This window comes from Centruroides vittatus, unplaced genomic scaffold (genome assembly GCF_030686945.1).
Source record: "Centruroides vittatus isolate TY-2023 unplaced genomic scaffold, ASM3068694v2 contig_439, whole genome shotgun sequence".
Classification (NCBI taxonomy): Eukaryota; Metazoa; Arthropoda; class Arachnida; order Scorpiones; family Buthidae; genus Centruroides; species Centruroides vittatus.
In genome coordinates this window covers 1,712,798-1,856,976 of record NW_027122239.1, presented here as the reverse complement: position 1 = coordinate 1,856,976, position 144,179 = coordinate 1,712,798, and the positions used below count along the sequence as shown (strand labels likewise).

The following is a 144,179-nucleotide window of genomic DNA, read 5'->3' as shown; positions in this document are numbered from 1 at the left end:
CCAATTTAATAATCTATTAACATTCTCGCGGGCTGGATAGAAACTTTTTGTGGGCCATAGCTGGGTTGCCCACCGTTGGTCTATAGAATCCAAGAGTAATGTTCAAAATAACCACTCAGTCGGTTTTACGAAAAACACAAATTTATATTTACAGTAAATGTACAAAATAATCCAAATTAGAGTTACAATTAATTATGCACAAACACTAGTCTGAACAACAACCGACTATTCCCGTACAAATTCGTCGAAAGAACTCCTTACGAACAAACAGACTTGTAATTAACAAAACCTCCGAGTCAGGAACAAGTTCGTACACAAACACGTAACTTCCAACGAGAGAGTTAGTTAGCACCTCGATAACGACGATCTCCCTTGATCCGATCCGATGCCAGCCGATCCGAACCGATCCGATCACCTCCGATCCGAACTCAGCCGATCCCGCTACGAACTTAAATAGTCGACAGCGTTCGAACCCTGCTCCAATCAAATTTGAATGTTCCCGCAACGGCCGCCAACGATCACTTCCCGCCGGCCAATCGTCCGATAGTCGACGGTTTGAAACTTAACGGTTCTTCCCACGGAAGTTCCTAACGGTCGTTTCTACCGGCCGATCCTAACGACTTTTCCGTTATGAAAGTTCGTTATAACAAACAGGTGGGAATCGCGCGTCTTGGCGATTCCATACCTTACACCAAGTAACAGATAGAAGATGGGAGAAAGAGCTTTTCTACATTGGAGCCACAGGGAGTTTGCTTAAAGAAAAATTGATAGAGCATAAAAGAAACATAAGGAATGAACAACCAATCACAGCACTAGCAACATATATTTTAACAGACCCTATGGAAGTTAAAGTGGAATGGGAAAAAGCAGTACAATACAAAAAATTCATGACAAAAAGCACCTCAAATATGCTGAGGCTTGGCATATATACAAACCAGCCACAAAGAACAGGCAATCTCACTTCCAAAAATGCAGTGTTCCTATGGGCAGGCATTATTAGGCTTAAGTATACGAAGACTCTCGCATCGCATAGAACACATACGATTTCTAGAAACTCTTGAAATATACAAAGCCGGATTACAACAAAAATTAATTAATGTTTTGTTATACACAGTTTGATAGTAAAAGAAACTAATATTAAGCATATATAGTTTAATCTTGTAACAAAAATCACTCTTGGGTGATTTATGAGTTAGTGATTAGACAACTTGAACAAAGAATCATACCTCTGTTTATATCCAACATCCTTATATATAAAAGATACATTGATGACATCTTTATTTTATGGAAAATTAAGACCAATATAAACAATTTCATGGATTCAATGAATAATAACCCATAAGGCCTCTGTATCAAGTTGGACCAGATAAGCAATTCAAATGCGAACATCCTGGACATCAATCTGCAATTAGATGGCAGCAGGATATCAACTAAGGTCAATTACAAGCCATGCTATACTCCATTATTCCTTCCGGGCCCTAACCAAAAGAGTGTTCACGCACCACTTCAAATTCGAAAACACCTTGTCTGAATTACAGCGCATCCAGAACATAGCCACCTGACACGAGTATGATTGAAGATTAATGTATAACATTGCGTGTGCCTATTCTTCACAAGTAAATCCTAGTGACAAAACTAATACATGCACTCACAACTCAAATAACACTCTGTCTCTAGCTGTTGTTGAATATAACCATCACCTCGACTCTATTTACAGAGAGATTGCAACATATACAAACAAAAAGATTGCATACAAGAGGCCTAGTACTATATACAACCTCCTGCGCAATTGCAAAGACAAAATGGACAAAAGATTGGCTCCACGTGTATACTCTGTTCCACTATGGGACGACAGGTTTTAGAGAGAGCTTGTGTATATTGGTTCCACAAAACGCTCTCTCGACAAGCGTGTTTGCAAACACAAATATGACTTCGATCACAACAAAGACACCACTGCCCTATCCACTTATGCCTTGACCTGGGCATAAGAGCTGACCTTCCCGATGCCGAAACGATCAGACTCTCGCATCGCATAGAACACATACGATTTCTAGAAACTCTTGAAATATACAAAGCCGGATTACATACTAACTGCATCAATTCCAAGGATGTGATTAATATATCTCAAGCTGGAAAGTTGTGTTACAAAGGGGAAGACAATCCCCACAGCTCTATTTAACGTACACTTCCGTCCCTTTATTTGTGTATATAATAATTATATTCTTTCGTTTGTGCTATGCATGCTACATATGTTAGTGACACGTATGCATATGTAGTTATCTAACAATAAAAATTAATTAATGTTTTGTTATACACAGTTTGATAGTAAAAGAAACTAATATTAAGCATATATAGTTTAATCTTGTAAATGTTATTTACAAGAAAATACTTTAAAAAAATTTTAATTACCTAAATATATAAAATTACATGTCCTGACTGACTGACTGATTCATCATTGCCCAGAGCAAACCTCTGAATCTAAAGAGAATTTGGTACAGTTAGGGTATGTCATGAAAATGAACACTAAGAAGGGATTTTTGAAAATTTCCCCATGGGAGAGAGGGAGAGGTTTAAGGCTTAACCTGAAGAACGGCTTCTACTGTATTATTTTAGATGCTACTTTTTGTTTTTAACTACGTTTTAGTAGGGTACACCATGAGAATGTAAACTAAGAAGGGATTTTTGGAAATTCCCCTGCAGGGGGGAGAGGATTAAGGCTTAACTTGAAGAATGGCTTCCACTGTACTATTTTAGATGCAATTTTTTGTTTTTGATAGTAATAACTTAATTTCCAAACATACAATATTTACCAAACCATCCAAATCATTTGCCCAAGCAATGCCGGGCAAACATTAATTGCTAGTTTAATTATAAAACTATTAAATTATAGTAGCTAAAATTGAAATCAATTAACCAACACACACACAATTCTTGGCTATATGAAATTACTAATGCTATGAAACTACATAATTAGATTATTGCTTTCATAATAACTGTAATAATACTTATATTAAGTTATTGTCAAGTGAAAATACTTTCCTAGTTACTTATAGCATTCATTTTATGCTTTTTTTTAATTTTACTTATAGAACTCCAGAAAAAGTAAATGCTTTATTAAGAATAAAACTGTATTGACATCTTTTCAGGCAATAAAAACCCATCTTCAGGATTATAATTTTCAAACAAAGTTTTAGTTTTTAAATACGAGGCATGTCTGGAAAGTAAGTACTGTTTTGTTCTATTGCCACTGCAGCGGTAGTATTGCAGTTTAGTGCCTGCGCATATGTGTTTCTGGTTGATTGTCAGTCCAGTGACGCCATTACAGCCGGATTGTGTTGTTTTTTCACATGTTAGTGAGCGTTCAAAATGTTTAAGACAATTGCCAATCCCGCCGACTGTGAAGTGCGTTCTGTAACATGGTTTTTGAATGCAAAGAATGTTAAGCCAGTTGAAATTCATCGTCAACTTGTAGAGATTTATGGTGAAAATATAATGAGTGATGGAATGGTTGAGAAAGTGGGTTCGACAATTTAATGATGAACACACCAATGTTTATGACGAAGCACGGAGTGGGCGGCCTTCTGTTGTCAATGATGGTTTGGTACCAAAAGTAAATGAGAAAATTTGTGAAAAGATGGTTCACAGTAAGATTGCTTTGTGATAAGTTTCCACAAATTTCAAAAACTGCTTTGCATGAGATTGTCACAAATCGCTTAAATTATCGCAAATTGTGTTCCTGTTGGGTCCCCAAAATGTTTACGGATGTCCACAAAACGAAGCGACTTGGAAGTGCTTTGACATTTCTTACCCGATACAGTGAAGAAGGTAATGATTTCCTAAACAAAATTGTTACTGGTGATGAAACTTGGGTTTGTCATGTCACTACAGAATCAAAACAGCAGTGGCTGTCTTCACTGGCAGCATCTTTGTTTGAAGAGGGTATAGACAAGTTGGTTTCCCGATATGACAAATGTCTGAACAATGGTAGTAACTATGTAGAAAAATAGTTTCTGACATGCTCTTTCATGTAAAAATAAATTTTGTTTTGTAAAAAGATTTTTTTATGCGAGTTTTTCCAAAATGGTACTTACTTTCCAGACACGCCTCATATTAAAAATTTTCTAGAACAATAATGATGACAATGATTTCATCAGTCTCATAATATTCCAAAAAATATTGTCACTTATAGCTAATAAATAAATAAATAAATAAATCAAACAATTGTTTAGTTCAGCTAATCAATACTTTTCAAAACATTTTTAGACCAACATCTGATCATCCTCAGCTTAGGACAACTCAATTAACAGATTGAAATGGTATCAAACAAATTTAAAATTAAGAACACAATTGAAATGATCATATTAGTATAAATTAAAATATCAAAAACAATTTTAATAAAACAAACTTTTATATTAAAAATATTGAATATTAAAGTAATATAAGAATAAAATAAGAAATAATAATGAATGAAATGTTTTTATCTAAAATCAAGAGCCAAAATAACTAAATATATTGTATTTAAAAAATAAATGATTATAAATGTCAATTAAGTAAATTTTGATAGTAATTTCTTACAGAAAAAAGTTGAAGAAATTTAATAATCATGTTCAAACATTATTGGCTTTTTTATGATCTTGCATATTACAGTAGAGCGTCGATAAGTGGAACGTCGGTAAGTGGAATGGCCGGAAAGTGGAACGATTTTCAGTCGGACTGTGTCGTGCTGAATCGAATGTTTTTGATACTAAATTTACTTCTAAAGTATAATTTTCATGTTTTTTATATTCTTTAATATATTTATTTTGTTTGTACAAAATGAAGAAATAATTTTTAACGATACGATAGCCTCGATGATTATTATAAAAATTTTCATTAGGCTTAAAATCGACGAAAATTCAACAGGAAGCGACACGCAACGGAGAAAAATTCAACAGGAAGCGATACGCAACGGAGAAAAATTTGAACATCGGACAGGTTAATTATTTTTTCGTACAAAGTCGGAAACTGGAACAAATCATTAATTGGAAGGACCCCAGTCCCCAATTGGTTCCACTTATCAACGCTCTACTGTAATGAAATTAAAGTGCTGACTAAAAATACATGTAATACTGTACATAACTGTTCCAAAATTTTTAACAAGGGTTTTATTATTCAATTCTTTAATTAATAAAGCTTAACCCATAAAAACTTTGTTTTAATATCTGTAGTTCAAACTGAGAAGAATATGACATAGGTTGAAATTCTTTTAGAAGCATAAAAGTAATGTTCATTTATTTTATTTTGTAGCTAGATCCAATAGTAGAATCTTCTTTCATAATAAAGATTTTCCCCTTTATTAATAAAGAGAAACATTTTTTTATTTTATTAGTTTGTAAATATAAAAACTAAAATAAATATATAATGTTTAATTATGTAAATTCCAGTTTTGCTTGGTTTATATATCGATATGATAGCTAATAAATACATAAAGAGAAGGAACATAGTTTATAAATAATCAAACTTAAAGCAAACAGATAGTAAAATATCTTTGCGTGAGATCTGGAAATTCTCCCTGAATGTAAAATTATAATAATTGTTCCCTATATTAAATTGAGAATTTTCCTATTATAAACTAGATCCTGGAAAAGATCCTGGCCGAGAAAATATGCGTCCCTAGCCGTATAACTGTCAACTATCCATTGTTCTTAAGCTGTGTACAGATCATCTTGCAACTTAAGTTTATAGTTAACGTCCGAATTCGTCATGTATTTTTGGTCCCGGGAACACCTATGACCCAAATCGCCATCAACCATCGATCACGTGACCAATTTTTCCAGCCTAAAGCTATAAAAGCCACTTCTTTTTCTCCCCTCATGGGAGTCTCCTATCATCTGCCGGACCAACGCCATTGCAGGTCGTCACCGCTCTGGACTTAAGTTCCAGCGTCACCACGCTCAGTCGTGACTTTATAAAACTGTGCCATTTCCGGATACCAATTTACACCTCTTGGATATCAAAGTGCTAACTCTATAAGGAAACTAATAATGAGGTATGAACTGAACCTGTAAGCTCTCTCTGAAACCCTACGCGAATTAGGGAAATTAGTCAATTTCTGTAATTGTGTCCTTTGTTTAATTCCAATAAATCTTGTTTTAATTGTTAAATGGTGTCCTCTTTGACTCGAATATCGCTTTCGCCTTATTGTCGACCTCATCTTACCTCCTATCCACTCGCCCGACAAGAAGAGTCCTTACTCTCGGGACCGAAATCGAAACTTTAGCCATCTTGACAAGTGAAAAATCAACGACCTGTTGCCAGAAAGGGGAGATACGACTTCCTCCTACCTCCCTTGATCTCACATTTGAATCCATAATTAAAGAAAGACAATTATGAATCACAGGTCATTAATTCTAGATGTCTTATCATTTAAGCAATAACGTTTTTAAAGTATCTTAGCTTTATTTTCAGATACTATTGATTCTTGAAGAAATTCTAAACATTAAAAGTTTTACATCCATAAGACACCATGCTAGTAATTTTTAAGAAGTGTCTTATGGATGATCTAAATGTGGAGTTGCTTTTGAACATGGATTTAAAGGTTAAGAATATGTTTTTGAATTTCTGTTGGCTGATTATCTTAGAAAACTAATTTCATTTTATATTAAATCAATCTTATAATCACCAATTTTCAATTTTAAAAATGCTATTTCCTTTTATTAAAATCTATTCAGTTATAAAAAATAATTAAGGTTTTTAGCACAAAATATTTCTAATAAAACTTAAACAATTTTTCTGCAATTTTGAGTCATTATTAAGTACAATGTATTTTGGCACATCAAAATTTGTAAATGTTATTAAAGTAATGTTTATGATTGTTTTTATAATTTTATTCATATTAATAAAATGTAAAAAATTATGTCCTATCATGTTTTTTAAAAGTAATATGTAATTAAGAAGAATTTTTAAAATATCTTACCTCTACCATTTTACCGATGTTGGCAATATGAGGACTAGCATCACTCACTGAATTATCCATTGTAACCTAAAAAAAGCATAAAAATTATTTGAATTTGACTTGTTACAATTGAATTTTCTGATGAAGAAACTAAGCACAAAAGATACTTACATTTTTGATAATAAATTATTGGCAATTTTAATTAGCATTAAGAATTACCCATTAATTAATTGTAAAACTCAATGAAGTTATGCAGATTAAAACAAGAAAATCTAACTACCTTGTTAAACTATTAATGAAATAATAAATAACAGAATGAACCCATGTAAATTTCTTTTATTGAATTCTGATAGTTTGAATAACTTTCAATATTTTTTCAATGCTATGATAATTATACAAATTTATTAAATATCTCGAAAGAAAATTGGAAAACTTTGAATGACTATTTTTGCATAAAATTGCAATATTTTCAAAAAGCAAATCATCTTAATATCTGTATATGAAACTATGAATAAATCTATTCTAATATATTTACTAGAAGAACAAAGTGATTTCATAACAATTTACTATTAAAAATAAAGTATTTCTAAAGGATACTCAGTATTTATTATTATAAATAAAGATGCTTGAATTCAACATTAAAATACACTAAGCTTTTAATATTCATAGATAAAAATTATATTATATTAATAAAAATACTATAATTATTTAAATCTGATTACAAAAATTGTTAATTATGTTTTAGCAAATCTTTTCTCATTGTTAATTTATAATTCATGATAATTTTGTAACATTTCACTGTCTACATTAATAATAAATTGTTCTTAGTTTGCAAGATTAAAAGACACAGGATTACTTGTATTCTTGCTAACTAAGAACAATGCTTTAACATGCATTTCTGTCAATTTGCAGCAGTGTATTATAATGTTATTTTATTCATGTTTGCTTAAACTTCTTGGATTTATAATATAAAGATTATAAGAAGTTAGATTAATGAAACTTAAATTTTAATAATCTCTATAGTGAAGAAAATAAACTGAAATGCATGATTGCTTTTAATAAACTACATATAAACAATGAGCACTAATTTTTGCTAGTATAGTGGACTTATCACACAATGTTGATGTATCTCTGACTTGTGTAACATTTCTGACTACAAGTTTATTAGGCATTGGTATGCATTTCGAACAGGTTGTCCCTCTTCAGCCATATTTATTATATTAATATATTGGTTGATATATAGGTGTCTACAAAAATACAATTAGTTTTTGTTTCAATTACTATCCAACCTGTCCGAAATGCATACCGACGCCTAATAAACCCGTATCTCTGACTCCTGTGTAATTTTTCTGACTACATCAACATTGTGTGATAAGTCCACTGTAGTAGCCAAAAATTAATGCTCATCATCTTATATTGTAACATAAGGACCAAAAAGCAATTCGAGTTTATATCAATGTAATTATTAACTGATCTAAAATTCTTTCAAAGTGGGACTTATGAATGAAACTGTCAAAATAGATTAAACACTGATAATCTACACATCATAAATAGTTTAACATGAACTATCTAAGAAACTCAATGGATTGTATTACTTTTCCCAAGAATGCAAATTGATTGATCCCTACTTATTGAGTTGCAAAATAAGAGTATGATTAATTAACACAACTGAAAATTAATAATGATTTAAAATGAAAAAATAGCCTAGTTTCCATTCATAATCTGTTTATAAGGTCTAATCTAATTATTAAAAAAATGTGGTATTTAATTTCATTAAAATTGCAAATATTTTAACTCTTTTCATTGGTTTAAATCCTAAAATTATAAGTTTAAAGAAAAATTTTCCATAAAAATTTATAAAGATAACAATCATGGAAAATTTTTTATTTAAAACAATGAAATAAATTTGTGATAAATTCAATATGATTCTGTACTTACATGTACATATTATATGGTAATTATTAATTAAAAAATGTGAACATTATAAAGTAATGAAGCATTTATTTATAAATACCTGTCGTGTAAGGCTCCCACCCAAATTCATAGTACCCGATCCAGGTTTATTTGTCTGTAGCCACAACATTGCTGTAGACGTTAATTTATAATTAGCACTTCTACCACTAGATTTCTCCTGCAAGGCAAAATAAAAATATTTTCAATATTTCATAAATATAATTGTAAAAAGATGTAAAATTATTTTAATAAGTGTAATAGCAGCACAACAAATACAATAAAATAACAAATATATATATTTTAAATTTAAATTAATTTGTAATAAAACCAAAAAAGTACAGTAAACCTTGCTAACTCAATTGGACAAATTTTTCCAAAAAATTGTACAAAAATTTCTTGACAATTAAAAAAAATTATAATTAATGAATGTTTTCAATATCTGGAAGTCTTTTTAATATCATGAATTATATTACTGTAACTAGCATGTAGGCCCAGTGTTGCTCAGGCAAAAGTAACAATAGCGAAGATTAACATTATTACGTTATAGTCAATCTTATCCGTTTTCACAGAATGCAAGAATTGGGTCCCCCTGTTTTCAGACTAATTAGAGAATTTTTAGATGGGTCTAAGAATATGTTTGATTTCCTGCAAAAACAAAAAAAACTGCATGTGTATCTCGCACGTCACTTTCTCTTAACACTTCCATTGTTGATGGAAGTGTTAAGACTTAATCCTGTCCCTCTCTCCCGTGGGGAAGAATTTTGAAAAATCCCTTCTTAGTGTGTGTTCTCGTGACGTACCCTAACTGTGTACCAAATTTCAACTCCTAACAGTTTGGGCTCTGCGTTGATTATTATTATTATCAACTCGTCTCAATTATATATATAGATTGGGTTGGGTTCTTGTCCACTCCATCTATTACCACACTGGTAACATATAACAAGTTGTTTGATAGCACCTTCAGAAAAGCTATCTATTAGACAGGGCAACAAACAACTAACTTATAAGCACAACAGTATGGTCTATGATTTATTGGAATTTAATGACAAGGACCCAATAGAACCTACCATGATCCCAGGAGTACACAAAATACATTTCACTCTAGGTCTAGAAAACAGAGTCAGCAAATATATAGGATATACATTCCAAAATCTTCCTACCAGGCTCAAGGAACATTAGTATGATGTATGTAAAGGCAAAAGCACCACAATGCTAGCTATTATGACAGCACTTCCAAATTATGTACCCCATTTCAGATGCAAAACTCATTAAAACCTCCAGAAACTCTGGAAAAAACTCTAGAAAAATAGCCATATACAAAAATACTATTAAGAATACATGTATTAATGATAGGGATGCAGTGAACTTATCAGCAGCATGGAAATTTCTTATAAACCATGACAGGGACAAAACTATGCAATAATTTACTTTTATATAATCAACAAATCTAGTGTATATTATTATTTATATTTTATGGTATATTATTATGTATTATATATTTTTGTACACTTTACTATTATTTATTTATGTTATTTTAATTCATCAGAGTTATAGCCTGATTATTTAAAACAACCATTTGGTTATGTTTCTATATACATATCAGGCTTCACAATGTTTGATATACTTGTATAATTGTAATTTTTGATGTAACGCTGACAGTTTCACAGTTTTAGAATAAAAACTCATTTGTTTTTATGTGTCATAACTCTCATTTTTTTAATATGCCTTCTAAAGAGGGTTGTATAACCTCACTTAAACTAGCCTACTGACATGTCAGTTTTTACCATATGGAAATATTTGATTTTGTGGTCTCCTCCAGATAGACTAACATGCCAGACATTTCTCAAAAATATGGCATATAAGTGAACACACCAAAAATAAAGTGAAAAAAAGCACTGAAAACACAAGCATAATGGAAGGGATGCTTTCACAGTGAGAGTGAGAGACAACTTGGCACACAACAGACTGAGTTTATGCATTCATTTTTTCAAATGTAGAAGCATTGTTTGCACTCCAGGTCAAATTTCTCAAGGATTTAGTGTTCAAACTCTGGAATGTTCAAAGTTAAGAGTCATTTAAAGTATGAGTTAACATATATATATATATATATATAAAAATATAATGCATTTAAATAAAAATAAAAAGTTCCAGCAAACATTTTAATTTTCTAATATTTATGGCTATCTATGCAGTCATCATTAGGAAAGAACATAATTTTTAAAATTTAAATTCAACAGTGTTCCAAATATACACAAAACTCCTACCTTTAACCATGGCAACCAAGAAGTGTGTGAAAGCAATGAAGTCTAAGAGAAAGGTTGTATTGATAGTATCAACAATTGAGATAATAGGAGAATACAACAATAATAGAAGAACTTAAGAAGCATGAAAGAGCTACATATGGCAGATATGGTAGCCTTGTTTAAGATGCCAAAGTCGATGATGGTGTGCACCATTCTTAAGAACAAAGAAGCAATAAAAACAACAAATGTAGCTAATGGTGCAACATTGACCTCCAGGAGATTGCACATTATTAAAGAGATGGAAAAATTCCTCCTAGTGTGAATAAATGAGAAGCAAATGGCTAGTGCTATCATTTCAAGGATTATTTGAGAGAAAGCCAACAGGTGCATTGTGATCTTAAGAAATGGAACATGATCACTCCTCACTTAGGTATTGTAAAAGCAATTTTTGTTTTATTATACAGTATTATTATTTTAATTATTGCTTGAATGTTTTAATTTATTATTTACAGCATTTAATTGTGTTATTTTTACCTTAACTCTTTTAAGTTCTAAAAACTTTCTCCTACTGAGTATCTATAGACCAAATTATTTTTACACTTTAGGCTACAAGAAAACTTAAATAGCATAACCCAGTCAAACAACATTTCTATTGGCCAATTTTGTTTTGAACAGATGGAGCCAATTTTGGCCACTTTTATGTTTAAAGAGTTAAATTGTGTGTGTTTGCTGTTTAAGTTTATTGAAATGGCTATTCTCAGGGAACAGATTAATTTACTTTCCATTATTTCTAACAAGTAAAATTGATTCAGAGCAAATGATTGCTAGATTAAATTGGGCTATATTACTGGTACTATTAATAATTAAATACTAAGTAATTTGGCTTAGAGGTAAGCATTATGCACTATCTCTTATTAAATTTATTAATTATAATTAAATTAATATTTATTAATTCATTTAGAAGGTTCTAGAAGAAAATCAGCCTGGAGCAATTTCAATAGCTAAGTGGCTAAGACAGTAAAGGCATCAGCCTACTATTCTGAAGAACCTGGGAATGAATTTGGGCACAAATCCCAGGAATTTTTTGTGTGTTCTGAATATGTCTGGTTTTTGTTTCACATTACATAGCCATCCTATTGTAGTATTGATTTATGATGGGTATGATTAAAATGGCCCTCTTAGTGCCCTTAGCAGGGCAGAAAGAGATAACAATAAAAAATAAAAATACAGTTAGTTTAAAACTATGAGTTAAAATATAAATACCTGCACTTCTACCACATGGATTGAATCCCAGCAACCTTTAATTTTCTTTGAACCATCTCCAGCTTTCTTTATAAGAATGACACCAGCAAAACCATGATCAAGATCCCATAAATACACAGAAGAGACCCCACCCTCAAAATACATTTCTCTATATTGATCAAATGCTTGATTTGCATCTATTTCCAGCTTTCTTAACCTGTCTGAAGGCATTGCACCATCTTCCAGAGGAGGATCATATGCATTACTCCATGGTGATCTGAAATATTTACATAAAAAGTTATATCAAACATTAACTAAGTTAACACTTTTAGCTGGTTAATAGCAAAATTAATATTTGTATATTAATTACAGTAAAGTGTTGAAAATCCAGATTCAGCTGTTGAAAAATAGATATTAACCTCTTTCAATGGTAACTTCAGCATTGATGTTCTTTCAGCCTTGTGCTGTTGATGTTCTAATTTTTATAATTATTAGAACATCAACAACAAAATTATAATAAAAATATAGTATATTTTTGGTTTAAATATAAAGAATCTGTAAATCATATTTTGAGTCTTTGTAAGCATTCTTACATTCCTTGTGAAATATTGGCTTGAACTTAAAACATTTAAACTTTATTTACAGTTTAAAATACTAGTTTACATGTATATTTAAAAATCTGGACAGGATCCAATTAATTTGAATTTTCAATACTTCATTGTAATTTAATTTTATAATTCTGAATTATAAACATATTTTGCATTATGACATTAAGCAATTTTAAAACAACAAAAGTTCTCTTAACAATTTTTACTATTAAAAAAAATTATAAATAAATAAATAAATAAATAAATAAATAAATAAATATATATATATATAATTTATATATTAAAATGTACATAAATACTTAATAAAATAATAAAACAATCATAAAAATAAATAATATTTTCTTGATTCAAGTATGTTCAATCATAATATATGTGAAAGATTTAAGTTTCGAAAATGCAGACAGATTTTTTTTCTAAGTTGAATAACAAATTCAAAATAAAATGGCCAATTTGATTGATTTTACTTTCTAGAAATAATTTTAATCAAAATGACAAAAGCAATACTAAGTAGTAGGTGAAATTAAAGCAAAGCTTATAGCAGAAATTAATAGTAAAATGAATTAATAATTGGAAAAGTTTGTAGTGAAATATCCATTCTAAAATTACTGTCAACTGATTAATTTCTATTATAAATATATATCAAAACTTTTATGATATATTACCTTTATATTTACTGAAATATCTGAATAATAAGTAGTATACTATGAATTCAAAAACTAAAATTTTTAAAATATTTTACAAAATATACCATATTTCATTCATCCAACAATTTCGGTAAGTCTTGGCCAAACCCAATGAGCATAAAAAAAGACCCTCTTATTGCTTACAGGACAGAAAGAGTAAAATAAAAACTATATTTTATTTTTTAAACTTAAGATCCAATAGATAGGATCTAGTTTTAGACGTATAAACCAACTACAAAGGCCTGTCAATCAATTTTAAGCAAGAAAAACAACTATCAAGAGCATGGCAGGCTATTTATGACAACGCTTTAACAACTGGTGTAGGCGCACATCGTTTGGAGATTCGAATTTTGAAATTTTAAAAATTCCGAAGATAGAAACATTGGAGACCTGAATGGTTAAAAATCGGAGTTGCACCAGAAAAACTTATAAAATACCTGAGAAGATCCTAGAAGAGGGTTGAAAACATTTGTGTTATGTTTTTTACATAGTTACTGCAAAGCTACAAAAGGTTAGTATGATGTATCTGTAATTATCACTTTGTTTGCTGGATGGATTTGAGTTAGTTTTAGGATTAATCTTCAGGCAAGCTGAGAATAAAAACACTTCTTTTCTATATTGCCTTTTCTATCTGTCACTTTCTCATTCTTGTTTTCATTCTTTATCTGCATCATCATTTTTTATATTAGTTCAGACTGTAATTTTAATCCAGAATTATAAGCTAAATCTCTATTTTAACATAAATTGAATTTCTCTTTCTCTCTCTCAAAAAAAAAAAAAAAAAAAAAAAAACCTCACCCTCCACAATAGTGCAGCCAGGTGGTGAGAGGCAGGGCCTGACATATTTGAGACAGATTACTCCCCAGAAAAATTCCTGGGTTTTTGAACTGCCCAAATTTTATCCTGAGTCCCCAGAGCAATAGACTGATGCCTTAACTGCCTCAGTCATCTAGATGTAAGGTATAGTTAATATTAAGACAATATGTCAGTGCAGTTCAGCATGGCTGTTGGCAAAAGCCAATACTAAGATATAATAGTTAACATTGATTTTTCAAATAGATTTTTTAAAAAATGGTTTTCATATTCAACAATATTTTATTTTTGTAAATCTTCGTCCGATGGCGATAATTATGATTAATTATTTGAAGACAAAGTCCTTCCAAAAAAGTCAGTATATTTACAAAAATATTTCTAAAGTATCGTCACCAGGGGGTAGCTTTTCTCATCTACATTTTACCAGCGCCTATTTCGTTGTAGATAAAAGCCGAAACGACCCCAAGAAGGTATGATGGGAGAATAGAAGACGTCCGCATATCACCAGTAACTGCTTTTTAAAAATGTTTATATTTTTAATCACTTTATATTTGTGTTTTTTAAAGGAATGTTTGGCGGCCAGTAGCCTCAAAGGAAAGGTCAGTCGCCAAAAATGTAATGTCCAGAACACAATAAATGGTGGTTCCTTATTTTTGGAAGGACTTTGTCTTCAAATAATTAATATTTTATTTATTTATTATTTTAAATTAATCAAGAAATTATTCAATGCAATTAGATAAATTCTTATTTTATATTTAGTTGTATTATTTATTTTTATATTAAATACACAAATTTTTAAAAACTAAGACTATACAATATATATTTTTTCTATTGCATGATTCTGGGATGTTTTTCCCTCTCTCCTCCAAAGGGTGAAATTAAAGAACTTCCAATTTAACAAAATATACTTTATAAAACTTTTATACAAGGGCTATTTTTTAAATAAGGCCCATTTGTGAATAAGAGTGAAAATGACATGCAATCATGGCAGTATGCATGTGCATCTGCTCCGAGCAAGCTTGGCACGTGTTTAGACACCATTTGTAGCCATATCATCTGTCTGTATGCTGAGCTGTAGAAGTTTATAATGTTTAAGAAAATTGAGTCACCTGCTGACTGAGATACAATCTATTACTCAATTCTTGAGGGCAAGAAACTTGGCAACAGTGGAAATTTACTGTCAGATTTGTAAAGTTTACAGTGATAATGCTATGAGCGACAGTAAAGTTCAAAAGTGGGTGAGAATGTTCAAGGATGGGCAGGTTCATGTGCATGATGAGCCATGCCCTGGCTGACCTTCTCTGATTTCTGAAGATTTGGTTTGTAATGTGGATAACAAAATTCGAGAGGACCGACGATTCACGATTTTAATGTTATCAATTGAATTTCCATAAGTTTCAAGATCAGTTTTGTATACCATTGTTTTAGAGAAACAAAATTATCGAAAATTGTGTTCTCGGTGGGTTCCAAGACTGCTTTCTGATGATCACAAAACAAAAAGATTGGGCAATGCTTTATCATTTTTGACTCGATATGATGAGGAAAAAGATGAATTGTTGGACCACATCGTTACAGACGAGACTCGGGTGTCTCACATGACTCCTGAGTCCAAGTAACAGTCAATGAAATGGCGACACACATCTTCGCCAACCAGAGTGAAAGCCAAACAGACAATTTCAGCATGAAAGATCATGGCAACTGTCTTTTGAGACAGGAAAGGGATTTTGTTAGTGGATTTTATGCCGAGAGGCCCAACAATCAATTCTGATGCATATTATAAGACCTTGAGAAAACTCCGGCATGCCACAAGTGGTGTGGCTTACTGTCTTCTGGTGTGACGTTGCTTCATGACAATGCAAGGCCACATGTTTCTGCCCAAGGTCTAATCAGTTCTTTTGGATGGGAACAACTGGACTACCCACTTTACAGTTCAGACCATGCACTCGGTGATTTTCACTTGTTTCAATACTTAAAGGAGTTACTCGGTGGTCAACTGTTCAACGACGATGAAGAAGTGAAAACTGCAGTCATGGATTGGGCTTCTTCCCAGGCAGCAGATTTCTTTGATGTTGGAATTCAAAAAATTGTTGAGCAGTATGACAAATGTTTGAACAAAAATGGAAATTACGTAGAAAAGTAGATAAATTTATATAGAATAGAGGAATAAATTTATTTTAATGATATTTACAGTATTTTTCTTATTAAAAAAACAGACCTTCTTTAAAAAATAGCCTTTGTAAATTCCAACAAAGATACAAAATTTTCTTTATAATGAAAATCATTCAAAATGTACTTTATGGAAGCTGATAAACTAAATGTATCAAATATAAAATAATAACAACTCTTAATATGTTATCTGAACATACTAAAAACAGTTGTTCTTTTATATCAATTATCAGAAGTTTAACAATAAAATTCAAGTAATGCAAAAATTCCTTATATGTTTTCAAATCACAACTAGTTATAAAATTAGTGGCTCATGAAATAACACTTCTCATATAAATTGGACTGTAACATCTTTGATTAAAAAATAGTTACATTTACTAACTTTTTGCTGAGATCCAAAGACAGAACCAATCAATTTTAAATAAATTTATTGTACTACAGAACAATACAAAATTGTATACAAATAATAAAGATAAAATTTAAAAATCAAATATTCAATAATTAAAACAAAGGAAATAATTCTAACTATTAGTTTTATTAAATTACTGTATTAATATGCTACTGAGGTATTACTTTAATTTTACTATTTATTTAAATGGTTTCAGATTTCTATCCTATCTCTATTTTTAAAAACGTAATATAAACACATTCATTAAAAAATGCAAGACAGTTTTTGTTATAAATTTGTTCTTTGGAATATAATGAAATTATTTATAATCCATATCTAAACATTTGATTTTGTGTGTAGTCTTATGCAGGCCCCTGAATATGGCCAAAAAAGTTTGTTTATTCAACAGTTACTGCTGGAAAGTGCAAGTTTTCTATGTTATATGGTAGCTCCAGTTTACAAATTCAACAAACTAATTAAATTGTTTCATTTCAAAGTTATTAAAAAAAAAAAAAAATTAGCCTGTTATATAATAAACACCCTGAATAATTTTATATTTAAGTTTATAAAAAATAAAGCACTGATGAGCATTTTTTAAAAATTTGTAATTATTGGCAGAAGTCTAATAACATTTAAGATAAATATCAAAATTTAGTAAAAACTTGGTCATTTGGATAATAAGTTTGCAAATATATGAGTTAATGTAATGGACAATTTTATTTACTGATTTTATTAATTTGAACCACAGTTATTCCCAATATATTGTCTTCATTATTCATTTGCTTTATTAGTCATCTCCACACACCGGGATGAGATATAAATAACACTTACGTTAAACCTGGTAACCAGAGTGGTTGTGTTATAGGATAGCTAACGTTTTCGAGACCCCTTCTGGGCTCTTCTTCAGGCTTTTTGTGTAAATAATAAGCCAGATGTTGAGAATCAAATATTTTCTTTTGAAAAGTTTACCATTTGAATTATCACATGTGGAAACCTTCCAGGAGATTTAAAATGAAACGAGCGACGATTTGTGTAAAGCGCATGCACTCCTTATTAATGTTGATGGAAATTTTAATTATCATCATCTAGTAGGATCTGCTATGCTGTTGAAAGGGCTATCTCTTCTTTAAAACTGATGCACATGGTGTTATGTCCTGCTCTAAATATTTCCATAGCCTCCAAGAATTTGAGATGTTCGGGATGGTTGGTAGTAAGGATAATGTGCGTTGCATCAAAGTCTCCATGATGTCCTGATCGGTGACATATGTTGAGAGAGCCGTTGTAGTTCTGTTGTGTTGTATGTCAGCCTTATGTTCTTTAATCCTTATCCCCAATGTACGTTGGTGGAGCCAATATAAACCATTTCTCTGTCGAATCTGTGGTCTCTGAGCAGGATGGTGTATATTCCCGGTAGTCTGACTGGGTTTGGAGGATCTTTTCTGTTATGTAGTATTTGGAAAATGATTTGGCATCTTCCATACGCTATATTGAACCAATGTCTCTTGGCTATCATGGTATATAATGATTTTAAATGTGGATTAAATGTGATGGGGATCCTTTCTGTATTTTCTTCTTGATTATTTATCTGTCTTTCTGTCGGATTGTTGTATGCTTCCTGGATACTTCTGTATCATTTACCTAATCCACGTACAAGGTTGGTGTACCTGTGGGCTACTGCTATCCCTTCTACAGTTTTGTTTGCACTTTCTCCCTTGTTTGATTTCCTGAGTTAGTGCCTGGAAAGAGGATGAATGTGTGAAAGCTCTCCTAACCAAAGCCCTGAAGGCTGCTACTTTGTACTGAAACAAATTGCAGGATCCTATCAGAATATACTTGGAGGTAGTACTAGTTTTACGATACACCAAAGTATGTATGTTTGGTTCTTCAAATCTGATGTCGATATCCAAGAAGTGGACCTTTGAGTTACTGTGTTGTTCTACTTCAATTAACAAACCATAAGGATTGTCGTTCATTGCATTAACAAATTGTTTAAGATTCGGTTCTGTCCTCCAAAGGATGATGATGTCATCTATGTACCGTTTATAGAATAGCATATTGGGTAGGAAGTGAGGAAGAGTGATGTTTTCTAATAGTCTGACTACCATTTTGCATAGATCCTCTGATACTGGACTTCCCATTGGAACACCTTTACTTTGTGTGTAAATAATCCCATTAAATTGGAATACAGAGCTATAACATATCAAGTGCGATGGCTCAAGAATTTCTTGGTGCATTGTTCTATTGTTAACCTCAGAAAAGAGGAAGTCCCTGAGCACACAGGAACACTGTGGTAGTTCAATTCATGGATATAATGATCTGAAGTCCAAGACTGTAGTGTACACAAGGGACGCGACTTCTTTAAGTTGTTGTATTAGTTATTTCGGGTTGGATTTGCTAAATTGGTAATCCTCTAAGTGTGTGGTGAGCGTGTTGTGTGTGGCTTTCTCCAATATTCGAGTGGGTGCCCTGGCCCTGCTCACCATCAAACGAAGCTGCTGCCCTTGTTTGTGGGTCTTGGCGAAGGCAAATAATTTAGGAGCGTCGGGAGCATGTGTGTGGAGAAAGCCACACACAACATGCTCACCACACACTTAGAGAGTTACCAATTTAGCATATCCAATTTTCATTCAAATCAGTTTGTAGGTTATGGAAATATTAAGAGTTAAAGTAAGCACTTTAACATTGAATTTGTGGTAGAGATTTACTACAGACCACTATCATGCTCTATGATAAATTGTAGAATCTAATATTGCATAATAAAATTATCCTGCCATAGTTAGAAAAGTTTTCTAATTATATAATGATATTTTATTAGCCAAGTTAATGATTTAACTTGTAAAAATTAAGCCATTAACTTCTGTTAGTTAAGTCATTTACAGTAATGGGTGACTTCACTAAGAAATAAGCTGTAGGATAGTTTTCTAAGTTATAAATTTTTTACATTGGTTGAACTTTCTTGTTAAATGTCAGATGTTATTATTTATTCAAAGTCACTTGGAAATGCTACTGCTATTTATTTTAATTGTATTTGTGTATCTATCTTTTTAATCAATAAGTATATCAAATATCATGAAGCCTGATATGCATATAGAAATTATGTTTCTGCCAAATGATTGCCTTAAATAATTGGACTATAACTCCACTAATTTAATGATTAATATTAAGTAATTTGCTATTAGAGGTAGACATTAGCTGTCATCTCTTAACTAAATTAATAATTATAATTTATAATTATAATTTTAATGCTGAACCAATTACAGTGTGTAGATGATGAAAACAAACAAAAATAAACATTTTTGAACTCCTCCTTAGAGCCACCGCAAACTAGCGCTTTGCGAGAGCAAAATGCTAGCAAACATGTCCTAGCATTCAGTATTGAAAAGAAAATGGTATAAATGTTGTATATTAAAATAGTAAATAGTTATTTATAAATAGGCTTAAGCCTAGTTAGGCTTAACTAGTAGGTATATTTTTCTCATGCTGTTTCAAAGTTTGGAACGAAAACTGACTGATTACAAGTATAGGTTATAATAAAATCATTGTTCTATAGCCAATCCACATCTGTGGAATCCACGTCATGTGAACTATGTTATGCGAGCAAACATTGTGTAGTTTGCGGCTGCTTTTTGCCGGCATAGCTTACCTAGCAGAAATGGCTCATAGCCTCATGGGAAAAAAGGTGGGGCTAGGGAGTGCTACCGAGCGTATGCTAGCTCCCGCTTCCTGTAGTTTGCAGCAAACATGCCCTCTTAGTCCATTGTCAGGTTTTTAAACAATTCCTTGATGGTTTTTGGTTTTATTTTCATCATCTACACACCGTAACAGGTTCAGAATATGTCAGTAACTATATCCTGGTGTGGTGAGTGATTGTTTATAATTTCAATAAATAATTCAGAATCATCTGGACAAAAAGAACTGACCAGGAATGGGGCTTGAACCTGCAAGGTTATATCTAAATTTAAATACATCTGGAAGCAAAGGCTAGCTCGAGATCTGGGTGGTGCAACTGGCAAGCACACTGCATGGCAAGCAAAGGTTGTGGGTTCAAGCCCGACCCTGGGTCAGTTCTTTTCTTCCAGATGACTCTAAATTATTTATCAAATTAAAATTATATTTATTAATTTAGTTAAGAATATGGCACCTATTGTCTAGCTCTAGTAGCAAATTACTTAGTACAGGTATACCTCAGGTTATGTTGTTTTGAGTTAAATCGTTCTTGATTATACATCGTTTGCAAAAAAAAAAAAAAAAAAAAAAAAACCACAAAAAATAAAAATTAAGTTTAAATCATTTTATTTGACTTTACATCTGTCTGCCACAAATATTGAAGTCGTAATTATCACCAGAAAAGCGTTAGAAGCGGACAAAATCAAGTTACTATACAATAAATAAAAATAAAAGTATATAAAATCATATTAAAATATGTATTGATACATTTACAGTAAATGTTAATACTGTACATCATAAATCCTAGAGAATGAAATATGAAAACATCTGTTTCTCTGTTTTGTCGTCTTATTTAGCGATCTTTATTGGTAAATTTAATGTAAATTAGTTTATATTCTACTATTGCAAAATAATTTTAATAACTGTGTTTGTTATTTAACCTTAAAAAATCATTTTATTTTATATTGTCTTAGAGCAAACTACATTAACAAAGAGTCCTCAATGTACTGTAAACATCGTCAAATTGTAAACATGTACAGTACATTTACAAGTATGTATGTATTGTACATGTATTTGTAAATTTAGATAAATTTTAGTTTTTAATATAGTACAGCGAAAAAGTAATTTGTTTGTAAGCTTAAAATAGATTCTTATTAACCATATGTTATTAAAAACGCATTAACAAATAAAATACAGAACTGGGAATGGTTATCTGTGGTTTAGCCTAATGACAAGTAAATTCGACTTAAGTTACCTCTCCTGGAACCAATTACCGACGTAAGGTGAAGTATACCTGTATTAATCATCCAATTAGTGGAGTTATAGTCCAATTACTTAAGGCAATCATTTGGTTATGTTTTTAATCAATTTCAATAAAATATATCTTAGTTGATTTTTATAGAACCTCTCATCTCGTTAAATCTGAAGCATGGAAAATTAAAATAAGTTTCTTGGAAACACCATTTTAGAAAATATTTTTTTTAATAATGGCTTTTTTTTTAAAAAAAGTCATTTTAGAAGTTAAATAATTAAAGTTGTAACACATTTCTAACCTGTAGGAATCACCGTCTCTATTATAGTCACAGAGTAGATAATCTTTTCCAACAATTCTGTCTCTTGCAATTTTCAATGGTTGATCCACAGATGAAAGAAGATCTTCACAGAGACTAGGAGCCTAAGCAAACATTCATAAAATGGTTACTTTAAATTGCAGATTAAATATAATAATTATACAATGTATTTTATTAGATCTCACAAACTATAGATCAGGTTATAATACTGATTAATCTAAAAATACTGCATAAATTTAGAAAACTAAATAATCTGTTTTTCAATTTCCAATGTAAACAGCTACATTTCCTCCAAATGATAAAGACTAAACAGATGAGGCTATAATCCAATATATTTTATTACAGTTCTTAATGTATATGCATTTTGGGCATGTTTAATTATGTTCATATTAGTTACAAAAAATTTTTACATATAAAAGTATTTTTACTAAATATGTTATGTAAAGGTTTGAATGTTTGTTGATTTGGTTTATTGTTTCATTTTAGCATGTACTGAAGAGAGGCTACAGCTCAAAATGCATATACATTAAGAATTGTAGTAAAATACTGTATATTCGATGATATCCTCATCTGCTCATCAATGACATTTCTTCCGAATGACAAAGACTCACTCGGAAGAAATGTAATCGATTATTACACAATAATGTAAATGATAAATCTAATATATAATTTATTTACCTTAACATAATGACATAACTTTTATTTTACCATAAAAATTATAAAAGTTTATTTGATTAAAAAAAAATACATGTACTGTATATACAGTATAACTTGGTTAAAAAGTTTCTACATTAAAGTTTAATTTCAACAGTCCCAATTTTTTCCCCATAACAGATGTGTAAATTTTTACCATATAAATGTTCTAATGCTTACAGTAAATAGCATGCTCTGACAAGCAGTATCAATACTTGGATGATACTGTTAAGTTTTCAGTGAGTTTTAGTATGGTATTTGTATATTTGCAGTTTTGTTTGTTGGATTCATAAAGCTTGTTTTTTCCTCACATAACAAAACAAATAAAGTATTAGACAAATATCTTAATAAATACAGTTAATACTGATATGCTCAATTCACTGTAATGTAGCAGAATATTGTTAAATAAGTTAACTATGGATTATTGAAAGAAAAGTTGTATTATTTTAATTTCTGCTTAAGAAATTTTTTTAAATAAGTCCCTTGAAAAATCTCTTAACTGAGTTCTGCTGTGTGTGTGTGTGTGTGTGTGTGTGTGTGTGTGTGTGTGTGTATATTCTGTTCTTCAGTAGCTGGTGATGGCCTAATAAAGGTTGAAAACATTTTTATATTAACGAATTTTCCAGTTTCTTTAATAAGCTGACATTTCAACTTTGCAACTACAATATAAACTTCATTAACAGAGTCAACAATTAATTATCGTTTTCTAAAAATATAAAATAAAAATATCTTTAATTAAACTGTATTTTTTAGAAAATCATTCTGCATCACTTAATCCATCTGAAATAGTCAAAATTTTATTCAAACATTGAGAAAAATGATTGTTTCTATCTTACTAAGTCTCACAAGAAACATTTAAATGTTGAATGTTTATTTACTAAAAATCTGAGGAATAATACTTTGAAGCTTCTTGCTAGTATTATTAAGTCTATTCCTCACAAGCAAATTTTTCATTTGATTGTCTTTTAGTAATTTCTAGTTAAAATTTAATCACTATAAATTTCAGTAATTTCTGTTTAACTTTAAGTTTATAAATACAGCTCATATATTATATTGCTTGTCTTTCAAAAAGTTAAACAAAAAATTACAACAATAGAATATAATATTTAATCTAACATCTAACAAAATTATTTATTTCTTAGTCTAACTATAACATTTGAAAATTATATATTTAAGTTGGTATAATTTTGTTTCAAATTTGTTATATTTTGAATTAAAAATAATGTATAATACACCTCTCAAAAACCTCAATTAGAGTCCAGTGATATGTCACTGGATTCGATTCTATTGTGGCTTTGAGAATTGCATTATTGAGTTACATATTGAGTCCAGTTGAAGGGTGAAAATACTATTAAAAATAATGATACCAAAGTTACTTAATAAACAAATATTTTTTAGAAGACAACTTATCAGTTTCAATCAATTCAAATAATTAAATAACTTTCTAAATAAATAAATTAAAGTATGACATAATTTAAAATAAAGTCAAATCAATAAAATTCACAATTGCATATGAGTGGATGAAGGTGTTATGTTACAATCATTCAAAACCCAATTGTCCTTCTTGGATGAAGGTGTAATGTCTCTCATATACAACAATTAAATATTGCAGAAGTTAAATAATGCTATAATACTCTCTGAATATATTACAATTAAATATTTACACTGAAATAATTACAGAATAAAAATATGAATATCAATTCACTTAAATTTTTGATTTTGTAACAACACTTTCATGCACTTTCATGTTTCAATTATCATCAATAGATCATTTCACACATTGTACAAATGACAAATTTATAAAATGTGCAATAATTTAAATTTTGATTACACATATTTAAAGAAAACTAAAGATACTGCTGATATGTTAGAAACAGATAAATTTAAAAAATAATGATGCATAATCACCATAATGACTACATGTCAATAACAATTTTAATTATTTGTTTGACTAATCGCTTTGGAATTATTTTATATTAATGATAGAACAGTTAAAATATTTGTTCTGATTATTAAAAATATTTCAACTCAGAAAATAAACATTTCTAATTCTTTTCTTAAAAATTTAATTAAAACATATAACTGGAAATAAGTAATGAAAATTAATTAACAAAATTTTATGATCATTATAACAAAATTGTCTGTAATATTAAAATTTAATTAAAGATATATTTATAAAATTTTTCTTGCTAATTCAATTCTACATCTAAAAATAGAAATTAAATTGTTCATTCAAAATTATCACCAGAATTTAATTTCTAAATTTAAGCTGACATCCTATTTAAAAATTCATTTATTATCTATAAATATATACTAGTCTTTTCATTTATCTCAATTCCTTGATAAATAAAAAAAGACAAACTTATCCTGAAGTCAATTGATTATGTTATTTCCTAATCATTTGAAACTAATAACTTCAGATAATGATAGTTATAAGATCAGAATTAAGGAGCAAATTAAAGAATTATAACAACTCAACTGGTAAATTTTTAAATATTTTTATTGAAAATTCATTAATATTTATATTTTACCAAATAGAAATTATTATAAATGTATACACTTATGAATTTATCATATAAAATTTTACCAAATCAATCAAGTCACTAAGATTTTTTTCTATTTGCTGAGGTGGCAATCTTCTCATTAAATCAAGAGCACAGTCTAATTGTTGATCCGTCTAAAAATAAAAACAGATAGTAAATTAATCAGATAGTTTTAAACAGAAAAATAATTAAAATAAATTCAAATTACTCTTATGCTACAAATATTCATTACAATAAAAATTATGATATTGAGAATATTTTTGTCTGTAGATAAATCTTAATCGACATAAATAAAAGTATTTCTGAAAAATTTTCATTCTCTTTATGATAATGAAAATCCAGCTTTCAAGCTACATGAATGTTTTGCTGTTTAATTCAATTTTTAATAATATAATCCAAGTTTCAGTGTAAGACACTTATATTATATAACTGTAGAACTTAAAGAACATTATAAAAGCACAGATTTAACAAATACGAAGAACAGAGTTTGTAACAAATCTAGAGAATATAAAAAATAGTAGCAAATATTCTCTATAATTCATGAAATTTTTTCTTACATAACTTAATACATAGTTATCATCTTAACATTATTATTGTCATGTACAGTATCCATACACATTTTTAAAATTTATTTAAAGAGATCTCAACTACTTTATGATTAATTAAATAAAAAATTCCATAAATTTATTTTTATTTCATCATAAAATTTCAGAATTATCTTTTTATATAAACAATGAATATATTAAAAATAGACAATCATATCATCTATATGATACTATTAGTTCAGTATTTAGTTTTCATAACCTGCTTTGTCACATTAATTTGTTTCATTATTCTCATTTTTCAGTTACGTATCAAATGTAAATGCATAAGTTTCATTTTCCCATGTCAGAAATAAAATCAATAAAATATTTTATTGATTTTATCAAGAATTTCAATAAAATATACCTAGATTTTAAATAACATCGATTATTAGTCATAACAGTCACGACTGTTAAAAGCATTATAACATAATACTGACACAAAATAAAGAAAAACAACCATTTAATGTTATCTCTTATAAAAAAAAATTAACAACAATTATTCTTAAATGCATTTAATTTATTTTAATTCCTAATGGATCTAGCTAATGTTAGCAACAAATATCTCTTGCTGCTTAAGAAAAAGTTCTTTTTTAATATCTGTTATACTTTTTGTATGCCTGCAAGCTGTATTCAATCTTATCACATAATTTAAGATGAAAAAACTGTCAAACAAAAGAATACTCTGTTCAGAATAAATCAAAAATACTTAATGTAATGAAATAAAATATTTCTTTTGAGTGTGATAAAGATAAACTTGAACAAATGCAGATACTCCAAGAATTTTTTAAGTATTAAAGAGTTAGTTTCTTTAAATATTAAACAGTTATTAAACATGTCAGCAAAAATTGATTTTCTTCAATGCTGATAGTGTTCTTTGGTTAAAAATCAATAAAAATTATTCATTTTTCTTGTTTGCTTCCATCTATTTAAATATATCTATATTTTAACTTACTTTTACAATTAAAATAGTGTAAAATATTATTTCAAGCACACTAAGATTTCAATTACTTAAGAGTTCAAATAAGTATTTAGTATTTTAAACATAAGCAACTATTCCAATTAAAAATTCATTGTCAAAATTAAACATGAACTATCCAAAATATGAATTCTCACACCCTGAGGTTGTCTCCATGTGTGAGAGTTCATATTTTGAACTGTCACTGGTGTGAACGATGGAAAGGAAAGAAAGAAATTTTTTCTTTGTATATTCATGATATTTCATATTTTTTAAAAATTAAATGCTGTCAGCCAAGTTTTAAATTTTTACTTCATGAACTAATTTATTTTAAAATATACAAGTATTTAATTTACATAATGCATAAATAACACTACTAGCTGTTAACAATTTTTTTTTAAAATCACATGCAAATTATTATTACCAAACAAACAAACAAACAAACAAATTATTATTAACATTAAAGATTATTTTTATTCATTTTTGTTATTCGTCAAATTCTTTTTCAAGGGTTTGAAATTATAGATTCAAATGCTCCTTTTAAATAAAAAATATAAATAAAATAAAATAAAAATATAAAATAAATATAATATTTAATATAAAATAAAATTTTCATGATATTTAGGTTTAAAATGATAAAAGATTAAATTTATATGTTAAATTTATGTTTGCAAAAGTGGAATCTTTCTTCATTATCAAATACATTTTCATGATGAAAAGAATAGACAATACAAATATTTCAATAGCTTAACTTGAAAGAAAAACAAAGAAAGGTTATATCTACATTACATTCAATATAGAACTGATGACAGTACAAAAATTTTGTTATTTGATATCCATTTGCACATACAGTATTAGAAACATACTTTAATGGCTTATAACTTTCTAATGGAAATTACAATCAATACTGTCTTTAATTTTTTTTTCAATTAAATAAATTTTATATTGAATAACAGTTTATATAATTATAAAATAATATTACTGATAGAAATTCTATTGCAAAAAACATATTCAACATTTTATTGATTAAGCATACAAAATGTTGCAAATAAATATTACATGTAGCATTTTACATGTTGCATAGTAATCAATATCAGATATTATTCTATATAATCCTAATTTATTTTTTACATATCACTTTCATATGTAGTATATATATATATATATATATATATATAGAAAATTGCAAGATTAACACAAAAAAATATAACAAATCATTTCATATTTATTGTGCATGTTAGGAGTATGTGCTTGGAAACTCATTTTGCACATTAGCATATTTATTTTATCACTAATCTCTAATTTATTGTACCGTTAGCCTAACATGCTAATGACAGTATCTATGCATGCAATATATTACATACAGGTTACCCCTGTATAACACAGGAGTTATGTTCCAAAAAATTGCCGTGTTATGTGAATCCGTGTTATACGAAACACAGAACCACTACAAAAAGGGGGGTTAGGTTCCAAAACCTAAAAAACATGCTATTATATTTTCTTAATTAAGATAAATATCTTTATTAAAAGTGATATCTATTAGTATAAATTAAACAACACCAAAAGCAGAAGCGTCGAGATCTGGTAACACTGAAACAAGTTTTGAGAAGAACTGTGTGTATTGACAAAAGGCAGGAAAAAAAAAATTTACATACTGTACTTAAGTACTAATAGTTCACGAAAATTATGCAGGAAAATCTGATATATGTACGCACTCGAATGAAAAATGTCAAATGAGGTATCTTTCGCACTTAAAAGCTTTATCACGTTTATTGAACTGTTGTACAGGGATTTCACTAATTTCAAGTTAGATAAAGTTTGCTTTTAATAGTTTTTATTACATTTCATGTTGTATGAGAGTTTTACCCAATTCTCAAACAGTGTTATAATGAATCCATGCTATAGAAGTGCCGTGTTATACGGGGTTACCTGTACTAAATTTCACATGCATTCATGACAATGACCAAAATTCTTGCAAATGTCATGGAAGCAAACAGCAACTAATTGCAAAATGAAAGTGCTTATTAAATGAACAATTTCTTTAACAGATATTAAATAATATGAGAAAATAGAAAATATTAGAGATAATATATTACCCTTTAGAATGATTTGATTTTAATCAAATGGTTCTGCTTTTCACTAAATTACTAGGGATAACTTTCTAATTAAAAAAAAGTAGTCTCATTAATTTCTTAATTAGTCTAATTAGGATTCTAGTTCATTCTCATAGTGTTTCATTTTTACAATATAAAGATATCCTACATTATATTAAAAAAAAAAAACAGGTTTTGCCTCAAAAAATGTGTCACAATAGAATACATTTCATATTATTTATGCTATGCAAGTTTTTGAAATAAATTATTTTTATAATTGCCGCAACCTCATTTACATCATGTTTGTGATATTATTTACTATTTTAGCTTACATCTCAACAAATCTTTTTTCATGATCATGTGGTATTGAAAGATAGATTATTTTTAGCATATTTTTGTTGTTTCATTTTCATTCAGTTTCAGATTGATATCAGAATTACATTAATGAGATAAAATTTTTCTTTTCTATTGGACAAAATAAATTTTCACTTTTAGCTGAAAGATATCATTTTCCACTAAAAATAAAGTAGCAACTTTTACTAATAAATGCAAGTATATATTGATGTAAATATTATATCAAAAAACAGGTAATACGTTAACTAGATTGAGAAATTGTAACATTTTAACCATTAACCTATTTTTATCATTATATATTAAATCCTGCAACTCTCAAATAATAAATGCCTTCAAATAATTTTCCAAGCCAAAAAAGACACAAGAAACTATAAGCCTAGAAGCTGTCTGGTTAAATTATTTTATAGAATCTAGTTTTAAAAATATTTATAGTGAGATTTTGATTAATATATTTATTTGAACTGTCTGAAACAACATAATTATGTGATAAATTCTCAATAAAGCAATATAGAGGAGAAGATGGTATTATGGAATCCCATTTTTATTATAGTGTAAACAAGGTATCATAACTACACCCACATTTTTTGTGCAAAAAGTACCAGTAACTATTAAACTAAATGTTCTTAATTAGATTTTTCACTAGTATAACTACAAGTATGGTTTTTGAAGGCTTCTGTAAAAAAAAGTCAGAAAGTGGGCTTAGGGAAGCCATGTGATAATATGGAACCTTACTGTATGTTTTCAAAAAATGCTTTAATGTATCCAAAAACAAATAGGAGAGTACAAAGCAAGTTAGTTAATTACAAAATCATTTACTCCAATGTATTTTACCAAAAAATGCTTTTATAATAGAAAAATATGACTTCCATCAACAATATATATTCCAGCAGCTCTTTTTCGATATTCTCAGGAAGAATTGGCTTTATACCTAGTGTCTTTTTCACAAATTGCTCCAGAGGGATGTCTGTTTGCAAATAGAGAGTTCAGAGGAGTCGGGTTCCATATTAAAAGCACCACTGGGGTCTGTATTTCACACATCTCCATCTTGGGTTAACTTAATTCCTGTTGACACAACTTTAAAAATGTAAACATCAGACATATTGACATGTGCCCCCAGGCCTCTAGAACTGACACACGCACCAGTGACCTACAACTATATGATTTATCTATATATATAACCTATTGAACGCGTGTCCATCTGTCTGTCGTCCATGTAACATTATGCCAAAAACGGTAACTAGAGGCACCCCTATCGTGTGTCATATTTCAAGCATTTAAATTAACAATATAAATTATTATTATTCATTTGGCCAATAACAATATAAATAATTCAGTATATTTGTAATAGGAATTTATTACTGTCACGGAATGCCTGTAATGTGCACTAGGGAGCGAATAATGAAAAAAACGGATAGTTTTGAAAATTACATAGTGGACTCTCAGAAAGTAATATTTTAATAAAAGAAACCTTTCATGATACCACCAAAGAAATACGCCAGTGGGGAGGAACCTTTCATATATTAAGTGCATCAAACATGCCTCATAGGAATTTGTAATGCTGCTAGAATGTCCACTAGGGAGCATCTCGGGCTATTTTAGAAATAATTAAATTCACTTAAGATTCAAAATTTCGGAATTGCAAAAAACACAAATGTCTTGTTTCACTGAGATCAACCGCATAACTGAAATGAGAGGCGTTCTCCCCTTGCTATGGATGGCTGCCTAGTGCAGTACAGCCACAATTTGCTAGGATTCGAATCTATTATCAGTCTGAAATGGAGGGGTTCCATAATACCACCACCTCGTCTATTATTAATTTTGAGATAACTGCAACTAACTATGCATTTAACAGAACTAATTAATAATTATGGTATAAAAATCTATTTGAATGTTATTTATATAATAACCCTTATAATTTTTAGAATGATCCAACATTGCAAATAAAAATTATCAGTAATTTGACCTAATTTTAAACAAAATTACTTCTTTCTCAACAATAATGCAATTCAGAATTATTATGGGAAGAGAGTATTTTTTGAATTTACTTTGAAAATAATTTTTTAAGTCTAAATTTGCTGGAATAATCATATTAAAATTAGCTTCTTACCAAACTACTGGAACGAATTACAAACAATCAAGGACCTTTGAAATTAGTCACAAAATTTTAATAAAAACATCCAATGAACGTTTTTGACCTTGACCAAAGCCTGCTTCATGTTTTTAAACCAACAAATTTCAAATTAGAATGCATAGAACAAAAATATTTTTGAAATATTATTTTTAAAAACTTTGAGTTAGTGTTATATATTTTAAGTTTTATATTTTCCACTATTTAATTTTTATATATGTTATGTGTTGTTCCAAAGTTTTCAAAAATATTTTCGTTTCTATGCAGTCCAATTGAAATTTGTTGGTTTAAAAACATGAAGCAGGCCTTGGTCAAGTTCGAAAACATTCGTTAGATGTTTTTATTAAACTTTTGTTATTGGATTTTAAATTTAAAGGTTCTTGATTGTTTGGAATGGTTCTACTTTCAAACATCGGCCAAAGAAACATTCTGATTTGCTTGTAGACCTGACAATGGCCTATTAGGTAGATCAGGAATGTGCAACCTGCAGCTCGCAGTAATATTTTTGCAGCCTGCCTCGCATAAAATATGAATAAATATATCAATTTCCCAGCTTAAGGAAGTATGCACAAAAATTAAAACATTATTTTTACAACTTATGTATGTAAATAGTTTTTCTGCAATGAATTTAGTAAAAATTAAAACAAGAAACTGGCTAAAACAGACACATTGAAACTAATTTAAAACTAGCAGCAACTAATATTTAACCAAATATTTCTGATATATTACATTTACATCAGTTCTAGAAGCTAAATTAAGTATATCAATGATAATTTACAATTATATATGAATAAATAATTGTGATTTACTGACATGTTTTTCTCTTTTCTCTTGTATGCGGCCTGTGTCAATTCATAAGTTTTGAAATGCAGCCCTTACATAGAAAAAGGTTGCCCATCCCTGAAGTAGGTTGTTCTCCTGGGATTTCTGTAAACAGATTTCTTGGGATATACTGACAAAATTATGCAAAGCTTTTCCTGGGAATTATCAACCATATTAAATAAAATATATTCTTTATAAAAATACTCATACCTAATTTTTGAATAAACTTTTAATTTACATCATGCCTTACAAGTCTACAAAAAATTATTTAAAAGCATTTTTATGTATTTGACACTTATTGACAATGTAAGTCAGCGTCTTTAAAACACATACAAGTCCTCCAACAGAATTGCCATTTGGCATTTTTAGTGTCTAGCTGGCTTAGGAAAATACCTAAGCAAATATAATTTAGGAATATACAGTAGTTAACTTAGGTATTTGGTAAATAAAATAGTTAGATATAAAATGTAGATAGCATTACAAAGGCAATGATAGATGTGAAAAACCCATTTGATTATTCAAAAAAAAGAATTTAAGAAATAGTGAAATTAGTACTTATGCATCAGCATTAAAACCAACATTAAGATTGGAGTTGAAGAACTAGGATGTAGAAAGGCTACTCTGATATCTGCAGAAAGAATATTCACTTTTATTCAAGAATTATCTTTACAAAATACTTAATTTCCTCTTCTTGAATAATCCACCATGAAAAGAATTGGACAGTGGAGATATCTTAGCCTGATCAACTTGATATAATACTTGAATAATCCTAATTCAATTTCAGAAATGTCTGATCCATTTCTAACTTCATCTCCATTAAGAACTTCAATACATACTACTACAAAGAAATTGTTTGGGAGAAAGTTCAGTTTTTGTCTGCTCTATTTTTAGTCTTCATTCAGAATTTGTCATTAAAAAACATCCCTTCTAGAGGGAGTAAATACTGCCATAAATAAAGTTATTGAAAGCTACAATGAAAAGAGTATTCAATCATCTTATGACATGAAAAATATCGTCAAAGAAATGAATTTATTTTGAACAAATTCATTTCTTTAACAATATTTCCCATCAGCTTCAACTGAAGCAGAGAGAGCTTTTTCTGAAATGAAACATTTCATCACAAAATTATGATCCCAATTGTCCACAATATATGTTTCTTGAGACAATACTATAAGTCTAGTTAATTTTTTTTTTGAAAATTTTGTAAGAGAATTTATTTATTTTTTGCATTAAAGATGTAAAAAATAAATAAATCCTCTTACAAAGAAGTTTTACTTTATGTTTTAAATGAAAATTAGCAAATAGCTAAAATTTGATTTGATTCTGAGAATTCCTAACATTTTTTATTTTACTTCTTGCATTCTCGGGAACAACAACTGCTGGATAATTGAACAACCCTAGTAGTACACTTAAAGTATTTGTCTTTTTTTTATTAAACAAATTGCTGGAAAGAAGACAGTTTATTGTGAGTTGTGGACATTTCAAATCTTTTAAACTCTTTATAGAGACAATTACATAAAAACTACCCATCTTTTACCTTTTTTTTTTTAAATCAAACTGTTTTAGTTATCAATTTTAAATTGTTTTTATTCATTATTTCAAAATCATGACAGTTTGATAAGGTATCCATTAATACTTTACTTTGATTTAATAACAATCTTTTCCCCCCATATAATTTGAATTTATAACAGAGAGAAAAAATTTGTCATCACTAATAATTTAATGCCAAGAATTGATATGCTTATAATATAACAAAAGATTATTATTAATAACTACTATAACATCTATTTTATCATGAAACAATTTTACATTACTGTGACTAATTTAAATTAATTATTAATATAAAAAATAATAATAATTTTAATAAAAATATTATTCCTTGAAAAATATTATTCAATTATGAAAAATACTAATATGTATGATAAACAAAAAGAAACAACTTTTGGCACATGTTTTTATTACGCAATGCAAACAACAATTTTTAGCAAGTGTTTGTTTATACCACTTGATAAGGCTGTCCTAGAAGCTATTTTTCTGTGCTGTCTTTTTTTTTAAGATTTAAAAATTTTTTATTCATATTATAATATTTTAATTATTTATAGGCTAATTAATTTATTGTCTCTGAAAATAACAATATAATACAAGATTTTTAATTCTCAAATCAAGAGACTATTAAAATCTATACTGTTAAATAGCACTATATTTGTTTTTCTAAAAACCCAACATATACAAATTTTATTAAAAAATTTAAGTTAACATTTATTGATTTATTAAAATGAGAGAACCTTTTTTTGAAGGTATTCATTTCACTTTATTTTTATAATTTGAAGATTGAATTTATATATATATATTTTGCTGAAAAATATTTGAATTTTTACAAAATAATATAATTTTTATTTTGAAATATTTGCTATTTATACTGATATATTCAAATGCCATAAAAATAAAAAAACTAAAATAAAGTACCGGATACGAATATTTATTATTTATTAGCATACATAAAAATCCATAAGAAAATGGTGTTCTTGACAAACAATTTATAATATTTATTTCTAATTTAATAAAACAAATAAATATTGATCTTTTATAAAAAAATTTTTTTGTTCTTAGCTGTGACAAAAAGATTTTATATGTTAATAATTGTAGACATTATACTTTAATAAATGCAAAAATAACTTCAAGTTCTTTAAGATAAAATAAAGAATAAAAATTGTTATGTATTAAATTTTCAAAACTTATTTCAAAATTTCTTGCTTTTATTGATTGATTTTACTATACTTTAAAATTCTATAAATAATTTTTATTCTTCCAAGTTATTTCTAAATAAATTTAAAAATTTTTTAAATCTGCCAGTTTTTAATACTTTAATCACATATTAGGTAGAAATTAAAATTTTTCCTCTGAAGGAAATATAAAATCAGAAATTTGTAATTGTTGATAGTTATAATCATGACAAATTTCAATTATTATAGTTCAGTGATGATGAACCTATGATCTAAGTTGTAGGGCAGAGTCAAGGTAGCCACATTGAATATTTAAAAACTAGTAGGTTTTTATAAATTATAAAAAAAATATTTGATAGATTTCAAAACTTTGTATATGTAGTGTGAAAGTATATGTATATGTAGTATGTAGCAGGATCCTAAATTTGTCATAAAAGTCTTAAAGTTTGTTTAGTTATGGCAATGCAACACTTGGGCAATCTGCCTAGTGGGGATGCCTTCTGAGAGGTCTTTTTAAGGGTAACTGGCCCCTATTTAGGCATTACAGATGTGGAGAAAATCTGGAAAACTCCACATAGCCACAAGCGAGGCACAAACCAACAACCAAATTCCCAGTGTTCGGGAAACGAAGATGGCTTGGCCACTGGTGGGCCAAAAGTCTTAAAGACCTATTATAAACCTCAGATAGAAAAATTATCATCAAATAATAAACAGCAGCAGATTTCCCATTAAATAAAAAATATTTACTTTTGTTATAATCACACTTTTATTTAATTTAAACTTACATATAGTTTATTTGTTGTTTTTCTGAAAAAGATTAGAAAGTTTAAATAAAACAAAATTTGTAAGCATTTTTTAGTTATTTTATAATTACTCAAATTATGTATTTGACCCATGATTGAAGTTAATAAATTTTGACTTTGAGCCTGTTACCGGTGCGCTTCACTTAAAAAACCGTTACGAACGTTTTCGAACTATTAAGTTCTTCCTCAGGTAACTAACGACCGTTAATCGAATGCAATTCGAATAAAATCCTACTGGAATACGTTTCCGAATTCTATCGCTTGGATCGGTGACGTCAACTTTGAATTTGAATTTGACTTACCTTCACAAAAAGATTTGTCATCATTGATACAGTTTAACTAAGGTTAGAATTTGAGAGCATAAACTTATGATTAAATGCTTTTAATGAGAATAGTTTGACAAATCTTGTTCAAAATTTTATCAATACATTTTAATTTTGTAATCAAACAGATATTAGATTCAGTTGTATAATCAACAAGTCAGATGATAATTTTTTTTTTTTTTTTAGTGTTTCTGAAAAGTTTATTTCTATTTTCAGAAAATAATCTTAATAAATATGCAAAACATAATTCACACAAACCTACATAATTTTCAATATATAATTAATATTTTATTTGGTGTCAGTGTTATAGAAAAAAAACCCTCTCAGATTCTAAAATTCAAATATCTATTACACACTCTCTCTATTTGTTATAAAATCATAAAACCCCTTTTAAAATATTTTAAAGTTTAAAAGCAATAGCAAAGTTCATGATAAAAAAAACAAAAGAAACCAAAATTTCATTCTAATCTATTCAAAAAACTGTTTTACTTTATGTTGGCAAAAATCCTAATCTTCTTTCTGAACCAAAATAGCACATGAAATACTGAAATACTCTGTTTATTAATACTTTAAAAATTGAAATGCAGTTTAAAAGACTAAAGCTCTTAATCCGAATAGATTTATCATTTTCTATATTTATTTGCATTAAATGATACTTTTTAAAATGTTAATCTGAATTATTAATGAAACTAAGAAAACAAAAATCATAAGTAACAAACAAAATTTATTTATATGTGCTACAGTTATACTTGAAGACATATAGGATTGTAAAATTACTAAATAAATTAAAATAAATTGCTGTCAAGTAAATTTACTGTAGTTCCTTGAAGTAACAAAGATTATTTATGTGAATACACTCATTAATAAAAATTATATGTTAGAAAAAGATTAAAATTTTGGATGAGTAACTTATGTTAAATTAATCATTAACCAATATATAACTTTTATGTTGTCTTCTCTTGTTTGCTTTAGAACAACTTTAATTCACTATTGAATTAAAGTTGTTCTAAAGCAAACAAGAGAAGTAATTATAAATAATCTTAATTATAAACACCATTCTAGTAAAAGCTGATAATTAAAATAAAACTGAAGAAAAAATTTATAAATATTTCATTTAATTTTGAAATTAATTCAGGTGAAAATAGGAAATTTTCTATTTGTTTGACATCAAACTTATAATTAATGTTAATCAACTTTATATTGAGCAATTTTATAATAGTTGATTAAATTCTGTATTTCATATAAATAATAATCTGGTTTTATAAAAGTGATTAATTGATACTACTTTTTAACTGACGACAACAAATATGTTTCCAATGATTCATAACTAGTGTTATCTGTTCAGACATTTCCTTATGATTAAATTTTAATTCAAACTCTACAAAAATTCCATTTACAACTTAAATCAAACTACAATTTCAGTTTGATTTTACTATTCAAACCTTATTTTCAGATCCAACAAACTTTCAAACTATCTGGTCTTCAAAAATTAGTTGGGAACATGAACATGAGGAATAATAACAGTAATAATAAAGCTAATGATATGAGAAAATAAAATAATTATGCTATATTTAAAAAAAAAAACTAAAATTGCAAAGTTTTGAATCTAAATTGTGTCACTCTAGTGCCTAGTGTTGTGTCCATTCTGTAATCACTGCTCTGAGGAAATATGAAACTTCCAAAACCTTATAAGCTAAACACTCAATTTTTGGATGTCCTTTTTTTGGAAATGCTTAAGAAGTGGGTTTTATTATTTGGACAAGAAGCTGTTTGTCTGAATGACTATACACTCACCAAAATTTTGTTTGAATCAGAGACCTAAATGTATAACCTTCTCCTTGTTAGACAGGTTTCACTGTATTTTAGAAACAAACTTAAACTTTAAGAACAGTTAAACTGAATGATAATCAAATTATTAATGTATTAATTATTAATTTAATAATATTATTAATGTAATAATCTCATTTAACAAAACAAAAAATATAGGCTACAACAGCAACCTACTACTGTAGCTTGTTGACAGTTGACAGATGTTCAAACAAACACTGAAAGCATTGAATTTGTGAAATAACAAAAGAAACAAAACAAATTTCAGTTGCTTCTAAAATCATACAATAATAAAAAATTTTTATCATCTATTATTTTATACATAGTACAAAATTTCTTCAATTAATAATACATTTTAAAAAATATTTTTTATCAAATATTGGATAAGAACAGAATGAATAAAAATATCATGTCATTTTAAAGTATATTTAGAGAAATTTTAAATGGAACATGAACAAATATATGTTCCATTGTAATGCAAACACAGAAAAATTTTTCCGAAAACCAATTTAAATCAACAAGCAAGCAAATAAAGACTACAGTAAAATTTTAAAAATTGGACTTTCTGAGATGTAAAAATTAAATAAGGAACCAACTATGAACAATACGTTATTTGCTTTTGTGTTTTTGATATAAATGACATAACCCGGCAGCATCATCAGGATCGACGCATTGCCGGGTTATCAAACATGCAAACTTATCAACCAATGGAATTTCAAACAATGGAATTTTTTTCTGATTTTTCGATCCTCTGGACACAATTTTACATATCTTTGCATGTAAAACTGTACAAATCCACCTTTTATGATTGTTTAACACACCATTTCAATTTTTCCAGATTATTCCTACCCTTGGTTGATTTGAAACAAGAACACTCTAATTGTACTTTGTGCTTTGTACATTTTTTTCTATATCTACCCTATATTCTATATATTTTCCATATTAAAAGCAAAATGTTCCATCACCACCGAAACCGAAACTAACACTTTACAAAGAAATGCTATAGAGACTCAGCTCTGACTATCTGAATAGAATATAACTAAATCAATCAAAATGGACAACAAGTGTTTTATCCACAGTTTGTAAATGTTTCAATTGATTTTAATTTTAATTTTAATTAATTAATTTTCATTTTATTTTAAATTTTAGTTTTGGTTTCTGTTTTGGTATAAAAGCCAGAGTTTTAAATTTTAATTAAATATTTTAAAATTTAATTATTATTTTTAGTTTTAAGTAATCGGCTAACTAGTTACATATAAATTAGGATTTCTCAAACGGGATCTCGGGATCCCGGATGTTTTTTAACCCAGGAAATCCCGCAAATTTCTTAAAAGTTCACTTTTTTCTTTTTTTGTGTTCAAGGTTGAAGAAATTTTGCAAATAGAAAGTATAATTAACTCATAAATTGTCAGAATACATTTGTATTTATTAATTTTAAGCCTGCTTATTAGTTTTTTAAATTTTTGCTTGTTATGACATCCCACATATTGTCAATAATCAATATGTATTTGTGGCAGGACTCTGAAAATTCTTTACTTGTCAGAATCTGTAATATCTTGAATAATTGTGCTAATGCTGTCTTAATTTTAACTTCAATAATTTTAGCTTCAATAACTGCATTATGCCAGGTTGTGCAAATTGGGCAAAGATAGAAATGAGTATGAAGTCTGCAAGTATGAAATTTTTCTTCATAAACCTGATTATTAAAGCCAAACGAACTGCTGAATTATCAAGCTATAAGCTTGATACTGCTATTAAAGCAGCCGAGGTAGACAAATCAAGAATAGTTGAGAGCAAAAAAAGCACTGCAATGCATCTTGAAAAGGAACTAGAAATCTTCAATGCTACGGGTGAAAAAACATGTAACATTTGCCTTCTCTTAAATGCATTAATTAATTAAAGACAATTCCACCCACATCCATTGAATTGGAAAGGGCATTTTCAGTAGCGGGACTTTTCATTATTAAAATAAAACCAGACTGAGTGATTGGAGTATTGATCATCTTTGGTTTTCAAAATCTTAAAAAATTTACAATAATATTTTGTATTATGTTTTATTTAAAAAACAAAAATTACCTTCTAAGTTAAAAGTTTGATCTAAGTTCATTTCTGTAAATTTTCAACTCAATTCAAAAGTTTTTTTTTCTTTGTAAGCAGTTTCCAACAAACTTTAATAAATTTTTTCTTTGTGAACATTTCTACGTAATTCAAAGATAATTTTAATATATATTTTACACAGCATTATTAATATTATGATTTTGGAGGTTGCAGAACATATTAAATTACTTTTAAAAATGAAAAATAATTATATCATTCAATTTCAAGATATTTTTTATATTTTAAAAATAATTAATTATATCCCGGGATTTCCTGGATCCAGAAACAGTTTATTTTTTTCCCAAAATCCTGAGACAAGGAAAAGACCGGGAAATGAGAATCCCTAGTATAAATACAGGCACCCAGTGCATTGAAATTCTCCCAAGATGAGCTGGACATGCTGGCTTATTGGGTTTGCTGGCATACCAGATGCTGTGTTAAGGAAATTTCAACTTTATATCATGAAATATTAAGATTGAATGTTTGGAAAGTATCAAGTTTTAATAAATCCTTCCACTCTTTCTTCTTTTTTATGAAACAGTACATTGTAACAGTTGTTATAATAAAAGTTCTTTCTCAATATATTTTTTGTTTACTTCATGAGAGCAAGCTTATCATCATTCATCCAACAGGTTATAGGCCCAGCAAATCATCAACACGAGTAAACTTAAGCCTTTTCTTTGCAAATATTCCATTTTGAAACTGAAACACACATGTGAGCTAAGCCTAATGCATTGGTGATGGTAAAAATTATTCAATATAACTTACAGCAGTGCTACTGAGAGATTCAGCATCACAAAGTTAAATAATGACAATTATCAGCTATGGAAATTCAAGATGCTATGGCCTATGGGAAAATCTGAACCAACCGAAACCAGAAGCTATAGCTGCAATTGGCTTAGCCATGAAAGATAGCCAGCTTGTATACTTGACATGTTTTTTTTTTACACTTTTTTGGGTTCAGAAGGTCTCAAACGTGAAGATTTGCAAGAAAACTCAAAGGATTAAATACTTCATACTTTCCCTTGTTATGTATACATAACAGCCAGAAAAGTAAAAACTACATAAATCATATTAGAAAGATTAACATTTTTAATAATCCAAAAAAAGCACAAAAAACAAGTGCAGCCTTAGTACACTAGAGGAGACTATAAGGCAATATTATCCTGCATTTGACAACCATTAAAAAATTTAGAAGTTGAAAACAAAGATGCTGAATGAAATTCAGAAAATTTAGTTTTTATTTTGTTATAAACAGTATACTAGAAGTTTTCATTTAATAAGTTATTATATATAAAAGAATTTGTTACTTTATGATCTCTTCCCTGTTTTTTTCTTGTAATCTTTTAGATTCTGATTCTAGTTATCTCTTCATAAGAATTTAATAAATTAAAATGTTAAATAATTAAAATTAAACTCATGGTAAGAATACTTAGTATTGATTATCAACAGAAAAGTTAGATCAAGTAGTTGCAGTCATTTCTTTGCTAAAAAATTATTTTTTTTAATTCACTTTCTGAGATGATGTAATTTATGAAAAATTTAACACAATTTAAAATGTATTTTTATGACAGATTTTTATGAGTTTAATTAATTGTAATAACATATTTAATATATTCTAAAGTTGATTATGTAAGCAACTATATATGATAGTAGCTAATAATTTGAATAAGAATCTTTCTCCATGCTGTGAATAATCTGTGCTTATACAGCTCTATTTAAAAATTGAAACTGTCATCATAACTATATGTTTCTTAACATTCATTTGTCTTATTAATTGTTTTTTAAGAATTAATAAAGATATCTTGGGTTGTAACAATCACACATTTTTATTTAATATATTTTAAATTTTAATTTCAATAATTTTTTATTGTTTTTCTCAGAAAATTTTAATTATTGTATTACTTTAAAATATGAAATATTTTTTGAATTTTTCTTAAATTTTACAGTTTGTAGTTAATGCAAATAGATCCTACATACTCTTATGCATATTTAAAAAAAATATTTACATTTATAGCTGTATGAATCTCTAAAATATGTATATTACAGTATATAAAATTTATCGTCAGACTAATATTAAGTTCCAGCAATTCATACAACAATTGTAAAAATAGATGGCTTCTTATAACATTTTATGGTTTAGTAAATGTGTCAGAAAATGACACAATGAATAGTTTATTCAAAAAATCATCCATAAAAATTTTTGTTCATTCTCAAGTACAGTTAGGAAAAAAACAGTAGATAACACTGGCAATAAAACAGTAAAGTCAAAGTTAATACAAGTAACAACTGTATTTGCTTCAGATACAAAGTATAGTAAAATAAAAATAAAATGCACTAAATTATATTTCATATTTTAAATTATTTCATATTTTAAAGTAATAAAGAAAATACAAATATTCTAAATGCTCAAATAATATTTTACAATGATCTGAATTATAAAACAACTAGTTTAAATGCCATTTTCTTAAATTTTTTGCGATTGTATAATAAAATCATTTATTTCGGTTTATTATTTATTTTAGAGACAATTTTTAATTATTTTTAAAAATAGGACATTGTATACAATAAAAAAATAAAAATGATAAAATTTTACAAACATTTTTAACATTAAACAATAACATTTATTGTTTAATGTTACTCAGAAATCAATAAGAGTATCCACATGCTCAACTGGTTCTAGCAGTCTACACATAAGAATGTCCAGGTAACCAGAAGTGTCATTTTACAGCGTATAATCTTTTGAGAATAGTCACAACATTCAACAAGTCTTGAAACTAACATTTACAAAAAATTAGAAACCCCAAACTTTTTTGATATTGACTGCTTAAATAATTCCTCAATTTTTTTATTGATTCCTCTTTTTTCCTAATACAGTTAATAATAAGAAACAAATAAATTTGATAAGCCAGTATCTGGCTTATCAAATTTATTTGTTAATCTTCTCAATATTTTTATAGAAAAGATTTACTTATAGTGTGCAAATTTACATCATCCTAGACTGTCACATACAAAACCCATTGTATTATTAATTTTTAATGAATTGTTTTCGGTTAACCCCTGAAAATGCCTTATTGACCATTTCAATACCAATTACTTTGGGGACATCTAAATTAGACAGTCACAGTACACAATTCCAAATCCACCAGGAAAGTAAGCAAAATATTATTTGTTGCTCAGCTAAAATATTGAATTATATCATTATAAGTTTATCTTATGAGTTTGTACCTAATCTGTTAATAAATATTCAACGAATACCTCAAAATAATTCAAAATTTTTAAATAATGACAATTTAAAATTTTGAAAATAATTCTAAAACCCAATATTCACTTTTAACTCTTACTTAAGTTTGATCAGGATCAGACAAAGCTTTAGAAATCTATTGACAAAACACTTAAGAAACATAAAAATTCAAAAGTTACACATTTAAACAACTACAGTAGAGCATCGATTATCCGACCTCGTTCTAGTCGGCAAATTCAATTTTTTATTTTGTCTTTATTTTGTGGAAAATAAAGAAATTATTTTTAATGATACAATAGCAATGATTATTATTTTTAAAAAATTTTGTTAGGCTTAACATCGATGAAAATTCAACGCAATGTAGGTTAATAGTGATATACTAATATATAAATTACATGGGATATACTAATATACTAATATGTATTTTTTCATACTTTTTGGTTATCTGTTTTTTCAGTTATCCAACCAACCCCAGTCCCCAACTGAGTCGGATAATCGATGCTCTACTGTATTTATATATTTTCAAAATTAATATCTGATTTTTTGAATTAATTTTATTTTAAAAGAAATTACCTAGTATTGAAATTACTTTCAAGCAACTAGCTGCACTGTTTTATTTTTAATCTATCATAATTGATATACAGGTATTAATACAACATACTCAGAACACCTTGTAAATTTGCAACTGTATTTATTAAATACTAATGTTTTCGGTCCTTTACAGGTATTACTTGTATAATACAGTAGTTACATTCCGAAAAAGTGTTGTGTTATGCAAATCTGTGCTCTACAAAACAAAAAACTAATGCAAAACATAGGGTTATGTTCCAGAAGTTAGCAAAAGTATACTATTCTTTTCTGTTATTAAGATAAATATGTTTGTTAAAGCAGTTTATAATTAATTAACAATCAGATTTAAAAGTACTGTATTACATGTTGATATTAATTTTAGTTAAATGAGGGCATTTTCTTTTTACAAAGTATCATTATCATCTCAGCTTTTTGTTGATCTTGATAAGAAGTATTGGCAACATTTTCATATTTTTTATTTTTATCATAAAAATTTTTTATAGACAACGAAATAAAAATATGTTATTAATTGAAAATTTATTCTAGAGGGTTGCATTTCTTCAGTCAAGTACTGAACAACTTTTCTCTAGAATTTGTGTTCAAGTACTGAGATACTACTGTATTTAGTTTGTCATTTTTATGAATGGAGTAATAATCATAGGTAAGTAATACTTATGGTTAAATAAAAAGTTTAACAACACTTATCTAAAAATGTTCAAATAAACTTTACTAAATATGAAGATTAATCTATAAAAAGAAAATACAGTGACAATCTTAAGGACTAAAGTCTAAAAGCAATGACAACAACACCTGGTTGATAGGAAAATTGGTGCAATTTTTTTTCTTCCTTGTCCTATCAGTTTTCGTTAAATTAAACCTGATGAAAAGCATAAAATAATTGAAAATTTTAACATTCTAAAATCCATGGGCAAATTTGAGACAACACACGTGCTTACTTGAATAAAAAACAAACATTGAACAACAAAGTTTACACTTAAAAATTGTGAAATTGAAATTTTGTATGGAAGATTTCTAAAACTATGTTAGAGTGAAACCAGAAGTCGTGTTGTATGGGAATAACCCCAATTTTCAAACCATGTTGTATGAGAGACACAAGTATCAATATATTTATCATTTTAAATGATTACTTATAGTAACTTTTTAATCAAATAAATTTACATTTAAAATTCCCTTAAAAACACATTTTCTATTTGATGAAGTAATTTTATAACAATAAAAATCACACATCCACACAATAAAAATTACAGCACCTGCTGGAGTTGGAGGTTTTAATCTCTGGTTTTACCAGATGCCTATAAAGAAAGGTCTGTCACAAGTGTATGATTTTTCATCGTTATGGAATTATTTTATATTAAAAAAAATGTTCTGAAGACATTTAAAAAAAAGCCGAACATAAAATAATTGTATTGCCAAAACTTAACAGATTCATGATTACATTAGGAACTTATTAAATTGTATTTACACTATTTGGATAGCAATATTAAAGAATTAAATTAGAAAAAGATATGTACTGTATTTTAAAAATAAATATTTTCCTAAGTAAAGCCTAAGAGATGATTATTACCACCTAATAATAATAGGCTCCATATTAGAAATAGAATACAAAAAAAAAACCAAGCACAACGTGACCCTAATTTACAAGGCAAAATATTCAATGCAATAACCACTAAGCAATATTTATGAGAAAAAAAAAAACAAAAAAACATACCAACCATAAGGGAAAAAAGATTAGAATTCTTCTGCAGTGCCATTAAATGGTTTAGAAGTACCAATCACTTTTTTGTTTCATTCATGTTATGTCTTACAGTTGCTAGGGGTAAGCTATTTGTTTCAATGCAGCTGATTTAATGAAATTTATATTTATAAACCCTTCTATTGGTAATTACCATTTCATTAATTAAAAACAATTTTGTTTTACTCTATTTTACTTGATTTCTGCTTACTTAACACCTCAATTTACTTTTGTTTTCTTACAATTAAATAAAGAAATGTATGATAACTTATACATTGCTTCTCTTCAAATTAGCTTCTTTTATATTTGTAAATAACCTAATCAACACTTTCATTTACTTTATTGTACTCAATTAAAACCATTGATTGATATGTAAATAGGTATTAAGTAGTACTTTAACATTATTTGGAGATCATGGGTAAGTGACTAGGTTATGCCAGAATAAAGTAGAAATTTCAAGCCATAAAAAAATAATGAAAAAATCTTACTCCAATTTACAAGAGGTTTTCAGGAACAAGATATGTTTGTAAATTAAGATTATAAAAAGCTACTACAAACAGTAAATAAAATTATACAAAATAAATAAATTTTTAATCCTCTTTCTTAAAAATCTTAGTATCATTAAAAAGTAAATATTCTCTCTCCTACATAGCATAAACAGACATAAAATAAGAAGTGTCTTTGAAATGTTTAATTGAAATATCAAAAATGATATGCATGAATTACTGCATGTAACATGCAGGGTTATCTGTAAAAATATTATCAGGGGATAACAAACCATTGAAATATCTATAAAATGAAATAGGATCAAAATTAGTCATTAAAAGATGGGAAATCTAGTCTGGTTTATCATATTGGAGTTGAAAAATGGCAAAAATATTTGTAACAAGTAATATAAAAAAAAAATTTTTTTAAAGTCAATTTCTACTTAGGTCAAAGAAAAATTTTATTTTAGTTAATTTTTATTAAATAATTACAAAGTTTGCTTTTTTTCTCCTCGTGTCCTCTATCAGTCCGAATCGGCATATTGCTGACGGTCGTCACAGTTTAAATTTAATTAATTAATGAATTAATATTTGAAAAAACTGTATTAACATCAAGTGTCATCCACTACAAGTTTAAAAAAAATGTATTTGAACTTGAGTGGATGAATAAAAAGTATTTTATTAATGATTGAAAATTTGAACAAGATATATAAATATATAAATAAATGTATGTAGGGAGAGTGTGAACTAATAGTAGGAATTTAAAAAGGAAAATACACTTTTATTAAATAAACAGATCATAAAGTGTTTATTAAGTTCAGAGATCACTTTTTCTAGTAAAAATGAGGTTTCATGTCACAGTACAGACAAATAGTAATCCACAACTATTTGAAAGTTTGTAAAGAATAAAATTCTCAATATAGGGTTTTGATGAAATAAAATGATAGTGGCCACAAAATAACAAAACTTTTAACAATTTTATCAATTTAAGAAGTAAAAAATTGGTTTCTTGTCAAATAGATTATATGACAAGTAAATTTCTTATTGAATGTATATAATCTATTATAAATGGAACATACATTAAATTCCTAACTAAAAAATAGAACTTAGCTATAGTTTTAGACAGACTAATTTTGAAATTAAATAGCACTAATCGAGAGAATAATTTTGATAAATTGTTTTGAAGTTTTAGTGGATCTGAATTAATAATTTTAATATTGTCTACATAAGCAATAATTGTGGACTGTAGATTATGAAAAATTAGGAGTATTACATTAATCTATTATTAAATTAATTAATTAATTAAAAAAATAAAAACTGAGATTAAAATATGATTTTGCTAGAATTAAAATTCTGTTTGTTGGTAATACACTAAATGCTCAAACAAACTAAGTACAGTAAGACCCCGCTTAACGCTGTTTTGGTATTACGCGGTAGTATTGGAATTACCCGAGATCGTACGCAATGTTGGGATCAAGGCGTAATATCAAATTTTAAAGCTTATTATCTGCGGCGGACATTCTGACAACTAATTGATAAAACAGATGGAGCAGATAAACAATCCATTAGAGATTTTTGGAAAAAACTAGAATATCATGGATGCTGTAGACCAGTGATTCTCAAAGTGTGGGTCGCGACCCCCAAGGGGGTCGTAAAAAATATTTGGGGAGGGGTCGCTGAAATTTGATGCCAGATCAATTTTTTTTCAAATATTTTATAAATTTACTATAAATTCATGTTTAGAAATAATAGAAATAAAAAATATATAAAATAATTTTTACTTAAATATATTGCACATATAAACAATAAAAACAATATAAATATTTAAATACGAGCCTAAATATAATATTCATAAATTTATGCACTATTAGGGAATCCCCGAGTGCCACTCTCCGCCTAAACTATAATAGAACAGCGTTGTCATTTGGAACGGTGTTCGCTAGCAGTGTTGCGTCTGTAGGCAAGTCAAGTTAGAAATACAGTACAGTAGAGCGTCGTTATCCGAAAATCGATCAACCGAAAGCGTTTCAGTCGGCAAATTCTAATTTCCGCTAATGCTGTGGCGCTGCAATATTTGGCTATGTCTTGGGATGCTCCGATATTACTTTAGTTTATATGCGTTTTTAGCTGGCAGCACTGGCGCGACTATGAGAGGGTACTTAAGGACGCGGCAGTATTTGAATGAGACTTTTTTCCCATCGTGAGTGGTAAGGTTTGCTTGTTTTTCTGAGGACTGTGTTGTGCTGAATCGGAACGTTTTGAGACTAGACTAACTTCCGAAATATAATGATTCTTGTTTTTATATTTTTCAATATATTTATTTTGTTTGAGAAAAATAAAGAAATAATTTTAAAAAAAATTTTATTAGCCTTAACATTGAAAAAAATTCAGCACAAAGCAACACGCAACAGAGAGAAATTTCAACATGGTATAGATTAATTACACAAAAGAAATTAACTCCTCCTGAATTTAAATTAACCCCTCCCTCCGGGATGTTTTTCTACACATACTCATTCTTTGGGGTCCTTTGAAATTTTTAAGTGCAAAAGGGGGTCGCGGACCAAAAAGTTTGAGAAACACTGCTATAGACAATATCAATCTTTCCTGGAATGAGGTGACCGAGAAATGTTTGAAAGGAGTATGGAAGAATGTATGGCCGGAGCTAAGCAAGGATGTTGACACAAGGGAATCCATTGTTGATGCTCGACGAAATTATCAAGCTAGCTAATGAAACAGGGTTGGATAATATAAATGCACAGGATATTGAAGAATTATTGCAAGTTACAACTGAAGAAAGTTTATCAACAGCACTCTTAAAGAATTAGTAGAACAACAGGTGCATGAAGATGACGAAATTAGCGTTTCTGAAGATGAGGAACAAAAGGAACTTTCAACGGATTTTCTAAAAAAGTTTAGCCAGTATAACAAAAATAATGGATCAGTTTATACCAAATGATTTCAATTTTGATAGAAGTTCAAAGGCAAGACAAAGTGTCATGGATGTGATGTCTTGCTATCGACAACTGCTTGCTGAACGAAACAGGAAAAGGCAAACGACGTTAGATGACATCTTCACAAAGAAACAAAAGATCCTTCCTCATCACAAACATAACTTCTTTAGTCAAACTTTTTTTTTATTCTCATGAATGTTTTATGAATGAATTTCGATATTAGCATTAAATAAGTCTATAATTAATGTAATAAAAAAGTATTTAACAATAAATGTTACAAACTAAAACAAAAAAAAAAAACTGATAAATTTTCCTATTCTCTGTTCTGTTTCACGTATCCTCCTTATTTACATGTTAAGATGACCCCGTTTAACACTGTTTCGTTTAGTGCTCTGTCATCTAAGAACGCATCCCCCACGTTAAGCGGGGTCTTACTGTATTGTAATAAAATGTACTTAACCTGTCTACTAATGGAATTCTTCAATTTATCTGGTTAGAGCATTCAGTACAGTACATTATTGAAAGAAGAGAAATCAAATTGCATTTGGAGCCAAAACACTTATGTCAGTATTGTAGTTTATTTTTTTTTTTTGTGTGAACATGTAGTTTATATATTTAAGTATATATTTTTAATGTTGTTTATTAACAGTTTTATAAGCTAACAGTATTGTAGTAGTAAGATCATAGTTCATTTATACTGCAATACACACCTATATTAGATATTAAAAATAATAACTGAATATGACTCATCTAACATGATTTTTTTTTATCTTATAAATTTCTCATTGATTATAGCTATATAATTATTTCAATAAAATATTTTTATAAAAAACCAAATAAAAATTAATAAAAGTAAACAATGTTTAAATAAAATTTTGATGGGCTATTATAAGTCTAAATTTAATTTAATATTTTTATTACTTACATGTATACAATTACATAGGTTATTTTTAAACTATAGTCTAATAAATTTAGACATTATTATGCTTTAATTCATGACACTAAATTAAAGATGATGACTAATTATTTTGTATATAGATAAGTGTTTTATAAATAAGTATCTGATCATTTCATGCAAATTTAATAAAATAATTTTATTATTTATCAAACACAAATATTTTACTAATCTTCATTAGTAATTCAACTGCCAGATTTTTTTTGTTTAAAACTATTTCCTTTAAGAAATGATTCATACAAAAATAGAAAAGATTTTTTTAATATAATGTATATCTTAGTCTATCAGTCCATTAAATTCATAATACAAAGAAATGCTTGTTCGTGTTAAAAATTTTTTATCAAAAACAATATAATGCTTTGTATTCTATGAGCTATGTACCATACCTTATATAATTTTATATGGAATGTTAAAAGAAAGAAAAAAAGTATTTTATAAATACAAGAAATTATTACTACTCTCGTTAAATATACTTAATGTTTTTAAAGCAGTGAAGCATCAAATAATTTATTTAAAAAATAAAAATTAAGTATTGAAAAAAATTACTGCATTAATAAGTTTATACAAGCCAATTCCCCTTCCCCCTCCCCCCACCATCCCGGCCTCCTCGCTCCCTCCACCCCTCAATCACTCCCCTCCCTCACCCTCCAGCCCTCCACCCCCCTGCCTCCCCACCCCCCCTCCCCTCTCCGCTCCCCCACACCACCTAACCCAACCCCACCCCCCCCTTTCCTGTTCCGATCATCCCTACTCCCTCGTTAAATATACTTAATGTTTTTAAAGCAGTGAAGCATCAAATAATTTATTTAAAAAATAAAAATTAAGTATTGAAAAAAATTACTGCATTAATAAGTTTATACAAGCCAATTAAATAAGTTTATACAAGCCCAATTACTATCAAAAAATAACTAGACCAACAAAATATTTACCTATAAAAAAATCTTTCAAAGTTAAAATAGCATTGGAATTTTTTGTTATATTAAATTTTAAGAAAGTACAAGTCAATTTTTGAATTATGTAAGAGAAAAATCAATAACACTGAATTCATTGACCATGTTTTAAAAATAACTTCCTTCCTTACTGTAAAACTACAAATCTTCCTTCTTTCATCCTTCAATAATGTTGAATTTGATTTTTATTAAGCTTGCTCTAATATTGTTAAATTTAATAAGGAAAACTTTCAACAACAATAAATTTCAAGTGGAAAATGATAAATTTAATAATCTTCGAAACAAAAAAAAAATACATAAATGATTTTTGATCAATTCTTATATTTACAGAAAATATATGGAAAGATAAAATTTTATTTTATAAATACGAATAGATTTAAATTCCTAAATGCATATTTTATACAAATATATAACACGCCAGTTATATATATTTACATATAATACACACACATCTCAGCTGTTTTAGGCGACATATGTATACACGTATTTACGTACTGTACATAAATCGATGTTAATAAACAGGAAACAGAGGTGCTACCATTGTTTTTAACAAAATTATCATTAAATATATCAACAATAAATATATTTCCTGCCCGAACGAAATAATACATAAATGCAAACACAAAATTTTATTTAAAACTAGACGAACGTACCAAAGACTTTTATAAATCTTCGACACGTTCTTTACTTCTGAATTTTTTTTTATTTACATAAATGTTACTGAAATATGTAACTCCTTCATTATTTTACCAGCTTTAATCACAATATTTTCTGTAAATAGAATGCATAATGATAATCAAATGTTATGTATAATAATATTCTGTGATTGTGATTTAAATAAATTAACAGAATCACACTTTAATCACATTTAAGTCAGTTTTTCTGTCATATTTTAAGTGTAATCATGAAAGTAAAGTGTAATTTTATATATTTATAATTAATGTAATGAAAAGTGTAAAACATTTTGGATGAATTAATTATTAATCTGAGCATTTTTATGGGATAAAATCACAGTTATATTTCTCAAAATAACAAGAATAATGGTTATAATCCAGATAAATATAGTAGCTTATCACTCTGTAGCAATAATACGTAAGCAATGATTACTTTCATAAAGTATACACGCGAATATAAAGTATTTCATAAGTATTTTAAGATTATAAAAGAGCAACTTACCATTTTCTTTGTGAGAGCAAATTTTTAATATTAAAAGAGTAGATCCTCCCAACCAGAATATCCAAACCAATATCTTTCCGGTTGCTGACTACAGATAACAGCGCCAACGTTCTCGCGAAATTATCGTTATTATTATTATTTTTTATTTTTTTACTTAATAAGGATTTAAATTTTTGATTAGATATTAATATTCTTATGAATTAATCGAGATTAAAAAGATTATTTAATTATATTTATTTATTACTTTAATAACGTATAGCGAAAAAATGTATCATCGACAACCTTCAAAAATGGCGTCGGCGGTGAGGGGGCGTGTTAGGAGTGAAACGGTTGATTTAGACATAAACAATGGAAAATTTATTAGATAAATAAAGTAATTTTAAATGTTGCAGGCAATAAAGATGCCAGCCGCAAAATTTTCATACGTTGACACGTATGCTCCTGATCGCGGCCTACGATAACTACCCGGCCTGCAATAAAAGCTTATGAAATTTCCCGGTAGAGGGCATTAAAGTCCAGACGTGGCGGCAATTCAAAGTACTGTTATTTTGATACGGAATAAGTGAAAAGACGTGGAATTTACACGGAAAAAACTGTCTATTTAAATTTACACCGTTTGTAACAGTTTTTGTGGTCAAATATTTCCAAAATTGAAATTCGTGAAAAATTTTTTCTAAGTGACTTAATTAAAGAGAAATGGGCAAAACAAAATTAGCAGAGATGGTATTTTAAAAATTATAAAACTACGCAAGATTTTACATTTTTGGACTCAGGAGACTTGAAACGTTTAAGAAAATGCAAAAAAAAAAGAAAAAAAAAAAAATTCGGAGTTTTTTCCTGTATTTATGGATGTTAGTGTGTGCGGGGGAGTGGGAAACGATTTTGTTCACGTACTTTGAAGCTCAATAATTCCTATGCTTTTTGTCGAAAATTTCTGAAATTTTATAGGGAGATTTATGTATTAGAAGGATCAATGCTGTTAAATTTTGGTGGTTAAAGATGAAGAGAGTGAAGAGATAAAGGGCTTTTTTTTAACTCTTTTTGCCCTGTGGGCACTAAGAGGGCCTCTTTTAGTAGGCCCATTATGGGTTCGGCCAGGCCAACAATGGGGCGACCGGGTGGTGAGGGACGGGGCCCGCACATATCCGAACGGACCACCCCCCGAAAAAATTCCTGGGGATTATTCGACCCGTTTCGGATTCGATCCCGGGTCCCCCAGAGCGGTAGGCTGCCACCTTTACCGCTCGGCCATCCGGCCTCGATAAAGGGCTTCGTGTGTCATATCTCGAGTAGGGTCAGACTTAATGACGATTTTACTCGTTATTACTTATTAGCATTTACAATTTTTTTTTTAATATAAAACCCACGTTTCCTCAAAGTTAAGTTTTTTTGCCATTTATAATAATTAAAATATAAAAAGTTTTTAAAATAAAATATCGTAACAAATGGCGCCACACACGCAGTTTTAAATGTTTCCGGGAAAGTTAAGCAACTCGTCGCTGGATTTTTTAAACTTGTGAACAAAGAAATTATTTTTTCATTTATTTTGGATTTAGTTTTTACGTTTTCAATTCCTCATATTTAAAAAATGAATCTGTATATTAAAATTTATAGATTCTTTATTAAAATCACACCAGGATAGCTGAAAAGATTATTTGAAAATCCTCTTATAATTAAAGTACTATTTTAATTAATTAATAAAATTTTTTCGTTTAAATATATTTTTAAAAATTAAAATATATCTTTTTCTGTATATTTTTACGATGAATAAAACTTTTGAATCGCTCTGTTTGCAAGTTTTCATTCTCAAAATTAGAGAGTCTTTTGGAGTATTATAATTAAAACCGAACTGTAATATGAATGCAGAAGCATAGAAGAAAAGATACTAGGATGACATTATTTTGAAAGAAATAAATGCAGGCAGTGATTTGCCAGAAAGTAAAACAAGCAATTGATCCTTAAGTTAGATGGATTACCGGCTTGATTCTATCGTTAACAGGAAAAGTATGATGTACAGGGGCAAGACACTAAAATTGAGAGCATTGTAACAAAAAATTGCAACTCGGCATTGTGACGATGTCACAATAAATAATTGATCTATCCACTTGTTTTGCTTATTTAGATCTCGACGAATTTATTGTTTCACCTGCAGTGTTAGTTTCGAGGACAATATGAGGAACAAAATATCGTATTCCGTTACAAAAAAGAAACTCAATGGACATTGGTCATTTAATATTTATTGACTCGAGTGCTTTTAAAATTTGGGGACCAAAAAAAAAAGCGCGATATATCCGAATCCGCGATATAACGAATAGTTACTGTATTTCGGACATTGTGAATAAAGTACTTGTCTGTCTTGATTGATTCGATTATATTTCATTAAGGCAGAGTTGAGTCTCCATTTATAGACATTGTACAGTTAGTTTTTGGTTTCGGTTGACGGTGACGGAACATTTTGCTTTTAATTAATATACATATATAATGGATATAGATGTAGATGTAGATAATATGATATTATATACATTATTATATTGCATTTGTAAAAATTTTTATGCACGAAATACAGCTAAAAGGATGAAAAAAAAGACTTCGTTTTGAGGTCGAAAACGGATTAATCCACATTACATTATTTCTTTTTGGAAAATTAGTTTCGGTTTGAGAACAAATCAGTCTTCGATCAACTTTTAGGAACGAATTAAGTTCGAAAACCGAGGTTTGACAGTACTGAAAAGTAGCGTAGACAAAATATCTAATTGGGAAAAATACCAACCAACTTACTCAGCAAAGGCATACTTGCTGTCATATGATTTTAAAATAAGCAGTTTGCATTGGAAGAATAAAGTTTTGTAGTTATTGTCGGAACGTAGTGACGACTAATACTTGACTTCGTGCATTCCTTGTCTGCAGAATAACTCTGGAATGAGTTGTCCGATTTTGATGAAATTTTCTACGACGACTCATCATCACTCAAGGATGAACTGATTAAAATTTCAACTTTCAAAAATGATCCGTTTTTGTAGAACTGGATATAGGTGTTTTTCTTCAGTATGGATCATTTTTGAGAGTTGAAATTTTAATCAGTTCATCTTTGAGTGATGATGAGTCGTCATGGAAAATTTCATCAAGATCGGACAACTCATTCTAGAGTTATTTTCTTGACAAGGAATGCATGAAGTCAAGTGTTCGTCGCTACCTACACGCACGTGTAGAAGTGCCATCTGGTGGTCGGAAGATATGACAAGCATTAAAACGGTAATTTTGAAAAGTAAATGTTGTCGCTAACTGGACACACAAGAAATATAAAGAATCTTTATTGAATAATAAGTTTAAACAAGTCTTCTTTTTAAAACGTAGAGCAGCAGCGATCAATATTGATGGATTTACGATCCATTCTCTCCTTCGTCTTCCGATCGTTAGTACGAAATTTCGATCTCTAAATAGAGAAGCTGCGCAGAGATTCCAAATTGAAATGAAGTCGCTCAAATTCATCATCATCGATAAAATGTTAATGATTGGTGCAAGAATGCTTTACATGATCGAGAGAAGATTGAGAGAGATAAACTCGGAGAAAGATGAGCCATTTGGTGGATTCTTTATCTATTTGTTTGGTGATTTTCGTCAGCTTCCTCCTGTTAAAGATACTCCTCTCTACTCGAGTGTTTTTTACGATGTAATGTCCCAACAAAGTAGATTCGCATTTGATTCTTTTGAGAAGTTTATTGAACTTAGTAATTCTCATAGACAAAATAGCGCAGATAGTTCCTTCACGGATGTCTTACAACATCTAGCTTCGGGGTGATTTCTCTGATACAGATCTGAACATTCTGACGACAAGAAATCGAGCCTATTTATGCAGAGATAAACTTGATCAGTTCCAAACGGCAGTAGAGCTATATACAACAAACGAGAAAGTTAAACAAAGCAATGAAGACTACTTGCAGTCAACTGGATGCTCTTTTGCTTATATAGCAGGGGTGGGCAAGCAAGAGTTCAGTGGGAGCCGAAATGTAGGTTTTGCAAAATGCATGGGAGCCGCAGTTCTGTACTATCGTGGTGGATAGTATGGTAAGGCCGGAAAGAATAGCACTTTCAGCAAGAGCCGCATGTAACTCAAAAAAGAGCCGCACTTGCCCATGCCTGTTATATATTATCTGAAAACACTCCAGATATTGCCCTGCCTTCGTCCAAAGATGACTCAAGCTCTTGGTCTCTCGGTTCCTCCAAGTTTTTGAATCTCTCAGTTAATACCAGAATCATTCTGAGAGTCAACTTATGGGTGCAAGGAGGTCTCGTCAATGGTTCACTAGGAACTATACGCTACATTATACATGTTCCTAATGCTCGCCCTCCAGCTCTTCCTCTGTTTATTTTAGTGGAATTCGATAAGCTATCAGGGACCTTTCATCTATGATAATCTGTTTCCAATAATCCCCATAACACGCACTTCGAACGATGGCAGTATATTCCCATCTCGTAGACAGTTTCCCCTTACCTTAGAATACTCGATGACTATACATAAATCACAGGGATTAAGTCTTACAAAAATCGATATAGGGAAAAAAGAGATAGCTATCGGTCTTACCTATGTTACATTGAGTCGAGTAAAAAAATAACTGACTCAGTATTTTTAAAGAGTTACAATAAAGATCACTACGAGTCAATCTGTAAGTCCAAGACCCATAGTGATAGTCAGAATTTCGTGAGACGTTGGCATAGCAATTAATTAATGGCTTATTCTGACCTTATATTTGTACCTTTCAAATGATCCAATAGAAATCATATATATTGTTGAGAACGAATGATTCTTTGTTTCTTTTTTCCTCATAATCTAGAAAATAAAGGTGCGAGCAGCTTCGTTCCGACTACACGCTGATGTAGCGTTACTTAACTAGTTATAGATTGCGGTCTGATTAAATATTAGTAGTTGATCGCGGGTTTTCGTTTTACCAACGGGCTAGCCACGTGGAATTTGCCAGTTTTCCTCACGTGCCTAATACCTAGAGGTCAGTTTTCACAAAGTTCTCCCGGAGGATCACACTTGGCGGATCACCCGTTTGTTGCGTTGCCTTATAGGCTTACACCATCAACCATACAGTTCTAGTTAAACGAATTAGATCTTCTAATAAATTATGCCCGATCGGTCATCATTTTATCGTACAGTTCTAATTTTCCTTAAAAGCCCTGGTCACACCATGCGATTTCCAGCCGCGCAGGCGACCGCGACTGCAACACGCGCGAGTCGCACGCGTCTTCTCGTGGTCACATTTTCGCTGGCGTTGCAACTCAGAAACACGTGACCGTATAATAAACCAATAAAATTATAGTAGCTTGTTTTTGACTTCTTTCGTGAGTTTACCGACATTTTACGTTTCACTTCAGATTATTTACGGAATTTTAGCTTTATTATTATTATTATTATTATTAAAATGTCAAGCAGTTCCTTTTCCGGAATGAATAAAAGATAAAAGGCGATAATTTTGTTAGAGGTGGCGAGAATATACGAAGAGAAAAATAAGAGAAAACGTTCATGATGGGTTAAAACTTGGCGAAATGAAAATCAACGGGCTAAACAATCTTGCTTTCACTAGCTGATGAATGAATTAAGGCTTTCGGATACCGAAGGTTATAGGGCAGGGGTGGCCAACAAGTCGATCGACCGGTCGATCGCCAAGCCAATTTTGGTCGATCGCTCGCGATGTCTTGACTTAATGTATTATATTTGTAATCGAACACGACAGTATGTATGCAGTTATGACTCGACTCAAGCAGTGCACCACGTACTGAAACACAGTGTATAAACATAGTAGGCCTATGTATTCACACCTCCCCCTCCCCACTTACACTATGCCTATGACAACAAGTCGATCGCGACGCATTTTTAAGATAAAAAGTAGATCTTATGTATACAAAAGTTGGCCACCCCTGTTATAGGGGATATATCCGTATGAATACCAATACTTATATATAACTAGCAGATAAGTCCGGCGTTGCTCGGGCAAAAAGTAACGATAGCGAAGATTAAAATTATTACATTATAGCCAATCTTACCCGTTTTCACAGAATGCAAGAATTAGGTCCCCCTGTTTCCAGACTAATTAGAGAATTTTTAGATGGGTCAAAAAATATGACCGATTTCCCGCAAAAAAACCGCATCTGCGCCTGTAAACCTTGCACACCGCTTTCTCTTAACACTTCCATTGTTAAGGAATAAACTTCTTTCATCCCCACGTGGTACTCTACTAAAACGCAGTTAAAAACAAAAAATTGCATCTAAAATAGTACAGTAGAAGCTGAGTTCTTTAGGACAAGCTATAATCCTCTCCCTCTCCCCCGTGGGGGAATTTCGAAAAAATCCCTTCTAAACGTTCTCGTGACGTACCCTGTGTACCAAATTTCAACTCCTAACTGTTTGGGCTCTGCGCTGGGTCCAGAACATTCGAGTGTGTTCTGGAATGTTCCACAATGATCTGGATGATCCCGGAACATTCTCGAATGTTCTGAACTGTTCTAGAAATTTCTAGAGAGCGAAACTTCCAACCCTTATATCTTCAACAGCACGCCCTTCAGATAAAAACGGGAACCTTTTTCATGGATGGGGGATAGAGGACTACCACACCATATAACTCCCTTGATCGTACCGGGACTCGTTTTTGAGTTTTAGCGACACGCACATTGTACACTTACTTTTATAATATACATTGATGATGATTTTGGCGAAACGCTTCGTAGTTTGGCATATCAATTTAGAGTGGCCCATAATTTGATATCAGTCATTATCCCAGAAGTTTTGGATGCTATTTATCAATCTTATAAAAGTGAATATTTGAGGGTAAGTGTTGTTTAGAGGAAAGCTTGAATGATTTAATTCATTTGTAATCGATATTTTTTTTCTTTTATATCAGCATTTATTTTATTCAATTGTATATTATTAAAAGTAATCAAACTTTTAAAATAAATCTAACAATAACGTTTATAAATTCAGATTTGATTTATATCAAATATACAACACAAAGTATGACGTGGCACAAAGGCATTTGCAATCGGCGCGAGTAGAACAAACTTTTTGTTTCTAGTTGCGGTTGCAGTCGCCTGCGCGGCTGGAAATTGCATAGTGTGACCAGGGCTTTACGTGCCACAGGTTCACCATCCCTGCTCTAAATGATGTGCAAACAATACCGAGCAATCCAAAAAACTTTGCAAATTGTTGAGGATAGATGTGCTGCAGTCTCTCCAATATGCCTTTATATTTAATTAAATTTTCCTCGACTTTCATTTAAGGTGATAGCCTATTATAGGATTATAGTTTGGATTCACCCATGCCAACTATATAGTCCGTGTTATTGAAGTTTGAATTAGGACCTCTGTGACAAAATAGACAATGCCAGGAAAGCATGCTAATTTACAAAAGCAGTAAAAATTTTCTATGGGTTTACAATCTCTTATAGTTTTCTATGGTCTCTCCAAAATGCTCTATGGCTCCATTGAGATCTGCTGATTTGTATAGATCATACTATATATTTTTGAATTTTGCTCATTATAATGCTTATCTCGCTGGATAGGCCAAGGGCCCTCCAAAGAAAAAGAAAATACTAGAAAATTTTCCAACAAACTGTTTATAAATAAGATGAATTTTAATTAGGTTGTGTCATGTCTTCTATTGCTATACTACTTATGAATTAGTAGTCACATAAGATGGGAATTTTATCGAATTTTAATTAAAATTATTATTAATCTATCCAACTGGCTCCCCGAAAGATTAAATCCTAAGTGCACCACTAGCTTATCCAATGAACAGTGTTCAGTGGACAAAGCTGCAGAAATCTCTATGCATGTTAGAAATGATAAACAGGCTCCTTCCAATCATCTATGCTGACAATTTATCATCATTAAAGATCTTACAATTTACGAGATTTCAACTATTGTAAAAAAGAATTTCTCAATTCCATTTAACATATATGTTAATTTATTTTAGTATAATGGAAATTTGGGAAGTCAGGTCATGTAAGGTACACTCCCAAATCCTATCCACATCCTGTCCATTGTATATATTATATATTGAATCTCTCAACAAATTTAATATCAAAGGGACTTTGTGAAAATAAATGTATAGTGTAACCACAATGCTGAACATATGACATTGTATATTTAAAAGATATTTTTATCTTAAACTAAAAGAAATTCCAGACAAACTAAAATGAATTTTTCCAGATGAGTTGCAGTACCAAAAAGGAAATTTTAATCCAAAAAAAATCTTGAAACATTTTTAACTTTTAAATAAGAATGTTTAAATTTAAATTCTTAAAGACTGCAAAACAATAAATGAAAATGACATCTAAACATAGTAGACAAGCTTTATTAATCACTAACAAGTTTGCACCAGAAAATGCAATCTCACTTGGAATGTCTTATTTCTCTTGTTATTCTATATTGTTATCAGATACTCTTAACTGATAACCAAATAGATTCTAAGAGATTTCTTTTTTGTTATGATACATTAAACGGTTTCTCTAAATGCTTAATAAATAACATTGATTGTAGTTGAGGATCAACCGGGTTCATTTACCAACATTTCTGATGTGCAGAACGTCATACACTAAAGCACCAAATACAGCAACTTTTTTTTTTATCATTTTTTTTATATATTTATACTATAAAACTATTTTTCACAAATTTTAACAGCTGCTATCATTGAATAACTTTGGTATGCATACTCATGTAATAAACAGGCATCGTTTGTTTTTTGTTATTTTTTTGGCATAATCTCACCATTGTCCAATAAAGAAAAATTTGCCCTGAATGATTTTGTCTCGGTTGCCGAATTTACTTTGTTTTTATTCTTTTTATCTATACATACGAAACTTTGGTCTGATCGGCAACCGTACAAATTTATTTCAAAGTTTTTCGACCTGCCGAGGCAGTTATTAACCTTGCGGTTAACCGCGGTCTTTTGCCGACATTTTATTAAATTACATTATATATATAAACAATTTGTTTGTATTCTTTGAAGAAATTTTTTGTACAATTAATGTGCTTGTATTACCAAAACTAAAATTTGGTGGCAGGAATATTCTTCCTTTAGTATATCTTCAGACGATGTTCACAAAAATTCCGAGACCATTTCATGTCATCTTAAATGAGAACAAAACAGTTTATGAACGACATGAAAATGGCGCACAATAATAGCGGACTAACAGCTTGACGAAAAAGCTGCAGATTAATTAAACTGTTGTGGGATCCACACAGGGATGTAATTCTGCGAGTTGGATGTGAAGACGAGCGATTTCTCTCCTCGCTAAAGACAAGTCTGTCGTCAGACGCATTTCTTTCTCTTTTAACTTTTTCAGTTCTCTCTGACATACCTTGGATTAAAAATAGAAAAGAAAAGCATTATATTATTAAAATTTATGATTTGAATACTTATTTATTTTCAGTTTTGAATGCAAACTGAAAATATTTGTAAAACTTAATTCTTGTAAATGTACAAATTTTACATTCATGTTAAGTTTTTATTTAATCAATAGCATAAAATTAGACTTTACTAAAATATATAGTTCAATCAAATGGGCATAGTATCTTAATTTTTCTTGTTTTAACTATTGAACATTCAAACAATTGTCTTATTAATTTAGTAACGCAATAACTAACTGAAGTGGATGATAACAGGTCATTTTGGGAGACCCAAATTTTGAATCTGAATAGCTCAAATTTTCATGAGTGAACTGAATATGTTGGATTCCATTCCTCTGTGGATGAGGCCAGATGCCTTGGAAGTACCAAAAGAGACTGCAGATGCCCATTAAAAAGTTAAAAAACATTCCCTGCAATGTCAAATTTCTGACAGGAGAGGGAGAGTAGTAATCAGATTTGAATGCGATTTAATATATAACTCAAAATATAATGGTGTAAAATTATTTCTATTTCATTCTAAAGTGAATAATTAAACTCAGTAGATCAAATATATATATATCAACAATTTCAAATGATAAAAATTTGCATCAGTATTCTTTATTGAACAATATTCTGTATTTGTTTTCAAATTAACTTAAAATGAACATTTGCTATTTTCCACATTTTCCTTCTTTTAGATTTGCATAAAAATAATGTTCAAAATTATGAATTATTTCTATTTATGTAGGTACAGAGTTCTAAAGTTTTATAGATTAGATGTTGGTTTTAGCAGTGACAGAATCAAAATCATTATTTGTTGATGACCTAAAACATTTTAATCTTAATAATTTATTAAGATCTTCCTATTTGAAACAGTGTCTTCCATTTATGTTTATCCTTATTGCACAATGAATAAATTTATTAATATTTTTGTTAGAAATATTAAATCTGATAATCTTTGAACTATTTTAGCAATGTATAAGAAATGACATTAATTTAGAATATTTGGAACTTAGTATATTAAACTAAATGTTTGAGTTTTGCTACACTTTCAAATAAAATTTCTACAGAACACACTCACTCATATACTACACATTTATATTGCATTACCTGTGTGTGGTATTATATGAAGTTAAGAGTTTTTGATCCAAAGTTAATTATACAGAGAATTTCATTGCAAAATCAGCATACATTTAAGAATATATAAAAAACACTCTTTTCCACTGCGAAAAATTAACTATTAAAATATCATAACACTAAGAATCTGAAAAAGAAAATATTTATCTTACCTTATCTAAGGTAACATGCTTAAATAAGCAATAATTTGATGACAATGTAAATATATTTTAGAGTTAAAATACTAGCATGAAACAGATTGCACTCATATCTTGATTCTTGCTCGTTTTTTTTTTTTTTAGAAGAAATTATGTTACTAATACTTAAGTACTTGTAAGTACAGTCACGTGTCAGTATAGTGGTGATCAATATAATGATATACAGTTAGTTTGCTATGTAAGTTATTTTAGTTTAACATAAAACTTCTCCCGATTAAATGATATCCTGTACTGTGATAAATCTCTGTTTAGCAATACATGTTTTTACTGTACTTTTAATGTATACATCATTTCCCTTTCTCTACTACAATAATAATAATGCGGTAAATTAAATTTTAGTTTGTTGCTCATTTTTGAAATTAAAATATTAACTCTTAATGTTCACGATAGAAGTGCTACAGTCAGTAGATGTCATTACAGACTGATTTCTTACTTTTAGAACTAGTGTAATTTGAAACACTAAGAAATCCACATATAATTTTTGGAGCTACATTGTTATGTTAAATTTCATTAACAGAATAAAGTTCTCTTATAAAAGTGTACAGGAATGTCTTACTATTAAAAGCATGCTCCTTAAAAAAGTACATTTTAGAGTTAGTTCATTTTTCCCTAGTAAGGATTCAGGTTCTGACTAATTTTGAAATTTGATGTTTAGCATATTTTATTGCATATTATTTCTACAATATAACTAATAATACTGGTTTTCTGTACTAACATTGGCTAACTTATAGAAATGAAGCTACTTGTAGTTTGACATTGTTAAATGAGGAAGAGGATACTTTCTTTTTTTTTTAAATGCTCACTATAACAATAAATTTTTTCTTGTTCTGTTAAATATCATCATAGAGAGGTTTGACTGTATTAGTAGTTAATGTAATTAATATTTACTTGTCTAAGTATTAGTAATAATTAATTAGTACTAGATCCTGTACTATTAAGCGACATGATTCCTTCTAAAAACAAATCAGTCAAAATCAAAGATCTGGTCATATTCAAATTCAGTAATCTGTTTCATGCCAGTATTTTAAAATCTAAAAGATAATATAACTATTATCAAAAGTTTGTGTTCTTTTAAGCATGCATTTTATGTAAGATAGAATTTTACTCTGTCAGATTCTATTTCACATAGAACTAGGTGAGACTATACAGTTTGTTCTAACAAACTGTATATTCTGACCTTTATTTTATTGTAAATATATCATCATTTACACGTAGTTATTCACATTATAATACCTATAACATATAGGGTGACCATAATTAAACTGACACTATTTAAAGCCTTGTGTAGCTTGATCTAACAACTGGAATAGTAATAAATTTGATGGAGAAATTAATAAAGACATGGGAAGAAGGAGTCCACAAAAAATTGCAGTTTCAAAAGTTAACAGAAAATGTGGTGCTGTTGCAGCCTAAAGATCTAAGCAATTGCATAACATGCTGGTAAAAACCTTTACTGCAAGTTCATGGCAATGTTGACTGCTCAACGTCAGTAATTCTGGCTATAAAAGGATGAAAACTGTCAGAATGACATTCCAATTACCAGTTCTCAACATGCATTATTTGTGAAGTTATTTTACTTTCATCAGCCAAACATGCTGAGAGTTTAGAACCCTTGAAAACTTGCCTAAAAATCCACTGTCAATTAATTCATTGAAACCGATGATTCAGAAGTTTGAAGAAACAGGGTTGCTAGCAGTGCAGTATAGCAGAGGACAAACCAGTGCCAGAAGAGACAATTACAGATGTTGCAAATGCAATCACCACCAGCACAGAGGGTACCATTGCTGGTAGTAGTAGTAAATATGAATTATACCACAGTGTGGAAAGTCTTGTGGAAAGTTCTCAACTTCTATCCATACAAGATCAGTCACATACAGCAACCAACAGATGTGTATTAATAAAGGAATAATTTTGGCTCATGTTAAAATCATCTTCAGCTTAAATACATAGCTTAAAAAATAGAACATGAAATAAGTTTTAGAGCAAAAAATTATTTTGGGAATACTCAACTAAACGATTGCCTTATACAATTGGGCTCTAAATTCGCTATTATTAATGATGCTGAGTAATTTGATACTAGAGGTAGATGTTAGGTGCCATTTCTTATCTAAATTAATAATTATAATTTATTAAATAATTTAGAACTATCTGGAAGAAAAGAACTAGCCCAGAGCAGGGTTTGAACCTGCAGCATCCACTTATCATGCATTGTACTTGCCAGTTAGGCCACCAGACCCCAAACACACTTCCAGATGTATTTAAATTTAGATTAACTTTATGCAGTTACTCACTATGTAAGGTTATATTACACAGTTACCTCTAGTACAAATTACTTAGTATCTAATCATTAGTAATAGCAGATTTTTAGCTCATTTGGTTGAGTATTGGGCTTTTTAGCACACTTATAGTTTGGAGATACATATCTAATCATCAAAATAATGGTTAATGTGAGCCTAGGTATACAAAATGGCAGCACTTCCAGTAACCTCAATGGCAAGTGTTTTTAGAAAAGAAATGTAGATGGCGCTGATAGTAATGATGCCTTCGTATGCAAATATCCATCAAAAATTCCGTTCAGGAAACATGAGGAATAATGTGAATTTCGAATTTTTGTTACGATGTAGACGGATTATGCATGTTGTTAATTTTTTAAAAGTGTCTGTTTTTTTGAAGTTTGTACAATTTACTTGAAGTCTAAAGTTTGAGGAGGAAAGTTTGTCAATGGTAATTAACATGTTAAACATGTCCTTAATGTGTTTAATGCGTGTTAGATGTCATAAAAGCGTATTAAAGGTGTGTTAACATTGTGTAAGTGAGGTAAAAATTTTGTAAAGGCTTTATATGTGGTTCAAATGTGTGTTTAAAGTGTGCAAATGTGTTAAATTTGTCATAACCAAGGATATGTAATAGTGATTTCTGACCCGAAAGACTATGTGAATGACACATGGAAGGCTAGGCGGCCGTGGATCGCAGGTGCCACCCTCTGCGGAGACGCTGCCTATCGTAGATGAAAAGGCAAGAGATGTGAATCGTAAGACTGCAGTTCTTAAGAGGAGTAAAATTTATGTACAATACAGGCAAATTTTGTTTGAACCACTGATATATAGAATCTCATAATTCACTTCGTCCATGCATCGATTGAATTTATAGGTAGTATAATGACTTTTTTATTTTTCGTTTCTGGTCCAAGAGTAGGAAAAGTAACCAAAAGCAGGGGAAAAAGTAAGTAGAAAATTTATGTTTTAAAAAAGTTTAAATATAGGCGCGTTTAGGTTATTGTCGACGGTCGCCATTTTGTATACCTAGGCTCACATTAACCAAAATAATTTTTTGAAGATTGAATATGTATGAAACTAAAGAATAGCAGCAAATAAAACAAGTTTAAATTTAATCAATCACCAGCATTTCCAAAGTAATTTTAAATTTATTCTAAAACTATTCTATTTTTTGTATTTAAGCTGAAGGTAGTTCAATATGAAGCCGAAAATCTTCCTTAATGAATATCTGTTTCAAAATCAAACAGTTGAATATGTATTTACTACACCACTCAGAAAATTTGATCATATTACTCTCAGTTATTAAAATAAAACCAGCTAGAACTCATTAAATATTGGGTTGATCAGAATATGACTTGCCAATCAGTTCACTGCCATAGTCATTAAATATTTTCACAAATGCTAGTCGTCTCTTCTTTCTTAATTTTATTCCTTTCACAAGTGAATCTTGTAAAGATTTTTGAAATTATTTTCAAAATATGAAAAATAAAATTATTTAAAATTCAGAATTTTTATTTTAAATCAGTTTATAATTTTGAATATCTCACTGAATACAATATATTTTTAATAGAAAACTTATTTGCATCCATTTTTGTAAATATTCTAATATTTTTAAAAGATTTCACTCTGGGCAGAGCTACTTCACAAAGTATGAGGGCTGTTTCTTGTAAAACCTCCGATAGTCCATAAAACAAAGACAAATGTAAATAACAAAATGAATTTATTACCAAAAGTTAGGTACAAACATGGTTACTTTTCAACATAATCACCGTGAAGATTGAGGCATTTGTCTATGTCGAAAAGTAACCATGTTTGTACCTAACTTTTGGTAATAAATTCATTTTGTTATTTACATTTGTCTTTGTTTATGGACCATCAGAGGTTGAAAAAGAAACAGCCTTTGTACAGTACATTCATACATTCTATCATGCCTGTGCAATGATAGAAAGAAAATCAAAACAGGCTATTATAATATATACTCAATATAATAGACTCAAAGTTTAATCATAAATAAGCATCCCAAAGCCTGATGTATTAATAGTAAAACGAACAATCGCTGTAATTAATTGGGCTATTTTTTGTTACAATTAATAACTAGAAATTAAGTAATTTGGTACTATAGGTAGATGTTACGCACAGTCTCTACTGCTACGTATCACACATCAATAAATAATTGATCAAATTTTTAAGAATGATTTAGTTATTGAGATTAAATATTTCAGTATATTCAACTTGAAATTAATTTTATATTATAAATAACAACAGTGTTCATCTTAAAGCTTTGTTGTATGTTAGTCCTATATGACATAACTTAAAATGATAATTTTCTAACTAAATATAATCTTACATATACAAAATATTTATTATTTAAACAAATTTGGCATTTTTATTTAAGATATAAACCATTATTCGCAAAACAAAATTAAAAATTGCTACCAGCAGTAAAGTATTTTGAAATCAGATTAACCAGCTGAAAGAATTATGAATCAGCATAATTTAGGAGTGGCTTGAAACTTACTGTTTGCAAAGCTATTTTAAAAGATATTTAATTTTAATCTTATTTTCTTAGCTACAAGTTGTGTTAAATTGTTAAGATTACTATCACGAAGCGATTGAAGCAAAGAAGCTCGTGTACTTAAGTTAAATAAGAGAAAACCAACAGCTTTAGAACGTTGCCAGTCTTTTTAAGCAAAAAGTGATGTTTATTTAAAATAATCAGTTTAAAAAATATAACATATGATCATTACAGAATTATTAAAATTCACTTACAACATTTTGTTTTAAGAGATCCAATTTATCACCCTTCAGTTTTGCTATTTCTTGCTTCAAAGATTCAGTCTGATATTTCAAAGCTATCGATGAATAAACGTAGATATATTTTAAACATTTGCTAACATTTCTTTATTAAGAAAAATTGTTAATAATTTTTAATCAAATGATATTCGTAAATGTAATATTTGTTACCTGCCAATACTTCAGCCGACGATAAGCAATCAGACATAACATCAGAATCTTCATGACATAATGACCCACGTTCCAATTCCAGACTATTTAGACTAGAGGAATCAGATTCTGAAGCATGTGGTTGAAGAGGAGGTGGAGTATCGGGACTTGATATAGGTGTCCCCGGTGTACTGTTTGCTCTTCCCCAAATTTGGGAAGCTGCACTTACACTTATGGAATCACTACATCGATTATTGTTTTCCCTAAAAAAATGTGTTATTGTTACATTGTTGATAAAATTCTATAATTTTATCATTTTAAATTAATAATTGAATGTATCGGTACCTGTTTCCAGAACTCTGTGAGGGTGATCTTTGGTACAAACTCTTACTACTTTGTGCTCGCATTGTCTGAAAATATTTTACCAAATTTAATAAAAATTTAAATTTTAAACAGAATTTATAAAGATAAAAGTACTAACTGTTGGTGTCGTTTCACCCGTGAGCGTCCCTGTCAAACTGCTATTACTAGTGCTTGATGATGAGCGCTTTGGTGTAGCATTAGCCAAATTTGATTCTACAGACTGGCTTCTGCTTCTCCCACTTAATGCTTTACGTACGGAATCAAAGAATCTTGTGCTACTGCCGTTAATTTCGGGTTTGCTATCCGTGGGCAATATAAGACCACAAAACTCCTGAGTTTTTTGACGTAAATTATCATGAAGGGATTGAAGCAGAGAAGCTCGTGTACGACACTAAATTTTATAATGTTATCATCAATATTGTAGCAGTAATTTTAAAATAAAAATATGATAAAAATTCATACTTCTAACTTAGAAAATCGATCTGCTTTGTAACAAGCACTTTCTGCATTGATCAGTTTTGTTAAAAGAAAATCCCTAAATTGGGCACCCTTTGTGAAAACTGCTGGATTTGGTAGCGTAGGACCAAAAAATGGTACATCATCTCTTGCAGCTATAGAAACTTTGTATCTGTAAGTAAAAATAATGACAAGAGAATTCCAATTTTCTTTTAACTTTTAAAATGTTTAATTTAATTGATATGATTTAAAGCATAAAAAAAATGCTTACTTTCTCGGATTCTGCGAATCTAAAACTTGAACAACTATATACGCATGCAGGAAATGAGATGCTACCATACTAGGCATGAATGGTGTGTTTGATTCTTGAAAAACTATTGCAACAATGTCATTTCCAATATGACGTTTCCTTTGTAACTATAAAAAAAATGTAAATTTAAATTACAAAATTGCAATTCTGCCATGCCATGCAAAACTTACAATTACTTACCTGTTGTACATCACCTTCCGTAAAAGGTAAGAGTGTAGAAACATGAAACATGATTTCACAATTTTGAAAAGTAGTATATACAGATTCTTCGCCAGTCTGACCATAATGAGTGTCCAACCCTCCTCGGAATCTTAAAACAAATTTATATTAAAGTTTTCTACATGCAGATTTATTATGCCAAAAATGTTAATTTAAAATATGAAATACCCTTTGAAATCTTTCAATTTAACTTTTTCCCCTAATATTTCTAAAAATTCATCCATAGACGGACTGTGAGAAAGATTTCCAAATAATTCTTCTTCTGTTGTCTGAAAATGTTAGCAAGTTAAATGTTAAAATTATAATCCAACTTCTGTAAAAAGCAATTTTAAATATAATTACTCAGTTTATGTTTAATTAAAACATTTCAAGAACTACAAAAATGTAAATGATATCAGTAATACAAACTGCAATGTATAAATAATGTGTTCGCTTAATTCTTGCTAAGTGACAATCCTTACTTCCTCAGCAGATTTACCAATAATAATACACAAACACCTAATTACTTGCTGAGCTTGCTGATTTCTTTATTTTCTAACGTTTTCAACCTAATTTTTATAGGTCATCTTCAGGAAAAATTTATTACATTTCCAAATTCGAATATAAAGCTTTCGAATGCTCGCGACACTTAAAACTTTTCGAATCTTTACAAATTTTAACGGTTTAAATAATAACGGATTAAACATTAAACCAACTACAAACACATTAAAATCATTACTAATCAACAAACAAAATAAATAAATAAATAAATAAATATTGTATCAAAAATAGATTAAACTAGTTAATGCTGCCATGTCCTTTCTACGGGTTTTTTAATCCCATTTCTTTTTCTATTATGTATTTCCATGCCGTTGGAAGATTATTTGCGTCTTTTGCATTTAAACATTTGTTTTCCACCTTACTCTTATATATTTCTACTTTTTCCATCCCTAACGCAATCGTAGGTGAATGGACTGCCTTTACTATTCTCGCTTCATCCCATTTTACGTTCGCTCCTTCCTCTTGTCCCATGATCGCCAAAATGGTGTTATTGTGCCCTTTTTTTACATCATATTTGTGTTCTTTTATACGTGTTGCCAAATTACGTCTAGTTACTCCAATATATTCTTTTGTTACCGCTAATTGCTCGTTCTCAAATGGAATCTTATAAACCCCCGCCTTATCCTGCATTCTCATTGCGTCCTTATCATTTCTAAGTAATCTGTATATGCTTGGTGCTCTTTTATAAATCATTTTTGTGCCTTTATATCTACATAACTCTTCTATCACTCCTTCCATTTTTCTGTCGTACGTGAACTTGCTGATCCGATCCTCTCTATTAAATCCTCTGTGTCTATGCTGTTTGTAACTCTTAATTAACCCTCCTATTACGCTCTCTTTATAACCCAACTGTTTTGCCACTTTTTTAATTCTGTCAATCTCCTTAATTTGATCTCGTACATCTGTGCAATATACGTACGCCCTTTTAATAAGCGCTTTAAACGCTGCCATCTTATATTTGAACGGATCATTAGACCACGCCGGTATATATAGGGGCGCAAGCGTTGGTTTTAAATATACTGAAGTTTGTATATCTCCCCTTCTAAATTTTATATTTATGTCCAGAAAATGGAGCTGCGTACGGCTTTTTTGTTCCATTTTTAGCTGTAACCCATGCGGATTGTCATTCATAGCAATTAAAAAATCTCCAATCTTTCGTTCATCTTTCCAAATTATCAATACGTCATCCACATATCTTTTGTACATTACAATGTACTCCTCAAATGATCTTAGGATATCTTTTTCTAGTTGACGTACTACTAACTCGCATAGGAGTCCCGACATGGGACTTCCCATCGGGACACCTTTCTTTTGCTTGTATGTCACCCCATCAAATCCAAAAAATGATTGATAGCACATCAAATCCGCAAGTCCATTCAAGTCCTCAACATGCGCCGCCAACCCTGGATTATGCTCTATCAAAAATTCAGTAAGGGCATTGAAGCATGATGTTAGATTCACGGACGGGTACATGCTTTCATAATCCATTACCGTCCCCACCTCATCGTTCATTAAAGCCAACTCCTGCAACTCCTTTACTACCTTATTCGGATCATTCGCTACATACATATTTTCCACCATCTCCTCATATATGTACTTTTTTAATCTCTTCTCCAGTATAAAGGTTGGTGCATTGCATTTTTCAACTACCGGCCGAATCTCCTTGCCCTCCTTATGTGTTTTCGCGAACGCAAATATTCGTGGCATTCGGGGGTTAGGATTATGCGATCTTTTTAAGAATGGCAGGTACGTTGAGAGTGGTGTTCTTTCAAGCCGCTTAACCTTGTTGTTCGTTGCCGTTACAATCTTTTCATCCACAATATCACATTCCGTCTTCCTAATATAATCCTTGATGGCTTCATTATACCTTTCTCTTTTCATAATTACCATTTGTTTAGTCTTATCCGCTTTTGTTAACACTAGCTGCTCTCTTGCCATCCATTCCTTTGTAAACTTCATATTTAATCTTTCTTTTCCCTTCATTCCCTTCAGGTTAAGCGGCTTGAAAGAACACCACTCTCAACGTACCTGCCATTCTTAAAAAGATCGCATAATCCTAACCCCCGAATGCCACGAATATTTGCGTTCGCGAAAACACATAAGGAGGGCAAGGAGATTCGGCCGGTAGTTGAAAAATGCAATGCACCAACCTTTATACTGGAGAAGAGATTAAAAAAGTACATATATGAGGAGATGGTGGAAAATATGTATGTAGCGAATGATCCGAATAAGGTAGTAAAGGAGTTGCAGGAGTTGGCTTTAATGAACGATGAGGTGGGGACGGTAATGGATTATGAAAGCATGTACCCGTCCGTGAATCTAACATCATGCTTCAATGCCCTTACTGAATTTTTGATAGAGCATAATCCAGGGTTGGCGGCGCATGTTGAGGACTTGAATGGACTTGCGGATTTGATGTGCTATCAATCATTTTTTGGATTTGATGGGGTGACATACAAGCAAAAGAAAGGTGTCCCGATGGGAAGTCCCATGTCGGGACTCCTATGCGAGTTAGTAGTACGTCAACTAGAAAAAGATATCCTAAGATCATTTGAGGAGTACATTGTAATGTACAAAAGATATGTGGATGACGTATTGATAATTTGGAAAGATGAACGAAAGATTGGAGATTTTTTAATTGCTATGAATGACAATCCGCATGGGTTACAGCTAAAAATGGAACAAAAAAGCCGTACGCAGCTCCATTTTCTGGACATAAATATAAAATTTAGAAGGGGAGATATACAAACTTCAGTATATTTAAAACCAACGCTTGCGCCCCTATATATACCGGCGTGGTCTAATGATCCGTTCAAATATAAGATGGCAGCGTTTAAAGCGCTTATTAAAAGGGCGTACGTATATTGCACAGATGTACGAGATCAAATTAAGGAGATTGACAGAATTAAAAAAGTGGCAAAACAGTTGGGTTATAAAGAGAGCGTAATAGGAGGGTTAATTAAGAGTTACAAACAGCATAGACACAGAGGATTTAATAGAGAGGATCGGATCAGCAAGTTCACGTACGACAGAAAAATGGAAGGAGTGATAGAAGAGTTATGTAGATATAAAGGCACAAAAATGATTTATAAAAGAGCACCAAGCATATACAGATTACTTAGAAATGATAAGGACGCAATGAGAATGCAGGATAAGGCGGGGGTTTATAAGATTCCATTTGAGAACGAGCAATTAGCGGTAACAAAAGAATATATTGGAGTAACTAGACGTAATTTGGCAACACGTATAAAAGAACACAAATATGATGTAAAAAAAGGGCACAATAACACCATTTTGGCGATCATGGGACAAGAGGAAGGAGCGAACGTAAAATGGGATGAAGCGAGAATAGTAAAGGCAGTCCATTCACCTACGATTGCGTTAGGGATGGAAAAAGTAGAAATATATAAGAGTAAGGTGGAAAACAAATGTTTAAATGCAAAAGACGCAAATAATCTTCCAACGGCATGGAAATACATAATAGAAAAAGAAATGGGATTAAAAAACCCGTAGAAAGGACATGGCAGCATTAACTAGTTTAATCTATTTTTGATACAATATTTATTTATTTATTTATTTATTTAGTTTGTTGATTAGCAATGATTTTAATGTGTTTGTAGTTGGTTTAATGTTTAATCCGTTATTATTTAAACCGTTAAAATTTGTAAAGATTCGAAAAGTTTTAAGTGTCGCGAGCATTCGAAAGTTATATTCGAATTTGGAAATGTAATAAATTTTTCCTGAAGATGACCTATAAAAATTAGGTTGAAAACGTTAGAAAATAAAGAAATCAGCAAGCTCAGCAAGTAATTAGGTGTTTGTGTATTATTATCTTGCTAAGTGTTTTGTTAATATTAATGGAATTTTGTGAGTCCATAGGGAGATTATTGATATTGCTTGAATAAATAAAGGTTTGCTTACATATTTTATTAATGTTTAACTGAAAAGATCATTTATAAAACTTGAAAACTGTTCTCATTTAATTGATTTCTAAAATTATCTTGTGTATACTATTCTGGAAACAAGTATGTCTTTTTATATTAAAATATTTATGTTTTAATGTGAGACTTTCTGATCTATTTTGCCTGCCAACTCCTTTCCAACATTAGATTTGAATTTGCATTCTTCGTTCTACACTGTTAGAAAATAAAATTAATTATTATTAATTTTATTTTCTAACAGTAATAATTTTCTAAAATTAATAATAATTAATTTTATTTTCTTTATATCAACCAGAATAAGGCATTACTTCTTCAATAAACAACAGGAATTTATTTAAAATAGCCCAGGCTTTTAAATAAATTTTTAAACAAGTCAAAATGCAGAATTGTATTCTATAGTTAATAATAATAAAATCTAAAAGATGATTATTAGTATATTTTTGATATTTTTAAATATTATAATAAAAAATTTGCCCAACCCACTCCCAAATGATGCCTAGTAATTTAATTATCTCCGGTTAAATCTAGCGACTAAGCTGAGATTAATAATAGTGCATTAAAATAAACTTTTACATGAGATAACTATTAGAATGTTATATGTAATACTATAATTATATTGCGCTGTTAAAAATCCGAAATAACAAAGAACGTAACATAACACAACAAATAATAGTCAAAATATATAAAGTATTTTTATAATCAGTGATGAATTACATATTTTAAAATACCAAACAAAAATATTGATAAATTTAAACATTTTTTCACAACCATAAAAAAATCAAATTTTCAAATTAATAAAATTTAAAATAATTATTTTGATTTTTTTTTTAATATTCAAAAAGTGATCTTTTTTTTATAAGTATGCAAGATTTATTATCATTATTATTGTGGTGTTTGTGAAACATATCATACTTGGTTAATACTAGTGCAGAGTCAAGGTATAGTTACAGAAAAAAAATGTTTTATGCGCTGCTCATGTATGTATCTGTGTTTAAGAATTTCCCGACTGCACAAAATGTGTCTAGTATGGCTGCTTTCTATAATGTGATGTATGTGTTGTGAAACCCCGATGTTTCTAGATTTTTCTGTAGTGTATGTGGTATGACATCTGTGCAAGAGAGGACTACAAGCACAACAAGTACCCAAGTTATCCACAGGAGTTTTACTTTGAGTAAGTTCTTATGTGTTTTGTATGTTAGGGGTGTCTATGATGTGTGATTTTGTTTTGTTTATTAACAGTCTGTTGTTATGGTTTTGTCTGATTATGGCTTGCAAAGAGACACCCAAGATACAGTGGAATGAGTTATGTTATTGCATTAGTGGAACATGTGTACTAAACTATTAAAATTTCAGCAAAATCCAGAACGTCAAAGCTTTGTTGTCTCTCTGTTGTTATAATACATTAAGTAAATAGTAGTACAAAATCAGAGTTATAGAAAACACAGAAAATTTTACTGTGCTTCGTTTTCTATAATTGCCTGATGATGTTTGTATTTCTAGTATGGTTACTGGACTTGTAATAGTTTGTATTTGTGTGCTAGCTTTTGATATATTATATTTGCTATTTGTATATGTTGATGTAAGTAGTCAGTTTGTGTTAAAAGCTTGCAATCCAATGTAATGTGTAGTATAGTTTCCTGCAAGATACAAATCTTGTTTATAAATATTGTAAGAGAGTACTGTATCTTTTAAAATGTGCTCTCTCTAGTTTTTTTGTATTTATGACATGGTCTTGTATGGCAATCATGAATCATCGTCTCTCCAGAGAGGCATACCTTGACACAGTTCTGTTTACACGATTCTGGCTGAGATTAGGATATCTAATGTGGAGCTTGAGCCCAGGACTGCCCGTTGTTGTCTGGGAATATGTATACTGTGTAAGATCTGGATCAGTATTTTGTAAGTTTAATGCTGTAATATTTTTTCTGCAAGAGTTAGAGCTTCGTGTAATTATGGTGTTTCTTGTTTTCTGTAGAAACTCCCTTGCACTGTCTGTATTTTGTTTGTAGTGCAAGTTTAAAATATCTAAGACTGCATCCTCCCTCTTTACAAGGAAGAGTCAGCCTTTCTATGAATGACTTAGAGATAATGTTGTGTTTTGTTAATGTTTTACTTTGGAGTTATTCAGCTGTGTTGTTATGATTCCAACAGATTAAATGCAATACTAACTATTTGTAGATATCACTATTATTCAGGTGTATCTACTTTAGAAATCCAAAATAATCAACAATATAAATTTTATTTGTGGCTTCATTTTATAATTTGATCAACTAATTTATATTTTCAGGAGATGAATTAAAGCAAAAGGTAAATCAAAATCATAAATTTACATAAAGTAGCACACTAATTTACATTAATTTAAAAAGTTTCATATTTCAGAGTACTTTAATAATTTAAATAAAACTTTATGAAGATAAAATAAATATTTAGTTAAAAATGCCATACTCTCCTCCTTTAGTTCAAATTATATAACAAATAATTTAATAATAATAAATTACTCTTCAATATATTATGACTTTGTAAATCTTTTTATTATTTAGAATGGTAAAAGGTTCTAAAAAATATCCTCATTTCCAAACATTTTGCAATCTCACATTACTTTGTCTTAAAATAATAGCCATAAAATAAATGTAGTTAAAATAATAAATTAATATATTTAATTACGGCTGAAAATGTAATAACTATTTAACATTTTTCAATAGGTAAGTACTATCTAATTTTCATTGTTGAGTTAAAGATAAAGTTCTTAAATATCTGAATTACAGTATAGTTAAATGTATTTTTTAGAAGATATTTGATTTTAATTGTCTGAAATTAAAAAAAAATTGCTCAAATTTGATTTATTAAATTCACTAATTAACACAGAAGCTAAATGCAGTCCACACAAGATTGAATATTTTATTTATGTTAGTTTCCCATTGAGAAATTTAATATATACCACAATTAACAATTATTTATTATAATATTTATATATATATATATTATATATATATATATATATATAAATTATTATAATATATAATATTAATTATATTATATATTTAATATAATTAATATCATCATCTTCATTAATTTTTACTAAGTTATAATTGAACTGTCCTTTAAATTCTTAAATGTATTTTGGAAATTGCCAATCAGAATTAACTACAACAAAACAAATTCATATATAATATGTCAAATATTAAATCTGAAATGCATATTCATTCATAAAAAAATCGGAAAAGAAATTTTAACAATAAACATGATATTCACTCTAAAATATTTTCTTTATAGAAAGATATTATATCATGAATTACTGCGAAACAACTATAATTTATCATTTGATAAATTTACAGTAATATGGTTCATTTGAGTTAATGGAATGTAAAGATTTTCTAGTTGTATAATTTCCTTATCATCAATCGTAAACAGGTCATGTGTAAATTGTACATGATTATTACATAACTTCAATCGTTTAAGAAATATTTACATATATCTGATATAGAGACAAACAACTGGAGTGTTAAATAAGATCAGTATTTGACTTTTTGTTCTTCACTTGTATTACACTAACTGTATTTGACACATCACTTACCCCAAACAATATCAGCTATAAAAATTATAATAAAATATTTTAGTTTACAAAACAAGAATTTATTTGAAATATATAAAAAATTAATTATTCTTATTAAACTTCTTAGCACCATATTGTCAAATTAGAAATCCATGCTGCCTTTACAGGTAGTCAGATGTTTTAGTACATGTAAAAACTAAAAACATTTGATTTTTTTAGACCAGCTTCAATTACAGAAAACTCTTGCATCGAGTATTATTTTAAATTTCTGTTTGTTTCTATACGTAAAAATTTTAATATTTGGCTATGTGAAAAAACCAATATGGATTTCTGTATTATTCTCAATTCTAGGAAATAAAGTTGGAAATTTTTAAACTTATTTATTTGGGGAAAAATTTCATATTTCACTACCATATTGCTGTTTGTCAAATAAAACCAATGCAAATATTTAGATTAAAAATTGAAAGCGTAGTAATTTCATACGCAGAAAAGTGGAAAATTCATACAGTCTGATTTTAATTTTTGCTAATAAGTTTTTTTTTTAAACAAAAATTAGTTTGTTACAAAACTTTTAATTTTTCCAAAAATCGCATCTCTAAAAACATGTTATTTTGAAAATTTAAGTCATTGTCTTGAAAGTTTATTACCTATTACAATATCTATTGTTTTAAACTTGAGAATCATAATTTATATGCTGTAATAAGATTTTGTAAAGTTTAACTTAAAAAAAAAAAGTTAAAACATTTCCTGTTATTATATTTCCTGCCAGTTTATTTTTAAATCTGTATTGTTATATGAATTATAGTTTTGTGCTTTAGATATGAATAGATATACAGAATATTTTTTTGATTACTTAAAGGAGAAATTAACTAGTAATTTCTATATAGAAAAAAAAAACCATTTTTGTATCAGAGTAACAATACAAAACATCTTTTGTATACTCATTTTTCTCTGTGATAACTATAACCTTTTTATTTATCAAAATTTTAAAGTACTTGTAAACCCCAGGCTTAAATAGTAATTCTTTTATTAATTTTATATCATTTGCAGTGAAATGCATTTTGGGCAATAACGTACCTCTACGAACCTGTTACCGGTGCATATTTAATCATCTAGAGAATGAAAAACAAGATTTGACAAACGTTTTCGAACCATCCGAGGTTCTTCTTCGGGTCGCGACGAATTTCTGTTAAAATGTTGTTACGATCTAATATTACTTGAAATTCGAATCCGTAAAACTCCGTGAAGTTCTATAAGGCATGCGCGCTAGATATGTAGCATAGAGGTACGTTATTGACTATCTTCCGGTGTCGAGTATTGGGAAGTTATGCATTTTGGGGTCCATCCAATCCCTCTTCAGTCCTGATTTTTCTATATTAGAAATGAAAATGTGTAATAATAATTTATGTTCATTGAGTTTTTAAAGCAGGCATTTTTCAAAGACTACATCTTTTGAAAAATGCCTGTATGTTAATTTAAAAATTTAGCAAAGAAAAAGTTCTAGTCATTAAGAAAAATATTGAGAAACTAATATCCAAAGCAAATATTCATTCATACTATTGTTATATTTTTAAACACTCATTATTTAATTCTCCATATTAATTCATAAAACAGAATCACGAAAAGATAAGAAGCCAAACAGATAATACTATTAATTTGTGATGAATCATTTAAAATTAAATTTATTAGATATTTACTCAAACTGTTTAAGGGGTAAAGTTACAATAAAGTTTCAATGCAAACTTCCCAAAGAAGACTTACAAATTCACTTTAATAATTATACATAAAAATTAAGATTGAATTCTGAAAACTAATGACAACAACAGAATAAACTTCAACTATTCAGAGTATTGATTGAAACAATGCATACGCAACATGTAATTATTTACAATTATTATTACAATGAGCTACTTTTATCTATCAGTAAACTCCACCCAAAAATTTGGTACATGCACTGTACGTATCTGAACTCCACCCAATTTTTTTTAAATGAAAGCAGTTATGTTGTTATGGTGAGTTTTAATAAATTGAATATAAATATTTTATTAATATAAATAATTGAATTAATTGGTGATAATCTAGAGAGATAGTTTTGTTTTATAAAACTTAAATTTCATTTAAACGAAAGCAAGAAAAATCTTTTAACCCGTTACTTCAAATCAGCAATATTAATAAATTCAAGACAAACTCCAATAAAAACATAGTTTTGAATATTGGAATATGTTAATTCATGTAATTATGCCAAATTTATAGAAATTATAAAATTATTGTGTAAAACCTTAACAGTTTTTGATTTAAAAAAAATCTCAATTATGCATTATAATATTTTATATAAGATTAAAGCAAGATTAAGTTTAAAAAAAAAAAATCACAAATAGTCATACACCTTCAACTAAATTTACTGTGATAAGCTCTTTTATCAGTCCATTGCATAATTAGTGCATGACATTCATATAAATAAGCAAAGTTAGTAGAGCGTTAGTCATAATCTAAATATCAGAACAAATTATAGATATTATTCATACAGACCAATTTTTATTCTTTAAAGAAAATGTGATTTAGTTAACAAGTGCACAGAAATGTTGAAAGCAATGCTAATATTTTTATTTTTATCACTAATGAATTTTTAAATATCCTGAATCTAGTTTTAATAATTAATTTAAAATACATAAATTACTACTATTAAATAATTTATTTACATTAATTAATGTTTATTTCTTTATCTGAATTAAAGATGACCGGCAGTATACCTGATGAAATATTAATAATGGATTAAGATAAAATTTCCTAAATGCTTGTGGTAGTTTTAACATTATTTGATTTATGGAACTTATTCCTTTAGTTAATTTAATATATTCTTAATTTATTAACTGTGAATTAATCCAATTTAACATTCCTACATATTACTTTATAACAGTTGTAATGCATATGAAACATACAATTATTAATTAGAAACACAAAAATTAGTGTTGTAAATTTTAAATATATCAAATGCAGCACATTGAAAAATATAGAATAATGTGTAATAATATATATATATATATATAATGGTTTATTTACATAATAAAAAATAATTCCTGCATTTAAATATTTTAATCTAGATTCAAAATGTTACATTTTTCATTAAACAAAATTTCATAAATTCTTTGTTAGTAAAATAAAACCTAAAATCTACAATAACAAAAGTTATTTGTTAAGCTTTTGCATTAAATTAAATATGTAATTTATAATTTATTGTATATTTATTCGGACTTTTAAGTAACTTAATATTTTTAATATTTGTTTTTATGATTGATAGATTTCTTATATTATCTAAATTACATTTGAAAATACACATATGTAAACTTTTAGATTTGTTTATCATAAAGATAAACTAGCAAATTAATGTATTACTATATGTATATATATATATAACATTTAACATTTATATTAAGAGCATAACACATACACATTATATAATATATAACATTAATTTATATATTATTAACTTATATCCATTGTCTTTAATTTGTTCCATTATTTAATTTTTTATAAAAAATGTTTGAATTTATTTTTTTAATTTTATAAATAAAAATTATGCATAATATTGAAAGACAAAATATAAACTTACCTGACCAAATCTTTGATAAATAACACCAAATTTGAAAGTATTGACTAGAATATGTTCATCATAGGCAACTATTAACTCTGATGCCTGTTAGATATATATTTATATAATTATTTTTTATTTTGAATATATTAAGAGAATTTTTCTTATTCTAAACAAATGTTTTTATATTGTTTAATCTTCAATAGAAAAAATTATACAGCTGGGAACTGTATGCCTTAAAACACACACACACACACACACACACACACACATTATAATGTGTGTGTGTGTGTGTGTGTGTGTGTGTGTTTTAAGGCACACAGTTCCCAGCTGAATCCAGTCATTAATTTTCCATAAAAAGAGATAAATTGGAAATTAATTTCCAATTTATCTCTTTTTTAATCCTCTTTTTTCCAATTTGTAACCAGTTTAGAAATTTATAATAATCATCATTGAAAAGAGCAGAAAAACATATGGTTAAATGCTTACATAAATGCCAGTACCACTGATATACACATTTAATGTTTACATAAAACATATCAATACTAAACAATTATAAATAAGGTTAAGAATGCAATAGAAGAATATATTTTAATATTTTAACAGAAGAAATACATTTCTAAATTATAGATAACAAGATAATTAAAAACAAAAGCAATTAACATTATATAAGTTAATTTGAACAAAGAGAGATACGGTATTTATTTTCTTAACATATTATTAAATATATTTAAAAATTTATCATTTGTATTTACTTTATTATGTTATAAATCAAGATTAAATATAAAATTATCTAATTATATAATAAGATTGTTTTCATTTTAATTAAAGTAAGGATTAATTAAAGTAACAATTAATATTAAGAGGAAAAATAAAAGCTCTCATTACCAAAATAAAAAAGCAAGTTATAATTTATAGAAACAATTTTTATTTGTCAAATTTCTATATCTTTAAGATAAGCATTGTCATAAAAGATACTCTAACACATTCAAATTTGTTTATATATTTCTTTATATTGAAAATTTAGAAATTGTAAAATTATATTAAAATCAAAAATAAAGGCTTTGAATTCAAATTAAAAGGACTAAACACGAATTTTAGAATAATAAGAGTTAATTAAAATCAAGAGATAAAGAATGGTTAAAATAAAAATTTCGTAAATCACGTAACAAATCACATGCTTTAATTAAAATTTAATAACATTAAATTAAATTCTTTAAAGATTCAAATTGTTTAACTAAATATCAAAACAGACGGTATTAAATATTGAATAATTTTATTGACGCACACAAAAACAGAAATATTTAGATGCATCGCGTACTTTTTATATAAGAATTAAATTTGCTATTGAAGATTATCCTAAGATTGCAGTATTAAACTGGGGATGAAGTAGGAAAGAGAAGATGTAGTGAAATGTTCAAATAACATTTTCAAAAATCAATACAACTCAGAAAATTGATTTGCATAGAGATTCTAAGGATTCTAAATTTAATTTATTTAAATAAATATTAAAAAGACTATTTCAAAGAAATATAATCAACAGCGACTGTCTGTTTAAATAAAAAGGGAAAGGAAGTAAAATAGAAGTTTTATATTTATAACTCTCTTTAAATTTTTACATAAAAAAAGTGAAACTTTATACATTTTGAAAAGTTCAGATAAAAATAGCATCTATATTAAAATATTTTGTTTTGAAATTAAAAAGAAAATTATTCATTGAGATTCTTCATAATTCTTTTTCTGAAGCTTTACAAAATATATATAAAATAACATTTTTTAAAATACAAATTGTGTGCCTATTCCATAGTAAATTACCCGATAATTTTGTAATATATCATATCGATTAGGAAATAGCTATTATTTTTGTAATTTTTCTTCAGAATTGCATAATTGTTTATTGAGGACATTTAATTTAGATAATCAAAATTTTTATTAAGAATATATTATGTATAAATAAAATTTTTCTTCTCGATTTCACAATAAATGTATTTAATTTATATTTATTTATACTGGATACAAATGTACATGCACTGTTTATAAACAGAAATATAGAATGACCGAAATTAGTTTAATTTTTCTACGTCTTTTTGAAGTTAATTTTCATCATTCTGATTACATAATTTTCTTAAAGAAAGATAATTCATTTTTACTTAAACAAATTGAATCAGGTCATACAAATCATCCAAGTGGATATAAAATTAATGCAATAATCTTAATAATATCAATTATAATCTATTAATAATCTTGAAAATTTTTACTATTTTTTACATTAATGACAATGTTTATTTTTCTAACATATTAAAATTACAATTAGTAATGTAGGGAATTACTAGAAATTAAAGTTTTTGTAAAATATTACCTTAGGAAACAATACAGGAAAAAACTTCTCTGTTGAAATATCTTCATTTAGAAGCTTTAAATAACAAATGTTCCGATTAATTTTATTTTTTAAAAATCGACTTTTAATTATGTGTAAGTGAATTTCAATGTACCTTTGCTACACGAGCTGGGTTCAGACAGTCTCCTGCGAGACTGGTTGGAACCAGATCATGGATCATTCCTGCCTTTGTCCTGTAAAATAAAATCTCATAAATTAAAAACAAAAAAATATAAAATTAAATCAAATATAATCATAATTAATTCTAAATATTACCTTAATATAACCCTTAAATGCTCTTGGTTAGATATGATTTCCTGTTTTATAGACATAACGACCGGCCCAAAATTATCGTCAGACGATACAAAATTTAAATGCTCCTGAAATATTTTAATTGTTAAAAAATCAGAATAAGTTTTAAAAATAGAAATGAGTAGATAAATTTATTTACATATCCAAGGAAGAATTCTCTGTACAGCTTTGCTGTTTCATCTGTTTCGAACTTATTAGACCAGCAATGTTTTGGAATAATAGGATTTCCTTGAGAATCAATGGGACAGTCATGCTCGACACCATCAACCCAATAACCACCAGTCGGAGGTAATACTATCATGGGATAAGGACCAGGACTAAGAAGTATCTAAGCATTAAAAAAAACATTCACTAAAAGAATAATATTTGTATCCGTTTATTAATAAATGCAACTAACATCTTCCAGCATCCCAGATTCCTTTTTCACCTTTTGTTTAGTACTGGAGGAACTCTAAAATTTCAAAAAATTTTGTAATTGTAATATTTTAATAATTTACATAATTTTAATATTAATATTATGAGGTCAGAATATATTATAGTTATTAATTTATATGTTATAATTGAAGCTATAAAAGCAATAAATGCTCAAAAATGTTACATGTTTAAGATAAGCACACATCAAAACAGTACCAAGAAGGATTTTTTATGGGAATATTCTATGTAATAAAGAACTATGTAATAAACTAACAATTTAATACAACAAAAAGTTAAAAAATATGATTTTAAAATCATTTCTAAACTATTATATAACAAATCTTACTTGTAACGATGATGGTAGCACACATCTCTGATCATCCAATCTACTATTCTGTAACTTTTCCAGTAGCTCAAACAAGTCTTGTGAGCCCTAAAGCCATCAAAAAATTCTAGTCAATTGCTTTTTTTAATGATAAATAATTATTCTTACTGTACTATTTATCAAAACCTGTAAACTCTGATATAATATAATGATTTCAGTTTGACTTTTAAAAAAAGTCAAAACCAGAACAACAACATTAAAAATAAAGAATGAATAAATAAATAAATAAATATTAAAAATTTTAACTATTATTGGTTTTTTAATGTTTATTAACCAGATTTATTATCAAAACAGGAACTTATTGCAATGTTTACATAAAAAAACTATTTTAAAATATTTAAATCTAGAACTTTGCTCCAACAATTATCTTATAATTATCGTCAAAGCAGATAAAAAAAAATTTATGCTAATATTAAAATATATTTTTTTATCATCTTTCTTTTTATGACCAGTTTTATGTTCATTTCAAATTCAATATGTAATAAATAAAATTAAATATGAAATACTAATTTTCCAATACTAAATTACAGCAAAAACTTTTGAGAAAAACCAAAAAAATAATAATAATAAATAATTCACTTTCAAACAAGTTTGTTATTCATGATATATCATTTTGTATGTATCAGAAATAATAATTTGTTATTTAAATAACTTGCATAAGCTCCATAATTACTTGGAGACTATGTATTTCTAATACATTGTCATAAACAATTCATGTATACTTGAAGATAAGCAAGCTTCTCGCGTTCTAAAAAAATAATGAATTTTATATATTCTTTTCGCAGAGAGGCAATTTTAGGCTATTCTGTTTCTACTACCAAAAAATTAAATATGAAAATACTTATTATGCATTTTTTTCCTACAATTTTTCCTATTTAAGTTTCTCAAAGTCTTAGATTTCATTACATCTAGTTTTTTCCTGATGATTTTCTTCGGCATAAAATTAGCAACCACAAATTTTATCGTTTATTTTATCTGATTATCGTCGTTAATTATAAAATAAAATAATGCTTTATAATAATGATGATCAGTCAAGATATAAATCTATTTAAATCAAACCCGATCAAGACAATTATAAATTTTAATTGAAGTGTCTATTATTCACAGTTGCAAGTTTGCCAAAATATCAAGATAAAATGACGTTATCATTTATAAAGAAAAACATGATAATTTTTTAAACCGAAATATAATCTTCACATACATAACCAATTAAAATTCTATAATTGGTTATGCATAGTTACTGTATATTGGTATAATTATTATAATTCTAATTAAATATCCTTAGTGATGTATCAATGTATTTTCAATAATTAATTACTTATCGAGTATACTTATAAAATTTAGTATATAAACCTTTTTTTAAACCATAGACAACAAACATGTTGTTTCACAAACATGACATCAATTTTCTGTCCTATATCTGTACCAAGGATAATCAAATAATGGAAGGTTTTTCAATGCATTTAGAAAAGAAAACATATATATTGTATATGGATAAGAAAACAGACTAAGGTAAAAAAAAAATGAAAAGAGGACAGTTATTTCAGCAAAAAGAAGAGAGAACAGATAGTCAACAACTTTAACAAAATAACTTCCAAGAATAGAAAAACTAGTAGAAAAATTGGATGAGATGATGATACAGAGTGAACAATCTGAGTCACTTGAAGATTGTGGTTCTGTCGAAACATCAATAATTTTAAGTATACCTAACTTAATTTATTAAAAATCCATTTCAGTTAGTCTTTAGAAAATAAATACGAAAGCTGTAATGACAACCAGTTCTAAAAAATCGCCAAAATGCATCTGAAGATCTGACGTAGCAGGGTAAACAGTACAGTTATTGGCCACATGCAACGACAGAAAAACCTGTGGGATTTTTTGCCATCTACTAACGGTAGAAACTTTTATTAATACTGCCATACAATATTTCCAAAATATCTTTTATAGAACTCTTATTAAAGAGGTTTAAATTTGAAATGGCCGATAACTATACCATTTATCCTAGTAATAATTTGAGAGAGATGTTAAAAATTTTTTATTTAGTTAGTTCAACATTTCAGACTTTTATAGTAACACATTCATTTTTATTCTTTATGAAAATTAAATTTCTCTAATATGTTTTCTTAGTAATCACATTTAACTGATTTTTTAAACATTACTTATACGTTAATGACTTAAAAAAAACAATTTAGTTTGAATGAAAATAATTTTTTATAGATTTAAATATAAATATTTTTCATTAAGAAATCTGTATTAAAAAAAATTAAAAATTAAGTACTAGAAAACTTTTTAAAGTTACATAACACATATCAATTCATTGTCATAAATTTTGACAATTTAATTTTTAGGTCAATTTATTAATTAGTATTAATTGACTACATTCTTCCAAGTTAATATCTTATTAGTAGATCAATAATTCTTAATTAAAACCAAAAACTCTTAATAATTTTACATTTAAATGGGCTTACGTTAACTAATGTGTCGAGAATATTTCAGAATTTTATACTGAAATAAATTACTTGCAAACGGTTTTTATAGCGACGAATCTGAATATAATTTAGCGATTTTAGTAACGTTTCGTGTACAAACGTATTTTTACAAAAATAAAATTAATGTTAAATTGAGTTGTTAAATATTTAAATGTATTTGAAGAAGTTAAGATTATTAAATTAGCAAATAAGATGAAAATTCTTCTTACATGTAAACAAATATAAGAGACAGAGGTTATTAAAATGTAATTAGACTAACGATATCAATCAGTAATTCCCAAACCGGCTCGACAATAATAACCTTTATCTAATTTTGATGGCTATCATTATCGAACGATATTAATAATATAGCAGAAAATGTTTACTTTATTGAGATCATCTGTTTCCAGAACTGTTCCGGATATGCATTCGGTTTCTTGACCTGGACTAAGCCACTGCTTATCCATTTCTCGCCTCCTGTCAAAACCAAATTAAAATCGGCTACATTTAATTTTAAAGTGTTACGGAGAGAGATAATATCATAATTAAAACAAGAAAAGTAATAAATTAAGTTTCGAAATTATCGCCTGCGTTCTTACCTCCACTTGTTCTGCAGACAGCCAAGAGCATCACAGTCACAAATGCTTGTCAAGCATGTAATTGCAGACTGTTCAGTGGTATCAGATCTCAGCATCAAATTATACAATTGCACCGGTGACTGTCTAAGATAAATATTAAGAAAATAAATTATTCTTTTATTACATAAATTATTAAAAAGTTAACGTAAATGAAATCTCATTAAAAATAAATGAAAATATTTAATAATAAAAATTTATTACTGTAATAAAAATGTATTAGAATTTGCATTTTTCCCCAATAAAATTTTAATGAGATAAATTATAAAATTTAAACTTGAAATATTTTTAAATTATAATTTTTTAACACTTTTTACATATAAACCGACATAAAAAATAATGTAATAATTAATAATAAAAATCGAACATTATATTCTTTTAAACATCTGATAAAGAAATTGCCGACGTACTAGTTTGATAAAGAGCAGCTGTCATTTTTATGATACAGATAATTATTATTGGTAGAATTTTTTAAATTTTTGATTTTTTATGTAATCCATTATAAAAATTTATTTACCATTTTTTTAAAGAAGTGAACAGATATAGAATATATATTGTATTATAATTCAGAATATCTAAAAATCAACCAAGGCAATAATTTTACATTTTGAAAAATTATGTCAATTATGTAGCAAAAACTGCTATTCCAGTAAGTGAAGCATGCAAAATTTCAGTTTTAAAACCTTTATAAAGAGTAAAATAACTTGTTCTAGTTCATCCAAATCCAATTTATCTGCACTCTTTTTTTAAAATTTAATTTGGTTTCAACTGGGATATTTTATCTATGCAAGAGAATCCGTAAACTCGTTTTGGGTGCATAATTTTGTAGAAAATGGAATCTTAAAAAAAATTAAACTATTACAAGAAAATTTTCTTAATTATGGTAGTGGCATTACCTGATTAGAATATTCCGCAATAATCAATTTAATGATATTATCTGAAATGAATAAAAATTGACCGGTGCCACTATCTAAACATTCAAGTCGCGATACCATCTAAGATGTTTATCGAGATAATTTAGGCAGATTCTCGTATTTGCATAATTCTTAATTTAACCTACATGAACATGATTCTTACCTAAATTGGAACTAGAAAGAAAGATTTTTTTTAATCTCTGTGCCCTAAATGGGAACAAATCATAAAATGATAAATGCCAAATCTGATGATATTCTTCTATACTTGTTATACCTAGCAGAATTTACAGATTAAAGATAGCAAAGTACCACACCTCCATTCCAATCACTTATCTACACTCAAAAGAAAAACTAATCTATGGTTTAAATACAAGTAAAATAGCAATATAACTGGTGGGCCAGTATCAGATAAAACTGTTGGAGACCAGTAATATTTTACATGGTTACTACATCCCAAGAGTACAAGGCAACTTAATTACACAGTAGACACTATCAAGGTCAGAAAATGTAAAATACATACCTTATCTACCTTACCACACTTACCTATCCAGCTATTCTGGTTGTGGATAGTATTTACGATAAAAAAAAGTTTGGTGGAAAAGTGTATAGAACTCATCCTCAGTTTGGATTAAACGTAGGCAATTTGACCAAAGTTACAGATTTGGTATGCCACACGACACGAAAGCAATTTGTCTCTCAGAGTTATTGATTAGTAAATAAGGCCTGCCGTAAAGAACCATATCTATGCAGCTCTAAAAAAATTGACAAGTATTACCAGACTGGGATAATTTTTTCTCAGGTAAAAACTTAAGTTGCTCTGATTGTAACATAGTAATTAGTTAATTAATATGATGACAGAGTAGGATGATTTAACATATCCCTGGGGCATTTTTCTGAGTGGTGTTTAAAAAAGGTAAAAGTACATCTTTGGCAGAGTGCTCTTATCCGGGATTATAATTGGTAAATTACAGCAGAAGTGATGCTGAATTAACTATGATGACAGGGATACTATTACAGAGAACTTTGACTTTTGATAACATCATTTCTACAGAATGTTGATGGTCTCTAGCGAATTGTATAAAGACCAAAATTCACTTTAGGCACTCATTTTCAAATAAAATGCCGAAATTTTAACTACAACATAAATACATTTTATATTTTTATATCATACACCGAATAAAGGAAAATTATACTTTCATTAATAACCTATACTTCTAAATATTGCTCATATAAATTCAATTCCATAAGAAATAATAGTAAACAATTCATTCGTAGCTGTTTTCGGTCACTGTTATTTAATTCTGTTCACGACTAACGGTACACACGATAATATACTATACGAGTGCGAATATAAATTATGCCATAGTATCGAAGAGAGAGAACATCACGCTATTTATTTTCTAAAAGGTTGAGTCATTCAACTCCATTCATATGCAATTTTCTAGTAACCATAGCAGCATAGATCACTTGTCATTTAATCGGTAGCCACATCATTTGAAAGATGAAAGTTGTCAAAAAATCTCATGTGAACAGAATACATTAACAGCTGTTATGGATTACTTTCAAATTACATGTTGACACATCTGAAAGGTAACCAATCAAGCAAGCATGATGCTATTTTTTGAATTTCAAATTTACTCCAAAAGATATACAGCACCAATAACCAGTCCATGCAATTCTGGTAATGAAGTGATACGCTTCTCATTCTCAATCAACAGGGAAAAACCTGTAAATTCCATCCACCCCAATTAACCTTTGGGGGAGATTATTTGTCAAAAATCACTGGTAAATATTAGGTCTATGTAAAGTAAAGGACTGCCCCACATCACAGTACATTAGCCTTGCCTCTATTGATTTTTAATTATCTACATTGAGAAGAAACACGCTACACGGTCAGACAGACATGCTACTATAGCAACAGAGACAAACAGTAATGGGCGTGGAATGAATGAAAAGACCACTAAAAAAAAGAAAAAAAAAACAGAAAAAAGTTGGGTGGAACAGGGTTAACACCATTACTATAAAGCTGCTGTGCCGCATCTGCAGTAATAATAATAAATCGTGAAACGAACGGCGCGCAAGTCTGCCTGTTCGTCTTCAATTCTTGTATCTGAAACAGAAGGGAGAAAACCACATTTGAATGCAAATTTCTAGCATTTAACCGGCTCCAGCTGAAGCTGATAGCATAAAAAATCCATTTAAAATGTCTCCATACTGTTCGAAAACTTTAATCCGGTCGGTTAACGTGTAACAGTTGTCTACACACAATCGCGCAATCACTTCACTTTGTACAGCGGCTCCCTTCTCTTACTTATCTAACAACTTTACAATAGTCCGAAGTAGGTGCGGAAGGTCATGAAACGGTGTCGCCGGAGACAAAAACTCACCCCTACGACCGATAAACGTGCAAAGAACAGAGAAAAAAAGAAAAGAAAACCGGTTGAAGGAGGAAGAGATATGTGATTGCGCCGAGACTACTGATTAAGAGAACTAGCGGGGGTGGACAATAGCCGAAGCAGATAAATGAACGAGAACGTCAATATAAGCCCACAACACACTGCGCCCGAACTAATTAAGTCGCGAGGAAACAAGAAGTTTAACTCGCAATCTTGTTTATCCATCCGAAAATCTAAGATAAACATCAATTTTATCGAGCAGCATTCCACGAAACGGCTCAAAGAACGAAGAGGAGGAGGAAGAGGTGGAGGAGGAGAAGAAGAAATTAATTTATTCGGCCAAACCTTCTTGCAGCATCGCCGAAATTCGAAATGTAGCTATTCTACAGGAAACTCGAATAAAATAACTACAGAACCGTACGCTTAACTGGATAAACATGTGCAATTCAGACGCGATAAGATTGCGGATTTGAACACCCTTTCCCGACCGGAAATTATGTAATGTCGAATATCCGCGTAAAGGACCAACGTTGCATTACTTATACGAAAAAATTAATTATATTCCCTAAGCGAAAATCGATTTTTGATTCAGTACGTGATCACATTTCCTACCGACAAATGTTCGACCGGAAAGAGAGGTAGCTGTCATTTATCGAGTCGACTTCCAAAAACTAAAAATGGAAACCAAAATTAAAAAAAAAAACTCTACGCTAGAAAATCAAAACGATTTCTGTAAGATTCTCTTTGGCTTTAAATGTATTTAAAGGTTGTTGCATGGCTCGTTCTATAAATAATACACTTAAAATAAAGATGTGACAGATTAAATTAGAATTCTCCAGAATTAAATAAACCATTCTATTCATAAAAGAATTAACTGGAGTGTAAAAATTGTTAGATCAGAAATTGATTACGAGCTTTTAATCTTAGCACCTTACTGATTAATCATCCTGCATGACTACATATTTTTTTTTGGAGCAAGCTGTGATTTACATTATCCTCAGCTTAAGATGGATGAACAGGATGACACGATGCAGGAAACGGCGATAGAATAGGAAGCAGACGAGCCTCACCCACTTCTGTTGGTGGTTCTACTTCCGCAAAAACTTTTTTTTTAGGATAAAAAGTGAAATTTTATACAGCAAATTCGGTTATATTTGTGAAGCAATAAAGGTATTTTACCCTCCCGACTTGGGTGGATAATAAAATTTCCCGAAGTAAGAAAATTTTGGCACCAAATCCTCCGTAGTATTTCCTAAACAAAATCCCCCCCGAATTTGAATCTCATCCAATACGGTAACGGCTAGCAAGGTTATTCAACCGAAAATCATTTTTTAAAAATTATTTGATTTTCTTTAAAGTAAAACTCCTTTGTTATCCCACATATTTAACCTCAAAATTAATTATGCGAGCCACAAAAGCGATTTCAAATGTTAATTTCGCTACCCACAAAGATTTCATACCGCAAAACCAAGATTAGATTTTTCTTTGCATGCAATAAAGCCAATCTTAAAAAAAAAAGATTTATTTATTCGTAAACACACGTCTTTGGCACGTTACGGCTCAAAATTTTCATTAATCAAACAAATTATAAATTGTAAAATAAAAAAGAAAATGCGATCGAAACGTGTCAAATGACTCCATACCACTCGAAAACTCACGCACCAGCATGAAGCCAATAACCTACTTCGCCACGTTCGTACGTAAAAAATGCGGGTTGCATACAAAAATTTTGAAAGAAGAAAAAGTGTTTCACACACGAGCGAATATCTTTTTAAGAATTTATCATTTTATCTAGCCTAAATAACTGGATAAAAGCGAGATGATTCGGTAGCAAAAATATCATAATGGTAGAGCGTAAGAAACCCTCCGATAAACGCTAATTACGAATAGAGATTTTTGACTAATGACTGGGCACTACAGGAGTCCATTATCTAGGCGAGTTCGTGAATACGAGTTTATATTTCCCGAATTTTATCTTTAGATACGCCGTGACCACATAAATGTTCTAGTTCCTAATTAAAGTGGATGTTACGTTTTTCCTGGCGTACAGTACATTAGGTTCACGTCTAAAAGTTAATTACATCTCTAACGCGAACAATAGGATCGAAATCACGAATAAAATCGCAACATTATCTGATAACTCGTCACCTGTTAAAGTTACACTTAAAAATAATATTAGGTATTTTAAAGATCGATACCCCCTCGTACTCCGAAACTTCATCCGCGCCCATTTTAAGGCAAATTGAAGCGGGGGTGCAATATTTTACGCGTTATCAAACGAGAAAAACGCTAAAAGAAATACGTGTTTATGAATTGGTGCATGCGAAATGTGTCACCGGGAAAATTTCTGCTTTTACAGTTGACGTCACGCGATTATAATGAGCGCAAATCAATGTTTATCACCTTGTTAGCGGTGCAGGCACGCTAAAGCTTTGTTTTAATAAAACTGGAACGACTTTTGTCTGATAATTTTCATTCAAAGAAATCGGCTTCTTCCCCTTGTCAATGTTTAGAATAGAAGAAAGGAGAATGAAGTAAAAATAAAAAGCTACTGATAAACTCATTAGTAAACTAGTAGCGCACACAGAGTAGCGGTGGTTGTAGGTCAAGACCTCCTTTCGTGTCGACCAAGTTAGTTATTTTTTTTTTCTTTTTCTTTTCTTATATTTCCGATGTACAAAACTGGCACGAGTTGAGAACGAAATTAATTAATCTGTGTCATAAATAAAACAATAGGAGATTTTTAAATTAATTTTATATTAAAAGAGAATCATTATATATTTCTGGAGTGATCTAGAAATAAGAGAGAAAGATAATTAATTTAGTTACAGCGTTGGAAAAGGATCGGGATCTTTTCTCAAGTAGTCACAAAGAGTAAGAAATTTAAGAAACTAAACGAAACCAGTTGCTTTTTTTTCCCCACTTTCCTCGGAATTTATGAGAAATATTCTAAAATAATTTATTGAAATGTTACTTTTCCTCTTCATTTTTAAAAATATTTTAACTAAAATTTTGTCGGTGGAAGGGTTAAAAAAAAAAAAAAAAAAAAAAAAAAAAAAAAAAAAAAAAAAAACTTTTTCCAAAATGGTCAGTCACTAACAAGATTTTACAATTTCACTTTAATAAATTTAAAATTTTAAATATAAAATTAATTAATTCGTTAAGGAAAAAAGAAAATCGACTTTCTTTTCCCCACTTCCTACAAAATCTGTTTAAGAGATTTGAATAAAAATTTTAATTTTTTTTTTTTTAAATTTAAAAGAAATTTTTATTCCAATCTTATTAAACTTCTTCGTGACTTTTTTCCGTATATTAAATTGTTAATTTAATCAAAACGTTAGAAGAAAAGTCAAGAGTTTATTTTATTTTTTTCTTTTAAATCCTGGCCGAACAAAAGTTTAACAGTATAAATTTGAATAAAATAAAATAAATAATAGTAAAGTGGAAAATATTTTACTTAAAAATTTAAACGTTTTAAATTATTAAAAAAAAAAACACACAAATACGTAGTTTTTTTTCAACGATTTTCGTTTTAAAAATCGAATTAAAATTCGGTAAAAGTAAATAATTTAGCAAAAGAAAGATTTAAAAAAATGTACTTTTTAAGGCTATCGCTCGAACGATTTTAAGAAAATATTTAAAAGCAATTAAGTAAAACTCTTAGCGAGAAGAACATTAGAAAAGGATCGAAATCTGTTGATTTCCAACGCTAATTACACCATATATCTGGAGGAGAAGAATTTTTAAAAGTAGAAAAATTAAGCAATTTATCCAAAGGCATTATTTTAGATAGATTAAAGGGAGATTTTTCAAAATGTATAAAAGATACCGATTAAAATCTGTTTAAAACGTAATGGATCTTTCAACTAAAATTATCAGATAACAGCGTGCACAAGTTCTTAATTTCCGCATAAATCGAGATAACAATTTTCCAGTCATTCAACTCTTGAACAGTTAATGTTGGCATGTTTGAAAATGCATAACACAACCTCTAATAGATGAGTAAAAACTCAAAATTATTATTGACTGTGATGGAGCCTAAGAGATTTCGAGGGGTTGTTCGTCCTTGAACGAACGATATAAGGATGTGACAAGTATAATTTTCTTAAGAGACGAAAGGAATTTCCTGTATCAGTCTATACGAGGAGGAGAGGAGAAAAAAAGAAAAAAAAAAGGACAGAGAAAGATGAGTCGTATCACTTCGATAATGCTACAGTTTTGTTTTTATATAAATAAATACAATTTTTCTCATGAAGTGAAACAACATGCGCAGGTTTTTTTTAAAATATTATTATTAATATTATATTGAGAGAAAGAATATCCACGACGTGCGCACAGATGTCGACTGTACTTCAGAAAGGGCAGGTGGAGATGACAATCAATCTCTGCTACACAAAAGCGATAGACCAACTCACTCTTCCTCTGTATAATCCCACGACCTTCAAACATAACCAAACATAAGATATCAATTAACATTACTTTATCTGCGAGAAAAAACCTTGTTGATCAGGCTCTGCGAGATTCTGATAAGGCACACCGAAAACCATGCGAGCAGGTGAAAGTATTTAAAACGTGTTCAATGAATAGAAAACAGCACCTAGAATCCAGCATTTGTAATTATTACAACAGCACGAACTTAGCTGATAAGAAGAGAGAGTGAATTCGACTATTTTCTGTTGCAGGGGTCGTTCACTCTTGATGACTCATCTCTGGATCTCCGACTGCAGTGAGCTACTACTAAATTTCTCGAAAGTTTTTGATCTTTCATCACAATGACATTTTCTTTTTCGAACTGGTAAGAGAATTCTACTTAGATTTTTCTCATTTATTTCCCCTGCACGGTAAATTCGTAGCAGGTAACGTGAGGAAGGAAGCGAAGAAAAAATGTTGCAGATTTAATGAGCCATTTTAGAAACCATCTGAATGGATCATTTTGTCTTCGGGCGTATTCTTTTACCAGTGAAGAGGTGTGGCCACTGATGACGGAAGCTAAGTATTTAATGATACTTTCTACTCTCGGATTTCTGTTGGGATTCGTAAATTAGAAAATGACCACGCTTTCCTTTTGATACAAAGACGATTTTTTTCTTTCTTTTTATTCTTTCCTTTCTTTCAGAGAAAACAAATTCGTTCTGGACTTGATCCTCTGCCAACGAACTATAAATGAAGAGAGTTAAAACCTACAAAGACACTATTGTCTTTCTCGATAGGCACGGGGGATTTATCAAACAAAACTACCTAAAATAGAGACTTTTACCTGTTAATGAACTAAAAACAGTGGCACAAATTGGTATTATTTAGTCTCCGAGAAAATCCTTATTATCATAACCATTAAATATACATTTCCTGATGTTTAATCTTTTAATTCTTCGACTGTTTGTAGCATCCGAGTCTCCTCGACGAAAGAAAATACGAGGAAATCTTTCATCATGAACTTACTGCACTAAGCCCTCTCTACTCGATTCGCTACCCAAACTGAAGAGAATGTTTATATAAAGCTAGCGATAATATTTTTTAAAAAAGAGGAGAGAAGACGTTGTGAGAAAGGGAAACTAAATATATCTCGTGGCGGAGTAGGGACAAGAGGAAGAAAAAACCCTCGGAGGACAGGCGTATAATAAAATAGACTAATAATAAAATATCCTGTGATCAACCATTTCCCGTGTCCTTCCTCTTAGGACGAGGGAAAAATAGAATCAGGATGTGTAGAGGGAGGGAGGAAGAAAGAAAAAAAGTAAAAGCATATAATTCCCTGGAGCCTGATAAAAAGTTGGTAGGCCGCAAATAACATTGAACCGTCTACAAATTGCTATATAGTCCATTGATTTCTAAAGGTTGAAAAACTCCCGTTGACGTCGTACAGATACATCAAAACAGCGGAAAAAAAGGCGCGCATATAATTATCCCACGGAAGTTAGGGGCATTCTGTCTCGAAGACCACACCCTGTAGTTGCCAGTCGGCCTGTCCACGGCCTTACCTTAACTACCAAATGGATAATCTCATCAATTATTACTGCCGAACGGATCATCTATCATACGATTAGCTTGTGCGGCTACGATAATCGCAACACAGAGAATTAATCAGAAAATGGGGCATAAATGGTCCAAACGCACCCGATGCCACTACCGAAGAAGAATACGAAGTGTATTATTAGATAAATTGGTGAAGTCGGTTGGAGATAACACTCCGCCCAATGCGGGAAATCTCTCTTAATTATCGATAAATGATAAGAGCAGTATGGCCGTTACTCCGCCCAATTACGAAGAACGTCATCCTACCATTTAAGAAAATAAAATAATAACAATCTCTCGAATGACACTCCAATCGTATTGCCATCTTCCCGATAAATCTTAAAAGATTTTGTTACATCTTAGAAACAGAGCTAACTTATTATTTTAATGCACTATACGGCAATAGTGTCTTAAAATTTTTATCTACAAGTAACGGTTAAGTCAAACATAAATGATGATCTAAGAGAAATGTCATTCTAGATAAGAACCTTTACAGAACTGATGAGTATCGCTTTCTTCCACTCCACAACTGAAGGGAAGGAAGAAAAAAAAAAATGCATTTTTAACGTTAAGCACTCTACTCTTTATAAACTTAGCGTTTACAGATCGAAGACTGTTCAACAAGTTTTCAACGTTTTCTTTTAAAAAAAGAAAATGTACGATTTAAACACACGAGCCCGCTTTTAAAACGTCACAATAAAAAAAAAACAAACTAAAAGGAAGGATAATTGGCACTCTTCCAGACACCCACAGACCAGTTTTGCCCTTACAAAATGTCCGCTTTGGCTATAACGGGCCTGTGTTTGCCAAGCGTATGACAAACATATCCTTTACTACAGCAGATGTTATGTCGTCGGCTCGGAAATGAGACTATTCTGCTTGCAAGCGTCCCCCCACGCAGGCCAGCTGGTCTAAGTACAGCAGTTTGTATTGAGACCACTATGACCTCATTTACTCAATGCATTTCTAGATTTCTAACCATTAACAAGTTTTTTCTTCTCCTTTTATGTACCCACGCTTCTTCATAATTGCCCCTTTAGAGTAGCTAAGATTTAAATGAGTGTCCTTAAACGCAATAAAACGATTTTTTAAAAGCGATCTGCTGCGAGTTCACTAACCTAACCAATATCTGAACAATAGTTCATTTGCGGATCGGGTATATAAATCCCATTTTATTATCGCAAATTAGAATAATTAAGATGCTATAAAAATGTTATATTATTTTATTTTGTTTTAATTTTCTTCTACTCCTTGTTCTAACCCACCTTTCATCCTTCCAACGCAAAAAATCCGGAACAAAACCCCGCAATCTGGACTTGAGCTTCGAAACCAACATCCATCCATCCATTACTGGTGCGTGCATGAGGAAACAAATTTCGAACTATCCAAAAAAAAGGTATCACAAACGTGTCAAGGGTATCAGGTACATCTAGATTTCAAAAGCGTACTTTTCATCGCCAGCTAATTTTCGTGAAGAAATTGGGTGCATTCCAATCTAGCGGCAAATGCTAAAAAAATTCCTCAAACTCGAGAAGGTTAGAACGACCCACGATAATCATTCACGGTAGTAATGTGTGGCATATAGTCTCCCTTCAATAATTCACACCAAAATGTATCCAAGCATTACGTCACGCGTTAGCAATCGCTTCCGGGAACGCGTGTTGCAGCGAGTTTTGTTCTAAAAAGCACCCATTTTCGAAAACTGCTCCCAATCCGTACAACTGGGAAAAGCAAAAGAGGAAAAAAAATTTCCTCCAGCCATGGCATTACACATTATGTTCGCTGGCAAAGCGGAGTGTAAAGTTTTATCCACGAAGTGAGCGTGTTTAAAGAGGGGGAAAATCGATAATATCTATCTATTTTATCCCCGTTTTCTCATCTTCGAGCTTATATAACTGAAGCAAGAAGATCTGTATTTCCTATCCAAGGTCTGGGGTGGTAAAAAAATCCCTTCCCACGCCTCTTCTACAAACGAGAGTCGCCCACCGTCACCAAAGGACATCTGATCTTCGAGTAAATGTCCTTGTCGATGACAGAAAGGTAGAAAACCACACCAAGTTAACACAAAAGCGTTCGTGATAGGTAATTTATCAGAGACAACGCAACAACTCGATTAATCATTTTTTTTAACGCTTACAAAACGGGAAAAAATTAAACTTGGAACGAAGTGTGGGTAGCGACGATAATGATCCTCCACCTTCTTCCTGGTTGTTTTAGAAGCCGACAATGGATAAAAATCATCCGAGTGACCCAAATATCCTTTTCTCCTCCAGCAAAAGAAAAAATAAGGGGCATTATCACGGATTCCCGAGAGGAGCCCCAAAAAATGTTTAAACATTGGCAAACTCACGCTTCCTAGCAGCTGTCAATTTCACTCTTACCACGTTGAAAAAAAAAACACCCGCCTGGTTCTGTATCGAGTATTATAAAAATACACACGTGTATAATTATAATTAATGGGTTAAACTTGGGTTAAAATGATTTCTCCCGCCAGCGAGAAGCCAATGTAAGTACACGGACATGTTGACAAATGTGCGGCATGCACGGGTGGGGTCAGGTGTAAGAGTAACCGACTGATAAACTGGCGTAAGAATTAGTATAAATGACAAAACTCACCGGAACGGCCTTCCATCTTAGGCACGTTGTACCTGTTCGTATTGAAACGTCAGCCGGGCAGACAGTGTGCTGCTGTGTAACGGGACAGGACAAGCAACTCGGACGACGCGGAACTCGGCGCAGCCAAACGGAAACTGCTGTCACTAACCTCGACCCACCATCCTTTTTCAATATCTCGAAACCAGGGGGCGTCGTTTTGCGTGATGGTTGTGCTGCTCTATGAACCCCGTTAACGTTCGTTAAGTTATCAGTCGTTTGATTCGTTCGAATACGCTAGCTTTAGTTAACGCCGTTACGTCATTACTTGACACAAGTCACGCTATACGCCAATGACTAGCACCTGGATTCGTTCCGACTTGCAAACACGTGATATAGACCAGAAATGACGAAGCAAATGATCTGTACTATCGAAATGATCAATTGTATCTTCTACATTACCCGAATAATAAAAGTACCAGTTGAATAGAGGAAAAACTTGCACACAAATTGGGCGAGGAAGAAATATGATGCATCCACTTCATACAGTTTGTGTGTCATATTTATTTGTGTGCATTTGTTCCCTTGACTGGTATAGGTATGTGCTTTATCATTCAGAGAAAGCAGGAAGAACACAGACTCTACAGATACTAGGAAAATGAATGTTAAAGTCTAATGCCAAGAGTTTTTTCGCTTAAATTTAAAAAACTATCGACATTTTTGTTAACTTTGTCTCAATTCGTTCGAATTATTTAAATTTTGTCCGTGCCGACGACAAAAAATTTATATTTTTGGGACGTCGGGTTTCGCCGACTTGGCTAAGGTAACCTTTTGCCAAAAGATCGCTAACCTTTCGAATATTCTGTTAATACATTATTCGAATTGAAGATCTGAAAATATAAAATTACGTTTAACTAATTTACCATTCTTAAACATTTTCTATATCAAAACTCAATCGTAAACTTTGAAAACCACAAATTTCGAGAATGTAAATTCTATACCAGTTATCGGAGTAATATAATAATCTATGTTATTTAAATAGGAAGGATGACATTAGACCTAGCCCACATTAAGTATTTGTGTGTTGTAACACCAGGAAATAAATAAGTTTTTAATGACAGCTAATAGTAAGTGAAAAAAAAAATATATATATATATGGCTCAAACTTGCATTCTGTAATATTTGTACAGCTGTTATATTAAAATAGTTTTATTTTAATCCAGTTAAATCCAGCTGTTAATATTTGAAAATAAAGAATTTTCAATTATTTTAAAACTAGAAGGTAAAGATGCAAGAACAATAATTAGAAAGAATATGTTTACATATCCATCCTGTGTACTTATTAAGAGATGTTTACAAACTTGTTAATATTGTTGTTTTTTTCCTTCCTTTTTTCCGTGACGATGCCAAGTTCGTATTTATGTGATCATTCTTAGTATAATACTTGAGATTTCTGTCAGCTCATTCATCACTGATTTTTATCAGTAATCTAAAAGATGATCTTGAACTAGTCTTTTAAGATTACTGATGCAAATTGTTTGTATTAGAGATGACAGATGAAGTTAATGAAATAGTTTCTTCTTGACTTTTAATAATAAACATAATGAATAAAAATTACCTTTAATTTTATTGTCAAATATAATATTCGTAATTACGAAACAAACTCCACTTTTGATTTTAAACATGCCAGTTCTTTGCGAACTAAAATAAATTCCATGCCATGCGTGACATTTGATAGTTACGGCTTTATAAATTCGCTGATTGCTTCTTTCATGCTAGAATGCTTAGATGTGAAAATTTTCCAAGTTCATTGTTACGTATTGTTTCGAGTTAACCCGTTTCTAAAAATCTCTTTGAAGTGTATTAATTAAAGAAAAAAATTTCTTTAAAAAGATTAGATGTTCTCGGTTTAATATTTAGTTGGATACTCTGTATGGTGAATGTAAAATAAATAACTAAGACAAATTTGAGAAATATTCCTGTTGCATGAAATAAGTTAAAAATAGTTGCAATTATGTTGTTCAGGGTTTTAACAGAATGGGATAGTAATGGATGGATAAACATTTTTGAAGATGTCATTAAATAAACAAGTGTCAATCAAATTAAACACTCAAGGTGTTTAGATACATGGACACATAGTAAGAGGCAAGTACTCAAAACTGTTTATTTCTGATATTTGTTATTATTTAATCGTACAGTTATTGAAATGCAATATAAATTATAAAGCAAAACATAAAAAACAGTAAAAAAAAATTTAAAAAATCAACTTTTAATTTTAATAAAACATGAAAATATTTTTATAAAAAGGTTGATTTCTTTTTTAAAATTTAATTTAATGTATTGTGACAGAGCAAAAAATATTTCTCGAAGAAAAAATTTTTATTTGTATTTTCTTCTAATCTTTAATTTACATTACAAATAAAAATTTATAATATGCAGTTCATTATAATAAAGAAATTATATTTTAATGAAATAAAATATTTTTTAAAATACAAAAACTTTTAAATATTTTAATCAAGTTTCATGTCAATTTAAATGTTTTTTATAACTAGAAGAGTATGATTTTATACATTGGAATGCATTCGTAACTAAAACATTTGTAGAAAAACAGGCTTTAAAGTAAAAAAAAAACATAAATTTAATAATCAAAATTTTAAATAATATATTAAATTTCCATAATATATATAAAATTAAAATATTATCTGTTAATATCCTCAAATTTTCATGGGTGGTTTGATGTGAATATTCTATATTGGGCCCTATCCTTCGCAGAACCCATTCCATTGTGGACCCGACTAAACTTGTAAGTGGCACGGAAAAGAAAGGCATTCTTATTCCTCGCAGATTAGAAAGTGTTTTTAAAAAGAAGCTACTCGAGGTTGAAATGTATAAAAATTTAATTTAAAATATTTTTAGCTAACTATAAATAATAATCTTATAATTCTGTCTGTATTTAAAGCACTAAACAAAATTTTTAACTGTGCTGCAAATATGGTTTAATGGAAACTATAATGATTCATAAAACAGGTTGACCTAGATATGGTGGATGTATTGTGTAAATTTACTTAAGTAAATTAATTTTTTGTGTAACAAGAATATAGATTACAATTTAAAAATATGTAAATATATAAAAGTTTTTTTGTTTATAATTCAATTATTATATTAAAATTTAATGTAAGAATTTTTTAAAGTAATGATTCAATTAGAATCTTTGTTAACTTTTAAAAAAATTGTTTAATTATAGTTAAGTATTTATTTACTTAATAGAAAAAAAAATAATAGTAGGATAAGTTTGTTTGTTATTAATTAAAAAACTTTGTTGTTGCTTAAAGAGTATTTTCATGCATGAGTTACCTCAAATTTTTTAATAATGTTATGATACCAGAAAAGGGTTTATTTGGAAAGAAAGCTTACATGAAAAAAATTTTGAATAATTTAAATTTATTTTTTCTTTTTAAAAACTGCATCTAATTCTAATAAAATAAATAGAAAATTACAACTTTCCAATCTCATTTATTTCTAATGAGGAACTACAAAGCAATCTGGTGATTTATATTGACAAATTAAAAAGAAGAAAAAAACACTGATCCACATTCCATTGGTATGCCTCATGAATTCAAATTACTGTTTTCTATCAAAATTAAGATGCAAATTGAATGTTATCTCTTATTAACTTTTTAAATGTATTAATTCTTGACAAGTTACACAACTAATTTATTGAACTTTGACCTTTCTTAGTATATTCTTAATTAACAATATAGAACTTCTTTTATTTAATTTGTTAAAAATTTATATGATTATATATTTTATATTAAATTTTCTAATTTACTAGCTTATATATGATATTTGATGATAAATTCGTATACGTATCCATATGCTACGTGACCTGCACCCGATCGATGACTTAAAAATATTATTTTCGTGAAATTATTTAGATTTTTATATAATTTTAACTATTGAAACGTTATAAGATAATAATGTATTGTGTTTTCTGTAATTGAACAGGTGGAAGGTTAACATGATACCATTTGGTGAGTTAACAAAATAATATTCCTTTAGGATATTAATTGGATAATAATTCACTGTGCCAGGATCATATTATTGTAGAGAAATCATGAAATCAAAAATAATCCTAGTAAGTAGATGTATTGTTAACTTATACTCTACATAATTAATGTTACTGTAATCAAATTAAATTCTAATTTTCCTGTGTATAAATTTTTCCAACAAAACAGAAAATGACATAATGGATTGTTTTCAAGCAGTGAATACATTAACTGCTTGACATCATTATGTCATCATTCTAACCTTAACGTTTTCATAATTGCTTGAATATTCATTAGATAAAAATATAAATGAGAATTTCAAAAGCTTTTAATATATATTATGTTAAAATAAACAGTTTATCTTTTCATATTAGTGTCAAAGATGAAATGTATTATAAATGTATTGTATTGTAAATTTATTCATCTAACTTAGTGTTTAGTTATCGACTGTCCTCTTTTCTTGTGATCGAGGGACCTATTATTAGATTTTTCTGTACCCATTTTTTGCTCTATTCACTTGATAACAATCATTAAATATAATTACTAAAGATAAAAAGCATTTTAATAACAGCAACAATTATGTAAAATATATTTATTTTAGATTTTTTAAGAAATGAATAAATATTGCCAGAGTAATATTCAATTTTGTAAAATGTTTACATTGATAATATAATGCATATTCTATTAAAGAAAATAGGCCAGTCTTTCTGTTATGTTAAATTTTATATATAATAAATGTTGAAAAAAATAAATAAATCTAGAGTTTACTGGGAAAGAATTGTAGCATGCAGCATAGCCCAGTTTAAAATCATGAAATTTTAAACAGAGCTCTGTTGCATACTAAATAACTACAGACTTATAATTTAGAAAATAAGATTAATCCTGGTAATGGTAACTTATATAAATTATGTCTGAATAAAATTAAAGAATAGTGTTTAAAGTATAAAAATAACCAGTACAAAACATTATTACAGACAGTATATTGTTTTTTACTAGCAAAACTTGAAAGTTAACACAATTTATTTACATAACTAATGCCTCAACAGAATACAAAATCCCTCTACATCCAGTTGTAAAATCTTTGAAATAAACATAATAGAATAAACCAGGAAGTTTTCTTTTATAAGAGAAAAACTGACTAATGGAAAGTTAACAAGATGTATTTTTAGCTAAAAACTTGCTGGAAATCTTATATAAAATGATTTTAAAATATGTTACTATGTATAGAATAAAGACATATATTAAAACCGTGTTTTAATTTACATCTTGATGAATAATGAAAGTAATTTTAAAATATTTAGGATATCCAGCTAAGAAAATTAATATTGTGCAGAAAAATAAAAGAGAAAGTGGGAATTGTACGATCATTAAACATAACTCGACTACAATTTTAAGTTCGCCAAAAAAATAAAGACAAAGAATAAAAAAGTTCCTAACTTACCAAAAAAATTTTGGCATTTAAATAAGAATGAGGAACAATCACTCACAAGTTGACAACAATAAAAACAGAATTCTTTTTTTCCTTTTAAAGACCAAGAGAAATCATAGGGTGATTTACTAGATAAATCATTGTTATTTATTTTTATCAGCTTTTTTATTTTTATAATATATATTTTTTATTTTAGGCATTGTCATTAAAGAAAAATTAAAACTTCAATCCATGGCTCTTGAGACTTGATTTAAAAATATAAAGGATATCTTCATTAAAAATATGTCTTTTTTTGTTATGTTTTTTTTAGAAAGGCTATTAAAAAAATGATAAAGTTGCTACTAGTAATAACTGGAAGAAAATCTTTACAGTGAAGATGATACAGCCATAAATTAAAATGAATACAATCCCATAAGATTATAATATGTAACAGCAAAGTCTTATTTTAAAATCTATGACAATATATTATTTTACAATTTGCATATATTATATTTCTGATGCATTAAATGTTAGAAAAATTACATAAATTTTTAGTTTAGTGAATGTGTTCAATAATAATGGAAGAAAACTATAACTGCTTAGTAGAAAACATGTATCTAGATAATAAAAAAATATCATCAATGTGATAAGTCACTTTACTTTGACAAGTAGTATCGTGTTCTAAATCAAATTTGGAGTGCTTTTGACTATCAGTACGGATATCTTCTTAGAGAAAACACTTTACAAATCAAATAATAAATGTATGTCATTACAGTTTTTGCATTAAGTATAGATAAATGTTAAATTGTGCAGTTCAAATGCCAATAATATGTGTGCAGATATACATAAATTACGCATATAAACTTTATAATTTTTATATATCGTCCGCATCCGAGATGTAAATATGTAAAACAAATATTTTCACTTTTAACGTACTCACGTAAAAGTTAAGCATATTATTATTTGATTTAAAATTACACCAAGCATTCAGAAAGATAAGAATCAGCACAAGATGAAGATAATTATACTAAATAATTTATAGAAACAGAATTAGCATGTTATAAACTTAAGTTTTAAGAAAACTCATTAATAAAATAAAAAATCACTTCATTAAAATTCATCTGGTTTGCTGCTGACACATTGTCATGACAAGTCAAGCATGCAGCCATATATGGATGGAAAAAAAGTATGATTATAATGATATTCTACAGTATTGTAAACATATAAAAAGAAATTGGGATTGTTTACTTTCAAAAAATAAATGTGTGTAAACAAAAAAGCAACCATTAAAATTTTATAACAGCAATAATAATTAAAGAAACAAAATGTGAAAATTAAAATAAAATTATTTTTAACGTCCTATTTTATTTTTTACAGAAGATATGACAAGTTATTATGATATAAAACAGCAGGCTTTATCGTTATATTATGATAAAAGGTCTAAGCTACAGTGATATGCAAAAATGAAAGAATATAAAAAAACAAGATAAACATCATGTTAATAAGTTTATAAGTTTACATTAAAATCTAATTAAAATGCTAATTGGACAGAGGGATGGTGTATGTAGCATGTGAGATAAGAATAAGCTTCAAATCTAATATTAATTTATATAATAATAATAATATTTGAATGTATTTTATTGGATTTGTATCCATAATTTTCCATCTGAAGTCAACATATGGTTATCACCTATACAAATAAAACTCAAGGTCATAAAGGTGAACAGTTCTATTGGATTAACAGAGAAATATCTGTTTCAAATATTACTTAAGCCGTTTTAGATTAAATTTAATATATTACATTAAAGAATAATAAATGTTTTTCTGATGTAATTATTAACAACAATACTTCTAGAAGAGAACTGATGATTATTATTTTTATTTTTTTATATTAAACAGCAGCATTTATCATTGTTTCTGTTATATTTTTAATGCAATTGTTTAAATATATACAAAATGCTTTTTATAATAGTATACGACCAATATGAAGAGGAAATTTTTAAATATTGTTTAAATAATTAAACAATTGCACCTACCAGATTGGAAGAAGAGGCAAAGCAGATGGCTACCCCTGGAAAGTATTCTTCACCTTAAAGTTTACCAATAAATCGAAACCCGTTCGGACACATAAAGTTATCCTATTTAGACAAAAATTTGGTCCGTGAGGGATGGAAGGAGTAAGATACATAAGGACGGCAAACATGGGCGGATGCGAAGGAGGTTGTCAAGGAAGATACGTCTTAGCTGTTTGTTCACATTGATAAATAATACTTTGATTGAATATCTGTAGCGGCACCGTTAAAGGACAGCTAAGTACTTTGCTTCTACGATAAAATCATGGTGTAAGAGGAATGTTTACCAGCTCTAGACACAGTTGTTCGACATGGTAGCTCATTGGCTGCGTGACGAGACGGGAGGAGACGAAGGTCGTTTCAACGGGCGCCTGTGGAGAAGACAGAACTGCTACATTTATTGACAAGTACCACAGGTACTTTTTACAGGGGACGCCGAATGAAAATCTAGGTCTTACTATCACATAGTTAATATTCAATGGAACTGCACTGGAACTGTGTCAGACTTAAATTACTGTATGAAACTAAAATTCTTACTCGTAAGACAAGGCACCACACACAACACCGGTTAACTGGCCATTAAAACGCACTAAATTAGGGTTCTATCGGTTTTGTAGCCGGAAAGGGAAACTGGTCATAGTGCATTCGTGACGTAAGAAATGTGTTTTTGATAGTTCCTCATAGCAAGCCTATCGGGTTCTTGATCGATCTCCATTACTTCTACATGAGCCCTGGGCGGGTTTTTATGAAAGTGGACTCGTTTTATAGTAAATTTCTATTCTTTTTATTTAGAACATTTATTGCATTGATTCTAAAAATTTAATAAAGTTGATCGGTGACTTTTAGGAACACTTCTGATATTCTTAAAAGACCGATGCTTTACTAATTAAAATAAAAACTTTAATTATATTCTTTTAAAAATGTTAAAACTAAAAGAAGTAAACTACTAGCTGTTTTTAGCTATATATAATAGCTTTTTCCAACTTAATTTCTTTACGATAATATATATACAAACAGAAATTCATTTAATTTTAATCATAAAAATAATGCTTTTATAGTATGTACTAGTACTTTAACATAAGAAAATTTTAAGCACGTGAAAAATCTGACGTCCATCTACTTTAAAATTTCCTATATAAATCTTGACAAGCGTGATGACTAAATAAGTAAGATTTATAACAATACTTCCAGTAGCGGTTCTGATACTTTATGGTTGTACAAGAGTATATATACTACTAAATTTTACATACAGACGGATTTTAAACGGTAAAACACCATATCTGTATCTTGTAGGCCTTTGCTGAAGGAGGCCTACACATTGAAGATTTTGTATGATTTATATTTTGTTTATTACGCTACATGATGAAAAATATGCAGTATGGGACACACTTTTTTTTTTATCCAAGATGAAACTAGTCTAGTAGATGATGCCTTTTCTAAAAAATTCATTCAGAGCGAGAATGATTTATGATACGAATCAAAGGGCATCCAGTTGAACTAACGCTGATACTAAACATAAAGACAAATAGTTTGAAGTTTCTGGAATAGGATTCATAATTCAGGTTAGTATTTTCAGTTTGCAAACTAAACGAGAATATATTTTTCAACTTAATCAGGAATACTTCAGAAACATTTTAAAAATTTAGTATTATTATTATTATTATTATTATTATTATTAATAATTAAAAAAAAGAAAGAAAATTACATTTCTTTAGCTGATTCTACAAATGTATCATTCTGGTGATTAATTAATTAAAAATGAATTTATTCTTTTACATAAAATTGAATTACAGTTAATTAAGAGTTAAAAAGAAAATTGTAAATCCGTTTAAATCTAGAATAATATGTTAAAATTTTCAAGAATCATTCTGGTAAAATGCACGTAATCAATGAAAATCACGCATCACTTGAAAGAATCGCGCTTCATTAATCATAAATACCGTACGTATACCGGGCAAAATTTGGATGTTTATGTTCAGTTTTCGGTTTCGAATAAATTAATCAGTAGCCTGTTTATTTTTAAAATTTGCTCACTTGCAAGCCACAATGAATGAAATTTGCTAGGATAATTTAATACTACGATTCGTTACATCAATAATTTTGTATGAATTTAATTTATAATAATGTTTGCTGGAGTTTTAAACAATTAATTAAAATTGCTAATCAGCAATTTATTTTCTTATTTAGAATTTGTAATAAATTTTATTTAGATAATTTTTATAAATATTCTTAACGTGGATAGAATTTTAAGTCGAAATATTTAAAAGTAACAAGAACTGGTACTATTAATAAGGCTAGTCTTAGAAAGAAGAAAATTTGATTTTCTTTGAATGCATTGCATCTTTTTCCTCGAACAGAATGATCAGTGTAATAAATTGGTTATTTTTTTAAAATTCTATTGAATTTCTCAGGATTTTTCAGGATATTGTATCCATTAATTTTTTGATAGAGTATTAAACGAAAAAATATACAGGTTTGTTTATACTTTATAAGACTTTTTCCCAGATAAAAAAATTCTTTATATTAGGTAGACTTCATGTATAAAATTATTCAGAAGTTCTTGGAAATACAAGAAAATTCTATACACAGTATTTTTTTTAAACTTTTGATTTTAAGAATGCCGAATTTAAGTAGAATACGATTTAAAACACTGACGTGTGATTTGAACAATTTTATGAGGTGTAAATAAAAAAACAATTTCCATCCTATTCGAGCGACGATATTGAATTGGATGAATCTACCAAATGTGTTTTTCTAAGAACTTCCGCGGGTTAGAAATTCTAAGAACTTACGTGCGATGACTTCTTTTTTTAATTTTGATTTCATTTGCGGAACAAAAAAGTTATTTATTCTCATCCAGCGAATATAAGGTTGCTTTTCTCACGTCTCTAATATTCATATCCTCCACAGCGGAATATTTCTTGAGTAATCAAGATTCATCAGGATCTTTCTCTATTTTTCGTTTTTTCGAAACAATTTTAATAAATAAATTTGTATTTAAACTGTGCAAAATCTTCAGCATATTCTTCTAGTAAATTTTCCAATGAGAACCTTATTTAAAGTGAAACAAAAATTATACATCTAACGTTTGATTGTTTAATTAAAAAAAATTTATTTATTAAATTAGTCTCTAATTTTGGGAGGAAGCTTAATCATGATCAACTTCATTCTGAAGTAATAATTAGGCTAAGTTTTTGATTAAACATGAAATTAAAGAACTAATCCCTTTTTATTTAGTAACCTGACTTTTAAGAATTTTTAATATATAGGTTGGCCCCAGGGTTCATTAATGCATGGCCTAGGAACTCTCCTTGCAGACCTCATCTTACTGCTCATTATTTAGGCTAAATTTTGTTCTAATTTTATACCTATATCTTCTGTATAATGTTCGTAAAGAAATTAGGACGTGGCTTCGTAATGGCTTAACTAGGCCCGAGTGGCCCATGACAGAATATTATTTGATAATTAATTGGTATAAGCATTCGTAGCAATGTGTTAAAACGCTAAAGATTATTAATTGAACACGAAGGATCTTCGGTTAATGTTACCCTAGGTATACAAAATGGCGGCTCGTCTCTGATTCCAGCAAGGAAACAGTGGGATGCACGTTCTAACCTAACCTAACCTAACCTATTCTAATAATTTGGTTGCTAATAATTATGGTAATTATTAGAATAGGTTAGGTTAGAACGTGCATCCCACTGTTTCCTTGCTGGAATCAGAGACGAGCCGCCATTTTGTATACCTAGGGTAACATTAACCGGATCTTCGTTCGGACAGTTCATTTTTAACTTTGTTAATACAGATTAGAAGAAAATATCTTATTGTAAAACTGTTAATTGAGTTTTTGGGTCGCATTATACACTAGAGAATATAATTTTAAAGTTATAGCCTAAATTTAACAACGATGGTAAATTGAATATAAGATTAGGCTACTTTTTGACATAACACAAATCCGTGAGGTCGATTATCATTCTGCCAGTCATATCGTTATCGTAATAAGAGAAAATACCTAAATGATTTATTATCCCTTTTCGATAATACTTTTTCGATTTCGAATAGAATTAAATATCGATTCTACATTGATCATTTCTGTCGCGAGTTTCATCGAAGTAAAGATATTTCTCATCAACAATCGATATAGTACTTTAGAAGAAACAGTTTATTGATTTTTAAATAAACGTGGTTTTATTTATTATACTTTAAACTAATATAAAAAAAAAGGAATATTCTGGCAAACTTTTTTCATTTGTGGCTTCCCATAAATAAACTTTCAGAAGAATAACTAAAGGTACATAATAACTGAATCCTTATGAATGTTTGTGTTAGCATGCCAGAATGAGATAGAACTGTATCGATTTTTAGGTTGCACTTCGAAAGTCAACGTTTGCTAACCCAAAATTTAAATAGAAGTTTTGATACTCAATGTGTAAATCTGTATTCAATAATTTTCTCCATAAAAAAAAAAAAAAAAAAAAAAAAAAAAAAAAAATAGAAGAAAATGCTTATCTAAATACATTCCTTCAGAAGAATATCTGCAACTAGAACGAGAAGAAACTTCGGCTTATTAATAAGGAATTTTTAATATTTTAACAAATAATAATTAATATATAAATAAATAATTTATAACTCTAAACTTGATTTTTAATTAATTGTATAGAAATAAAGTCATCACTTAAAAGTCAAAGCGCTGACAGATAATAAACTCTCTGAAGAGACGGAATGTTTAAGTAGATTAATTGTAGTTAATTGTTACAACTTATTTGCCCAATGGAATATATTAAATCTGTTCTTAGTTTGAATAAATTGAAGTGAGATATGGTTAAACAATTGAAGGCAATTAATTCTTGTCGTTTACCAATTCCGCTAGGAAACAGTGGGAGAAAGGAATAACCTTGGAAGAAACCAGTTGCAAAATATGTTTAACAGCGTATTTAATGCTACAACTTTTACGAAAAAAAATAGCTTCTGTTTGAATCGAGGACCTTGACACGTTGAATTTACGTGGGTTACGCTATTAAATTTGTCTTTTTTTTTCTATAAATGTTAAAGGTGGTAAACTTTGATTCGATTTCTTTTGTAAATTCGATGGGATTTTATAATCCAAGCAAACTTTGACAATTTCCTTTAATAAGTATTGTCTTTTTTCATATAAATCTTGAAAATTACTTTTTAATAAGACATTTTCCTTTTCCAAATCAGTTTAAAAAATGGTTAAAATTGAATTCTTTCGTATTCAATGGGAAAAAAGGAAAATGTAAGGTTTTCTAGTATTGGTTTTTTTTCATGTTTGTCATGAAAATTATTATTTAATAAGACATTTTCCTCTTTCAGATTTGCTTAAAATTAACACTCAGGTTTGTTTTTTTTAATAAATATTTTATAGCGAAGAAAATGAATAAACTGAAATTCTTTGATAATATTTATGTTAACAATTGATTGAAATTTCATGCTAACAGGTAATTGCTATGTTTATGACTTTGCATGAGAATAACAAATATTATGAACTTCCCGTTTGTAATTGACCATGCAAGCCGTATAAAGTTACATTCGTGATACTGTTGCTATTATTATTATTATTATTATTAATTTTTTTGTTTAATAAGAATATGTATGACCACTTCATTCATAATTAATTAACCAAATCATTAAATAATAGATGATAATTTTACATCTTCATGCGGAACATATTTATATATAGATATATAAAAAAGTTTTTCAAGTTAGTTATGACCTACAATAAATAAGTCTGTAATAGGATTAGTATGAAGTCCATAAACTGGCGAATTAAGGCCGGTTGAAGTTTAATGTTTAATTTATTAACCTATGAGATATAATAGCAAGTTTCGTGCGGAAACATTAAAGATGAGAAAAGAAAATCTTATGCCGTAATTCAATTTAAATGTTGCATTGGTCTACATTATTCTTTTTCGAAATTGAATAATGAATTTTTGTTTCAGGAAAATCAATTTGCTCCAGTTTCCTAGAAGAAAGACTACTTTAAAACAATTTTTTCCTGTATATAAAGGGATCTAAATGCCTATTTAAAGTCTAGGATTTATATAGAAACCCAGCTATAGTTTAAGGCCTCGCAATACGATGCTAGGGCCTTAACTTTTAAATTTATTACTTCGTGGAGGGGAAAGGTCTCATATATAATACAACAGGGCCTCAACAGATCGATATCTGGATATATTTTAAACAAAAATTATCAATTTAAATTTGTTACTTTAATAATATTTTAATATAATATATATATCAGTAAGTTCTGTGATGAATAATAAAGTTATCAGAAACATATAAATATGCACAAAAAATAATTATGAACATAATTACATAAATTTAATTTATTGCACAGGCCGAAAAGAAAATAAATTAAATGTCTAGAACAGTTTTTAAAGGTAAAAAATTACCAATCAATTTTATTTTCTCTCTTCTCAGTAATTGAATTACCTAACAAGAAAAACAAAGTATAATAAATTATCGAAATTTAATTTTCATTAGATTATTTTATTAAAACAATTTTCGATTTTATTTCTCTTCTCTCTTTATCCTGTATCAAATGAAGAAAAGTATTGTAAGATTATAATATCCGTTTGCAGTGTCCAGATTTCAACGTGTCTGCAACCTTTTGACATTATCCTTTATATAATGAAGTACAAAAGAGTGTGTAGGTAGAAGAAATAATTCAAAAAAATATCCGGCTTTAAATAATGTAGACTTTATAGTTTACTGTTTATTGTAATGTGCATTTTTATAGAGTACACTAAACTAACCATTAAAATAACAATAATAAAAGTGATTATCTAGCATAGAGATTGAACCGAATAAAAATAATCTTTATGATAATTTAAATCTAAATATATATATATATATATATATATTTTTTTTTATTTTTCTTATCAACAATTCAAGTTCACCAGCACCGAAATTAATTTACATTTAAAAGAGACAAAAGACAGACAATTGACGTATATAAAAACTATTCATCATTTAATATGTTTTTATAATTACATCACGGACTACTAATTTATAATACGATTTTTACATATAAAGTGAAATGAAAAATGGTAATTTTAAAATTAAACTCGGACCGTAATGATTTATTGAGTCATTTATATTATCCTGAATATAACAATTGGATTAACAGAAGAAAAATGAAGTTGTTTCTATGCTTCAGAATTATTTTTCTTTGTTCTGTTTTTTTTTTTATTTATATATTTCTTTATCGAAAGGCATTTGCCCTCTTGAATAGTTTCGTAGATGATATCAAAGAGAAGAATAAGAGTTCTTCCTTCTATTTAGTGACTATTGTGTAGAGGCGTATTAGAGCACACAGCCCATAAATTGGAGCATATGATGTTTATTATGCCAGACACAATGAGTGATGTTTGGCCCTCTTGCATAGGCTCTTCTTTCACATTAATTATAACCCAATTTTATTATATACAACTGGAAATAAATAAATAAATAAATAACCAGAAGAGGATTTTGAACTTCTCTTTTTTATTATTTATTAAATATTTTTGGCAGTTTCCCAATTTAATAAGATTATTTCGTCTGGGTAACGTCTTTTGGATTGAATCCAACGAAACGTTCTCAATGATCATCATCAATTTTTTTTTATACAGTATGCACTGTATACATTTACGGTTTGTAATTACGAGTCGAGTGGTTACAGATTGTAATTTCGAAAAAAAAAGAAAGGAAAAAAAAAAAAAAAAAGGTATTTTTACCTTTAAAGTTTAGTTTGACGACAAAAATCCTTTGTGTCATTGTTAATTTGTGAAAATTATCTTAATGCCCCTAGCAAATTACGCTAATAAAACGTTCCGGAGAAGATAATTTAGTTTTAATGTTCATTATCTTTGTCATAACCGGATCGTATATTAAAGATACACTTGTTTCTTATTAATATTAGCAAATTTATGTTTACATTATACAATAGAAATATTATTTACGATGATTTTCATTTTAGTTAGCATTTATTCATTGTATTTATATGTCGACCTACATTACATTTTCTTGATTTTTTTAAAGGTTAAAACACTAAAATTCCTCGGAGACGACCGAAGGGAAAAGAATTTATGTCAAAATATATTCCCATCTAAGGAAAGATGCTTTTAAAAGAAGATAAGAAAGGAAAAAAAATATAGAGGTAAGTCATCAGTAATTATATAGAATAAGTAAGAAACAAAAGAGAAAACAATCGATTGAATGGATATTAATCAAGCCAATAGCTCAAGTTCATTTAAAACATACATAATGGCATAAATCTTAGATGAAATTATCCACTCTTGAGAATTCAACAGGTGGAAAGATAAAAATCAATAATGTCAATAATATGTGGGAGCATTTGTTTATATAAATGTATGCTGTCACAATGTTTTAATAATAAAATTGCTTAGTTTAATAAGTGATTTATTTTTATTACCTCGTCATATAAAAATAGATTTACTGTCATTATAAATTTTATATTTTAAATAGCTTACTACAACTTGCTTCACTTTTCACTAAGTTTCCTTGGAGAGTTTGCAAGTTTTTTACATTTAAAAGTATATTAGAATCTTGTATTCATATTTTAAAATACAAATAAAACTATTATTTAATAGGTTATAATAATTTAATATTTTATTTAAAAAAATCAATTTATTAATGTTTACATTTTCACTTGCAAAGTAGCAATAATGTTAAAAATGAGATTTTTTCAAGTAAACACTTTGATATTTTTATAAATAATCGTACTCAAAAGGCTGAGAGTAATATATAAAATAACTAAAAAAGATTTTTTAAGCACCCTTTTATTCATATTTTAGTAATCATACTACTATGTTTAGTTTCTCAAGTGGTAGATCGCGACCTACCAGGCCAATTTCACAATATTCTAATATATTAAAGCACATTTTTATTTAAATAAAATTTTAAAAATTTTCTGTAACTAAATTTAGAATAAAGATATAATTCAAATATTAAATATTTATATTGTTCATACTATTTTGAGAAATAAATATTTAAATTTTTCACTTAGCGCCATCTGTTAAAATCGAAACTAATTATTATTAAATCATTTTTTAAAATATAATTTTAAAAAATTATTTTCTATAAATTTAGAAATAATTCTTATATTATACATTAAAATTTTCTATAATTTATTTTTAAAACATTTTATATTATTATTATTATTAGAAGAAGAAGAATTTTATATTTTAATGCAGATACATGTTTTTCAGTTCAACAGAAAGTTTGAAGAAATGTGAATTTGTATTCCATCATATTTTTCTCGATAAGGAAGGAGTAGAGAATGTCCTTATCAAGAAATGGATAAGGAAATTCTCTGACAAAAAGAACTTAGGTTATATCTCATCTGTCATAAGTGCTTGAGTTCTTATAACATTACTACTTTCTCCTATCCTATTCTTACAATTTACAAATTTTATATATTAAATTTACCAAATTTTATTTACCTAAAATCAAATTTGATGAGTTTAGTATATAAAATAAATATTTAATTGCAATTTTACATATTTAATATTACACAATTGGGATAAATGTAAACATTTTTAGTGAGTAATGGCAAGTCTGTGGCTTTTTCCATCGTGTGACTTTTGACATTTCCGTATACACTACCAAATATGGAAGCGCTACTGATAAATTTACTTGCATTTCATAAACTTAAGATATCAATGAACAAAAGTTTATACTAAAACAAAAAAGATATTGCAACAGAATCATTCCAAGAAGGATCATTCTAGCTTACTCATGCCATTCTCATTATAACAATTACTTTTTTTGGGCTAATTAATTGCGATATATAAAAATTTCGAGTCATTTTAATGGGCAAATAAAGAAGGAATGGGATTTTGGTAGTTTTGGTTACACCAGAATCTCTCAGAAATCAACAGGGGCTTGGACCACTTAGGTTTTTTTAGGCCACCAGCATATTGAAAAAATAAATAAATAAAATAGTATTAAAGAAAATGCATTGTATTTTTTAAGAAATAACATTTGACTAAAAAAAACAATTTTTTTCTTAATGCATTACATAAAAAATGAAATGGAATGAATAATTTTTAACATATGTTTTTGAGGGCTTCATAAATATGAGACTTATACCACAGGAGGTTCTTTTGGCAGGGCTCATCTTGTGGTAGAACTTGAACTCATATGTTATTTGAAGGAGAAATTAATCAGTTTTAAGAATTAATTAGTGCATTCAAACTAATTTAAGCTTTATTATGAAAGAAAAATAATGTATGCTATATAAAATAATACAGTTGTTTTCAAATGTATAATATGAAAGATACAGTTTTTTGTTTTAATAATTTGCTAATTATTTTGAAACTTTTATATTCAACTATATACAGTTACTTTCATATTGATTTTAGTCAAAGAGGAGAGGAAAAGCAAAAAAATTATGATAAAGTTTAATGATTTTCCTCGCATATTATAGGAAAATAAATATTTACTTAAAATATAATCGTTATAAAATATTTCTTCATAAATAAACATTGTTTACAAAATAAATTAAATTGTTTTATACATTAAAAATTAAAAATTAATCTTAATAATGAAAAGGTAAACATTTAAATTGAATTTGTATTATCACTTTAATAAGTTCATTTATTTAAGAAATTACATTAAAATAATTAAATTTATAATTATAAAATTAAGAAGTATATATTTTTTATGTAACTTTTTAAAATCAGATTATTATTATTGTTATTATTATAATTTACAAACAATATTTAATAAGAAAAGTTTCTACAATATTTATATAAAGAATAAGTATCTAATTTTAATTATAGTAAATAATTTCGTAAATTAAAATAAATTTTTATGAAGAATTTTTAAAGAATGAAAATATTTAAAAAATAATAATCAAAATTTAATACTAAATTCTTTAAACATTTTATTCTTAATTTTTTTAAACATGTCCTGAATTATTTATCACTAAATTTGGGAAGTTGAAGTGCAAATCTTTTCTTTTTAAAAAGGACTCCTAAAAACTTATAAAAGTAAAACCATCATTTTACTGCCCATAAAAGCATACATAGAACACGTAAAACTCGAGAAAAAATAGAAAATATGAATCAGTTAGTCATTTTCAGAATCTGATCCATAAGTTTCATAATTTACAAACAGAAAAGCACTGTACTTAAAACACAGGCGTTCTAAATTCTCCATGGTCAGCCGCAGACAGCGCGAGGATAGTAAATCTTTAAACCGTGAAAAAGATCTGTCAACATCAACAGATAGAAGAGGGACATATTTGGTATATCTTTCACTAGCACTCGAAGTTACTTAACTTTCCCGGCAACATTTAAAACTACTTGTTTGCCGTCATCTGTTATGATATTTTATTATTAAAAACTTTTATATTTTTATTTATTATAAAATGCAAAAAGTTTAAAAAATTCTAAATGCTAATAACGAGTAAAATCGTCATTAAGTTCCATCCTACTGGAGATACACACGACCCCTTTTATCTCCCCATCCTCCGACTTTAATCATCAAAATTTAATAGCATCGATCCACCTAATAAATAAACCTCCTTGCAAAATTTCAGAAAGTTTCGACAAAAAACACAGGAGTTATTAAGCTTCAAAAAGGGTGGACAAAATCGTGCCCCCTACACATACACTAACATCCATACATACAGAAAGAACCCCGAATGTTCTTGCATTTCTCATTTCAAGGTCCCGAACCCAAAAATGTAAAAATCTTTGGGGGCTATTTTTTGACCGATCTCGATACTCTGTTATATATTGAATTGTTGAGTAAATATATACATTTTTTAATAAATTCCTTTGGAAATTATGATTATTACACTTAAAACTTGTATGCATAACATTATGCCTGGAGTTTCTAGCGAGAGAATATCTAGACAACAAATTTAATGAACGCTGGTTGGACAAGAATTTTCTATGACTTAGGGTTTTGTGGTAAAAATAGCTTAAAAATTGGTACAAATAACTATAACCAAATAACCAGTTCGTTCCGATAAAAAATAAAATCTAGCAACGAGTTGAGTAACTTTACCGGCTTTTATGAGATTTTATTTTAAAAATAACTTGTATTATTAATTTAATCAAAATAAATAACTAAAATTGTATGTGACGCCATCTGTTACGAGATTTTATTATAAAAACTTTATATAATTTTAATTATTGTGAAATAGCAAAAAACTTAATCTTGAAGGTAGAGATGACTTTTAGAAAACACTAAATTCTAACGAGGAAAATCTTCATTAAGTCTGACCCCTCGCGATATGATACGTGACCACCCTCTACCTCTCCACCCCCTTGACCTTTCACAACCAAAATTTAATAGCATCAATGCCCCTTATATACAAGCTACCATGCCAAATTTCTTTTTTTTTTTTTTTTTTTTTTTTATCTTCACCCCGTTCTGAGATATTAAGCGAAATAGACGACAACACATACACCTACACATATCCACGGAATATTTTTGCCTTCTTTTTTGACTGTTTTGGGTTCGGGGGTCTCAAAACGTGGTGATTTGCAAAACACTCGGAGGGTCAAATTTGACACGATTCTCATACTTTCCCTTGTTATGTACACGTAACAGCCGGGAAAGTACTAGGCTAAATATCATCGATACATTTATTTCTTTTTAAAACATTCCTTTAAAGACAACTTTCCTTCTCACAAATTCGCACTTTCATTTGATGATTATTATTTTCATAAACTTTGACTAAAATCATTATAAATCATTAAATCATTTTCTTAAATTACTTAACTAATGTTTAATTATATAGACTAAATTTTGTTACTCTAAAAATTCTTTAACGTTTTTGTATTTTGTATTTTGTGACAAATATAAAAATTTCCACTTCTTATTTCCATAATTTGTTCATCTTATTATTCATTTACCAAGTAGGAAAGTTCTTGTTTTAAAAATCATTTAGGCACTTAGGAATTATTGCCTTTAAAATTAATATCTACTCTTCAAGGCAAGAGTTGCCGTGATATTCACAGTAATTTATCATATAAACACTACGATTGAGGAAAATAGCGTAAGAAGCCATCAAAGATTTTTATCAGATGTCAAATACTGTGGACTATGGCAGTGGCACTCAGGCGAAGTTGAATTAGAAGGCCCATTGTACAGTGCTGACTTCAGATACTTTTCTTCGGGGAATTCTTATAAAAGATTGGTTTGGGGCCCCTTGTTGGTGAGTGCCACAGTCAATTGCCCTTTTTGCCCAAAGATTAATGCGTCACTGGACTCTCGATGTAGTGAATTCTTAAAAACAGAGTTCACTACATCGAGAGTTCAGTAGCGCGTTATCTACATAAAGAATGGAAAGGATCAGCAAAATTGTTCACTATACCGGGTGATCACTGTATCGAGAGTCTACTGTAATTGACCAGCATTTTTTGTGATGAGAATATTTAAATTATATTCTATACTTATTCGCAATAACAAACTTTTAGAATTACTCACCACATTCTTTCTCCTATTCCAAATTATTCTTACCTGTTTATTAAAAGTTTTCCCTTTTTTCGTAATTTGTGTAGCATTTTTCTTCATAAAAACTTATCACCAAGTAATAAATGTATAAAACAATGTTTATTCATCTGAAATATAAATTTAAAAATGTTAAATTAAACTAGACAAATAATGAATCAACGCGTAATAAAAAGTTTTATAAATTTTAATGAATTGCATTTGTGGTAAACTGAAATTATAAATTATGCAATTTCATCGTGGGATTTTTTAAAATAAACGATAAATATCTGATTAATAATTATAAACACGAATAGGTTTTAACATGATATAAAAATATGGAAAACATTTCGTAAAAAAGTAATCATAAAATTTAGGCTAGGTCTAGGTATTTATCCCTAGATGTAGGGAATTTCAATTACCAAAAGGGAAACGGGATATTTTCGTAAATTTTTGGAAAATCTAGAAAATAACTTAAATCATGCCAACAATTTCACGATTTAATAATAGAACTTTTCATTTACCTTTATTGGTCTACAGGTATTTTTATCACTGTGATGCAATTTGTATAAGCCTTTTTATAATTGCACAATATTACACTATAGTATATTGTCTGGAGAAATCTAGGGAACAATTAAAATTTTACCTCACTCAGCTAATGTTAAAACGAGCAACCGATATGAGTGCCCCAAAAGTCCTCAAGAGGATTAGGGAAAGAAGAAGATATAATGTTGAAAAGTATGATTGTAGTCAGGTTCAGATGCAGAGATCCTACAAGATCATTTGATCTGAACAGACGGCCTCGTAAAACTTAATTTTTACGTTCCAGGCTGTTACATATAACAGAGAGAAAGTATGGCGATCGGTCAAAAAATGGTTCCTGTGTTTTTTGTCAAAACTTTCTGAAATTTTGCAAGGAGGTTTGTTTATTAGGGAGATTGATATTGTTAAATTTTGGTGGTTATAGGTCAACGGGGTGGGGAGATAAAGGGGAGTCGTTTGTCATATCTCGAGTAGGATCGGACTTCATGACGATTTTACTCGTTATTAGCATTTAGAATTTTTTTAATAAAACCCATCCCTATTCTCAAAATTAAGCCATTTTGCCATTTTGTAATAATTAAAAATATTTAAAAAAATTTTAATAACATATCGTAACAGATGGCGCCACATACGCAGCTTTAAATATTGCCCGGGAAAGTTAAGCAACTCGTTTCTGGATTTTTTAATGTAAGAAATACATGACACGAAAGTGATTTTATTCTAAAAACCAATGACTGAAAAATGATCATAATATATATATTTAAGATTTAATAAAAAGTATTTGATTTTAGTGTCTAAATACTGACTAAACACATAAATATCACAAAGATATGATTTGATAAGATAACATAACCGGATATGCCGCATATCTATTGTTGTATTACTTTCGATTTAAAGAAATACATTGTGATATGCCTAAACAGTGTTTAAAATAGGTTGTTTATATCCTGTTTCTCCCCTTTTTAAAAACAACAACTTATTTATCTGACAGTTAAAAGTCCACGATTTATATAAAATCATAGCTCACTTCTACATATAAATATAATTTAATAAGGTTAATAAAGAGTTAAGTCATAAAATTAGCGTTTTAACAATACATTAGGTTGTACAAACATTTAGATACAGTCAGAGAAAACAAATAATATAAAAACTTTCGGTAATTAATTTAATAATAAAAATTATTAACCATAATAAAACAGAATATAGAAGTAATAAAAAGAAAGAAAACAGCATTTACTTGTTTATTAGGTTTATCGATTATAGAAAATAGTTTCTGTGTAACAAAATTGCTTGTTTCCTATAACATCATTCCAGTTTGTCTTTATTTTCCAGGAGCTAATTTGATCTTAAGCCAAATCGAGTGATTGAGAAGGTCATAATTTAAATTCGAACATTGTAAATTGAAAGATTTACTTAAATTCTATCCAATGGAAACATATTTGGAGAGAATAGTTAGCAGCGTAGACTAATATCTCGGCTGAGAACTTGAACATATTGACACTATAAGACATCCTAAAAGAGTAGTCAAGCAGTATATTGACACTTTCTGCACGGCTACTCTTCTAGGATATCTTTGGTTTATTAGAACACAATCTTACTGACAGTAAAAATATTGCTAAATCAACCAATAAAAAATACTTGTAAATGTTAATCTGAAATATTTTTGACATTTTACTTTGTTCAAATTAAACATTAAGCTAAGAATTTTTTATGCGTAGCCTTATAAATGCTATCCCCTTTCATCTGATACGGCGGCAGGTTATTCTGTGGACAGAAAGGGCCTCCACCAACAGGGACTCTCAAACAAACCTTTTATAAGAAAATATTTCTCCAAAACATTTCCACCAAGAAAAATGTCTGAAGTCAACACTGCACAGTACGTGGGGCCCCCCCTAATTCAAATTTGCCTGTGTCCCATAAAGGTATTACGCGCCACTGATCTGATATAAAAATTCTTGTAAAAATTCATGATAATTGTATATTAAATATTTTACATTTTGAATAATTAATAATATAATTGATCTAAGATGAATTTTCCAAAGTTATCAACCATTTTTTTTTTTTTATTCCTGAAATGAAAATCATTGTTATCCCGATCCCTTTTTACAGAGCTGATTCAACTTATTATAATAGCAATCTACCTGTGAAGGTTACGGCTTTATATTTTTTTAAAAATAATAAAATGCAAAACAAATGTACTTACAAAATCTAACAATACTTCTCGTCTGATTTAAGAATGACTCAACGCAAACAACAGACTTAAATCAATCTAATCTTTGACCTTTCTTTGTCACATTATCATTTTATAACCAATAAATTTACATTTCTTCACGCTAGAAATTTAAACTTTTTTGATAAATATTTTGTTTTTTCTTCGATAGATAATATAAAAGTGGCCCAGGAATCAGTTAACCAGGAAATTTCGGGGTTTTTTCTGTATGGTTTTTGTGTGTGACACAATTTTGTTCACCCTGTTTGAAGCTTAATAACTCCTGTGTCTTTTGTCGAAAATTTCTGAAATTTTGCAAGGAAGTTTGTGTTTGAGGGACATCGATGCTGTTAAATTTTGGTGGTTAAAGGTCGAGGGGGTGAAAAGATAAAGGGGGTCGTGTGTCATATCTCGAATAGGGTCGAACTTAACGATGATTTTACTCGTTATTATCATTTAGAATTATATATATAAAACCCGTCTCTATCTTCAAAATTAAACTTTTTAACACACCTTATAATAATTCATAATATATAAAATATTTTAAAACAAAATCTCGTAATAGACGGCGCCACAAACAGCAACCTCGCCGCCGGGAAAGTTAGGCAATTCGTTGCCGGTTATTGTAAATTTCATTAGTTGTAATCTGATTCAACTTCTTAATTTTCAGTTATCAATAAATTATCATTTATATAATTTAAATAAAAAATTAAAAATGGTAATATAATATCTGATTATTTAAAAGAAAAGAGTAAAAATGTTTTCTTCCTCATTTTTACAATTATGTAAAAGATAATATGATAAAAAAGAAAACGTGGTAAACTTTTTTAATGTTACAGCTACAGAAAAAAATATAATAGTAATTACAGTATATAAACAAAATGAATATTAATCGATTAATTAATTTAGATAAGTAACGAGTTTAATTTAACATAAAAACCAATATTATCTGGTGAAGATAACTGTAAACATCCATATAGTTAGTGTATATATACATATATATATTTATATAAATCATGTTTTCCGATGTTCTAATTACAGTATCTATTAATTATTATTTAATACAAATCTCTTGTTTTTTCTTAATATAATGACTCAATGGACTTTCAAATTATTTTCTGAAGGATACAAAATTAAATTTCTGAGGTTCTTAATGTGTTCTAGTGCATAGTGACACATTTGGTAATAATTGTTATCAACGTAAATTAATATCTCTGATGAGAATTGAACATATTTAATAAGGCTAAAATTGTGAAAGTTCTTCTCGAAGGCCATCAGGAACATCAAAGCGTTTCTTGATGAATGTTTGAATAAGGATTTTCGTGGAATCACAAAGAACCGAATTTGATTCGATGCAACTAAAAAATATATTGAAAACTGTGAAAAAAACTTAATTTTTAGGCATAATTACAACAAAATGATGGCCTTTGTGCATATAAAGAAGTAAACTTGTACAGCAAAATTCGCAAAAATTGTAAGTTAAAAATACTAAATTATTTTCATACGGTTCATATCATAAGAATATTACTTTTAATCTTATTATTATTATTTTTCATTTTTAAAAATATCTAACTTTTAGTTTTTCTAGTGAAACATACCCATTATCTACATCCCATTGAAAATCGATAAACTTATTGATATTATTAGCAAATTGTATTTCCGATAATTATCTGAAATAACGAAAATAGAGAAAAACATGTACTTACATTTATCAAATAATTACATATTAACCTATTATATTTTTAATATTACTTCATAGTGCAAGGTGGATTTCTATCGAAAATCATATTGGAAATCTCTATAAAATTTTAGATTTTAACTCATAGCCAAATAGTGTCATAAAGATTTTCATTAAAAAATTGTAATGGGTTATATTTATACATTTTATGCTGTGTTTGAATCAATAAGATATATAAATAATGTAATATGTAGGACCATGTAGGACTACGATACAATTAAGTTACTAATATACGGTTATCACGTGATACAGTATTAAATATACATACAATTAAGCTCACTGGGTGAAAAATTATGAATGGAGGACACACATATATATATATATATATATATACAACATGTTCTCAATTTGGAGAATATGTTCTTCATTCATAATTTATCCAGTAAGCCTAATTGTATAAAAATATAGTAGTATTATTTTGAGAGTCACATAATTATAATATTATTATTACCACATAAAGTTTTATCATGTAATATATGTTAATTTGGTACTGTATTTGTCTTGAATTCAGTGAACTTTCTATTAGAGATTGGGATATATTATATTATATATATATATATGTGTGTGTGTGTGTGTGTTTGATTAATATATTCTTGGTATATTAGTACTCATCAAGATATCCATTAGGCCTACTACTATATCATTATTAGACATACAATAATTATATTCACATTAAATTGTCATTAATGAAACTTTTCCACCTTTCACATATCCTATAACATTTAAAACTACATAATTTATAATTCTTTTATTATTTAATACTTTTTATAGGACATGGAAATGCATTTTATTTTTAATCCAATGTGTTTAATAATTATAAATTAATTTTAAGTGCTTAAATTATTCCCAAACAGCATTTAATGAAGGTAACAAGTAGTCAAATCAGTGCTTTATCAGTTAAAAACACCATTATATATATAAAAAATAAAATATGATAAAAGTGTATACTTATTTTTATACATTGTTTTTAAAGAAATATTAAATAAACGTACAAAAATTCTTGTAGAAACAATGAATATATATCGAGTTTATAAATAAATAGGGCAGAAATCCTAACTATAAACACATTTATATTTTAAGGTGATATCTTTTTAAAATGTGGTTAAAAATAACTGAAAGAATATATAATACATATGAAGGTCATGACTTCAAATAACGTATTGTTTTATAAAGTGCTTTCGAATACTGTATAGTGAATAGCAAATAGTTTACGTTATCAAAATGGATCTGTCAGATATCTCGGATTTTCTTACGTGCTTGTATAGTAAATACAGCCGACACCTTCATGAATACTTATGAGGAAGCTAAATATAACTTTTACACACATTCATGCTCCATCACCTTCGTATATTTGATCCTCACAGTGAGAAGGGTGTCATAAAACTTTCTTTTGGAATATTACAAGCTGAATAGGCAATAGGGACTACAAAATATCATTATAACAAAGAAAATTTAAAGTGCAAAATATACTTTTTAATATATTAAATGCAGTAAAAACTCGATTTAATGTATTTTCATCGTTCTCTCTAAATCTCCATTAACCACGCGTTAACCAACGTTAACATTACCATACTTGGTCCATTTCGATTTTGCGTATTTTCGGGATTTAACGCGTAGAAAACTCGATCCCTAGATAAATTTTCACCGTAATTTTTTTCGTAAAACAAAAATGTACTGTATTTTATGTTCGGATGGTCAGGATAATTATATAAATTTAATGAATTATCAGGTCTCACCACCTTGTGATAATGAGAAGACATTACATTCTATAGTTCTGGCAGCTTTAGTAGCTATAGTAGCTTTGGCAGCCATTACTGAACTATCGGCATAGCAAGTAAAGCGATTTCTCGTCAGTTTGCTGTATATTCTGCGGTCCACACGCAGTATTCTTGTACAGCTGATATTATAATAACAAGTACAAAATGCAAAATGAAGTAGGCTACTTAACGCATAATGGTAGTGAAAATGCATTTCTTTAAGCTTTAAACTTGGAAGATATAACGATGAAGACACATCATATCCTCAACTGGAAACAAACATTCTTCATTACTTTCAAAAGACAGCTTAATGGTTTATTGTCTTTGTATAAAATGTTTAAAGATGCCGACAGTTGTAACATTAGACCTATACTTTATGAAATAAAAGCTTTCGTGGAAGAATTTGTACTGGTAATATATGTGTTTTTCTTCATTTTAGCCATTCTGAATGCAAATGTACACATGTATTCATATATTATGCATATTGGATGTTTGGATTTTACATATTTTCTTACCCGTTCCTCGAAGAACGTTAAATATAGTTCATACTGTAATTTCAAATTTTTCTTACGTTAATACATATTTAAACTTTATTAATGACAAATATAGAGTATTAAAATAGATTTAATACCCGAAATTATAATGGATAAACTATTATTAAATATTTATAAAGTTAATTATAATTTCATTTAATTTAGATATTACGGATTAAATTAAATTTAGTTTATAATATTTATTAATAATTATTAATAATATGCGTATATGTATATATTTTAATGATTTTTTAATCAAAGAAATTAATATTTTCTCAAAATTTTAATTAAAGTTAATTAATTTATCAATAATTTAGTCGATTTCGTTTATAAAAAACATAAAATTTATGTTTGGTAAGAAAATAAGGTTAATGCTACCTATGGTGCCAAAATGGCGACTCGTCTCTGATTCCAGCAAATAGAAGAAAGGAAACAGTGGGGACGCACGTTCTAACCTAACCTAACCTATTCTAATTACCATAATTATTACCAACCAAATTATTAGAATAGGTTGGGTTAGGTTAGAACGTGCGTTCCCACTGTTTTCTTCTGTTTCCTTGAATCAGAGACGAGCCGCCATTTTGGCACCATAGGTAACATTAACCGAAAATAATAATAGTACAGTAGAGCGTCGAAAATTGGAACGTCGGTAATTGAAATGGCCGGAAACTGGAACGATTTTCAGTCGGACTGTGTCGTGCTGAATCGAACGTTTTTGATACTAAATTTACTTCTAAAGTATAATTTTCATGTTTTTTATATTCTTCAATAAATTTATTTTGTTTGTACAAAATAAAGAAATAATTTTTAACGATACGATAGCCTCGATTATTATTATAAAAATTTTCGTTAGGCTTAAAATCGACGAAAATTCAACACGAAGCGACACGCAACGGAGAAAAATTCAACAGGAAGCGATACGCAACAAAGAAAAATTTGAACATCGGACAGGTTAATATATTTTTTCGTACATAATCGGAAATTGGAAAAAATCACAACTTGGAACGACCCCAGTCCCCAATTGGTTCCAGTTATCGACGCTCTACTGTATTTAACTATTATTCTGTTTTGATTTAATCATTATCTGTAACAAAATATAAAAAATAAAATAAAATTTAATAGGAAAATACATATAATTGAATAATAATTTTATTAAAAATAATTAATTAAATATAAACACATTACAATTATAATATTTATAATAAAAAAATAAACAATTTAAACTTAAAAAAAAATTCTTTTATGTAGAAGTAAACTTTTAGGCATTTTATATTAGGTTTTATATAAAACTTTTAAGACAAGTCTTTAAAATAATATAATTTAATAATTTTTTTTAATTCAATTATTTATCATTGCTTAATATAATATTTTAAACTTTTTTCTTCTAGAATTTAGTTTCTAGCTTGACACGATCCTTGGTTTCCTAACTAGTGGATCGCGATCTACTGATTTGTAATTAGCTTTATCTAATTTAATCTAATCTCTTTATTATCCGAAAAAGGAAATTATTTATTATCCAATTTTAGTTTAAATAAGGCAATAAATATACCGGACTCTCTCCTTTTTGCAATTTAAATGATACTTTTTTAGTTACGTGTAATTCCTGATAAGGAAGATAAGGAGGAATTCCGTGAAAAATTGCATTTTTTTAAGTAATGTTTTTAAAACAAATAATGCTATAGTAACAATAAATTCCATTTAATTCATTCCTATGATTCGAAATATGACGTCATATATAGCCAGGGAAACGAAAATGACTCATTTAAATATTTTATTTTTGAAAATATCAACATAATTAGGTTAGGGTAAATGGGGGAAAGAAACTTAAGTTTTTCCCCCACAGTTTTCAATATATTTTTTAGTTGCATCGAATCAAATTCGGTTCTTTGTGATTCCACGAAAATCCTTATTCAGAGATTCATCAAGAAACGCTTTGATGTTCCTGATGGCCTTCGAGAAGAACTTTCACAATTTTAGACGCCGAAGTTTTAAACGCGAAAACGTGTACGTCGGACGTTCAGCGCCGCTTTCCTGTAAGCCTAGAATATGAAAATTAGTTCATAAACGCTAACATGTATTATAAAAAATAGTTATAAAATCTAATTATTATAACTTAAAATTCATTCGAAGTGAACGAGACTTCTCTGTGAATTGGGAATAGGGTTGCCAACATTTGCCAACTACTCGCCTGGAGGATTGCCCCCCCCAAAATAAACAGTCACAGTATTTTATTTATTCAACAATTATATTATCATATACGAGTACAGTATATATATTTATATATAGTATTACACTGTTAACAATCCAACATTATTTTATATAGTAAGTATAATTGTAATGCTTCTTATTTCTTAAAATTATATTTTTTTCTGATTTTGCCACTTGCAATAATTTTTTTTTTGTCATGTTGAAATAAATAAGAATGAAAAGCTTCGCAGCTCATGTCGAAATTAATTCGAATGCCTAACTCTGCTTTAACGAGCTCCACTCGCATTCTACTTTTATCATTTCTCCAAGCAGATTCCATTATAGAAAAAATTCTTTCCACAAATGCATTGCTTACAGGTACGCTTAGAACTTTGCCAACAATTTGTTTGATTTCAGTCACATCAAGGGTTTTAAAAATAGACACCCATATTTTTTCTGTTGATAACTCCTCATTTCAAAGTTTTTCTAAATTGTTATTTTGAATTAAAATTATTTTGTCATATAGAATATCTTCATTATAGTAATAAGTATTAAAACTTTATCACAAAAAAGGATATTTTAAAAAATTACTTCTATAGACAATTTCAATTTTTACTTAGAAATAAATAAATTCATTCATTATAAAGGAGACAAGCAAAAATTTATTTGAAAAACACAAATATTTGTTTTATTTGGGTCTCTAATTAATAAAAAACGACGAAACACCATTTTAAAGTGCATTTTTATTCAAATAATATATTTATAAATAATATGTAGCCAGAAACGTAGCCAAGTCAAATTTCTGTAGCCCAAAAAGTAGCCAATGCGCCAAATGATATTTTTTATGCCAAACTGATAAAAGGATAGCCAAATTTTGCACAAAGTAGCCAAATCTGGCAACGTTGCTTATGGTAGCGAAATATGGCGACCCTTCCAGTAATCTCGATGACATGAGTGTTTAGTAATGAAATGTAAATGGCGCTTATCGTAATGATGATTTTGTATGCAAATTTTCAACAGAAGTTTTCGATCTGGAAATATGAGGAATAATGTGAATGTTACAGAATAATTAACAAACCGATTTTAAATTTTAATATTAAAGAATAATAAGTAAAACATCGATATTCCTGGTGAAATTACTAGTAAAACTGGAGACTGGATAAATGTCACCAAAACTGGAGTCTCCAGGCGAAAATGACACGGTTGGTAACCCTAATTGGGAACGGTACCGAACGATTCGTTCAATTTGTCATTTGATGATTTGAAACGATATTTGTTTTCTTATAAGGATGTTGCTCCTTAAAATGTTCCCGTTTAAAATTATATAATAACCTAATTACTAAGTAATTCGATATCTCATCAATCAGCATGTGAAATACCAAAATATTTTATCTTTCAATTCTTGGTATTGCATTTCTTTACGGGAATTATGAAAACTATTCATTAAATTGATTTTTTCGCTCTTACCAGCGAATTCTGTACAACTTATTCATATATCTTCGATATTCAACTAACCTATAATTTTCTTCGAAGTCATTATCTAATCTGAATAAAGAAAAAACGGAAATTTGTGCATTAATCTAATAACCCACAGGTTATTAGATTAATGCACAAATGCAGGGTCACTTGTACTCTTTTCATTCCAAACGTACTGAAGATATATTAATATAAGAATAAATATTGGTAATTATACAACATTATATCTATGTTGCTATGTTCTACAAAGCGATAGTTGCGTTCTGAAACCTAGCGTTAAACAAATTCGCGTTGCAAGAGAACGCATTAGAGCGGGGTTCCGAAACACCCGTGTTCCGTGGAACACGGGTGTTTCGGGAACTTGCCCCGAGTATTCCACGAGAAAAAGAGGATTTCATTGCGAATTTATTCCGATGTAGTCCAGCATATTACTTTATTCGTAGAGAATTCCATGTTTAATATTTTATTCAATGTAATAAAATTTCTTACTTTATTGCTTCATTGTTTTGTCGAAACGGTAAATATAAAATTGCTCACCGATTTTTAAATACATTGATGTTAATGCTCTGCTGATATGAATACTCATATAAGCGGAGCATTAGCATCGAATGGTGTTCCGCGGCCTTAGGATGAGAATCACTGTACTATACTTCTTACATTACAGCAATTGCTACACTTTATTTACAGTTTCTAAATAGATTTTAAATTGTCAAATAATTTATCAAAGCATAACTGAAGATATTTACATTTATAATTTCTTTATTTAAATGTATTAAATTTAAGTGGAGAATACTAGGAACTTCGAACGTCTTGAAGAAATCAGCCAAACGTTGAAGATGTAAGAATGTCACAACCAATGCGAGACATTCTTTTATATTTATTTAGTTTGACACGTAGAATCATCTAGTAACTAATATCTGGCGTGGGAGCAAAAACAGAGAATTTTAACAAAATTAATAGCAAAGATTTAACGAATTGTTAGTAGAGAAGGAAAGGCATTGTAAATGACAGCGTATCTCATCGATCGAGATTTATATCGTTTGAGGACTGAACTGTTTAGTATGTATACACACGCAGTTGGCTGTTCGCCCTTTGAGTCACGGTCAAATGGTTTCGACTGAAATGACGGCTCAGACGATACTAATATGAATCCTTTAATTAACCGACTCAGCCATCCGGTTTGCCGCTATTACTAGATAGGGGCTTCCATATTTTTACATAAAACCATTCTTATAATGTCAACCTGTATCTGGAACTTTTGGGCTCATTATTCCCAAAACTCGAGGCTGGAAAGTTTCCATATGCAAGACACTAGCGAGGTTGAGGCTGAAGTTTTAAACGCAAAAACGTATACGTCGGACGTTCAACGCCGCTTTCCTGTAAGCCTAGAAGTTTCACAATGGTGTTTGGAAAGTCGAGCATGATTCCACTGACTTTCCAAACGTCATTGTCAAACTTCTAGGCTTACAGGAAAGCGGCGCTGAACGTTTGACGTATACGTTTTCGCGTTTAAAACTTCGGCCTCAACCTCGCTATTAGTCTCAACTTAATTCTATTGGAGAAATTTCAAATTGAAATCTCTCTTGGATGCCAGAAATTGTAGTAATCGGGTATCGCTCTCGGTTGCATTGACAATACATAGAGCTAACCTGCAATGACTGTAACATATTTTGATTATATAAAAACCTTCATTATCAAAGTCTTGGAGTGAATTGAATTCTAAGATTTGTTTTTTTCTTTATCGAACTATAATCAGTAATAGAAGAAAGTAAGCTATTTATTACGATAAACGTACCATGCTTTCTTATAACAGCTGTAATATAACATACCATACTTTCTTATATTACGCAGTTTACTTTCTCTTCTATTGTGAGTATTTAGGCTTCGCTACATCTGTAAACAAAATAAGTCAGTTTTAAATTCATAAAATTTAGTGAAAAACGTTAAAAGTTAGGCTCTCAAATACTGTTTATACATAGTTTTGACAGTTGTACTACTAAATCTAGGTACTGTATGTACAGTACTCTATTTTTAGCTATTGAATTATAAAACTGTACAGTACAAGAATACTAGCGGCCGGATGGCCGAGCGGTCAAGGTTAGCAGCCTGCCGCCCTGGGGACCCGGGATCGAATCCGGACGGGTCGAAATATCCCCAGGAATTTTTCGGGTGGTGGTCCGTCCGAATATGTCGGTCCCAGTCCCTCACCACCCGGCCGCCCCATTACAGGCCTGGCCGAACCCATAATGGGCTTGCTATAAGAGGCCCTCTTAGTGCCCACAGGGCGGAAAGAGTTACAAAAAAAAAAGTACAAGAATACATTGTATTGCATAATTATACATACATATATATTGCTATAATTACAATTAACAAATCAATATTAATCAATAGTAACTAATTTAAGATTTAATCGAAAATATAATTAAAAAATTTTTTTAAAAATGGTTTTTCCGTAATCTGGCAACACTTAGAAATTTTTATGTATTTCAAAATGGCCGCTTCCACGATGAAGCGTGGTCAGAGAAACTTTGAAAATAAACCAGAAAACGCTCATCTAAGAATATATGAAACGGTGGCTACTGTTTTACGATTGATCGATGAAAAAAGGGGAAGTATTAAAAATTTAATATATTCCCATGCGTCGAATGTTAGAAAGACTGAAGTGAGTACAATGGTCAATAACACATGAGTAAAATAATGTAATTATTTTATTAACGTATCTGTTGCATTCTTTTGGAGTCGTACAGAAGAGTTTCTAATTGTTGAATCTGTAGTATGACACTCTTAAAACAAGATCTCATCTGAAATAAATTGATGTCAGCAGCATTACAATAATGGAGCACTGCAATGTAATCAGGATTGATCCTAATCCATTTTGTTCATTGGTTAATAACTTGTCATGTTATTTATTGTACACCTTTATATGCCACAATAAAGGTTATAGCAGCAACAGCAAGCAATGATGCATTACAGCTTCATGGGACCCAAGCAGATTTGAATTATGGGACCCCACGTACAATGTTATATTTAGACGTTTTTCTCCAGAAGAATATTTTGGGGAATCCCTCAGTATCCTCTTGAATTCAACACTGCCCATGTCAAAAAAAAAAAACTAAAGAACAATTTTAGATAAAATTCATTAAAAACAAAAACCAAAAAAAACTACCTATATAACATTTATGAACAAATTAAGTGCAATCACCAAGAAAAATTTATAAATAATACACTTAGTTGAATTAGTATGTACTTTTATTGTATCAAATAACAAACTAAATTAATTAAACAAGAATTAGAATAATATGTACTTATGAACTACAGTTATTTAATATAACAAAGAAAAAACAACTTTTTATTAAAAGTTCTGCACTATGCCTATTCTACACTGACAATATAGGGTCCCTGATATGGCTCAAAATTTAAATTTCAATATTCTTACTATAGTAATAAGTTTATAAAAGATTGGTTTGAAGCTCCAGGCAATTGCCCTTTTTGCCCATAGGATACACTGACAGCAAGTTTGTATGACATAAGTCATCATTAAAAATCAATAGAACAATATAACTGAACATATACACAGCTACAGGTGCATTGACTGTTTTTATTATGTTGCAAACAAACTGCAGTTGAAGCCAGATATATGTGAAAATGATTAAAAGAAACATGGTTGAAATGTTATGTTCAGTAATTTTGATAGTATTGTTTGGTGATGTGATATCAAATATTTTCTATCTAGCTCATTGAAATCTTGCAACCATCGGCTTATTTCATAACTTTAAATATTTTATTGTTTTATAATATTGTATCTTATTGGAAACTTTCAAATCAACAGTTTAGAACCTTTTTCTGTAACTACCAGAAAATGCATCAGAATTTAATTGTTTATAAGTTTATTTATAAATCAAAAATATTGATATATTTTTTTTCTTGTACTATTTCAGGTGAAGACATTATATGCACTTGTTTATGAATCATTGAGATATAAACATGCACTATCATGCATTATAAATAAAGTTAAATTATTTGAAAAGGAGAAGAAATTTGACATATACCTTGCTTGGGTTTTGGTTTATGATCTGTTACTTGGTTTGAAAAAATTGCCTGGAAATAGTGAACCTGTAAATATAATTTTAAAATATGAGTCAAGATTGAAAGAAGCGTTGGAAAAACATTTAAAAGAAAAATCTGCTGCAACTGCTGAAGAATTGGTGAAAGATATATTTAAGCCTAGTATGAACATTTCAGTTTTGATAAATTTAAACAAACTTTACATTTTTTATAAATTTCTTATTTCTAACAAATATTGAATAACCTTAATGTTTTCAGACTATTAAAAGTTCATCTTTTGGAATAAAAATATTGAACATAATACAAAACTCTGCAGCTTCAAAAATATTTAAAGTCCAAGTTCATTTATATAAACTTGGAATTCAAATGTTTTTAAAGTTATAAAATGAGCTTTTTATATTATGTATAGTTTAATAATATGTCTTTTTATCATATTTTTAATGAACCTTAACTTGAATGAAACTTAAAAGTTTACACTCCAAATTACATATTTTTATGAAGAAACCACAGAAAATTTTAATTAAAATACATTGATAATAAAATGCATCTTGGATGTGATCACTTCTAGAGTCTGCATATATTTTATAGAATGTTAACTTTCTTTTATATAACAATCTGATTTTCAAACAATGAATATAAGAAAATATACATAATAAAATCAACAGAATGAGGAATGACAAACACGATTATGAAATTGCCAATATATTTATAAAATTCTTGTTATTTTACTTTTATACTGTATTATACTGTAGATCAGAATTAAATTAGCTTTTGATCTACAGTATATAAATAATTTGTGTGTATTATATTATAAAAATACTCTGTAATTTACTTAAGTCATATATTTAATATTTTAACTTTTTTTTATTTTAAACTGATGCTTACTACTACTGTATTTCCATACACAATCTTTCCTGTTTCGTACTTGTCTTTTCCCTTCCACACACATCCCATATTTTTTAAAATTTTTTAAAATTCATTAATAATATGAATACATCTTTGAGTTTTTTACAACTTATTTCTCTCTATGTTTAAGAATTGTTTTCCTTACACTATTTTGCTTTTTGTATTGTAATTGGGTTTAATTGTTTAAGTATTGAAATTATTTAGTGTTTTATTTAATAACTTCATTTAATTTCTGAATTTCTTGAATTTGTTGTAGGTATGCTTCCACGTTATGTTCGGGTAAACACTATTTTGACAACAGTAGCCGATGTTTTGCAAAAACTTGAAAATGATGGTTACCAGCAAGTAAAGTATCAGAAAAAATGTATAACATTAAACGAGTTAGTAATTTTTCTTTCTTTCTTTTTTTAAGTTATAAAGTTATGTCAAATAGAAATTATCAAATAAACATAACTAACCATTCATTAAAAAAACATTGAAAATCTCAAATTTCACTAAACAGATTATAGTATCTTTTATCCTGTTTTCCTTTCAATATAAATTTCATTTGTAGAACAATATTGGTGTGAGAGATGAATAAGTTGTATTTAACTCTACAATTGTATACTTTGTCAAAACTTTTCAATTATTATTTCTAGAGAACGGGATGACACATTAGGATCCTTTTCAGGTTCCATCTGCATGACAGGATCATAATCAGTGCCATTTTTTTCCCCTAAATCTCATATTTTGATTTGCAAATTCTTATTTTATAATCTTTGACAGTTATATTATCAAAATGTATATTTCACTTGAAACAAAATATGCTTGCTTGTTCCATCATAACAATTATAATTTGCAAATTATGAAGTCAAAGTATAAAGATGATTGTATGAAGATGACAAAAAGTAAGTGAATGGGTTTGTAGAAGGAAATAATTAGATAAGTCAGCTGTTAGGGACATATTAAATTTTGTTTTGGCAATCTTTTATAATATAAAAAAGCTGCACTAATATGGGCTGGAAATCATTTTGAAAGACTAAAATGTACAGTACATAAATTTTTAAGTATAAGTTAGTGAAAAGAAAATTATTCTATTAAATTTAATATCAAATACAGTTAAATCTGATTAAGTTGAATTATCGCATTATTTGTATCCATTAGTATTTCCCTTGAAATTCATATTTAATTATTGATTAAAAGATACAATTTATTTAAACTTTTTAAATATCAATTTGGATAATTTGCAATTAGTAAATGTCATATTTCAAAAATAAGACACTAAAATATAAAGTAGCAAATAAGCATTTCAAGGATTCCACAGAACGCAAGAGTTCTTATAAACACTTGGAAATGAGCAAACTTGTTTCACAGTCTTAGTAGCATTTGAATTGGGTTAGTGGAGCTGTTTATGATGTCCAAGCATGTAATATATACAATAGTTTAGAAAGTTGAAGTAATGAAAGGAATGAAAAGTATATCATCATGAAAGATTATGGAATATTGATCAATACTAAAAACTTAAAGAAAACTACCGTAGTTTAATTTTCAGAAAATGGATATTTCAAACTTTTTGATTCTTCTTTATGTTCAAATTAAATGGATCTGATTGTATATTGTATACAAAATTAAACATATTAAACAAAATTTTCAACATAGTATTGTTTAGCATACAATTTTTTAAAATATTTTTTTCTCTCTTATTTTAGATATTATGATATGATAAGAAGTCTTGAAAGAAAGCAATTTATTCAAGATATTCATTTTGAAGATTTACTTGTATTTGCTTACAGTGAGAACTTGGCAGTAAATTCTTTGTACAAAGATAGTCATATTATTTTGCAAGATAAGGTAATTTAAAAAATATATTTTTTATTAAAAATCAAGAGAAAATTTTTATTTAGGTTTACTAAATAAAAATTTTCTCTTGATTTTTATTACTTTGAATATTACTTTGGAAAATATTCTAATAAAAATATTAAAATTTCAGACAAGCTACTTAGCTGCTAAAATGCTCTCACCTCCACCGAATAGTATTGTTCTTGACGGTTGTGCTGCTCCAGGAATTAAAACCATTCACCTTGCTACCTATATGAAAAATACTGGGTATGTTAGTTATATGATTGCTTTATTATCAAATAAATAATTTTTAAATATAATTTTATTTTAACGTATACAAAAACATAATCATAGAACTATCATATAGGTAAAATTAAGAATGAATTAGTCTGTATTAATATTTCTATAAAGTTTGCTTGACTTTGATGGCATGTTTTTCAGGCTGAATTAAGAAATGTTTACATATTTTGCAAGATTCTGAATATTAATCAAATAAATAACATCACTTTACACTTTTTTGTGCTATTTTGATAGCATATGACAGGGATGATTGGTTAGTTAACCTTCAGAATCTGTAATATTGGAGGTAGTATTGGAAAGAGTCGCACATAATTTGTAAATTTAGCTAATTAGCGATATTGTGAAGTGCATGTGCAACTAAATCTTTTCATAATTAAAAATTGTGTAGTGCTCATTTACATACACCCAGTTTGAGCTGTTGAACTTATTTAGTTGAATATGAATTTTGACTAGAAATTGAGAAGTAAAAATGGTATGCTACTGAATTAAAATTGCTAACTGCATTAATTTTCTGAAATGTTACAGGTTAATTATTATTTGTCAAATACCATTCAAGTTTATAAATATGTTTAAATTTTGTTGTCCTTATTTAGAGAGAAAAATATTTGTATGAAAAAGACTACAGAATTTAAAAAATTAAACCAAAATAGCTTGACTTTGTAAATTGTATAGCATTCTTGTCTTTATGCTAAGGCATCAGCTTACTGTTCTGGGACCAGAATTTGAGTCTGGGTGAGAATCCAGGAATTTTTTATGGGTGGTCTATCCCATATACACTAGGCCTTCCCTCACCACCTGGCTACTCCTATCAAATTATTTTATTCAATGTTTTTATCATTACATCTTATACTGTAAATTTTCTTTTATAAAAATAGTTTTATATTCTGTAAAAATTTTTAAATTTCAAAACAAAGAATTAAAAGCTTTACATTAAATGAATGTCAACATATTTTTTAATAATTAATTATTAGTTTTGAATTTACTACTTTGGTCCTCTGGCTGCCATATTTTGTGGTTGTTCAAAAAATATTTAATAAATTTCATTTTGCAGAATATTTATTTGAAAACATTTTTAGTAAGTTAATTTATTTTCAGTGAGGAAATTTTTTACAAATCAAAATAAAATTTTATATGATCAAAACAGAAATATAGATTAACTGAAACTATGATGATGATGATGATGATGACAACAATAAGTTTTGCAATATATAATCAAGAAATTATTCAAAATTTTCATATACGTGTTACATCAGTTTGAATTATAAAAGTACTGTTAAATTTTTTAGATGGTATTAATATATACTTGAGCATCTACTCTTATTTCTAGTTTATTTTAATAAAAAAAAAAATTTTTTTCAGGAATTAATATAGTTGTCTAGAAATTTATTTTATATATTTTTACATGAATTATAATAACAGATTTATATATACAGGGTGTCCCATAAATCTGTAAATAGTTTAAAAATTCATAAAAGTTGAAAGAATTGGTATATTTGAATGCTGTTTGCGTAAAAGTTATTCTCGCAAAGGTGTATTTTTTTAGGGCAGAGAAAAAGAAAATAGTTCAAAATTTTGTTGATAGAGGGTGCTGAACACAAGAAAATCACTGGAATTGTGCAAATCTGAGTCTTATAAAATGCAGGGTGTATGATTAACAGCTCATTTTTGAATTTTCCCGTTACTGGTGCTGACATATGGTTTTCATTATGATGATGACGTTGGTGGATGAAGCACTATTGGTGAAGTTGTTTCAGCCACAAATCGCCGGTTGAAACTTTACAAAGATTTAGGACACAGGAGCAAATGAGGAAAGGTTCATGTCCAATCACTCCTGCCGGATTAGTTTTTCTAGTACGACATTTGGAAGAAACGGGAAGTTTGTGTAATTGCCCATGCAGTGGTGCACCATGTTTATCAGAGGTCTGTACCTCTGATGTGGCTTCGCAAAAGGAAACCTATCCAGCAGGAGTGATTGGACTTTAACCTTTCTTCATTCTCTTCTATGCCCTAAACCTTTGTAAAGTTTCGGCCGGCGATTTGTGGCTGAGATAAAACAGTGCTTTATCCACCAACATCAATATCATAATGAAAACCGCCGTCAGCACCTTAGTAGCAGCAGTAACAGGAAACTTCAGAAGTGAGCTGTTAATCGTACACCCTGCATTTTATGACTCAGATTTGCACAATTCCAGTGATTTTTCTTGCATTCAGCAAGAACTCTATCAACAAAAATTTGAACTATTTTCTTTTTCTCTACCCAAAAAAATTCCCCTTTGTGAGAATAACTTTTACACAAACAACATTCAAATATACCAATTCTTTCAACTTTTATGAATTTTTAAACTATTTACAGATTTATGGGCCATCCTGTATTTATAGAAATATAATTTTATGGATAGAATTCTATAATTTACAAAGTTGAAAATAATGGTAATATATAATGTTATAATATATTAATATTATAACATTGTTAATATTACAAATTTAAAAGGTGTATGTGTGTGTGTGTGTGTGTGTGTGTGTGTGTGTTGTGTGTGTGTACACACATATACACAAGGTTTGACAATGAAGTTTTGTAAATTTGCCACTGCATCCATTGTGGCAGCACCTGCTAGACAGTTTCTACAATGTTGAATATATAATCATGTTGATTTCCTACAGCAGCCATGTTATTGTCATATTGCAGCATAGTTTATAAGCTACCTCCATTGAGTTGTTGTGCTCTATTGCAAAAATATCGGAGCTTAAATTGGAACAGTGGATAAACATAAAATTTCTTGTTAAACTTAGAAAAAGCAGAAGTGAAATTAGGGAAATACTTGGTCAAGTTTATGGTTTCTTCATACATTTATACAGTTTACAAATAGGTAAAACACTTCCTCACCAAGAAGTCACATTTTCTTTGTCCTCACTGAAATGTTTTACCCAGTTTTAAACTGCAGTTTAACTTCTTGCTAACATTTCCTTAATTTCACTTTGGCTTTTTCCAAGCTTAACAAGAAATTTGATGTTTATCTGCCATTCCAATCCAACCTGTTGAAATTTCTGTAATAGAGCAACACAACCCACATAAAGAATAATGGATAAGGCTTACAAGCAAGGCTTTATTAATCATTACAGTTTTTATTAAAATTATCAGTAATTAAATGTTTCTATTCCTGTACATTGTATATATATTTTAATAGAGGTAAATTAATAAATCATTCAATTTCTACTTTTATTTTAATAATTTAAAAATTGTTAGTGATTCATATTAATTTAATATAAATTTTTTTTATTCAGAAAATTGTATGCTTGTGACATTAATTCTGAAAGATTAACAGTTTTGAAAAAACTTGTAAGTTCATCAGGAGTTAAAAACTGTAAACCTTATCTTCAAAATTTTACCGCGATCGACCCGGAAAATTCAAAATTTTCTGATGCCGAATATATATTATTAGATCCGTCTTGCTCTGGTAGTGGAATGGTTAACAGAATGGACTATATAACAGATGATGAATTGTCAAAATCTAAGTTTAGGATACAAAAGTTGTCGAGATTTCAAGCAAATTTGCTAAAATGTGCATTAAGTTTCCCAAAAGTAAAGAGAATTGTATATTCCACCTGCTCTATTAACCATATAGAAAATGAAGAAGTTATAAAAGAATGTTTGAGTAAATGCAACAAAAATTTTCGCGTCGTCAAAGCTTTCCCGATTTGGCCAATACGCGGGAATAAAAACTATGAGTTTGGAAAGCTTTGTTTGAGAGCTTATCCAGAGAAAAGTCTAACAAATGGGTTTTTCATAGCTGTACTTGAAAGGGTAGAGAATCCTAAAGATACTTTTGATAATACCGTGTCAGATTCAGAAGAGAAAGATGAGCTTCAAAGTATTGAACAAAATCCAAATAAAAAGAGAAAACTAGAGACCGAAGATACTTTTTCTAGTAATGATGATGATAAAACCTCTGTTAACGAATTTAAAGGAATTAAAAGAAATAATTTAATACAAAGTATAGATGATAAAGAAAACAGTGATTCAGAAGATGAAGAAAGAAATGTGAAAAAGTAACAAAAGTTGAAAGTTTTCAACAGGTAAATAGTGATGAAAATGAAGAAGTTGATGATAAAGAAGAAACAGAGGAGGAGGAGGAGGAGGAGGAGGATGAAGAAGAAGATTGTGATGATGAAATTTGTTCTGATATTAAAAAGAAGATGCCAAATTCTCTAAAAAGGAAAACAAACACTGCTGGAAAAAAAACAACCATTCCTAAAAAGAAAGCTAAAATTACACTTGGTAAGGTAAGTAAAGTCAATGACAAGGCTAATAATGTGGACGAAGAAAGTGATTATTATTCTGGAGATGAAAAAGAGGTAATAAGACTTCCAAAAAGGAAAACAATCAGTTCTAAAAAGAAAGTTTCAGTTACATCTTATGAAGATAGCAAAAGTGATGATAAAGTTAACAGTGTTAATGAAGAAAGTGAGTATTATTCGGAGGATGAAAAAGTAAGTTCTCCAAAAAAGAAAATCACTCCTAAGAAGAGAATTCCAATTACATTTTATGAGAATAGTAAAATTGATGATGAGATTAATAGTGTTGAAGAAAATGAAATATATTGTAGTAAGAAAAAGAAGATGCCCAGTTCTTTTAAAGAAAAAGGAATCACTCCTAAAAAAAAAATTCCATTTATATTTTATGAAGAAGACAAGAGTGATGGCGAATTTAGCAGTTTTGATGATGAAAACAAAGTTTCTTTGGACAATAAAGAGAAATCAACTTCTCTAAAAAAGAAAAAAGTCACTTCTATAAAGAAAGAGCCAGTTATATCCAAAACTCCTAAAAAGAAGACATCTAAAAATAAAAAACTCAAAAATAGAATACAAACCACAAAAAAGAAGAAAGTGTTTAAGAAGAATAAAAAATTAAATACTTTTCTTGAATGAAAATTCTGAAAAATAAAATACAGAAAATCATTTACGGTACATGATTCAGCCAGAACTATTGCATTCACATCACTACTAAATTAGTATTTTTAAAAATTATTTGAAAATGAAGACAAGGACAGATACTCTTTCATAAACAGTTTGTAAATTTTTAATTATTATTATCACTATTACATTACTTTAAGCATGGTGTGCTTATGTATAAGCATTGTGTTTATATCTGAAAATAAAGCATTGTTTTCTTTTTTAAAATGTGTTACTTAATGAAATATCCACTACGAAATATTTCGTGTTCCTACCTATTTTAATAATTAACTAGAGATTTTTTTTCAAAAAGCTCAATCTCCATATAACTTCATAAAATATTTATTAATATATTAAGTATATGTCAGGTCATGGTCATGCCATAGCTAAGGCCATTAGTATAATATATTTTCATATTGATTAAACAGACAACTGACAAAAATTTGACTTTCATATTTTCTAAAACGTGCGAACGTATATTGTGTTACCCATGAATATAATTTTAAATATTTAGCAACGAGTTGCTTAACTTTCCCAGCAACATTTAAAACTGCACATGTGGCGCCATCTGCTACAATATTTTTATTAAAAACTTCATATTTTTAATTATTAAATGGCAAAAAGCTTAATTTTGAGGTCGGGATGGGTTTTATAAAAAAACTAAATGCTAATAAAGTAAAATCGTCATTAAGTCCGACCCTATTCGAGATGTGACACACGACCTCCCTTTATCTCCCCACCTCGTCGACCTTTAACCACTAAAATTAAATAGGTCAATTCCCGATACACAAACCTTCCTGCAAAATTTCAGAAATTATCGATAAAAAACAGGAATTATTAAGCTTTAAAGAGGGCGAACGAAATCGTACCCCCACACTAACATCCATATATACAGGAAAAAAACCGAATGTTTTTTGCATTTATCGACATTTCAAGGTCCAGAGTCCAAAAATTAAAATTCTTGGGGATCATTTTTTGACCGATCGCCA

General features: G+C 28.9%; 4 protein-coding genes across 7 annotated transcripts in view; 2 read left to right on the top strand and 2 right to left on the bottom strand.

Annotated features, from left to right (window-relative positions):
- The window catches only part of cpb (F-actin-capping protein subunit beta), a 57,001-nt gene extending 4,561 nt beyond the window's left edge, over positions 1-52,440 (bottom strand). The window contains exons 1-6 of the mRNA XM_067272442.1: positions 52,297-52,440; positions 25,548-25,637; positions 22,250-22,371; positions 12,394-12,649; positions 8,949-9,065; positions 6,956-7,021 (exon numbers count right to left, since the gene is read on the bottom strand). Coding sequence (XP_067128543.1) covers positions 6,956-7,021; positions 8,949-9,065; positions 12,394-12,649; positions 22,250-22,371; positions 25,548-25,637; positions 52,297-52,299 — 654 coding nt within the window. The 5' untranslated portion in view covers positions 52,300-52,440. The remainder of the gene's footprint in view (positions 1-6,955; positions 7,022-8,948; positions 9,066-12,393; positions 12,650-22,249; positions 22,372-25,547; positions 25,638-52,296) is intronic.
- Positions 52,441-60,629: 8,189 nt separating this feature from the next.
- Positions 60,630-123,476, bottom strand: RapGAP1 (Rap GTPase activating protein 1). Of its 4 annotated transcripts, XM_067272435.1 has the most exons (20): positions 123,455-123,476; positions 120,739-120,839; positions 87,763-87,885; positions 87,550-87,640; positions 84,657-84,743; positions 84,294-84,347; positions 84,036-84,224; positions 83,861-83,964; positions 83,700-83,778; positions 83,567-83,620; positions 81,229-81,312; positions 69,753-69,853; positions 69,546-69,675; positions 69,327-69,472; positions 69,062-69,227; positions 68,718-68,990; positions 68,582-68,646; positions 68,258-68,499; positions 68,063-68,145; positions 60,630-61,655 (listed from the first exon to the last, which is right to left on the bottom strand). In XM_067272435.1, the coding sequence occupies exons 2-20, from the start codon at positions 120,780-120,782 to the stop codon at positions 61,515-61,517; spliced, it is 2,256 nt and encodes a 751-aa protein (XP_067128536.1). In that variant the 5' UTR covers positions 120,783-120,839; positions 123,455-123,476; the 3' UTR covers positions 60,630-61,514. The 4 variants fall into 4 exon arrangements, with proteins under 4 accessions (XP_067128536.1, XP_067128538.1, XP_067128537.1 ...); XM_067272437.1 differs by lacking the exons at positions 120,739-120,839; positions 123,455-123,476 and adding an exon at positions 107,203-107,828; XM_067272436.1 differs by lacking the exons at positions 120,739-120,839; positions 123,455-123,476 and adding an exon at positions 99,737-100,038.
- A 10,168-nt stretch (positions 123,477-133,644) lies between these two features.
- On the top strand, positions 133,645-142,364 carry LOC136977021 (28S rRNA (cytosine-C(5))-methyltransferase-like). The gene is made up of 6 exons (XM_067272440.1): positions 133,645-133,813; positions 135,090-135,378; positions 136,379-136,502; positions 137,811-137,952; positions 138,092-138,207; positions 141,523-142,364. Exons 1-6 carry the CDS (start codon positions 133,658-133,660, stop codon positions 142,289-142,291), a joined length of 1,596 nt encoding a protein of 531 aa, XP_067128541.1. The 5' UTR covers positions 133,645-133,657; the 3' UTR covers positions 142,292-142,364.
- A 70-nt stretch (positions 142,365-142,434) lies between these two features.
- LOC136977075 (protein FAM133-like) lies at positions 142,435-143,166 on the top strand. Its single transcript, XM_067272513.1, has one exon. It carries the CDS (start codon positions 142,435-142,437, stop codon positions 143,164-143,166), a length of 732 nt encoding a protein of 243 aa, XP_067128614.1.
- The last annotated feature ends 1,013 nt before the right edge of the window (positions 143,167-144,179 follow it).

Coding starts and splice junctions, on each gene's coding strand:
- LOC136977075 (XM_067272513.1), top strand. CDS start 142,435: ATGCCAAATTCTCTAAAAAGGAAAACAAACACTGCTGGAAAAAAAACA.
- RapGAP1 (XM_067272435.1), bottom strand. CDS start 120,782: ATGCTACACAAATTACGAAAAAAGGGAAAACTTTTAATAAACAG. Junction 81,313..83,566: donor TTCCTGTATTGTTTCCTAAG/GTAATATTTTAC, acceptor TATATCTAACAG/GCATCAGAGTTAATAGTTGC. Junction 69,854..81,228: donor TTTATCAAAGATTTGGTCAG/GTAAGTTTATAT, acceptor TAACATTTTCAG/ACAACAGAAGAAGAATTATT.
- LOC136977021 (XM_067272440.1), top strand. CDS start 133,658: ATGAAGCGTGGTCAGAGAAACTTTGAAAATAAACCAGAAAACGCTCAT. Junction 133,814..135,089: donor CGAATGTTAGAAAGACTGAA/GTGAGTACAATG, acceptor GTACTATTTCAG/GTGAAGACATTATATGCACT. Junction 138,208..141,522: donor ACCTATATGAAAAATACTGG/GTATGTTAGTTA, acceptor TTTTTTATTCAG/AAAATTGTATGCTTGTGACA.